Source organism: Molossus molossus, unplaced genomic scaffold, assembly GCF_014108415.1.
Source record: "Molossus molossus isolate mMolMol1 unplaced genomic scaffold, mMolMol1.p scaffold_m16_p_7, whole genome shotgun sequence".
Taxonomy (NCBI): Eukaryota; Metazoa; Chordata; class Mammalia; order Chiroptera; family Molossidae; genus Molossus; species Molossus molossus.
Window position 1 is genome coordinate 11,237,085 of NW_023425401.1, and position 120,966 is coordinate 11,358,050.

The following is a 120,966-nucleotide window of genomic DNA, read 5'->3' on the forward strand; positions in this document are numbered from 1 at the left end:
TTAAAGTCCCACACTGCAGCAGGATCAAGGTAATGTCCTGTTTGTTAAATAGTTGCAGGAAAAACAATTCCACACACAATGTAAATTGAGGTATTGAGGGACAGTTTTCATTAATATGAAGAATGAAGTAAAGGTAGGGGGACCCTTTGGGGCTTAGTTCCAATTTCTTATAGCATTTTCTCATTCATTTGTTGGACTCACTCTGATAGAGCACATTTTATCTTAATGGAACTCTAAGTCTAATTTTTTTCCCTCTGGTTAGAAACTAGGGATTTTATGACATTCAATTACATATTAGTGGTTCTTTCCTTTGTGACCGTACCTCCTGGAATTGTGCATCTGTTTTGTACAGAATGCATTCTAGATTTTTAAAAAGCGTCTCTTAAATTAGTAGCTAAATTTAATTAAGTGGGTAATTATACTTGTGTAGAATAACCATGAAGAGTTGTACAAATACAGGAGATTTGCCTTAAAGTTAAGAGACAGCACTTAACTTGTGGAAAAATAGGGAAGAACTTCAAAAGGCCCTCGCATTGAAGTCCCCATTTGAATTACCAAATCCCCACAGCATGAGTGTCCCCTCTGTCTTCATACCAGTGGTCCCTTAAGACTATTCACTTACGCTTTTCCTTGAATTATTTTGGCTAAATTTAGTAAGGTATAGACTCTTTTATAAAATGTCATGTCCTCTGTTGTTCTTGCCACATGCAGTAGTAGTCAAGGTTTTGTTTTGTAGCATAATGTTTAAAGAAAATTTAAAAGCCTACTAAAGTTAATAGGTTCTTACAATAAAACTGAACAGTAAATCAAGTCTATTTAGATTTTTTCCTGACACTTCCTTGTCAATAATTCTTCAGAACCATGAACTCTTTGTCATCTACCTGTTTCCTTTGAGCCAAGCAATGGTCAATGGTTTTCTAAGATTTCTTTTTTGAGGTGAGATATTTTCAAAAATGAAATTAATATGTACAATGTTTTGTCTTATTTTTACAGTTCAGTAAATGTCAGTATATTCACAGAGCTGCGCAGCCACCACCACAATGAATTTTGGGCATTTTGTCGCCTCGGAAAGAACCTCCCATTCCCATTAGCAGTTACCCCCCAGTGTCCCCCAACTCCCAAAGCTACTTTCTGTATTTATGTCCCTATTCTAGAAATTTTCTGATAATCCTTAAAACTCAATCTTTTCATTATGCTCAAGATAAAGAAAAATTGATTGCCTGAGAAATTCTTATTCCAGTAAAATAATTTCCACTTTTAATTTTTGTTTCAAAATATATGTTGGCTGCCTTTTGAAATTCACAGTGAACCAGATATAGACTCCAGTTCTCAGGAATAAATCACTTTATATTTGTGAGAAGTCAAACCCGTTGCACATGTAGAAGCTAGAACCAGTGATAGAAGGGATTTAATAAGAGGACTAAAAACCTAGGGCTTGGTTATAATTAAGGGTAGGAAATCAATGGAAAACAGTAAAGAATCACCAGGTATTTAAAAGTTAAAATATTTTCATATATCTAGGTCATTCTCAATTCTCTGAAAGTCAGGTAATTGGTCCAACAGGACATAAAATAATAACAGTTTTCTGGTCTTTCGTGGAAAATAGAATAGTGCCCAAGACAAAATATTCTTTCTCTTGAGTCAGAAATTTCATACATTCTGTCATAGGTGGAATCATTGTTTAATCACTCATGAAAAGAAGGACGTCTTTATTTAATTGAATCTGAAATTCCTAGAGCAATTTTGAGAGACTTCATTCACTTCTTTCAAGAATTGGAAAATACCTAATAGTAACTTTTATTTAAAGTTATATATTATCTCAAGTGAGCAGTGGTGTTAAAATTGTAGATACAACAGGTTCAACTTTGACAATTCTGGATAAGATTTCATCTATTGAAACATGTCTCGGTGTCACAAAAAATATATATTTTTTATCCTCATCCGAGGACATTTTTCCATTTTTTGTTCAGATAGAGTGGGAGGGAGGGAGAGAGAGAGAGAGAGAGAGAAAGAAACATCGATGTGAAAGGGACACATTAAGTGGTTGCCACCCGCACGACCCAACCAGGGCCGGGGACAAACTACAACCGAGGTACGTGCCCTTAGCAGGAACCGAACCTGGGTCTCTCTGGACCACAGGCCGATGCTCTAACCACTGAGCCAAACTGGCCAGGGCAACAAGCCCTATTTTATTTTTTTAACTTAATTTAACTTTTTTTTTATTGATTTTAGAGAGAGAAGATGGGAGAGGGAGAGAGAGATAGAAACATCGATGGGAGAGAAGATTGACTGGCTACCTCCTGCATGCCCCCGACTGGGGAATCGGCCCACAACCTGGACATGTGCCCTGACCGGGAATCAAACCTGCAACCTCTTGGTGCATGGGTCAGTGCTCAACCATTGAGCCAGACCAGTTGGGCACAAGCCTTATTATAAAACTGTACAGAGCATCAGGTAGACCTTTTCGACACAGGAAAACATATGTGCAAGAGAGGATTATATAGAAACTCCCAAATCTCACCATAGAATCCCCCAGTCTATTCTCTGATGGTCACAGATGAAGACTGAGCAGTTCCCTTTTAAATTATCTGTACAGTTGACTGAACCCTGAATGGCTCCTGAAGGTACAGCAGTGAGTGTGATGCATACATAATAATTTGTTTTTAAAACTAGGTTCAGAACATTGATTAACTGTCATTTAAAATGAAGTGGGAACCATTCATTGAAATGACACATTTGAATAATTGAATTCAGAAACCCATCACCTAAATATAACGAATAGAATTTTATACCTTTGGCTAGAATACAATTTATGGTTGTTTAAATTAGCACTATCCAAAAGGGCTTGATGGAGCATTTAAATTCTAAAAGTAATTTTAAAATGGATTTTAATATTTATATTCTCTCTGTGTTGTCTGTATTCAATATGGGCAGTAATTCTGTAAGTTGATTTGAGGGTATTCTAAAGATTTATCTCTATGATAACCAAATTCAGCATGATTGTCATCTTGACTAGTACTTTTCTTTCCCATCTTTTCATGGCTTTTCTGTTGGCTCCTTTCTTTGGTTCTCATAAGATTATATACAAGGCAATTACAGACTTCCTTACCCATACATGAGTGTCTCATTCATATAATATTGCCAGTGGTTCATTCCTATGAGATTTGCCCAATGAATTGAAATATATACCTGTCATGTGACTCACCAATTCCACTCTTAGGTATTATCTAAGAGGAATGAATGCTTACATTTACACAAAGACTTATAGATGAATATTGGTGGCAGCTTTATTTTCTCCAAACTGAAAACATTGGTATTAGTTATTGTGGTGGACACTGAGGGTACCTTCCAACCTCTGGTTACCAGCTCCTTCTACCGCAGCTGCAGGGAACCACCCTGTGGAAAGCATGCCCTTCCCAGGGCAGCCCACTTCTACTGACCAAGCAAGGTGGCGTATGAAGACCTGGCCATCTGGCTCTATGCAGCCCACTTCTACTGACCAAGCAAGGTGGCGTATGAAGACCTGGCCATCTGGCTCTATGCAGAACATGCTCATGGACAAGAGTTGCTCTGGAGCTCTCTACTAGATTGGCTGAGGATCTGTTGGGCTTTCATTGCAGTTCAACACCTTCCTCTACTCAGTCCTGTTTCTGCCCCCTTCCTTTTACACGTGTTGATCCCTCTGAACCTCTTACACTCAAAACACCATCTCAGTGACTTCCAGAGAAGTGAGTCTATAGTGAAGATCCAATCCAAACTGGTCCTCCATTGGTCACTTTCCACTGATGTTAGGTTATCTTCCCTTCTTTCAGTCCAGGCCAACTGATTATTCGTGTTCAGAATAAACTAGAAATTTATGAAAGTACTTGATAGTAAATCCAAATTAAGGGAAGGTATGAAGAATAGAGTTATGACATTTTTGAAACCTGTCAGAATCTAATAGTTTATAGTTTCCTCATTAAATTTACTTTTATATTAGTGTTTGCAAATAAAGCCAGCAATGTTTCCATAGTGCTTTCCCCCTGATACAGGTGACTAGAGGGAGATTTTATGAGTATCTCTGCATGACAATGCAGAAAAGATGAAATTACCAATCCCCCACTCTCCACCCGCTTTTTTTATTCCAGAGAAAGAGAAATCTCTGCCTCTCTCTTGGGGTGGGGGGATTTGATGTACTTTTATTTATTAACTCTTAAATCTCTGAACATGGCTAGATGGAGTATAAATGACTGTGTAATAATTGCAGGTTATTTTAGACAAATTTTTTCCTTGCCAGGTAGTTCACAGAAACCTTGTAATTTACTCACACCTATACCTCACGTGATTGGTAGAGGACAACGATTCAAATCCTTGTTGATATTTCTTGATGTTCTCCATATCTGTTTGGCTGCTCTTTCCCTTATCTCTTTGTGTGGCTCGATAGCAGAGGGGTCTGTCTCTTGTCTACAAAGCAGAGACAAAGTGTATTGCTGCTGCTTAACAAATGCTAATAATACCATATAACAAGTTTCTTCATGCCGACCTTGAGGAAAGCAGATGCCTCTCTATCTTCATGTGTTCCTGGGCTCCTGGCCCCAAAGCCCTGTGGTTGAGTAGAGACATGTCAATAGGCTTCAAAGACATCAGGCCAAGCAGGTGGCCCGGGAGGCTCCCATGTCTGTGTTCCATGCTGCCACCAACGTGTCATCCTTTACATGAAAAGTGACACATGGCTACAGGAAGGCATACAATTGGATTTGCTTTCCTAGAATTGATGACTGAGTGCCCTTAATCTACGCATTTACACCAGTGGCTCTCAGATTTCAATGTGCAAGAGAATTAACTAGATAGCACGACAAAATGCAGGTTCCCTAGCCCCAGCCTCAGAAAATTCAGTAGAAATATTTAATATTGATTATTTAAACTCATTGGGCTACAGATTCCTTGGTTGGATTAAATGCACAATAAGGTCCCTTTGTGGAATGTGTACCACTGCTCTGTTCTACAGTATCTGCACAGATTCCCTCTGTCCTCTCCTACTATGCATTTGCTCATGTGGCAAACCACAGGCATAAGCATAACATTCAAAAGACATGCAAAAAAGTATCCTTCCCTCCATCCAGTCACCCAGTTCTGTCTGGTGGCATCTACTATTACAGGGTCTAAAGTATCCTTCCAAAGATATTCTCTGCATTTGCAAATAAAGTTCAGGCATATATTTTTTCTTCCCATAAATGATAACACACACAATGCTTTGCACATGGCTTCCTTCCCTACTTAGTATAGATTGAAAATTTCTCATATCAGTACATAGAGATCTTTCTCATTTTTTTAAAATAGCGGGATAGCATTTCATTTTATTGTGCTATAATTTATTTGAACAGTCCCCAATTGATGGACATTTGTTTCCAATCTTTGCTAGCACAAAAAATATAGCAATGGATAACCTGTACTCACATCATTTCACACTTGTGTCATATCTGTAGGATAAATTTCAGAAGTGGAATCCTCCAAACTATATGTGTGTGTGTGTGTGTGTGTGTGTGTGTGTATTTGTTATTTGGAGGGCTGTTGCCAAATTGTCCCCTGGGGGAAGTTATACAACTTTTTAGTTTTGCTAATCTGACGGATGGAAAATGCTACCTTGTGTATTTGATTTGTAGCTAAGTGAGCCTGAATATCTTTTTATGTGCCTGGGTGGCATTGCATTTGTTTTTCTGTGAATTTTCTTTACAGGATTTTTTTTTTTTACTAATTCATAAAAGGTAGTCTCTAGTTTGTTAACAGATACATAGATGGTCATGTACAACGACCTTGCCGCCAGAACACACACACACACACACACACACACACACACACACACACCCTTTGTCACTGGGCTGTGTTATTAACCCAGGTATGGGATCTTGGCTTTGCTACTTGCTGTGTGACCTTGGGAGAGTTAAACTTCTTTGGGTCTCATTGCCTAAGTACCCAGCACAGGGTCTGGGATATCAACGTGGCACAGGATGGCATCTTTAAAACCAGGGAATTGGCTTGGACATGTGAGTCAACGAAGTACAGGGCACGTTTATCCGCGGGGAAATCTGGCCGAGGCGCCAAGGCCCGCACGTAGCAACCAAACGGCAGAGCCCCGGAGAGGCCCGGGAGGACGCGGGGCCTGGCCTTAAAGCCCGGGTTTTCCCTTGAAAGACAGCTGCCACCCGGGCGATGCCCGAGAAATCAAAGTCGAGCCAAGAGTCCCTTCCGCGGTGAGACCCACCCTGCCGCGCGCCCCTCCTGCCGCGCGCCCCTCCCGCCGCCAGGCGCCCTCCCCTGCCTGGCGGAGAGCGGCGCTGCAGCCCGGGTGGCCCGACGCGGCTGGGGCTGCGCGGCCCCGGGCCCGGAGGGGAGGGGGTGGGCCCGCGGTCACGTGAGCCGAGCAAACTGCGAGCGGGGGCGGTGGGCCGGAGCACCCGAGTCTGTGCAGGGAGAAGCGCCGACGGCCGCCTCGGCCACTGCAGCCGCAGCCCCGGATGTCGCCGCAGTAGTTGCCGCGGCAGCACCTGCACCCTCGGCGGCCGCAGCATCCGCCCCGCAGAGCCGAGCCCGGAGCCCGCCGGCCCGCAGGTGAGCCGCGGCGGGCACGATGGGAGCGCAGGGCATCTGCAGCCGCTTCTCCCGCGGTTCACTCCCCATCCACCGTCGCCGCCTTGTGCCTCGTCGCCTCCCGCTGTCCCCCCGAACCCGCGGTGGCGCTGCCCGGGGCCCATTCCCGGCGGGGGCGAGCTAGGGTCTCGGGGAGCAGGGGACTGGTGGCCTCGGACCGGGGTCGGGGGTGACTCCGGTCTGTGGGCTGCGAGGGCGCAAGGGAGGGACGCCTCACCCGGGCGCGGACACTGCAGCCTGGTGGGAACGTGCCCCGCTCTCCACACCGAACCCCATCTTTGCCCCATCTCCCTTTAACTCTCACCCCCGTCCCCAGGTGGCTTTTCCTGTGTCCTGTTCTTGATATCGAAGTTGTTGCCTCGTTGGGGTCTGTGCCTGTGCGACCCCCACCCCCGCCACCAGTATCCCCGCTACTGGGGTTCGGGGCTCAGTGGGGCTCGAGAGCGGGCCTGGCACCTTCCCGGGAGGAGCGCACCTGCCGCGGGTGGGCTCGCGCGAACATGGCTGCCTGGCGGGGCGCTGCCGGTGGCCCCGCTCTGTCCCCGCGTCCACCCGGTGCGCGGCCCGGAGTGGAGCCCGGGGACTGCATTCGCTCGGCTGTTGCTCTCGTCCCCGCGGGACCGGGCTGCAGGACTTGACACAACTTGCCCTGAAGCCACGCCCGAGGTGGTTCTTGGGGGAAGGGGTCCGGGCAGGTTAACGCGATGGAGCCAGGGGGCACTTACTGGTAAAAGGCACGCAGGCACTTCTGAGACGGTTGCCCACTTCTGTCTGCCCGTGCATCCTCCGTGAGATGAGTGTGGTCTGCAAAGCAGGAGGAACGCTTGAACTTTAGAGAATTGATGCAAGCTCGGATTTAAGGGTTAAAATGTCCAGTAACCCCAAGTGCACCTAAGGAAGCTGTCATTTGCTGTGAGTCAGGGTTCTGTTAAATAATACGGGCTTTCCGGATTTGTTGTTGAATTCCGGTTTGTTGGTGTCTTAAATTAGGCTGTGGCAGGCTTCCTGGTAGGGTGTGTGTCTACTGTATTCCCAGCCTGGCTAGACGATGCATGGGTCGCAGAGGAAACCTATGCTAATTCAAAATGGCAGCATGAAAAATCAGGCCAGAGAAAGCAGCACAGACCACATAACATCTGCTGCCCCAGACTTGGGCCTTGGTGAGGGAATCTGGGGGGAGGAAGCTCTCCTGGGTGTCACTGCAGCCAGCCTTCAGGGGTGGGGAGTAATTTTTGCTGCAGGCTAGATTTTAGGGTGCTGTAGGATCCTGGAGAGGTTAAGTGGGATGTCTGGGGAGCTGTAATTTATTTTCTCTAACTTATCAAAAGCTGGTGTGAAGACCTAATTAAAACTCTGTGATTCTGATCTGATTTTCTCCAGGTTGCACTAAAGTCGATTTATGTGGCTGCTGATATCTGCTTGATGTATAACTTCAGTGTTGTTTTGTACCAACAACCGTCTCTTAAGAGAGATGAGTGTCTAGTGTCAGCATCATCCAAGAATAGTAGACATAACAAATACAAGGTTCTTAGAGCAAGTCTCATTGCAGACACTGATTTAACACCATGAGCAAGCACCCAGACTCCAGAGGATAATAAATTCTTGAAAGGTGACTCATTTTAGGACCCCCCCCCCCCTTCTTTCCCGTTTCACTGCTGTACTGCCAGCCACCTTCTCACTTAGGAAGAGGAGATGCATGAGGAGGCATTGGTTTGGGGGATAATGGGATGGAGGAAGATTAGCACTAGGTCAGGAATGGTCATGCTGGAGGCAGCCTGAGAGAGCACTGTATTGTCAACCCCCCTGTTACAGCCTGGGAGGCCAAAACCAGCAGGGGGCATGGACCTCACCCAAGGTCATATAGCTGGTTGGCCATTGGTGGTGAGGACTGAAACCCAGGTCTTGTAACTCCCCCAGTTCAGGGTTCCACATGCCACCTTTCAAAGCGGGGGAGGGGGGCAAACCTGTTTTTATGAGGGTGGCAAATAGAGCAACCGGAAAACAACTGTGTGATGAAGTAAAAAAAATCTATAGGCTTCCTAATGCAAGCCCATTTAACTTCTTAAACTGTGCCTCAAGTTCACATTGTTCATGGACTAAACTGCTTCTCTACTTAAACTCCAGAAACATTATTTTAGTCATAATCTTTGAGGTGAGAAGTGCAGTCTCTGATTAAAAACTGATGCTCTGGCCAGGTGCCTCGGTTGGTTGGAGCTTCAGCCCATGCACCAAAAGTTTTCGGGTTTGATTCCCAGGCAGGGCACATACCTAGGTTGTGGGTTTGATCCCCGGTCACGGTGCATACAGGAGGCAACTGATATTTCTCTTCCATGGTTCTCTCTCTCTCTCCCTTTTTCTCTCTCTAAAAGTCAATAAAAACATATCCTACGGTGAGGATTAAAAAAGCATTAGTCACTGCCCTGCAGGTGGCTCAGAGGTTAGGGTACCAGCTTGTACACTGCAGAGTCTCTCATATTGTTGTTGCTCTCGCCCAGCTCTCTCTCTCTCTCTTCCTCCCTCCCTCTCCCTCCCCTACTCCTTCCCTCTCCCTCCCCCACTCCCTCCCTCCCTCTCCTCTCTCTCCCTCCCCCTCCCTCCCCCACTCCCTCCCTCTCTCCCTTCCACTCTCTCTAAAAATCAATGGAAAAAATATCCTCAGGTGAGGATTAACCAAAAAAAAAAAAAAAAAGTTGCTGATGCTGATGCTTGTGGAGAACCAGTAGGCTATTAAAAAAAGAAAGAAAGAAAAAAACCAAAGTGGGACATATAACAGCTTTTGAGTGTATCTAATTTTAGGTACAAGTAAATAATAAGCTTAATTTAAAATACTTTGAAGCAGCACTGAAGACAGAGGCCTTTTCTATAATTTGAATTTGAATTTGAATTTGAATGCTTCAAGTAATATCCCAGTGACCTCAGATCTACTAAAGCAAAACTAGAAATGGAGCTTGGGTTATTTTTGTGCAGAGGTGGGGGGTATGGAACATCTGTACCTCCAACCAAGTGGTCTGCGGAAGGAGAAGGTGGGGGGGGGGGCTGCAGGCAGCAGGGAGCATAGTTTGTGATGGTGGAGCAGTTAGGAACTAGGTCTGGCTGAATATGTTGAAGTGAAGACAGATGCTGAGGCCACGTGTCATTAAAAAAATAACAACTGCCCTGGCCGGTTTGGCTCAGCGGTTAGAGCATCAGCCTGCGGTCCTGAGAGACCCGGGTTCGGTTCCCGCTAAGGGCATGTACCTCGGTTGCAGTTTGTCCCTGGCCCTGGTTGGTCGTGTGGGTGGTAGCCACTCGATGTGTCCCTTTCACACCGATGTTTCTCTCTCTCCCTCCCACTCTATCTGAACAAAAGTGAAAAAAAATGTCCTTGGGTGAGGATTAAAAAATAACAACTTACATTAGGGCGTGAATGTGAAGATTCAGTCATTGAAATTCCCCTATGTCAAAGAGATTTAAAATCACAAGTTTTTAAAATACACAAACACCTGCCATTTGTGTTTGTTGGAGAACAATAAAAATATAGATAATCCAAAGTTATTTTTAAAATATCACACATGATCCCTTTATCTAGCAATACGCAGTCATTCTAAGAGTTTGGGACCATCTTCATTGCCGTGAGAGAGGTCTGTGCTGTCCAATTAGGTAGCCACCAGCCACTGGCCACATGTGATTGTGAACACTTGAAATGTGGTTAGTCTAAACTGAGATATGCTGTGAGTTTATAATACACATCAGATATCAGAAATTTATATTAAAAGACTTTAAAACATCTCAATTATTTTATATTGATTATATATTGAAGTAATATTTTGGATATGTTGGGTTTAAATGAAATATATTATTAAAAATAGTTTCACCAGTTTCTCTTTACTTATTTAGATGCCCCTACTGGAAGACAGAATTAACATGTGTGGTTCGCATCTGTCTTCCATTATATTTCTATTGGACTTTGTAGGTCTAGGTCATTCACAGAAAGTTGAGGTGTGCGATTCTGTTCATGGAACGGGATGTGTTAGGAGAAGCTGAGCAGAAGCTTGAGGGGAGGTGGGGTGGATGGAGGAGGAGTACAGGAAGAGTGCTCAGGGTGACTGGAAGGGGAGGGAGCTGGGGGCTTGCCATCCTGAGTGTCACCTGAAGCAGAGAGAAGGCGCTGGATATGGTTAACAAGATGGTTAACCTCAAGCCCCTTCTGTTCTTTCTGGTTAGACATTTAACCTAAATCTTCCCTAAGGTGAACTAGACACCCTTGAAAGCTCCCATAAGCATTTCCCATCACTGTTTCAAGTTGGGTTACTGCCCTTCTCTGTTGGTTGGGTACAATGAGAACCTCTTATTCTAGATGATGAAGAACTCGAAAACATGTTTTTAGCTCCATTTCTCCTTGGGTTGGACAAAGCGCTTGTAGGTGGTTAGGACCTAAAAATACATGCTGGTAATTCGTCTGTCTCCTTAAAAATCCTAATTAAAATGACTTACCCTTCTGAACATTTTTTCCTTCTTCCAAAGTAAAACCTTAATGTATTTTAAAATTGCACTTAGCAGTGCCCCAGTGACCTGAAAGAATAAATGAAATGTCCTTCTTAAGTACTAAAGTAATCAGATCTTTAAAATAATTAAAAGTCCAATAATGTGAGCTTGCTATAAAGAGACTTAAAATGTGTACATACACACACATATGTATATACATACTAATATATTCATATATATTCATATATGTATAAATATTTTTATAATTAAGTATGATACATTTCCAAATGGTTAAAACACAGCAAATGGCTGAGACATAAATGAACATTTATAAAGTAGTTTTTACGTTCATTTTGCTAACTATAAAGTAACCCTCTGGTTACTAGCAAGATTTAAATGTTATTAATACTTTATTTCTTTTGTAGGAAATGAATGTTTAGCTAATATTTTTATAGGGACAGAGTTTCCCATTTTAAGAATGGGAATATATTTTAAAACCCCACTTTGCAGAGCTAACAGGTACATATTGAATCACATTAATGGGAAAAGATGATAATAGACAATGCATTATTTAGATGGGAGGGAAAACAGATGGTGAGAAGAGGAAGGGCATAATTCAGAGCGACCCTGCCAAATTAGTGGACACAATGGCAGCAATGTCAAAAATGAGAACAGAAGGAAAGGAGAGGACCCTGGATGCAGCTTGCTTGGTAGCTCCCAGATCCTTCCTACAGAGAATGCTTTGGGCAGCTAACCACATACCCACCTATTTCACAAAATCTTCTTGCTTTATTTCCATTGTCATTACATTTTCAGAACGCTGATCTTTAAGAACAAATTAAGGGAATAAATCTTTTTTGGGTGTTTTTCTATTTTAGATACTCTGCATATATTATCTCATTTAGTCCCCATAATGGTACATGGTAGACAGCATGACCACATTTTATAGATGCAGAACTTAGTAAGTGGAGGAACAGCACCCGAAATCCGGGTCTTTCTGACTCTTTCTTAAAAAGTCATAATGTAAGATCTTCGAGAGAGGATCCTGACTGCACAAGTCTAAGGTGTTTCATTAATGTGATGCAACGCACTTCCTTCCTTTCTTTATATTGCTATGAACGACGGGAAGCTGTCTTTCCACCTGCCGTGTATTGGAACACGGCTTCCTTACAATGAACTTGATCGGGCTGTATTTTTCTAATTTTGCTAGCTTGAGTAAAAAAGGAATCCTGCTTGCATTGTTTATCTACTCTTTCCTGCATTTAAAAAATGTATTGTACTCATGAGAAACAGATGCCAGTCAGTTCATCTCTCTTCCCCTCACTTTTAAAAAATAGTGTTGTGTGTGTGTGTATATATATACATACAGCTATATACATGTAGATTTTGAAACATTCAATTTGAGCATAGAAAACTCGACATTTCCTTAGTTATTAGTCTGCCACACGAATCACTAAACTAGACATTTGCCTTATTCATATTTCTTATTGTGACCATGTCTTGCAATGAGGCAGAATCAGATGTGGCCACGAGGTAAAATGAGTTCATTTGCCATGGTTACACTGTGGGGTTCTCCCGATCCCTGAGTCTGCCTATTGCAAGGTCATATTTATTAGCTGCAATAAATCTGGATAATAGATGATTGTTGCAGCTCTTCCTTTAAAAAAAAAAGAAACATTTTGCCCTGGCCAGTTTGGCTCAGCACTTAGGGGTTGTGCAGGAGATAACCAATTGATGTTTCTCTCTCTCTCTGTCTCTCCCCCTCTCCCTCTTCCTCCCTCCCACTCTAACTGAAGATAGATAGAAAAATATCCGCAGGTGAGGATAAAAAAAACAAAAAACAAAACAAAAAAAACCACGTTTTTATTACAAATTCTATACTTTCATGTGGGAAATTTGAAAATTGCTGGACATATAGAGGTCAAGAAATTGTTTGTGATTCTACCACCCAGAAATAGTTACTCTTAAAATTTCTGTTGCAGTTTTTTATGACCTTTTTGCATCCTCTATCCAGATCATATACATAATTTGAATGATACCATATGTAATTTGTGTAACCTCTTTTCTTTTCTTTTCTTTTCTTTTTTTAATCCTCACCCGAGGACATTTTTCCATATTTTGTTCAGATAGAGTGGGAGGGAGAGAGAGACAGAGAGAGAAACATCGACGTGAAAGGGACACATCGAGTGGCTGCCACCTGCACGACCCAGCCAGGCCTGGGGACAAACTGCAATTGAGGAATGTACCATTAGCAGGAACTGAACCCGGGTCTCTCTGGGCCGCAGGCCGACGCTCTAACCGCTGAGCCAAACTGGCCAGGGCTGTGTAACCTCTTTTCATCTCCTCAGTTTATTCCTGTGTATTTCCCAACTTTCCCTAATATGTATACATAGCCAATAACATATCATAAATGTTTTTTTTTTTTTAATTCTTATGAAACTTTGGGGAGGAACACACCCCAACAGTGGTCCATTATATTATCAGGTGTTATGGTAAAGTTAAGTAAGGTTAATTACCTGGATTTTAGTTTTATAATTTAAAAATAGACATTGTTTTTTGTTTTCTCTTGCTAATTACCGGAATGGCAGTATTTTGGGAACAAAATAAAAAAATCAGTTTGTGATCATTTCAGTCAGTATCCAAAGGGTATTTCTAAGTCAGCTCATGGATCTAGAAGTATTCAGCTACTTGAAATGGTATTTAACTCTTCTTTTTTCTGGTTCAAACTCCTACTTTCTATTCAAGGCAAACAAAAGATTAATCTTGCATCTATGTTGAATAAAGAACACCTTTTGTTTTTTAAAAGGCATTTTTAAAAAGTTGGATAAAACTTTATTTCTTTAAAGTAGTGAAAAAAGCAAAACTTTTCCATCACAATCAACAATTCAAACCTTCCTGGTTATCACGTCATCTGATTTCCCAGTTTAAAACAATTTTTTTTCCTGTATTGATTTTAGAGAAAAAGGAAGTGAGAGGGAGAGAGAGATAGAAACATCCATGAGAGAGAACATCGATTGGCCGCCTCCTGCATGCCCCCCACCAGGGATCAGGCCCACATCCTGGGCCTGTGCCCTGACTGGAAATCGAACCGGTGACCTCGTGGTGCATGGTTTAAGGCTCAACCACTGAGCCACACCAGCTGGATGATTTCCCAGTTTTAACGCTAGAGACTACACCCTACTTGTCACGCTAGGGAAAAGAAAATCCCGCTCTCAAGTTAACCAGGATGGGTTCGCCCACCTTCATCGTAAAGCAGAGTATCGCTGCCGCTGAACTCGGCAACATGCAATGCGAAGGAAATCATTTCCTTGAAAGTAAAATTGGGGAGCAAGATGGTAGAGTTTGGATGGCCCTTGAGGCTGGTGGATGCCGTGAGGAGGTTTACTGTTCTCTTCTCCGGTGTGAATGTTGAAAGTTTCCACAGTCAAGAAAGAGCCAGGCAGAAACAATGAATAATACATTTGAGAAGCACAGAGGTTGAACAATCTGTACTGGGGACTCTTACGTACCAGTCGGAACTGGCTGCATCATGGGCACTTGTTAAAAATATCTGTCCTGTGATTTCGGTTCAGACCTATTGGATCAGAATCTCCCAGAAGGCGGGCACCCAGGGATCAGCCATCATAACAAGCTCCTCAGCCCACTGTGATCTGAGGTCAAATGGGAATACCATCGGTTGTACCACAGTACAGCAGCACCTTGTCAAAATTTGATTTTTCTGCTCTTTTCTCATATTAAAGATGAAATATAGATACTCCCTCCCCCTTCTTTTGCTCAACAAACATTTATTGAGGTCTTATTATGTGCCAGTCTGTGTGCTGGGTGCCAGGGAAATAAAGGTTTACAGAGGGGTCCTTGTCCTCTTGGGGCTCACAGTGGGATGAGCACAAAATGCATTTAAAAACTTGAGGAAAAGAAATCAGGCCAGATAGAGGGGACCTGGGACTCACCCCCTCCCTCAGGGCACTAACAAGTCAAACCCAAGTCCCTCCCCATCCCTTCTGCCCCAGTAATCCTTCTTCAAAGAGGTTTCTGAGGCCCAAATAAGGTACTCACAAGAGGTAACTCCAAGAAAACAGGCCCTGTATTAGATAAGTCCAGTGCTATTTCTAACCTTAAAAGAATTTTAAGCAGCTTATCATGGGCTTTACTTTTTAAAAGTTAATAATTGTAGGACATTTCAAGCATACACCAAAGTAGAGAGAACAGCACAGTAAACCACTGTGTACTCATCACCCACTTTGGCCATTTGTATTACATAGCCGGTCTTGTCTCATGTGAGCTCCCAGCCTTCTCCTTCTCCTGGATTGCTTTCATTTCCTCGTTTCCCATGGAAATATTTCAGCATGCATCTAAAAGATATGGGATATTTTTTTTTCTAACACAACTGCAACATCATTATAGCTCAGAAATGAACAATTACTTATTACTGTCATCAAATAGCCAGTGCTCACATTTTCCCAATTATCTTATAACATTTCTCTGCAGTTTTTAAAAACCAGCATCTAAATAAGTTCCATTCATTGCAATTGGCGGATACATCTTTTAAGTAACTTAATTTTTTTCTTTGCAGTTTTTTTTTTGAGTTTATTAATTTGTTTTTGTTACAGATGCCCCCCCCCCCACACACACACACACCCTCCTCCCTAACCCGCCCTGCACCAAGCAGTGTTGACTATGTCCATTGGTCATGTATACATGCATATAAGACCTTTGGTTTATCTCATCCCCTCGCCCCTGCCCCTCTTCTCTCAGGTTTGTCAGTCTGAACCCTACTCCTTTCTATGTCTCCAGGTCTGTTTTGTTCATCAGCTTTTTGTTCATTATATTCCACAAATAAGTGAGATCACTTTGCAGTTTTTGATGTAGTTGTTGAAGAAATCTGATTTGTCCTAGAGAGTTTCTCGTAGTCTGGATTTGCTGATTGCATCGGCACGGTGTCATTTGTAGTCTCTGAAAACTGATGGTTAGATCTGGGGACATCATCGTGCTAGTTTGATTCTTTAAGCCCATTTTCGTTACACTTTGGAATGTGAGTGTGTCTGATGTGCTAGGTGCCAATTCCTGGTGAGAGGGTGAAGGCGCATAGTAGGGATTGGTGCAAAACCGGCAAACCCATCCCCGGGAGTAGAGGCAGGAGGAAAGTGAGCGTTTGTCTAGAGAGCGCCCACCTTATGCAGCCACAGGACTAGGTGCTTTTCATATGGTAATCATGAGTGCTCCGTGTGATGGGGGATTGGTCCCATTTTCACAGGCAGAAACTCTGGCTCAGAGATGGTTCATAACCTGCCTGTTCTCAGTTAGTGGGTGGAGTCGGGATATAAACAAGGTTCTGTTTGTCTCTAAACTGTGCCATTCTCCTGCCCCTGTGCACTTGGGGCCAAGCAGGCATCACACATGAGTGCCGTTGACCTGACATTGAAAAGAGGGAAAAAGCAATAGCCCAAGGGTGATGACGTGGTGCTTTCACTGGCCTTCATCAGGGGGCGGGGGGACTATGAGAAGAGCCCCTACCCTCCTCCAGTCTCGCTGTCCCGCGGCAGTGTGGACTGGGCATTGCCAGCTCTTTTGAGTTTTCAAGAGAAGCCAGAATTTCTACAGAAAATCTCTAGGTTTTACAATGTTACCTGCTATATTCAGATCACAAAAACCACTATTTATGCCAACACTCTGGGCCAAACCAAAGGTGCAGCCCGCTACCCCTGTCCCATTTGCTGCTGCTCGGAAGACTGTCAGCTGGCGACTGGCACTAAGGACCGCAGGTGTGAAATGTCAGGGGCAGGTGTTGCGGTTGACATTAGAGAAAGGGAATATTAAGCAGCTCTTAAAAGACATGAGGTGACAATGAAGAAAATCTTCAAAAGGTGAAAGAACATTTCAACCCTGCAAGGAAAAGGCCAAATTCCTGAAGTCGGAAGGGTCAGACCTTGACAAAGGAACAGCCTTCCTCACGTGCCCTCTACCCTCGCTTATCCTCATGATGGCTCAGTTCTCACCGTGTCTCAGACCGTTTTCTGAGCCCTTCATCAGTATTTGCAAGTTCCTGCTCCTTTAAACCTTACCACACCCTGTTATTATCTCCGTGTAGAAAGGTGACATGAAGCTGAGGTTCAAACCCAGGTTGACTCCTAAGCCTGCTTGCTTGCTCAATGCAGTCTTTCCTTCATTAGGTAGTTCCTAACCTGAGGCTTTGACTGTTGGAAGCTGGAACTGTCTGGCTGCTAGTAGTCAGCTTCCAACAGCCTCCTACGGCTTCACGCTGTCCCGTCTTGAGCCTTCCGTGAAGTACTTAGCGGAGTCTTTCTTTCGGGCAGGGCTTGGTGAGTCCGAGCTAATTTATGTGCCTTTCACCAGCTGGTGTTCACAACCCAATTTTTAGTTAGATCATTCTTCCCCACACACCTTATTTATTCCTTTCTATTCCAATAGCAGACGTATGAGAGAAAAATCAATTTATAAATGGGTATCATTTGTCCTGTTTCCTGTCCAGCAGGAATAGCAATACTTTAAAACACGAATTTATCAAGACATAAGATAATAAAAGAATCCCAATGCACAGACATTGGATTTACACATACGCAGCCTGCTCAGTAAAGCTGGGAGCTTGGACAGGAAGGAAGCTGGCTGGGCATTTGGATGTCATTACCTTGTGCAAGTACAGGCGCTTCATCCCAGGATTTGCAAGACAGTTAATAAACCTGTAGCTTATAAAGACAGTAATTTCTCTCTCTCTCAGGAAACTCAGGGTTTTCTCATAAGTGGATAAGGTGACTGATTAGGGACAGGGTGGCTCATGGAGACACAAGGCAGAGCAGTTTGGCCAGCGGGCAGAGCAAGGCCCTACTGGGCTCAGCATTCACACCCTCAATGAGTGAGTACTCACTGAACTTGAGGACAAAGACCTTTTCTCCCAGGCAGCTTCCTCCCTCCTCGTCTAGGCATTCTGTAAGTCGTCTCTTAGATACAGGGGTACTGCCCCCCACGCCCGCACCCAGCCTCCTGCCATTAGTCAGAGGACGGATGTTGGGAGATGCAGCTCGGAGCTGTGAACTCCAGGGAACCTGGTGTTCTAATTGCTTGCTCCCGAGAGGAAGTCCTGAATCCTGAAAGGAGTCTGATAAGGAGGACAATGATGGTTAGAAATTGAACTTGAGGATTCTTGACCGTGGCTGATAGCACGATGTCTAGGGCTGCACTGTCTGGCACCGTAGCCTCTAGCCACATGTGGCCATTTCATCTAAAAAAGACACATAACATATTATTTACCATCTTAACTATTTTTAAGTATACAGTTTAGTTGCATTAAGTATATTCACATTGTTGTGCAACCAATCTCCAGGACTATTTTGTCTTGTAAAACTGAAATTCGATACCCATTAAACATGCCCCCTCTCCCCCAGCCCCTGAAAGCTACCATTCTACTTTCTGTCTCTGTGAATTTGACTCTTCTAGCAACCTCATACGCATGAAATTATACAGTGTATGCATTTTTGTGACTGGCTTACACCACTTAGCATAAAGGACAGATAATATACTTTAAAATACTCTTAACAAATACTTCGTAGGAAATGGCTGTCAGTTTAACCGTCCAGGGGAGTTCAATTGGAGTATTTCATTAATTGGAACTGGTAGTTTATTGCTAACCTGGCAAGAATCCTAATGTGTATTTAGCACAAAGAAGCCTTATTCAGTAGAATAAGCCTGTTGCTTTTAAAGAATTTTGCTTGAAACCCACAGTAAGAGAGAAATGTTGTATTTCAACCCAACACACACACACACACACACACACACGCGCGCGCGCGCACACACACACACACACACACACTACGTTTCCATACCTGAACGTAATGTGTCCTATACCAGCCCTTTTCCTTACTATGAGAAGTGCATATATGCTTTCTTGAAAATGCTTCTCTTAAAAAAATGCTGATCTTATCCACTAGATTGGAACCTTATCCATGCAATGGATTTCATAACCCATGAAGAGGCCACAGCATACAGTTTAGAAAACACTACTTTTGACACACCTAGGTGCAGGTTCAGGCCTGTAGTGTGACACCGACCTGACCTCTGGGGTCCCAGGCTCAGCAAAAGGCTTTGGAAGTATTCCTCAGAACAAACAGGTGGAAAAACAAAGCCCTCAGGCGTGGCTTCGATTCTGGGTAAGCTCTGCTCTAAGTCCAGTGCAGGGTCAAGGAGAGTTAGTTACAATGGAAAAGCCATTCATAAATGGTTATATTCTGTTTCTTGAAGCCAAATATAAATGATGAAAACATTTTATGCAGTCATTTTTTGTTTGCATCAGCATGTGTGATTGGGAGTTCATTGAATTTTAATTTATTTTTCTTTGTGGAGGAAAATATGGCATCTCAAAGTGATGCAGGATTCCGAAGGGGAAAGGAGAAACATCTTAAAGTGTGTCTGTGTCATGCACGAATGACTTCGGTTTATAAAAACCTTGAAAATAAAAATGTCAAAATTAATATTTTATATAGTATATAGATGAATTAACTTGTCACACACACACACACTTGTTTAAATATTTGAATACCTGGTATGTTAACCAGTATTTTGATACATAATAGGAACAAAATTGAATTTCCCTGAATCGCTTTAGAAGGATTTCATCCGAGGCTCAGGAGAGAACTGGCTGTGTGCTGGCCTGGTTTTTCTTTTCCTGGTAGGGACACAGCTGTAGGAGTCCTGCCCACTATTTGTGTGACTACTAGTCATGAAAATTTGTGTACTCCTTGAGTGACACCCTGAACTGGGCAGGCTGTAAAAAAAAAAGAAAAAAAGTAGAAGAAAGTATCAATGAGTAACTATAATAACACTGAATAAAAAATAAAAAAATCATCTTAAAATAGTTCTCAAATAAGAATTGGCCAGGTTTGAAATTTCAGATGTGTCAGGACAAAGAAATAGAACCAAACCTTTTTTCTTTAAAATACAAGTCCAAAATTGGTTATGTTGTCTGGGTTTATTATTTTTTTTAAATCATTGTTGTGATCATATAAGTATAAATACCTATAGGAAAATTGGATATTGAAGGAAAATATGAAAAAAAAACCACATCAAATTTAATGGTCAGACAACTGTTGTTAATATTTGGGGCATATTTTCTTCTAGCCTATATCTATGAATATTTTTACATAAGTAAGAATTTATTTCTGGGCCCTTTTCCCAAACCATTTCTCTTGTGCAATTAACAACTCTTCCCAAATGTATTTTTAATGGTTTTATAGTATTTCACCGTATAATGTAGCATATATTTTTGGCCATTTCTCTGATACTGTACAATTAACGTTTTCACCTGTATAAATACCTCTGTAGTGAACACATTTATGCATAAATCTTGTCCATTTTCCTGACCAGTCCGTTAGGGGAGAAACAGAGAAATGGAATTACTTGTCCCCGCTTCCACCTCCACCCAAGGAGCTGTCTCCTCCATATCACAGCCAGCTTCCTGGAAAAGGTGTCCGTATGCACTGGCTGCACTTCCGACCTAACACCTGGCCCAAAGCCTTCAGTGGCTTTAGTGTTTATTTTGGGATAGACACGGAATCCTTGCCCTGGCCTCTCTGCCTCCCCAGCCTCTTCCCCCACGCTCTCCGGCCTCGGCTGCACGGGTTTTTACTTACCGGTTCCTTCCCTTTCTCCAGCCACAGGGCCTTCAAACCTGCTTATCATCTCTCGAACAGTCTTCCTCCCCAGCCGTCTGTCCTTCGCGGACTAGGAGGTGAGACATCAGCTTGGAGGGGGTGGTCGGAGGTTTGGAGAGGAGCGAAGGTATAAAGTTCATTTAGGAGATAAGAGAGGAATGGACCTGACAAGTACCTGAAGGTGTTGCAGGCAGGGCGAGGACCACTTCCACGGTGCATTCAGAGTTAGGAACAGGAGCTTTACATCAAAGGGCGTGGACGTGGCATCTGGGGCTCCAATCCCCTTGGGCTTCTGGAGGGAAGAGCCTGCTTCAACCAGTCTGTCCGGTGAGTTCAGGAGCTGTTCCCAATGTTTGTTTTCTGCAGTCTTCTGAAAGTGTCCTGCTTCCTCTTTGCCAACTCTTTATATGGATGATGGCACATTTGTCTTTGGATAAGTGGAAGACTTCATACATAAGTACTTCTGGGACCGTTGGAAACTGTAGTATGAAAATCTTCACTTCTGAGTTCTTTGGCAAGTTGTAATGCCATTCTGTTCAACCGGCTTCCTACTACCCACGTGTGACTATTTAAACTGAAGCTAATTAAAGTTTGTAGCGAAATTAAAAATCCCGTTTATTAATCCCGCTAACTACTTCAGTAGCCACGTGAGGCTAGTGGCCACCATCGTGGACAGTGGAGATAGCGCATGCCCCTCGCTGGGGAAAGTGCTTTGCACAGCACTGGTCTAGAGAGTAGGAAAGGGTCTAGCTAGGTCATCACCGAGGCTCCGCTGTGTGCAATGGTGACATGGGGAGAATAAATGGACAAGTAGCCTTGCCTAGTTTGCTGCTCGTCGTGATGCACAGGTTGCTGGTTTATGTCACATGAAAAAAAAATAGACATTAAAATTCTGCTCCCTTCTGGCAGTCACAAAATTCAGTGGAAAATCAGTCTCCCTGGCCCACAGTCCCCTGGGCTTCTGTTGCTTACATCCTCGTTATGGTTAAGTGACCTCGATGACTTGGTCAAGCTGACCAAGCAGATGTCCTGGCTGAAGAGGAGGTGCTTGTCACAAACCCTGTGGGTTTTATTTATTTTCTGTTGATACATCTCGTAACTGCAAGATCAGTGGATTCCTACTATTTTTTAAGGATCAAATAAGTAAGGGTTTCTCATAGATGAGACTGCAGTACTTTTGAAGTGGCCCAACAATAGGGGAGGAAGGGAAGTCATATTACATACGAGAGGCACACAGGCACAGGTAAATGCGTCCTTTCTCCGTCTTATCTTCTCCTGGGTCTGTTTCACTTGTTTGGTTCAGCCAGTAATTCTCCCCACCCCCAAGATCTAGGAACCCCTCGATAAAGGCACTTTATCTTATAATTATTCTAGGTCTTTCTTCCACATACAGCGCCTTTGTTTCTCTCTCTCTCCCCCTGAAGTCTGAGGATAATGCAGTTTTTGTGTACATGGGAAAGGTTAAGGGGAGAAAGAACTGGAGTCTCTTTATCTTCCTGCCTTTTCTTTCTCACAAAGCGAGAGGGGCTACTCCTCCTAGCGGGGAGGGAATTATTTTCCGAGTTAGGGGCTGCCCTGAGCAACCCAGTGGGGCCTCGGCTGTGCAGGCGGAGACGAACGAGAAGTAGCCTGGAGGTGCACACAGCAGTCTGGTCCCTCACGGAGTGTTCCTAGACATAGACTGTTGCTAACTCTGCAGTTTGATAACTGCTCCAGCTATGAGCGAGGTGACTTCGTTTTGATTGGCCTGCTCCACAGAAATGTTGAGATGCTGCTCTATTTGAACAGCCAGAAACACAAATAAAATATCTTATACTCATGCAGCCTTCAGAGTTTGCAAAATATATTCCCAAGTATCATTTCATTTGGTACTCATGATACACCTGTGGGCTGGGGCAAAACATGTGCAGAAGAGAAAATCTAGGCTCAGAGAGGTAAAGTAACTTGCTCAGGGTCACACCGCTGGTAGGTAGTGGGGCTGAGTTTTGAATCCCAGTTGTTTTTCTGAGAACATTGCTTTCCTTCTCACTTATATTTTGGGTTTATAAAATAAAATACATGTAAGTTGGGTGATGAATGACACAAATATGACAGTTGGCTCTGTAGATAATATTGGTTGAGTGCCTCTAATAACGGGGGGCGGGGGAAAGAGCACCTATAGTTGGGTGGCATGGGTCCTGCCCCAGGGAGCTTTATTTGAAGAGGAAGCAGTACATTTACAAGCAACACACACACATCGTCATAGAACAGAAGGGCGCATTCGTGCTGTGGATGGATGCCGAGAAAATGACTGAGTTCTTAATAGACAGTTTTTTGAAAGAAAGGGATTTTTGAACCAGATTTTGACAGATATTCACCGAGACTAAGAGAAGGGCATTCATTCCAGCCAGGTGCAGGGGTGTGTGGTAGGGAGTGAGCTTCAGTTTGGTGGACTGTTAAGAAAGGAGAACTGAACACTTGTTCATTATTTATTGAAATCTACCCTGCAGAAAATAGAGCTGTGTTTACAGTGGTGTGCAAAACAGACATGGTCCCTGCCTTCATATTGCTTAGACTTTTTTTGGGGAGGGGGACTAAATATTGATAGTTGGTAATAAAATAGTGACACAGATATTTCAGATCTGATTCTTTGTGTTGTCTGGTGACATAAATGAGCGTGGCATTCGAGCTGGCATGGGAAGGAGCAGTTGTCAACTCGGCAGATGGCTTTGGTGCAGGGAGCAGGGTAAGGAGTGCTCAAGGAGCAGGCACAGCCTGTGCAAAGGCCCTGGGCGTCCTGGAGGAACTGGTAAGGGCCTGTGTGCTGGAGTTGAGAGGGTGGAGGGGCGAGTGTGGGAAACCTATAAAGGATTTTAAGTAGGAATGATATGAAAAAAATCTTCCTGTTAAAAAGATCGCTTTGGCTACAATGTGGAGAATGCTCTGGGGGGGGGGGGGGGATGATAGCTGTATGGAGTCATCCCTTAGGAGGCTTCTGCAGCGATCCAGGCTAGAGATGGTGGTGCTCGGTGCAGTGGGTGGTAGTGGAGATGGAGAGCAGTGGATGGTTCCTATGGAGATTTAGGAGGTCGAACCTACAGGACTTGGTATGTCAGGTAACGGAGAAGCAGATGGTGAGATAGTTCCCGAGGTCCCCATGTTCTCGTAGGCTGGGTGTGGACCTGGCCACTGCTGTGGGAACCTGGGAAATGGGACCAGCTTGGGGAAGATGATGAAATCCGCCTTGGGTATCCGGTAGGATGGGAGCTCAAGGGGAGAACTGAGCTGCGGTTAAATGCGTGGGCCACTGGCACAGACGTGACAAGGGTGGCTCTGAGCGTGGAGGAGTTTTCCCGAAGAAAAGAGAGCATTAAAGGAGAAAGGATGGAGCAGTGAGGATGCTCAATGACCAGGTAGAAGAGAACAGGCCGGCTGGAGAGTTGGGAGGGAAACCAGGAGATGCTTGAGTGTTATGTCACTGAGATAGAGCAAAAATGTATAAAAAGGGGGAGTCTCTGGCAATCTAAATCTAGACCCATTTCCATCACCACCGCAAAATCTATCACATGGCAGCCATGCACCTCTAGATCCGAGGCACTTCTGAAGGGCTCTGTTACAAGGTATTGATTTATTTTTCCGTTGCTGTGACAGACTGCAGAGTGCGTGTGTTCGCTGCCTGGAACAATGACCTCCTTTCCTTTCTCTGACGTCATCGTGCTTTTGGCTGGCACTGCAGTTTGTTGCAGATCTGAGCTTGTTTAATCCCACAGAGTACTAAACACTATCTGGTCTCGGTGGCTTTGTAACTCTACTCCAGACACCCCACCTTCGTTTGCCAGCTGGGATCTCGTCGTGAGCTAGCTGCACAGGGTTGCACACGAAAGTGGTGTCCACTGGTGCAATGTGCGCGGAGAGCTCGCTGTTGGAGTGCCCCACAGCAGGCCCGCTCCCATTCTGTCTCCTGCATCCGCTCTCTTCTCAGGATGGCTGCAGCCCCGCCCAGCTGCTGTTTGGTGGCCTTCCCGCCGTGTGCTAAGGACGGTCTGGTGGTGTTTGGGAAGAATTCAGCTCGGCCCAGGGATGAAGTGCAAGAGGTGGTGTATTTCCCGGCTGCTGATCATGAACCTGAGAGCAAGGTGGAGGTAAGTGGTGCGTGGCCGTCTCTCAGTGGGCACCTGTTCTTTCTCTGGCTTTGCCCTGCGTGCCTTCACTTCTTCATGGAGGCCTGCTCCCTTGTCCGAGCTGTCGTGTCGGCTCTGCTGAGTCCCATTTCCATTGGGTTTGTTTATAGCCTTAAAAACAGAGTCATATGGAGAATTCTGTGTTTGTTGCCATGACCCTTATTTTATAATTAAGTAAAATATTTACATGGTTCCCAAGTCAAGTCTGCAGAACAAGGTACAGGTGTATGTTGGAGCTATTGCAGGTTTGGTTCCAGACCACCGCCATAAAGTGAGAACCATGACAAAGCAAGGTGTGATCTTGTCACTGCTGGAGTGTCTGGCCTTCCGTTTATAAAAAACGCAACATCTGTTGAGCCCTAGACTGATCTGGGGGTGATCGCTGCCTAAGTTATATAAATGTCTGATCGCTGTGTTGCACACCTGAAACTGATAGGATATTGCATGTCAACTGCAGTTGAAAACAAAAAGAGAGAAAAGTAACATCTGTGCAGCACAATAAAGCGCAGCACAGTGGAGCGAGAGATACCTGTGTATTCACAGAAGCCCAGCGTCCTTTTTCCTCATTTGCTCCATTTCCTTTTTCTACTGTTTTGACCATGGGTGGGAAGCTTTTTGGTTTATTCTTTCATTTAAAACACACACACGTTCACATGGGCCCTTTCCTCCTTCCTCAGGTGAATGGTAGCATGCACAGTGCACTTCTGTCCACTCTCTTTCTTCAAATAGCCAGCTCTTGGAGCTCCCTCCACGTGGTATAGAGATGTTCTTCATTCCCACTGGGAGCCAGCTGCACGGGGTTCCATTCTATGGATGCATCAGAGTTGAATCTGTCCCATATCTCAGGAAGTTTGGGTTGTTTTCCAGTGTTCTGCTATTACAAGCAGTGCTGAACATGTCATCTGTCACAGTGTCTGGTCCTGGTTTATATATTTTTATTATGTTAAATATTAAATAAATTATCCATCAATTTCTATTTAGAGTTCTTCAATAAAACAGTTTTTGTCAGGGTTTCTTTGGGATCAGTGCCTAGAAATGGGGTTGCTGGGTCACAGGGTAAATAAGTATGCATGTTTATTAGATATCAAATTTCCTGGTGGGTGGTCTACCGTTTTGCATTCCCACCAGCAGTGTTTGGCATTGCCTGCTTCTCTGTATTCCTGGAGTGTGTTGTCAGACTTTTATGATGGCTACTTTGTTCAGTTTTCATTCTGCTATTTTTCTAAGATTCTTTCATTAGCTGTGTCAACTTTATCATCGATTCTTTTGGGTTTTCCAGGTATATTGTTATAACGCAAGTCAAGATAATTTCATTGCTCTTAAATCTCCAATCATTTTCTTTATTTTTAAAATTTTTATTTTATTTTTCTTTACTGATTTTAGAGCGAGAGGAAGGGAGAGGGAGAGAGAGATAGAAACATCGATGAGAGAGAACATCAAGTGGCCGCCTCCTGCATGCCCCTCACTGGGGATTCAGTCCACAACCTGGGCACGTGCCCTGACCAGGAATCGAACCAGCAACCTCTTGATGCATAGGTTGATACGCAACCACTGAGCCACACCAGCCGGGCTACAATCATTTTCTTGTCTGACTGGCTTAGAGCTGGGATTCAGTGTCGATCGTGGTGGAGAGAGTGGGTGTCTGTGCCTTTGTGTCTAAAGCTTCCCCACTAAGTCAGAGGCTGGCTTTCGGACTGAGATTTATATAGTTTTACCATGTTAGAAAGTATACATCATTCCTATTTCGAGTGCTTTAAAAATCCCTAAGGAACAGGTGTTATTTTCTTAAAGGTCTTTTCAGTGGCTTAGTAGCCCCTCAGATTTGGACTGTCGTGGTGTCACAGTGCTTGTGTTCAAGTCGCCCTTGTGCTACTTAGCAATGGCCCTGGGGCGCAAAGGCAGTGATGCTGGCGGTTTGGAAGTTCCAGAGGGGAGCCGTAACGCGCTTCCTTTAAGTGAGAAGGCAAACGCTCTCAACTTTATAAGGCACCTTACATGTCACAAGCAGAAGAAGGGTGAGGACAGTACAATAAGGTATTTTGAGAGAGACAGGCCACAGTCACACAACTTTTATTACAGTATATTATTTTAATAGTTATATATATATTACCATTGGTTATTGTTGTTCATCTCTTACTGTGCCCAATTTATCAATTGAACTTTCTCATCGGTATGTATGCATAGGAACAAACAGTACATATAGGGTTTGGTCCTGTTAGGCATCCACTGGGGGTCTTGGAACGTGTCCCCTACAGATAAGAGGGGGACTACTGTATAAATATGTCTGAAATAAACAATTTAGAAAAAAATGTTTTCTTTTTTGGAGGGATAGGCTAAATATATTCATATTTTAGTCTCGTGGTTACAGTCATTTTAGGAAATAGATTCTTCTCACTCGTTAGTCCATGGTGTATTATCACCAAAAAACACTGTAGGTTGAATTTGTCTCCTTGCGTAAATAAGTGTGGTTTGATACACCCCAGAATTAGTGTTTCAGGCAGCTCTGACCTCTTTCCTGAGTCACACACCTGTGTCTTGAGCTCCGTTATCCATTTCCACATCCATGTTCTGCAGGTGAAATAACCTCATGTGTCCAAAATCACATTCATTTTCCCATCTCATTTGCTCCATTTCCTCAAATAGCTCCGTTGTTTGCGACATAGTTTAATTCAGAAAGGGAGGAAAAGTTGACCCTTGTTTTCCCACCCATCCCTCTGCACAGGGACAGCTGTCACTGAGTCCTGCTGCTTCCTGTCCTGTGTCCCCATCTCTTCCCCCTGCCCCCGTCTTATTCAGACCCACCCCATCTCCCTTGTATAATCTGCTCATTGATGCCCCGTCTCGTTGTCCTGGAGTTTTATTCCTGCAAGGTCACCAGAAATGTCCCCCCCCCACGGCTCTGTCGCTGCTTTGTTTAAAAGTGCCGGGTCGTGTTTATATGATGAGAGTCCAGGCTGATTGGTGTGCCATTCAGAACTTTCCCGACTGGCACCCTGCTCACTTTTTCTTTCTTTTCTCTCTTTTAAATTAACACTTACTTTTTAGAGCAGTTTTAGCTTTACAGAAGAATAAGCAGAAAGTACAGAGTTCTTATATATAACCCCTCACCACCCCCTCCCGCCTCCCAGTTTCTCTTATTAGGAACATCGTGCTCTATATGGAACATTTGTTATAACTGATGAGCCAGTATTGACACCTTCCATAGTTTGCACTTGGGTTCACTCTTGGGGTGTACATCCTGTGGATTTGGACACATGTATAATGACACATGTCCACCATTAATCACACTACCAGAGAGAATCGTTTCCCTGCCCCCAAAATCCTCTGTTTGCCTGCTCATCCTCCCTCCCCGCGCCCTACCCCTGCTGACCACTGGTCTTTTACGATCTCCATAGTTTTGCCTGTTCCGGAACGTCGTCTGGTTGGAATCATATAGTATGTAGCCTTTTCAGACTGTCATCTTTCACTTGGTATATGCGTTTAAAAGTCTTCTGTGTATTTTCCAGACTTTTAAATGCATTTTTTCCCCCTAGTACTGAATAATATTCTGTGCTTGGATGTACCAGTTATTTTTATTGACCTGTTGAAGGACATCTTGGTTGGGTCCAAGTTTTGGCAGTTATAAATGAAGTGCCAGAAACATTAGTGTGCAGGATATTTTTTTTTGGTGGAGATAAATTTTTAACTCACTTGGTTAAAAATACTTTTTAATGTAACTTTACATTTTGAATAGGTAATATATTGATGTGGTACAAAGATTAAGTGATACAGAAAGATTTACAGCGAGAAGTCTTCCTCCCCCTTAACCCAGTCTTCTCAGATTCCCATGGTACGTAACTTTCTGTCCATTTCTTGGACATAAATATGAATAGTTAGCCTTTTCTTTTATTTTTTCATGAGAGGAGCACACTATTCTGAAACTTGTTTTTTAAATATATAATTTTAAACTTACAGAAAAGGTCTACGATTTTTTTTGTTTAATAATATTTTCTGAAGAGTTTTAAAAAATATATCTATACAAGGAAATTATAATTTTTCTTAGAGCTGGTAGTAGTGCACCGTGGAGATACTCCACAGTTTATTTAATCAGTCCTCTGTTGCTGGACACCTGGACTGCTGGCTAGTCTGGAAAGTATAGCCACGAAGGACATTGCACAGAAGTCATTCAGTACACGAGCAGACACAGCGGTGGATACACTTCCACACGGGACAGCAGGGTCACAGGGTGACGTTTTTGTAGTAATTGACCTCCATATGTGCTGTACAATTTTCTGCTTGCTTTTCTATCATCTTAAATTTCCTCTCATATCCTCTCACAGTTTATACCATCAGCCCCAGCAACACCGAGCTGCTCAGCATTTCTTGAACAAACAACACATTTGTATTCTGTGTGCTTTTCCTTATTCTGTCCTTTGCTGAGAAGGTTCTTCCTTTCCTCCCCTGTCATCTATCTGGTAGACCAAGAGCCCCTCGTCCTTCCAGCCTGCCAACTTTCTGTGGACAGGTAGCACTTTATGCCATTATACATCAGTTGAAATTTACAGTCATCTGAATCTGGGCCATGAGTTCTGGCCCAGGAGGCAGGGTCCTGGGTTCCAGTGTTGCCTTCTCCATTTACTGCATCTTGGGTCTTTGAGGCCCAGTGTCCTTATTTGTCAGATGGAGATCCTAACACCCACCGTGACAGGTTTTTTGTATGAAGAATGTGAGCTGATACGTAAGAACATTATGTAAACTGTAAGGAGAACACTGTGCAGAGATGTGTGTTCTTTTCTTTTTTCTTTTTTTAAAGAACTGACGAGTGTTGATAGATTCTGTGATCCTGGGTCTCGGTTCCCAGACTCCGCTCTTCAGCACATGGTCCTGAATCTGTTTTGCAGACTTAGGCTCATGCCTTTCATTCCCTTGCAGTTACACCTGTCACTTCTTTCAAGTACAGAATGATGGGTTCTTTTCCATATTTGGGCCTATGAGCCACAATACGTATCATGTTACTTTCATAACAGCCCTCACTAGCATATAGAAATTATTTTTTCTACTGTGAAGAGTGAGAACTTCCCACAAAAACCTATCTGTTTCTCAGCCATTTCGCGACATTTTAAATATGCATATTCTGTGGTTTTCCTAGAAATATTATACTTGAGCATTGAGATACCAGAAACTCATTTTCCGAGAATAACCATGTACAGAAAGTCATCCTGAGCAGTCATCCACTCACCCACCCCTCCCAGATGATCCATCCTTCCAGGTGGCCTTCCTTCCAATTTGTCCACCTCCTCACCCTGCACCCTCCCCTCAGTCTGTCCACCTGTCTGTCCATCCATCTATCATCTAGTGCGTGTCAGGTTCGCTTTGCTGGGGACTGAAAGGATAAGAGATCAGGTCCTGTTTCTAAAATTTTATGGAATGTTTCTGTGCAGCTGCGCAGTTGGCAGATTGGAGCATTTTATTTTATGTTCTTTAGTCTTTCTCCTGTAGATTTTGTTTTTGTAACAACTCCTCTTTGGGTTGCAGAGTAGGATGGATAAATATAGCTATTTGTGAAAGCCCCTCGGTCCTCTCTGAGGATGCGGTGCCACCATGCATCCCAGACTCATCCCCACCTCACCTCAAGCCCTGCTCTCCCTCCGGGGAGGGGCGGTGAGGGCAGACGAGCCATTTCCTGGATTATGATGTGTATGTGTGTGTGTGTGTGTGTGTGTGCACACGTGCGTGCGCGCGCGTGTGTGTGTGTGTGTGTGTGTGTGTACCCAAGGATAGGTATGGCTTTATTCTTATATGGTTGAACCTTCTATTTAGGAAAAAATGAATCCGGCATCAGAATACTGGTGCAGAAAAATAATGGATTTTAATTACAGTGCACATTATTTATACTTGGTGCCCAAGAAAATAATTATACCACAATTAGCGGAGGCTGAATATTTTAAAATTGAATTTATTGGGGTAGCATTGGCTAGATAGCATGATATAAGTTTCAGGTGTACAGCTTTACAACAAGTCATCTGTATATTGCATCGTGTGCTCACCACCCAAAGTCAAGTCTCCTGTCGGCGTATAGTTGACACTTGCACCCTCTTCGTCCCCCAGCCCTTCCCCTCGGTAGCACCACACTGAGGTACCCAGGTCAGGCGCCGCACACAGCGTTGTTTGAAAGAGTCTCTTGCTACAAATCTCACCTCCATCATTTCTGTCCTTGAAAATTTTCATGGTTTCCTTTTTTGGGGAAGTTTGTTCTAATTTATTTCTGTTTTCCGCTACGTGAAGTTCTGTGTGGGGTCAGTATCCCCAGTGAGGTCACGCAACTTTGGCAATTCAGGGAAGGTTTTTGGTAGGTCTGTTCCCTTTTCTTCCCCAATGAAAATATTTGCAAGAAGAATAGAAAATTACCGATTAGTGATAGCTGGTCGCATTGTGAGTGTAATCATTCTGGTGGTGGCTTTATTTATAGTGGGCGGGGTATGCGTGTGTGGGGGGAGCTGGACTTTAATTCTGAAGATTGTTTCCTACAGTGGGAAGCACAGGTTACTCTGGAATCAGAGAGCTGAGCAAGACTCCGTGGCCGCTGGGCAGGTTGTGTCCTGCTCCTGTCTGTTTCGTTTGGTTGGTTTTCGTCTCTTCTTTCCCAGGGGCAGAAGCAGCGCCCCAGCCCCATGGGAGAGTGGCTTTGGGGGGCCTTCCTTCCATCACGTCCCCTTTCCGAAGCCCGGGTCTGACTCCAGGCCTTTCCACTGCCCATCCTCAAAGCCCTTACAGCTTTAGGGAATTAAAAGCAGTTCTTCGAAAATGTACTTGGCATCTTCTTTTGTCTTTATTTAGACTCTACCTGAATCTTCAGGGCACATTTTCAAAACCAGTCAAGGAGCAGGCAAGACACAGGGGGAAACTATTTCAAAAACCCCAATCAGCCTTGGTTGGTTTGGCTCAGCAGTTGGAGTGTCGGCCCACCGACCAAAGAGTCGCGCGTTTGATTCTGGCCAAGGGCACGTACCTCGGTTTCGGTTCGGTCCCCGGTCTTGGATGGGGGTCGTGAGGGAGGCAGCCAGCTGGTGTCTCTCTCACATTGATATTTCTCTCTCTCTCTCCCCCTCTCTCTGAAGATAAATAGAAAAATATCCTCAGCTGAGGATTAAAACAACAACAAGAAACCCAACCAACCAAACAAAACCTCTTAATGATAATGAGCAATGATGCTTTAGAGTTGCACATTTTCTGAAACTAAAAATATTTCTCTAACGCATCCCATTTTCCCTGCCTTTTCTTTTCCTCCCCGAAGAAGCCTGGCTGACTCAGCTGGTGTCACGGGTGCTCGTGGTGGCTCCGGGGCTGTGCTCGCCATCCGAGTGCAGGGGGAGGGGCACAATGGCTGCGTCTCATGAATTGAAACGTCCATTGTGTGTCTCTATCCCTCCTTTCACTGGGTGACATCCAGAAACAGTGTGTGTCGGAATGTGCAGGGGGCAGGCGACAGCATGAAGCTAATTTTGCTTTTTCATTTTTGAGACAATCACACACAATAATAGAGGACTTGCTCTGCAGAAGAATTGTCTTTTGTCCTTGTCTCTAGGGCCTTGTCAAGGCTCATCTTTTCATCCTCCGACCGGGCATGTGTCCCCAGGGCCACCTGACAGAGGGGCGAGCTCAGTTCAGGAAATACCTTTAAACCAGCGATCAGGCAGTTCTGACGTTGGGGAGTCTGCCTCTCCACGCTCCCCATTCCGGGCACCCCCCTATTGCTGTGTGGCCTTGGCCCCCAGAAGTCACACCAGCTGACAGATCTGTTTCGTTAAAGGCTCATTAGGAGTGGATGTGGGGCCGCCAGGCCGTCGCTCATCACTTCCGTAGCTTCATAACCAAAGCTGCTGTCAGAACCATCCCGGTAAAAATTGATCTTGGTTTTTTTTTAATCCTCACCCGAGGACATTTTTTTCCATTTCTTGTTCAGATAGAGTGAGAGGGAGAGAGAGAGAGAGAGAAACATCGACATGAAAGGGACACATCTAGTGGTTGCCACCCATATGACCCAACCAGGGCTGGGGGAGGCAACCCAGGTACGTGCCCTTAGCAGGAACCAAACCGGGGTCTCTCTGGACCGCAGGCCGATGCTCTAACTGCTGAGCAAAACCAGGCAGGGCTGATCTTATTTTTTAATTCTCACCTGAGGATATTTTTCCATCTATCTTCAAATAGAGTGAGTGGGAGGGAGGGAGAGAGGGAGAGAGACATCGAAGTGAAAGAGACACATCAATTGGTTGCCTCTGCATGTCCCCGACCAAGGCCAGGGATGAACCGCAACCGAGGTATACACCCTTGACCAGGATCAAGACTGGAATCGAACCCGCAACTCTTTGGTCCCTGAGCTGATGCTCTAACTGCTGAGCCACCAGCCAAGGCTAATGACTGACCTTTTAACTGGTGTTTTCTTTTTCTTTTCTAATCGGAATTTGACTAGGACTTTCAACTGGGAGAACAAAATTGTTTTTTCCTCATGGAAAGATTTCAGGTGCTTTGTTTGGATTTGCCCCCTGGTGAGACCTCTGCTACCTCAAATCCCGCTTACTCTCTGCCTCGTTAATAACGTTAATAACGTGGTAGACCCAAGGCCAGAGAAACGACCGCCTGCCGCGTCCACGTTCTGTGGCCGCCTTCACAAAGTTTAGCTAATTACAATGTGTGCAAATGTTCCTTATTTTGAGGTTTGCTCCCAAGGTGGGGTTTCAAATAACCCGTCTATGCGAGACAAGAGTGTCTGCCCTCCCATTCCCTCCCAGACCTGGGGGTAGTCAGTCAGATTTCAAACACGACAGCACGTGAGCAATTTGCAGCCACCGAAGGGCTTCTGTGGTTCATGACAAAGATACCCTAGGGGCAGATGTTCTGGGCTCACTAAGGTTTGGGTGCACACCCCCCATCTCCCACCCCCCTGCTCTGGAGCATGTGAGGGGGACCTGGGGCCTCGGCTCTCCGCCCAGTGCTTAGGAGAGACTGATTTGGCCCATATGGCTGTTTGGGGATCTCCCTCCTTCCTCCTCACTCTGAGTTTGGCCTGAAAAGTGTCAAGTTGGCTGCATATATTTTGAGCTCCCACAAAGACCATCTGGTCTTTCCGATTCAGTTTTCAATATTTTTCTCAGTCATTACTTCCTGAGCTCTTGCACTGTGACCCAGTGACATCATAATAGTTCTCCTCAGTGGTACAGTGGGGAGCTTCCCTGCACCATGAATACACCTTTGACATCCCCCATCTGTGTCTCCTCGGGCTCTAACCTCTGTCTGGAATACCTTGATGTCCAGTCCTTTTTTTTCAAGATCAACTCAAATGTCACCCACTTGATAAAGCCTCTGACCACTTGGATGTGTTCCTTCTTTCCTTTGAATCTCTCACCTTTGCTACTCATTCGTTCATTCACTGTTTCATTCATCCATTCAAAGAAAGGGTTATCGATGCCTAGTATGTACCAGACTTGGGATATATCACTGAACTGAACGGCAGAGACATCTCCCTGTCCTCGCGGAGGTAGCATGCACAAACAGCACGTGCAACACATAAGCCAATCAGATGGTGTTTCGGAAGGAGATAAGCGGAATGGAACGTGGAAAAGAAAAAGCGGAGCAGGATTCGGTTGACAGTGCAAGGGGGAGGTGGGGGTGGGACGCGGTGACACTTACCCAAGCTGGCCTGGTGGTCAGAGCCCTCTGCACCTGCACCTCCTCCTTCTTCCCCAGCCACAAGGGTGGGGCTGGGACATCTCACTGATGTATCTGCCAGCAGCACCTGGCCCCAAGTGCCTGGTGTGTGGTTGGTACTCTGTACATAATTGGTGAAATGCAAATGAATGTGTAAAAATGAATTCGAGGGCAAATAAGGAAACCCATTTCCTATTTCACTGTTTATCCTGCCCGTGAAAAATTATGTTAAATCTCTGCTTAAGAATCTGAGATTCCTTCCCTGCTTATTCTTTTCAAGACAGAATCTGTCTCTGGAGCTCAGTGTGCACAGGGATTTGGGAGGTGTTGGTCAACACCTGAACTACTTTGTACATAAAAGAGAGCAATTTTCAGATAAACTTCAGTTTCGTGTTGACGAGCACAGACCATAGTTTAACTGTTTACTGCTTTGGCCAGGTTTTCCTCTGAAAGAATCATTTGTTAAAGTAAATAATTTTTGGCAACCAAATAAGGGGAAGCATTTTAAGAGTATATTTTAGTATCAGTTTGCCATGAAACACTCCAGGTTGTCTTGACAACCTCCAGAATTAATCAGCTTTCAGTTTACAAATATTTGTTAAGTGAAGTAACATTGTCCCAGGGCACAGCGATGTCTGCCACGGATTGCCAAGATGCAGATGACACGTGACCAGTGAGTGTGCACTTCAGCTGTTACCTGTGGTGTAGAGATTATGGAAAATCAATGCAGAAGAACTTCCTGGGCTGCATTCAGCAAAAAATGAGTCAAAAAAAAAAAAAGATCGAAGGCCGGAGTTGATCCAATGCTTTCAGCTTCCGCATTTAAAATGTAAATGGCTGCTGGAGAGCTAACTCGCTCTGTGTAATTTAGAGCTCTTAGGTCCATACCGCATCTCCCACACAGAGTGTGTGCCGTAGACTGAAAGGACGTCAGTCAGGAGGCGCCTTCTGGGGAACCCGGGTTAGTTATCCGGCGGAGGTCTCCCACGGGCCCGAAGGAGGGAGGGAAAGGAGGAGCCGGCAGGTGAGGTTCTGAGTCACCCCACCCCAGTCCCACACCTGCTCATCCAGTTGCCTCTCAGCACACTGTGACCAGGGTTACTGTCTCCATGCGTCCATGTAAGAGTTGTATGAAGGAGGGGTTCTGAGGCCAGAGGTACGTAGAAAGAAGTAGTTTGATCCAGACTGGCTGATTCGTTTTCCAGGTGAAGTGGAGAAGGTAAGACACACAACTCTACGTGGCGTGCACTGCAGTTCTGACAGCAGGGAGAAACTGACCTCTTTCCTTCTGTGTCCACCTCATGGGCTCAGTGTGGGCATCGAATGGGACGGACAGGGACACGCAGTATATAAGAGAGTCTGCATTGAATGCATTAGTCAAATGTAAGGGTTATCATTTTCTCTTTTCTGCCACTAGAGCAATCACGTAGGTTGTCAAACTGTGTTCCTGGGATCATTAGGGATCATTGCAGGAGGCTTAGGGATCTCCCGTCTTCAGTCAAAGCATCTTCCCTTTCATCTGTTTTCTGTGTCAGGCTTCTAGGTAAAGTTTCTTTTACAGGTAGGGCTCTATACCATTCACATTGTTTGAAAACATCTGATAGAGAAGAATTGTTGCAAGTGAGAATAAATAGTGATGTTCGTTTGAAATGCTGGTGCGCATCTGTGTCTGTTGAAATGGCTGGCCACAGACTATTCCGAGTGGCTGAATTCTGGTTCAGGAAGATGACTGCCATACATGTGAGCATCATGGACAGGTGGGCTGGAACCAAAGATGAAAAACTGAGTGACTGAAAGTCACAGAGGAGACCTGTGAGCTGCACTGGGACTTGGGATGTCTTTGAAGTCTGGGGTTCTCAAGGCTACTTATTTATTTACTTATTTATTTTGGTCTATGTGTAACTGATGTGGTAAGCACCTGACAGGCAATGGCCCTTTCTCTCCTGTCTTGTTTTTTTAGTGTACTTACATTTCAATTGACCAAGTTCCTAAGACTCATGCCATTGTGCTAAGCAGACCTGCCTGGCTTTGGGGGGCAGAAATGGGAGCCAATGAGCATGGCGTGTGCATAGCCAACGAAGCCGTCAACACCAGGGAACCGGCCGCCGAGACGGAAGCCTTGCTGGGGATGGATCTGGTCAGGTACTGTCTCTCTGAAACACTGCCCAGGACGGGTGGGCGATGGGGGCAGATTTATCTCCCTCCAAACCTCCTACTTTGAAACACCATCCTCCCAAAGAAGACGTGTGCCAGGAACTTTGATAGAACCTTTGAGGTGATGGAACAAAGAGAATAGATTGCAGCAGAATGTTATTCAGCAATAAAAATAACCAGGTACCGATACGTGTTACGGCATGATGAATCTCAGAAGCATTATGCTGAGTCAGAGAAGCTAGACACAAACGGTCACATACTGTGTGCTTCCTCGCCTATGAAATACCCAGAATAGGCAAATTCATGGAAACAGAAAGATCATTCATTGCTCGGGGAGCAGGAGCGATCCCCATGATGTGGGGCCTCTCTGGGGTGTTGAAAATGTTCCAAACTTAGCTTGTGGAGATAGTTGCACAACTTTGTGAATACACTGAAAACCACTAACCTGTATATTCTAAAGGGGCGAAGTTTAGGGTATTCGGAATCTGTTTAAAATACATAAAAGGAAAAGGATACAGATAAAATACACAACACACAAAGGGAGCGAGAACAGAGATCGTTTCCCTCCTTTCTCCTCCGTTCCTCAGTTGTCTTTGCTTCCTGTGCTGCTCCTCCAACCACCATGTGACAGGAGGGATGGCAGGCCAGGACTCCGCTTGTTCATGAGCACCGGGGCCGCGTGCCCGGCACGGAGTTGGTCATCGATGGCTGAGTCTGGAATGGCTGGCTCAGGAGAGGGTGGGCTGGAGCCGGACATTCTGGGACGGTTCTGTTTTCCGAGATGGTGAAAGAGCAGAGTCGTGGACGCAGTTGAGAGGAGACAGGGCTGCGAGCCGGGGCCTTGGTTTTCTGTGTAGATTCACCAAGTTGCATCACCTCTCTGGGCCAGTTTCCTCATTTGTCCAATGTGTGACCTTGGATTGGATGACCTCAAGCTTACATCCCGTAAAAGGGATAGTGACTTCCCCATTCTGTAGGCTTTGTAGGGGGAACTGTACGCTTACACAGCCCTGTGTGGCCCATAGCTTTTGCCAACTGATGGACAGGTCTGTTAGGGACCCCCTTTTGGTAGCGTATTACCTTCAGACCTTCCTGAAGGTCCTCACCGTCTTCACTATTCCTGGTTCTTACAAACTCAGCAGGTCCCCTGGGCTGCAAGGAGGAAAATGCCTCATATTTGTAATCATTTTTCTCTTGATTAACAGAATGAAATCTATAGAATAACAACACGCATTGCACTTACGTTTTGACAGCTGTCCCTATGTTTTTACCACCATACTTAATAGGGATCCTGAAAATGAAGAGTATGCCCCATTTATGCGTCAGGTATAACCTTGCGTTCTGAGCTATTATATTTGTGGTATGGGGTTCACAGCATTGGCAACAATCACCATTTTAACAGTTGATTCCTCAGGGACAATGGAAGAGAATTTGTTTTTTTTTCTTCCAAGCTTCTGAGGTAACTTTTTAAGATTATCGACCTCTGACAGCAAGGACTTCCTGAGTATCTCCTTGTGTTGGACTCTGTAGGCACATGAAGAAGCTTCAAAGCTTCAAAGAGATTTTAGTCTGGCAGCAGGATAGACAAAGCATAGAGCAGCGCGGGATTTTAGGAGGATTTAAGCTAACAGTAGGAGAGCTGAGTCTCCAGGCAATCAGATTTGTAGCCACGGGAATGGCACGGAATGCAGGGTCCACCCTCAGCAAATCCTGCGGGCTGCAGGGACGAGCACAGACTGCACATCGTGAACGCTTTGAGAAGGGTCCACAGGCTGAGGGGTGGACAGAGATCAGTCCCCAGGTGCCACACCCTGTTCCCCCAAATCAGTGCAACACTTGAACTCCACTTACTTCTTTCCTGCTTTCCGCCCTCTGGCTGAAGGCCGGGACTGTTTCCATGTCCAAGAGGTCAGGAGTCCAGAGGGACCTTGACGACTGCCTGATTGTGGGGAAATGGAAGATCACAGTTGACCCTGAACGACATGGGTTGAATTGTGTGGGTCCACTTATATGTGGATTATTTTTTCCAATCAGTACTGTACATGTATTTTTCTTACGATTTTCTTAATAACAATTTTCTTTTCTCTAGTTTGCTTTATCAGAACACAGCATACAACATATATAACATAAAATGTGGGGCAATCGATTTTATGTTATTGGTAAGGCTTCTGGTCAACAGTTGGCTATTAGTTGTTAAGCTTTTTAGGAGCCAAAAGTTACATGTGGATGTTTGACTGTGCGGACATTAGTGCCCCTAAGCCCTGCATTGCTCAAGGGTCAACTGTATCTGCCCCACATCCCTGTAAGAACACGTCCCCGTAAGGGAAGGGGTAGCGACTATATTCCTGACTTTACCCAAGGCAGTGATTATCTATCCACGGTAAATGTGGCTGTAACTTATTTATACCTTAATTCGGATACGAAGGGACAGGGGTCTCCCTGGCCTGTGGAGACATAGATATCAGAAAGAAAGTGAGCAGGGTCCCTCAACACAGGCAGGGAAGTGTGGTTGATTCATCTTCTTCAGTGAGATGTGGGGACATTTCAGGAATAGGCACAGTGAGCGGGACATACCTGTAAGAAAGGGGTCCCAAGTAGGGATTTGCCCAAGGATTTCCAAAGACCCCCAAAGGATTTGCATTTGAGAACAGCGGACTCAGACCTAGAACAACCCGGGCCCACCGGCCCTTCGGAAGGACGTGCTCTGCCGGTGACGCCAGGGCAGTTCACTGCATCCCTTTCGCCCGTCACGCCCCTGCGGAGGCGCAGCAGCTGGCGAGAAGCTAGGCCTGGGGCCAGAAAGGTGCCGCTTGCTTTCTGACGCTCGAGAATCTGCCCCATGTAGGGAGTTGGATGTTGTGAGACGCTACAAGAGGCCCTATGATGCTGTGTGACCTCTGGCCCCGGATCACCGTGGCCCTGGCGCGTCTGTACGTCTCAGTCTCCAGTGGAAGGTGAACCCCACTGTGGAGAGGTGTCCCGTCCTAGTGCCATGGCAGGGGGCCACCTGGGAATGGGCAGGTGGGACAGAAGAGTATCTTCTCCCGCGATCTTGGCATGAGGTGTAGAATCGGAACCATGCCTGCGGAGGAGTGCTGAGTCCCACTGAGGACACTGTGCACGGAGACCACCAAAGCCAGCAGGGGAGGGTGCTGCAAGTATTAGGGATCTCAGCGTGGACCACAAACCGGCAGAACAGCAGGAGAGCGAGTTAGAAACTGCAGAAGAGAAGTCACAGCTTCCAAAGGCGGGGCTGTTGCCCTGGCCGGGTATCTACATGCTCCTAGCACCGTGGCATGGATGGGCAAGTTGGGGGCCCTGGAAAGGCCTGGGGACAGGGTTCTGCCGAAGCAGTGTGACCAGGGACCACCAGGGACCTGTGGGGAGGAGGAAGGGGCCCTCCTGGGTGCACACCTGTGGGTTAGGAGAGGTGCTCATAGCACATTTGTTTGCTTTGGATCCTCAAGAGAAGATGAGTGTTCACTTCTCTGACCAACAGAAAGCTGACCGACTTCAGTCCCCCAGTGCGTGCACCCTGTTACGGCTCTCCTGAGGTCTTATGGGGCAGCTGCGCAATCACGGCCTTGGCACCAAGTCTTCCTAAACAAGCTTAGATTGCGAAATGCCAAGTGGATTAATATATAATTATCTGACTATGAAAATAAGCCTATTACAAGAATAAATCTGTAGCCTGTAATCCTTTCTTCTTCCAGGCAGCACAGTGAAATAAATGTCCCTTCAGAGTCAAGCTGGGTGAATTTATTTATTTATTTATCCTCACCTGAGGACATTTTTCCATTTTTTGTTCATATAGAGCGGGAGGGAGAGAGAGGAAGAGAGAGAGAGAGAAACATCGATGTGAAGGGACACATCGAGTGGCTGCCACCCGCACGACCAACCAGGGCCAGGGACAAACTGCAACCGAGTACATGCCCTTAGCGGGAACCGAACCCGGGTCTCTCTGTACCGCAGGCTGACGCTCCAACCGCTGAGCCAAACTGGCCAGGGCTATTTATTATTTTTTTAATCCTCACCCAAAGATATTTTTTCATTGATTTTCAGATACAGTGGGAGGGAGTGTGGGAGGGAGAGAGAGAGATACATCGATTGGTTCCCTCCTGCACGACCCCAACCGGGGCCAGGGATCGAACCTGCGACCGAGGAGTTGAACCCTTGACTGGGAATTGAACCTGCAACTCTTTGGTCCTCAGGCTGATGCTCAGCAGCTGAGCCAAATCAGCCAGGGCCAAGCTGAGTGAATTTTAATAAGGATTGCTTCTCAAGTTGAGAGTTCACCAAGAGCTGGCCAGTGGCCCTGTAGCCGGCTCCATCACCTCCTTTCTAAGACCCTGTTCCTGCCACTAGAATTGTGATCTGAATGAAGAGATGGGTAAATGGACATCTGCTGAGTACTTAGCACGTGTCACCCTCTTTCAAATCAGCCAGAGGGGGACGTTGCACTGTTTTCACTTTACAGATGAGAAAATCAGGTTCGGAAAGGTTCCGATCCTTAAGATCACCCTGCCAGTGGGTGGCAGAGCCAGACTTACAAGCTAGGTCCCTTTATTTCTGAGTCCTTTGTTTCTCTGCCGTGGGATGCTCCCTCTCAAAACGTGCTGATCACTTACTTGGTCCTGGTCACTTGTGCTATGTATTGTCATGTTCATTATGTCATAAAACCCACCCTCCTAGTAACCCAATGATATAGGTACTTATTTTATAGGTGACATAAAACTGAAGTTCAGCCCTGGCCGGTTTGGCTCAGCGGTTGGAGCATTGGCCTGTGGACCAGAGAGTCCCAGGTTCGGTTCCCACTAGGGGCACATACAAAAAAAACCCAAAAAAACTGAAGTTCAAATATATTATGGAACTTGCCCACGGTGGGCAAGATCTGTGCCCTCTTTAAGGGGTCTATCAGTTGGAAGGGCTGGGAGGAGACTGCTGTTTCACTTCAGGAGAAATACGTACTTTTTGGGAGCTGAAGCTGTGAGCCGCCCCAGTGGAGATGGGCTGAGAGGCAAGAGGAGAAATGGTAGAAAAAGATCCACGAAGTCCTAACCAGCAGCCCCTCCCTCCGGAGAGCTGGAGTCAGTCAGATGCCCCGGAGACAATGGCTGGCCGCGGAACACTATGACTACTAACCAAACTCCCGACGGAGAATAACAGCACAAGGCTGGGCGGGACAGAATTTTCCTCTTGCCCAGGGGTGGGAGGGTAGAGACAAGAGGGAGAATAAGCCAACAAAAGGGGTCTTGCTAAGAGCTAGAGGGGTGGAGGCTGAGCTCCTGGGGTCCTGACTCTTCTGCCTGAGTGGCAGGGGGTGCCCAAAGACAGAAAGCACCCCCAGGGTTTTGAACCGAATGTGCAAGAGCACTGTTCATTTGCCTGCACAGGGGCCGGTGTTTAGCACATTGACACGTGTTGGCATGCTTCGTAACTCAGCCTCGTCCCAGGCTTTGGTTACTATGGCAATAATGACGCGGTACGCTTCTGGTTCCCTTACTTCAGGCTTGGTTTAGAGAGAGGGTCGACAGCTAAAGAAGCCTTCGATGTCATCGTCGCCCTGTTGGAGGAACACGGCCAAGGTGGGAGTTATTACGAGGATGCTGGCTCCTGCCACAGCTTCCAGAGCGCTTACCTGATTGTGGATCGCGAGGAGGCCTGGGTGCTGGAGACCGTGGGCAAGTACTGGGCGGCCGAGAGAGTTACAGGTGAGTGAAGAGCTTCCCGGGCAGAAAAGACTGGGATGGATGTCACCCGGGTCTGCAGGGACGCGCTGCTGCGCACCCTCCCTGTGCTGCCTCTGATCTCCGGGCTCCTGCTTCTAGAGAGGAAGCTGGAGTCTCCTGACCCACAGTGGAGGGATGTCAACATTTGGGAACCACACTCCTAACATTTCCTATTTTCCGTTAGCTTTCTGGGCAGGACCCAATTCAGACTACTAGCAGTCTCATGATGCAAATTGTTACTCTGCTAATCGGCCAAGGGAATGGCGATTTTTTCCCCCATTTCATTCATAATAGGCCAGTGAATTACTCGGACGGGAGTTGCCCCTGGCCACCCCAGCCCTGTTGCTCTTAGTGCTTGGACTGTTCCTCTAACAGAGGAATTTGGACTTGCATGAGGACCTCTGGGCTCCTATGGGCCAACACACCCATGTTGCCGTGAGACAATGCTTCTAGAACAGCAGAGGCTAGGAACCCACCCAGAAGGATGCACTGCCCAATAAACCACTGCTCTGTGCTTCCTGCGCCGTCTGTTCTCAGAGCGTTCTGAGGAGGGAAATGCTGGGGGTGGGGGCGGCTGGCCTGTGTCATCGCCTCAGCACCTTCCTGTTCTGGACAGGGTGGGGTCCAGAGAGGGCTCAGGGCTTCCAAGAGGACGAAAGGTTCTAAGAAAGAAGCAGCCAGGGAAGCCCCTCTGTGTCCCTCAGGACTGGATGACAGACACAGCATGTTCGTGGCCTCTTTGCCCTCTTGTGCCTACGGCAGACTCGGCTTGTAGGACACAGAACTCTTCTCTTGTTGAACCTAAACTGGGCCTTTGGTTTTTTTTTTTTTGCTCAACTGAATTTACCAGGAAGTGTCTTCTGGTTCCTCAGAAATGATGTTGGGGCTGAAACCTGTTCGCCATCTCGGCCTGAGGGGTGGCTGGAACCAGGTCTGAGCTGAGTTCGAAGCAGAACACCTACTTCAGTGGTTGGGAATAGGCTGTGTTTTCTGTGGCCTCAGTCAGTCCAGGAACGAGTGTTGCTGTGGACAAGGGGCACGTGGGATCCTAGCAGAGACTGCCCCACTGGGCAGTGAGGTCTGGCTGTGGTTTGTGGACTGAGCTGTGCCAAGGCCGCGTCTGCCCGGAGGAGCAGGTGGTTTCTCATGCTCGCAAAGGTACAGCATGGCACCTTGAGGAATCTCCCGTGTTTCTCCCCCCACCCATGCCCCGCACACACCCAGCTGTGCCTGCCTGTCCTACTTCCACAGTAGCTGCAGAACTGACGTAGCTGGTGTGGCCCGCCAGGTCTCCAAGCCTCCGGCGACGCTGGAAGTTTTCCCTTAGGAAAACTCTCCTAAGATGAAGTCTTACGATCCATTGGTTCCATCAGGCAGGCTATGGGTTCATGCTGAAAAACAACCATACGGCTTTTTAATAGAATGTAAACCTTTTTGATCTATATCTGCATTTCTAAAGCATAGTCTCACTTGGAAATAACAACTGAAAAATCCATCTCATCAAAATGAATGTTGTCTTCCACTAAATAAATGTAAAAAACTCCAGCCATTCCTTAGACTCGATGATTCCATGTACCCTGATCTCGGCAGCAGTGGGACTGCAGTAGGACTAAGATCTCCGGCCCTGAAAGCAAATATTTGTTATAAATCAGCCCTCTAGGAAAATAACATCTGTAGAGTTATTCACGAGACTTAAAAAGTATCTTAGTGTGAATAATGTCAAAGTCACTTATTTAAGCCAAAACTATTTTTTATTTTTATTGAAAAAAATTATTTTACATTTAGGGTGTCCTCTAAAAGGTGAACGGCAAAGGCCATAAGCCAGGAATGGTTGCTTTGGAAATAGGTGCACATCAGTGAGGCAGGAGATACGGAAAGAACTCAGTCCAGCCCTGACCCTTCCTCCAGGAGCTGTTTTTCAGGTAGTGATAGCTTTATTGTAGCTTGCGGTTTGGGCTCTTTCTCTCCCTACTTCATTCTCCCAGAATTTAGAAGATCAACATGCTTCCTGGTAGCAGCAGCTAGGAATGTCCGTTTTGAGCTACAAGTGATAACTTCGTAGTGATCTGGACATCATCTCGAAGCTTCAAGACCAGGTTATCCTCAGGTTTTGGAGAAGTCGTAGCCAGCCTTCCCGTGCATAGGGGAATTGGTGTCCTAACACTCATTCCTCAGAAATAGGCATTTCTGATTCCAGACGTATTCAGCTATGCTTATTATATGTTTATGAGAAAAATTCCCATAGACTTTTCTCACATGCACATGACACAGGCATATTCTGCTTCCAGCTACATTCTGGTATTTTAAACTATTCATTATCAGTGCCATCATGTTTTTCTAAACATTGGGACCTGAAAATATAGTTGAATGAAAGAAGTATCATTTTTATTAAAAAATACTTTTACTGATATTTAGAGAGAGAGGAAGGGGGGGGGGGGGAGAGAGAGAGAGAGAGAGAGAAGTATTGATGTAAGAGTAAAACACCAACTGGCTTTCTTCTGCACAGCCCCTACCTGGGATCAAGCCCACAACCAGGGCTTGTGCCCTGATCATAAGTTGAACCAGCAACCCTTTGGTGCACAGGATGACGCCCAACCAAGACACACTGGCCAGGGCTCATATTTGTATTTTTAAAAAATTACACATATATATGGGCAGAGGGTGGTGGTGTAAGGTTTTTTGGGGGTAAAGCAACACTAAAGTAGGGAGGAAGGTTCTCTGTGGTTGTGAAATTCACAAGTCTTGTTAGTAGCTCAGTGCCTCTTTCAAAGAACCTTTCACTTTTCTTATAAGTAGTAAGTGCCTGGGATTTATTTAGCCAGAAGGAAGGGCCTCACATGTGTTCCCTTTGATTATGAATTGAAGATCAAGTGATCATTGCTCATTTATAATGTGGTATTGTCAGTAAGGATTGGTCAAACCTTCTGGGAGAACTCAGAAGAGGACCAAGGATCATCTGTTTCTCTCTTCAAAAATGGAATTTGTTTCATCCCTGTAGTTAAAATCAGATTGCAGATGAGAGATTCCCTGTAAATTTCCATTCCTTGAGTAAGTCTTTTTAAGTGTATTTCCAACTAACTGGGCTTTGCACTCTCTGCAGAAGGAATCAAGTGCATTTGCAACCAGCTTTCACTCACCACTAAGATTGATGCAGAGCATCCTGAGCTCAGGAGTTATGCTCAGAGTCAAGGCTGGTGGACGGGAGAGGACGAATTCAATTTTTCTGAAGTGTTTTCTCCAGCTGATGATCATCTACACTGCTGTGCAGGCAAAGACAGCTTAGAAAAGCAAGAAGGTGAGTTATTGCATCTCTTACAATTCTCCCTCTCACACCTTTTGTCTTGCAGCTATTTTAGAGAACTTGTCTGAACCTAGGAGGGTGAGCAAAGAGGAGGAGTAGAGAATAGATCTGGTATATAGAGACCAGCTTGTGCTAAAGTCCCTGATGCTTAGGCAAGATGACAACTTGCATTTATTCTTATAGGATGATTTCTCATCCGTGGAAGTTTCCTGCCTGCTGTTTCTCCTTCAAACACTAATGTCATAGTGATAACTTATTACAGCCTTTCTTATACCTCAGTATTTGTATATTTGACTTATCTTCTCCCTAATTTTCTCCTTCCATTAGCCTGCTGGTCCTTGAAGGCAGGGGAGTTGCCTTTTACTCATCTTAGGATCCCCTTGAAATGCCTGTTATAGTCCTTTGTCCTATAAATATTTATTAAGTTAATTGTTGAGTCGACTTTTCTTCATGAGCCCTCTGCCTTCTACCGAATTATTGACTTAGTTAAAACTCATATTTAGGTGAATATGGTGACTGGATAGCTTGTTACTTTTGTGCTCGAGTAGAAACCCTGCCAAACAGACCTCAGTGGTCACATTTTATATCTGCTAGTGATACATTATTTTGTTAAGTCAAACCTTTGATCATTTAAAATAGGGGTCAGCAAACCGACTTATCATCCGTCACCTATTTTGTAACTAAATTTTTATTGGAACACAGCCACATCCATTCACTTATGTTTCTGTGCTACTGGGGCAGAGGTGAGCAGTTGCAACAAGTCAGTTATAACAGAGATTGTATGGTCCATAAGCCTAAAGTATTTATCTGATTCTTTAAGAAGAAGTTTGCTGACCCTTAATCTAGAAGAACATTTTAAGAATTTGTCTGCAGAACTTAATGAATATAAGTTCATTAACTTATATTAAGAAGGTACAGAAGTATCTATTTTAAAATGAGAACTGTAAAGAAAACCCTCAATGTTTTAATATAAACAAATAAACAAACTAACTAGTATACAGTACCATGTAGGAAGTTGTCCTGCCCAAACATCAAACCTAAATCTGAAGACACCTTCAGATCTAGTACTGGTTTCTGGCAAATACAAAGAATGGGTGAACGTGGTAAGTAATACCCTCAGGATGCCGCGGGCAAAGTTCAGACTGGGAGACGACAGGAGAAATGGTTCAGCAAATAAAACATAAGGGAGGAATGAGAGGCAGAGATTAAGGGAGATTTAAGAGACATTATGAATTTATTGTATCCTGATTCAAATCAGTAAATTCATGTATGAGAGAATGAGGAAATTTGAACACTGGGTCATTGAAGAAATCAAGGACATATTGTTAATATTTTTAGGAGTGATATGTTGTAAATAGAAGCTCACAAAGAGAAGGTGGTTATGCTAGTGAACTTAAAGGTATCTTCTCCCTAAGAGATATTTTAATCCCATTTTTGTGAAATTAGATGGAGAGAATCGTGGTTCAATGAATTATAACCAGAGGAAGAAAAAGTAGAACTGGAATCAAGGATTTGTTGACTTATTTATCTATAGTCAGAGCCGAGTCATAATGACTCTGACTATTCTAATACCTCTCTGTGCATATTTTCCACTGCAGAGAGGTCATTCTCCAGTACAGCATTGATGCTAATCATTGAGGGTGTATGAGGGAGCTTGCTTGGTAGAGTACGCACAGATTGTAAATACCTTCTTATGGGCATCATTCCCTTGTGTTACTGTACTGGTTGAGGTATTTCTAACTGCTCTATCAAAGAGACTCTGAAAAATCGTTCTTGAAGAAAATGGAAGTAGATTTTCTCTCACGGTATAGTCCAGATGTGCATGGATAGTCCAGGGCTGGTAGGTTTCTCTTCCTCAACACATGACCTGCATTTGGGATTCACTTGCTGGCATCTCCCGCCAGCAAGAAGGGAGAAAAGGAAAGTGAAGGGCAAGCATTTCTTTTAATGGATGTGACAAGGATGCTGCACACAACATTTCTGCTCATCTCCCATTGGTCAGGATTTATCCATGGCCACACCTAGGCACAAGGGGATCTGGGAAAGGTAGCCTGTAGTTAGACAGTTATGTTCCCAGCTATAGTTTCAGGAGTTCTATTATGAAAACAGGAACGGACTGAATGGATTTTGGTGAGCAGCCTGCCGCAGTTGTATCTCCCCTACCTTTCTCTTCACAGAAAGCATCACTGTGCAGACGATGATTGACATCTTGCGGGACAAAGCCAGTGGCGTCTGTGTGGACTCCGAGACTTTCCTCACCACAGCCAGTGCGGTGTCCGTCCTGCCTCAGAGCAGAAGCTCACCATGCATCCACTACTTCACTGGGACCCCAGATCCCTCCAGGTCCGTCTGAGACCCAGTCATGTGAGCAGAAAGCACGTGCTACCCTTGAAAGCTTGTCCAGCGAGCAGACGCTGCGTTCCTGCACTGCCTTTTGTATAGCTGAGGCACGTTACTTAGTGGCTGTCAGCATGGCAAGTGCAGCACAGAGAGCCTTTAGTCACAGAGCATGTATCAAAACCATGGAATCCAGTTGCTTTGAATTCAGCAGACGTATCGCGTATATAACATGGGCCAGGCATTGTGCCGTATATGGGGAATGCAAAGCTAAACAAGACACAGTGAGACAGGGATTACAGGAATGCCCACGACTTGTCAAAGTAAGCAGTTCCTAGGAGTTAGAGGGCAAAATGCCCAGAGGCAAAGTGGATGGCAGCAACTTCAAGTACCCGGGCCAGTACTTCTAGACATTGTCTCTTAAGGGGTTGCTTTCTGCCCAGGAACCTCAGCAAAGAAGCAGTATGCACAGTGGTTAAGAGCACAGCCTCTGGAACTAACGGCCAGGGTTTTGAATTCCACCTGTCAGTTAGTAGCTAGGTAAGTTCTTAATATCTCTAAGCTTCTATTTCTATACTGTGCGTGGAGATAATACTAGTCCCTACTTTTATGCACTTGTCGAGCCTCATTTTTATTTTTCAATTACAGTTTACATTCAGTATTATTTAGTATTCAGTATTATTTAAAACATGGGCCTCATGTTTTAAACTACTTCAATATCAATAGGTACTTCTAGCAGGACCCAACCATTGAATTTAGTATAAGCTATTCTTAGTGTTTCATTTACTCATCTATTCATTCAGCGAGTACTTATGAAGCACCTACTGTGTACCATATATTGTGCTTTTTGGGTACTAGAGACCAAATGTGTACAAGGTAAGAGGCGGCACAAAGGAGATGACGAAGAGGAAACTTCACAGAGGAAGGAACTCGAGCACTGGGCATTGTCGGAAGAGTAGGAGTTTGTTAGGGACAAGAAGCAGGGATGACATTCTGTGTAGAGGGAACAGCATGTGCAAAAGCACAGAGGCATGGACACTTGTCTCCCAGTGCGGGTGACCCAGCTGCGTCCTGTGAGTGCTGGCAGCTGGCCTGGGGGGTACACGTGGGCATTGGAAGCATCTGGAATGCTCTGCTGAGGTATGGGCATTGTTCTGTAGGCAACAGGAGCCTTCGAAGAAGAAGTGGGTTGAACTGAGGAATGACTGTCGCAGACACCTGCTCTAACGGTGCTTAGATGACAGGCCTCTGCGATGCTGGGACAGTAAAATAGAGGAATTCTCTTTCCTGGGCCGAAGGGCGGGGCCTAATACAATTAGAGAAACGGGCTGGGAAATAACCTTCAAATATTTAAAATGGAAAAGTTCAAGTAACTTTAACAGTAAATTATTCATGGGTCAAATTCATTAAAAAGACCTTACAGAAGATTAAGAGCTCTCCGGAAGGCATTCATTTTTATCTTCTGTGGTTAAATGAGCTGTGTTTCCTACTGGGACTGTAGAACTGTCATAGGTATTTTTTCCTAGTCAACATCTCAATTTTTCTCTGTAATGGGGCATGTCGAACATTTTGTATTTTGTCAGCAGAAAGCATAATTACCTACTCTTGGGTTTTTAGAGAGTAAAATTGGGGACATTTAGCTGGCTCTGTTAGCGCGGAAAACAGTAGAGGTGTGTGCAGGGTTCCAGCGCAGGGCACTGCGGCCGGTTCTGAGCACAGAGCAGGGCTGTCCCGTTGTCCCTCCGGCTCGCGTTAGAGACCATGGGACACGAGCTGACTGTTGTTCCGTCTGCTGCTGCACTTGTCCGCCCTCCACTCGCTGGGTTAATCATTATCTGTTTCTCAAGTCAACCTGTCCTCACATTCTCTTTCCTCTCCTCCTTCCCACCTTACTTTTCTCCCCGCCTCCCAGCAAGTGCCGGGTACCATGTAAGTTTGAGAGTTGGAAGCAGGTGCAAAAGTCGGAGTTTGAGAGCTAGAAGGAGACACAAAAGATCTTCAATTAGCTTATCAAAAAGGCAAAGTCCATCTTATCAGTAACCTGCTGCGTCGGCTGGTGCCCGAATCATCCATATAGTGACACCGACTGGCTTTTGTGCTCTGGGTTCTGACCTTTGGAAACCATGTCCCAGTTGGAGGCCAGTATAAGCCCCATTGATGTGAAGAATCGCAGAGGGAGAGTGGAGAGGAACCTTCGGAGTTTGAAACTGTCAAATTCAGGGTCCTGCAGTGCACGGGAGTCAGTGAGAGCTGGTTATGTGCGTCCTTCCTGGCCCTGTGTTCAGTGATGTCGCATCGGTAGCTTGAAATGGGCCACGGTGGGCGTATTTACACCACAGAAATTGGCAGACACCGTGAACCAGGGCTTATGTATTTATTTATTTGAGATATTGTTGTCAAACCAGCACACCACTGAGAGGTCCTCACATCTGGGAAAACACACAAATATTCAACATACAGGGTGGAAAAACCAAGAGGGGGAGAAAATGTAAACATTTTCCAGTTTGTTTTTATTTATTTATTTTTTCACATGTTTAAAAGCCATTTTAATGTCTGTACATGTCTTTTGTTCATATTTATGTAATTTTTGGTATTTTCCCACTTAATTTTTATATATTTGAGGTATAATTTTTATGATCTGTATTTCAAATATTTCCCTAAATTTGTCCTTAACATTTTCCATTTTAAATATTAGAAGGGCTATTTCCCAAGCCATTTCCCTAATTGTGTTAGGCCGTGTACTTCAGCCCAGGAAATAGAAAATGGGGAAGAAGTTCTAGGGAAATAGGGTGTTTGATGTACTTTAGTGGCAAGGAGCGGGGAAGATGCAAGGCATGTGGTGTGTGTGTGTGGTTGGGGGGGTTCCCCTGCCCCCAGTATACCAGGCACAGGATGAGCCTGGCTGAGTCTGGGGGAGGTTCTGCACCTTCAGTAAGAACAGAGTCACGTTTGAAGTCAGAAGTGTTGGCTGGCACAGATATTAAAATTCCAAATCCCAAAGCACAAAATGTATTTTATTCTTCTGCAGTAGCACAGGGTGTATATAAATAAAGCAACAGAATGAGGTAGTGGGGAAAAAACTGACCTTGGCTTTAGAAGATTTGGCTCTTGATCTGCCACTCATTAGGAATGAGTCTTTGGACCAAGCTCTTAGGTTCTGTGAGGCTCAGTCATCTCATCTGTAAAATGGGACAGAAGCTTTTGCTCTGCCTTGTTCACTGCTGTAACCCTAGTACCTAGAACAGAATCTGATACTCCACCAGCACTCAGCATGTATTTACTGGAGGAAGGAAGGAAAGGAGGGAGGCAGGAAGGAAAGAAGGAGGGAGGAAGGAGGAAGAAAGGGAGGGAGGGAGGGAGGAAAGAGTAAATGAATGAATGAGTGAATGAGTAGAGGTACCATGGGAACTAAATGCAAACACTTTGGAAATGATGATACACTTTAAAATGTTAGTGATTTTCATTACAATTTTGTTTTCCTTCTAAATGAGAAAACAAGTGAGGAACACAGATATTTTTTGCACTGGCTTGCTGCATCCATCACAAGATTTTAGGAGAGAAAAGAGACAGAGAAGGCCAAGACACCTCCAGGGGAGCCTGGCTGTGGCTCACAGTGGCACCTGAGGCTGAAGTCCCGCAGACGTCTGACACAGACTTTGGCAGCCTAGATGGTGCTTCACGTCCTCAGGCTTGATGCCTTGGCCCTCAGATGAGTCTCAGTGACAGCGGAGAGAAGGGACACGGTTTCCTTTAGTGTTGCCGATGCCTCCTTTGTGTCATTGCCCTTCACAAGGGCGCGTTCAGAGTAGCTCAGCCACCTTGAAACCCCCGTTAGCCAGCTGCCCGGCTGCCCTTTGCAGCATTCTTCCCCTTTAGGCCTGTCATCTTGTATTCATGTCACCATGCACCACGGAGGGGCTGGGCGACCAGGCGGATTCCCAGTTAGGTGACTTCTCTGAAGGTCAGTCTGAGCAGCAGCCTGAGGACAGAGCAGAATGAGCTTGTGGGAGCCCTCCGAGCCAGCACGGGACACTCGGGTGCCCCCACGTGTGGTGAGTGTGCCCTGCCTCACCTGGCTGGGTTGAGGGATGCTCACAACCAGATGGCAGTTTCAACTTCGCCACTAGCTGGGTATGTGACCTTGGTCAAGTCATTTCATCTCTCTGGGTTATTAATTGTCCTACATTCAGTCAAGTGGCGTTTAAGAAACTGCCATCTGAGGTTTACATGTGGGAAAATGCCAGAGAGTCTCTTCACCTATTTGGACTTTTAATGTGATTTCCTATAAGGACTGGCAAGAACAGAAGGTTTGGGAACCACCGAGTTGTCCACATTTCCCATTTCTGGATACGTAAACATATTTTCAAGCCCGAACTATTGATAATTCCCGGATTCTGGTTTAAATAAATATTAGTATTATTGCAACTTATTATCAGCAGTAATTTTAATTTATTCAATTTCAGAAAAGATCCCCCTTTAACCACCTGACAAATCGATGCTTTAGTTTTTTAGTAGTTGAGGATGCCGACTTCCTCCTATTTTTTTTTTTTATCCTCACCCGAGGACATTTTTCCATTTTTTGCACAGACAGAGTGGGAGGGAGAGAGAGGAAGAGAGAGAGGGAAACATCGACGCGAAAGGGACACATTGAGTGGCTGCCACCCGCACGACCAACCAGGGCCGGGGACAAACTGCAACTGAGGTACATGCCCTTAGCGGGAACCGAACCCTTGTCTCTCAGGACCGCAGACGGATGCTCTAACCGCTGAGCCAAACCGGCCAGGGCCCGACTTCCTTATAGAGTTTGGAAAGATAATTCTTGGAGAGCTTTGGAATATTATAGGAAGCTCATCATATTTATCATTTATATTTAAGAATTACACTGATAAATGGGAGGGAGAAACATGTGGTACCTCTTGTCTTAGAAAAGCCTCCTGATGCCCTCTCTGATGTTAGGGTAACCTCCCCATTCTAGTCAGTGTGGAGTGGGTTCCAAGTCCCATCACAGAACAGTCTGACCTTTTACTGTTCGCTCATCCTACGTAGGATGCAGAAGACCATGACCGTGCTTACCATGAACTTCCTGAAGTCAGAGTCATAAGCACACGGGCTGCACAGCATCGAAAGAGAAAAATACAATAGGTTCAGAAGGTGGCAGGGACCACGGAGATCATTTTAGTCCAGATGAGAGACAAAGGAGGAAGAGGGTGAGCCCACAGTTGGTTAGAGGTGAAGAGGGGACACACCCCCCCCATTCTGAGTCCCAACCCAGAGCCCTGCCCCCGCTGTCATGAGTCAGGCAGACCCAGGATTGCAGCTTAGCCAGCGGGTGCTGCTAGGCTGTCCCGCTGTGGGCCTCAGTGCCGAGGTCCTTCCCCATGGGGCTGTTGTCTCAGATGGTTCCAAGATGCATAGTAAGTAAGGCCCTGAGGCTTCCCAAGTGAAATGACAGGTTTCCTGATGGCAGCATCGCTCCCGCTCCCACGCAGGCTCTGGAGGCGTAGAGAAGAGAGGTGCGGTGCAGGGGGTTGCGGGGTGCCGTCACTCACATGAACATCCTCCGTGCTCTGGGGCAGGTGGAAGGCGGAGGCCTCTCCAAGGGGTCTCCGCAGCTCGGCTGGACTCCGCGGTCCCGGGGGCCACCCAGACGGCTGCCGAGCCTGAGCCCACGGAGGCCTCACTCTGACCTGTTGCCCTGCCGAGTCCCGGGGGCTGAGAAGGCGTGAGCTGTGCAGGCTCCGGGCTGCGCACCAGGAGCCCAGGCCCAGCCTCCTGTAAGAGGCTCTGTGCTGGCCAAGGGGCCGCGGGAAATGTCCACGACAGGGGCCCAAAGGCACTTGGCTCTGGATGTCTCTGTGCTGGACTCTCTGTCTTCCCCACTTCCCCTCCCCCTCCGCCACCCTCTTTCAGTGAACCCTCAAAGTGCAGCCATTGCGCAGAATCAACCGAATGACCAATTGGAGAATGCAATGTTGTGTAGCAAAATCGCTTTCGACACTTTACAATTTTGCATCAGTTCCTTTCGCTTTCAGCAGCCCTGCAGGCAACTTCCAGCAGAGGCTGTGACAGTGGCCGCCGGTGTTCCCCGTGTACAGGAGTAGCTGTGCAGGTCCTGGGAGGGCTTGGCCGTTGGCCTGCGCGCCATGTGCTTCCCAGTGGAGGGCTGAGGACGGGCCCACCCCTGTGTGTGTTTGGTCTCCTGCAGGGATCTGCAGTTCCTGGCACTTACCCTTAGCCAGCACCACCCACTTTACCAGTTCGGGGTGCAAAGGTCTCATTGCTTTGAATACTGGGTTCCATTAGCCTGAGCCTGATCTTGCATGCGGTCATCGGGGCTTCCCGTTTCCCTTGGTAACCGGGGAGACTCCCTCAGAGGGTACTTCTCATCACTGCTGTCTCTAGCCGAGCTCTTCACACCTGGTATGCCAGGAATTCCTTGGGGACCTTGTTAACATGCAGATTCTGATTCAGCGGGGCGGGGGAGGGGACTGAGGATGCTGCAGTTTGGGTGGCAAGGGTCATGGGTTCCCAGTTCTTTCAGGGAGTGGCCTCCATGGAAATCTCGTGGCACAGCTGCTGTGGCTGCCTCCAGCCCAGCCACCGGGGGCCGAGGCGCACCAGTTAACGGGGGAGAGAGTAACCAGTCTGACAGTGCACATGGGGTGTGTGTATGTCTCACTCTCTCCTGCTGTTATTGCGGGTGCTGCCAATGGGGTGGCTGCAAACAGGCCCCCCTCGGCGCCCAGAGGTGCCTGTGCTCTTCCAGGGGCACCACTTTCATCCAGCAGTGCTTTTTCTGGGTTCCGAAAGGGGAGAGTAAGGTTCTCTCCCCAGGGTCACAGTCAGCTGTGGTGGCCACACAGCCTGTGGGGCTGGGATCCCAGGATGTACTTCTTCAGATTTATGTTGTGTGTGCTTGTGTGTGTGTATGCATGTATGCGCGTGTGCACACACATGTGAGCGTGTGCATGCACACACGTGTGTTGGCATGTGCCTAGGTATACAGAGGTACACACACACAGGGCCATTGTCCCTAAGATACAGCCTTCGAGCCAAAAGAGCTGAATCAGAGAGTGTTTGCAGTGGCTGCCTACTGTGCCCAGAGTTGCCCACCACCTCACAGAGCCAGACTCCTGTTTCTCTGTGGTGTGTGCTCTCTAGGATCCTTTTTTGTCATCTGCTTAATCTATCCCCTCCCTGAGTCTGTCAGAAATATTCCAACAGTTTTCAAATCAGGTAGACCCTAAAAAAAGAGAGAGTGAGATGTGGTCTCAGAGCCTCCCTCTCTAGGAGGCCACCTGCCAGCGAACTGTGGCCGAGAGAGGCAGCCCTCTTTCAACCGAAGTGGGGGACCCACTGCACCCTTTCCTATCTGCCTTACTTTCTATAACCGAAAGGCACCTCTCCAGTGGTCTTCCCAGAACAAAGGAGGTCTGTTTAGATGTGTCCTCACTGTAAACAGAGGAATTGCAGCTTGTAAGTAGCAGTTAGTTTAACAAAAATGTTTACTGAAATGTGCAGTTGTGTCTCTCTTGGCATGCGCCCGCCTGCCACCCACCCGCCGCACGTTGGCCCAGGACTTGTGTGCTGAGTGCAAGGACGGCTTCCGGGTGTCCTCAAGCCCCAGGCTGGCTGAAGCACCTCTCCTTTCTCTCCAGGTCCATATTCAAGCCTTTCATCTTTGTTGATGATGTAAAACTGGTCCCCAAAACACAGTCTCCCTGTTTCGGGGATGATGATCCTGCCAAAAAGGAGCCTCGGTTCCAGGAGAAACCAGACCGTCGGCATGAACTCTACAAGGCCCACGAGTGGGCACGTGTTGTCATCGCAAGTGGCCAGGTGAGCTGGGGTGGGCCCACGAGGGTGGTGAGGTTGGCGAGGAAGGAGCCAGGACAGCGCAGAGCAAGCTCCCCGCGTCCCTCCTCTCCAGCTCCCCTCCCCAGATCCAGGCTCCCAAGGCCCTTCCCAGATTGCCGGTGTCCGTTTCCCACCCAGACTGTTGAAAAAACCAAATGAAACAAAGCCTATACTTTTGATGTTATTCTAGAACTCAGTGAGCCAAGAATAGCCCTCTTTCATTTCCTGTTTACCTGGGACTCACTGAAATGTGTGGACGGCTGCTCTTCTGCTTTCTACAATTCTTCGTACACTTTCGGAGGCACCAAGTTATACTTGATGACAATCTAAAGATGTTATTTTTAAAAAACTGTTTCTTGCCTGGCAGTGTGCCTCAGTGGTTGAGTGTCAACCCGTGCACCAGGAGGTTGCCGGTTCGATTCCCGGTCCGGGCACATGCCCAGGTTGTGGGCCTGATCCCCAGTGGGGGGCGGGTGCAGGAGGCGGCCAATCAATGTTCTCTCTCATCGATGTTTCTCTCTTTCTGTCTATCTCCCTTCTTCCCTCTCTAAAATCAATGAAGAAAAAATTAAAAAAAAAAAATTAGAGATGGCCGTTGGTTTGAGTCAAAGGTGGGTGGTGACAGCAGCTTCTGCCTTCTAGGGCTAATTGGGCAAATGAAAGTTTTTCATTGTCATCCCACTTAGAAGAAAAGATCTCACCGCCTCAGAAAAAGTAAATCGGGCTCGTTCATTGATCCATTTATTCATTCAGCAAATGTATGGGGAGCACCTTCGGTGTCCGAGGCGTTGGAGGGTAGAGCCGAGCCTAGTTCTCCCCCCAGGAGCCCGGGTGTGATGGGGACGGGCAGGTAGACAAGCTCCGCAAGGCGGGCGGGGCAGAAGGAAAGGCCCCGGGCTGTGGGAGCCTGGAGGGAGGGCTGGCAGGCACCAGGGGAGAGCAGCGGCCTGGGCAGCGTGAGAACAGGTGTCATGGGTTGGAGGAAGAGAAGGGGCGTGGCAGGAGGTGATCAAGTCAGGGCCTTGGATGTCACAACGAGCCTTCTCGGAATGTCACTCAGGATTATCCTAAAGGCAGCGGGAAGCTATGTAGGTATTCTTTTTTTATTTTTTAAATCCTCACCCAAGGATATTTTTCCATTTATCTTCAGATAAAGTGGGAGGGAGGGAAGGAGAGAGAGAGAGACAGAGAGACAGAGAAACATCGACGTGAGAGAGACACATCAATAGGTTGCCTCCTGAATGACCCCGACCAGGGCTGGGGACGGAACCACAATGGAGGTACGTGCCCTTGACCAGAACTGAACCTGAGACTCTTTGTTCCGTGGGCTGATGCTCTAACCGCTGAGCCAAACCAGCCAGGGCAACTAGTAGGTATTCTAAGAAATGACTTAACTACATTGGCATTCTGGAAGGATCTTTGTGGCAGTCATGTAGGAAAATTGAATAGGGTGGGCCCCCCATCCTCCCCCCACTCTGGGAGGCTTTTAGTGTTCCTCGAAATGACACCTCCCCCCCTTGTTTTTGTCCTTCCTCAGGAGCAAGGTCGCAAGCTGAGGAAGACCATGCTGGAATTGGAGAAGCAGGGCCTGGAAGCCATGGACGAAATCCTGGCCAGCCCCGGCCCCCTGGACCCCGCCGAGGTGGGGGACCTTTTCTATGACTGTGTGGACACGGAGATTAAGTTCTTTAAGTGAAGTAGGCGCTGCCTGTCCCCGTCTTATTTTAAATTTCCCACGTACTAAATTACCAGCAAAACAAACCGCTCTCCTGTTTGAGTAAGACGAGAAAGGTCCGCCGTGGCCACCTGTCCTGAGGCCGGACCACACTGTACACTTGTGTTCTGCCTGGAATCTCAAAACGTCCCTTCTGCCATGTGGTCCCCTTCCTTTGCAGTGTGACATGCATCCCACGCGCCCGTTGTCCGCCTGTAGGACTGATTGTGGACTTGAAGCTGCTATTATTGTGTTTCAGTGACAATGGACACTGGCCTGGTTGGGGGAGGCTGAGATTCACCAAGCCCTGAAAGGCAGGCTCCGCCGTGCTGAGTGTGGGAAAGCAGAATCTTTTGAAGTCTTACTCTCTCTCTCTCTCAGTAACACTTTCTTTCGGGTTAACAAAAGGCATTTCTTGGTCTGGCCCACGGTTTTGCGTGTGCACTCGAGGGAGAAGCTTCCTGGCCTCCCTTAACTTGTCTGTAGTGCAGAATGTCTCCAGATGTGTCTTCTGAGGGACACATCTGGCAGGAAGGAATAAAGGGGTCCTGTCTGGTGCCAGCTCCATCCCAGTTCCCATGACCCTCAAGAACCTGTCTGCTGTGCCCTGTGCCTGTGCTGTGGACCCACAGCTGCCCCCACGTGCGGGAGGGCTGGTCTGTGTCAGCGGCACCCTGCCCACTGGAGAGTCAGAGGCAGCCGTGCCTGTGGCTTCCCTGAATCACCGCGTGGGTCTCCGCAAAGGCACGGGTGCTCCGTTCCGCAGCACCCTCAGCCGTGGATGCGGCCTGCAGCCGCGATTCCAGGCCTGGCCACCGCCCCTCGCCCAGGGCTAAGTAGGTGCCCTGTGGTGTAGTTCCACCGCACAGAGCTGCGGAGCTCTCAGCCCTTGAGGGGAAGAAGAGGACAAACTTTTGACTGTTGCGATTCTAGTTAAAGTAGCTACAATCTGAGCAGCCACATGCTCTCAGCGGAGACTTTAATTAAAGCGATTTGTTTCCAACGGCATGTTCCATGTTCGCATGAAGAATTCGCCTTTCCATCGGAGTGTAGACAAGCGTGCGAGGAAGACCAGATGGGCTGAGCATCGGAACCCAGAGGGCAAGAGGGCGGCAGGTGGAAGTAGCATTTTGCTCCCCGGTAACAGCCCAGCCCCCACCCTTCCTTCCCAGCCTGTTAGATCCCACAAAGCCGCGTAGGCAGCAGCTGGCTCCCCTTGAGCCTTCCTTCTGTCCCTCCACCCCGCAGTCCCAGTCGGTGCCCCAGATTGGTGGCTGAAGTGGGCAGGTGGCAGGGTGGTGGTGGGGGCTTAGGTCCAGCTCCTACAACTCCCAACCACTCTCAGATGGAAAGGGGCAGAGATGAGTCATGAAGAGTCTGGTACTATACCAGCTAGTGGGAGAACTTAATTATTCCGAGGGACTCCTCGTCAGAGCCGCGTGTCATAGGCCGTGAGAGCTGGAAGGGACTCTGGTCCCTACGCAGATGTGGACCCGGGGTCACAGGTTTTATGGGAACAGATCTTTTCTTTCTGCCAGCTCCCCTTTAAGAGTGTAGGCCTATGAGCATCACGAGCTTTCGGCCCAGCAGGCCTGTAACTTCTGTGTATAAAATCACTGACTCCAAGTGGTGGGAGCCAGGAAGGCTGTTCCACTGCCCGAGTTCACGGCGGCCCTCCGTGGCAGCGTGCAGTCGCTGAGACTTCCGTCCACGTTCGGGCTTCACTGCTGATTAACTTAGGGCCTCCTGGTATGGGGAGCTGCCCTTCTGAGAGCATCTGCCTGCAGCTGCTACGGCGGGGTGGGGGGGGGGTTCCAGAAGGATGCAGGCACCTCCTCCCTTCCGGAGCCCACCTGCAGAGTGGCTGCCTACAGCATGACCCGCAGAGCCAGGCTAAAATTCACAACCAGGTCTCACCTCCACCTGTTATGGAGACATGTCATCAGACCTGGCAAGTCTGTAATACACAAGGTGATTAGGGGTTTGACCAAAAGGAGTCTAGTGAGAATAAATTGCACAGAGGCCTGCTTTCATTATTATGGGCCAGATAAAGGTCACGGGTAACCCAGCCAGCCTTATGCCATTACCCGGCCATTGTGCCGTGGGAAACACAGTGGTTGCTTCTGTGAAGGGGCATTGACCTTAGCCCAGCACCTCAGAGAAGGGCCAACCCCAACTGAGAGTTGTCTGGGCTAACACTGTACATCACAATTGTGATGCCCCTGAGTGGCCACTAGAGGGTGAGGCGGCCCTCTGTGGCACAACCTGGCAGAAGTTAAACGGGCTGGGATACTTCCACCAGGCAGAGAGGTGGTCTATGCACAGTCAGACCCAATAACTGCAGTGAACAGGTTCTCCGTACATTGGGAGTCATAGGGCAAGACAAGAAGAGAGCAAAGAATCTGCTGATGCGGCCATATTCATTTCTAGTGACTTTTATTTACTTATATTAACAGCTTGAAATATGTTGTTGGATTTTGAGCAGGCTGTTGTGGAGGGGGGGATGTTTGTTTTTAAATGCTCCAAACAGACTCTGCTTTTGAAAAATGCTTACCATTACGTGACTAGTTTCTTGACCGGGGATTGCTTTTCTAAAGGCAATGTGGAGAAAATGAATATTCAAGATGAACTATAAAAATAATGTTTAGCCCTGGCCAGTTTGGCTCGGCGGTTAGAGCATTGGCCTGCGGTCCAGAGAGACCCGGGTTCGGTTCCTGTTAAGGGCGCGTACCTCGGTTGCAGTTTGTCCCCGGCCCTGGTTGGGTTGTGCGGGTGGCAGCCACTCGATGTGTCCCTTTCACGTCGATGTTTCTCTCTCTCTTTCTCTTCCTTTCTCTCCCTCCCACTCTATCTGAACAAAAAATGGAAAAATGTCCTCAGGTGAGGATGAAAAAAAGAAAGAAAATAATGTTTAAAGGTCAGTGTGTAAATAGCTTCCTAAAATACCATTTGTGTATCCGTTGCAAGTGGGGGAGGTGTGGTGCATGCTTGGTGCAGAAAGAAGACTTGGCCATAAAGGATAGAATCTCTCCCCACCTCCCGCACCCTGTAACCAAGCATTAGCTAGTTAGTCAGTCTTGTCTAGTGGAAGGGAGTTACCATAGAGGGGGACAGCCCTTGCACTCTAAGGGGGGTGGGGGGGTGAAGGCCCCAGGGAAGTAAGTTAACAAAGCAGAAAGTAATAGCTCTTTCATTCTTGGAGATGGTTTGGAACTCTAGGTAGAATAAGGATATACTTGAAATTGTGGTGATTTCTTAGTGCCCAATAACATGAGACACGGTGTTATTAGAAAGAGTGTCTCTCACATGCTGTCTAACGGAGCGTGAGCAGTGAGGTTCCTTCACTGTCGGGTGAATTGCTCGGTACAGAAGTAATTACCGACCAGGCAGATTCCTTTGCTGCCTGGCTGATGTCGTCCCACACGGTGCAGGTGTGACATGGCTGTGGCAGGCCCCGCGAGGAAGCCAGGTGGGACCAGTGAGTCTGCTGTGAAACCACATGGCAACTGCAATCTCGACTCGCTTTAGGAGGAAGGGGAGAGGGGAGCACACCTTGCCGGCCATTCTCAAAGGAAGAGAGAGGAGTGGCGGGTCACAGGCGCACGCTGTCCCAGAACTACCCCGTGCTCCCTGCAGCCACGGCCTCTCAGCCGAGCCCCGCAGCCCTCCTGCGCTTGGCGTCAAACGTGCGTTATCTGATTGACTTCAAACTTCCCGGAGCGTCATGTGCAGGTTTCTCGGGGGGATGAGCATGTACACGTTTGCAGTCATGTTGTGAGAAGGTCGATGTGTGAGCTGGGAAACGCCTCTGGCGGGGAATAAAAGGAAGATCTTGGTTTCCTGCCGTGGGAACTGACCGTGTAGTCTTAACACCTTTTGTACAAACATCTATAAACCAGACAACTTCCCCATCCAGTGCTTGCCCTTGGAATTGTCTCTACATCAAGCATATAATAAAAAAAATACTGAAACTAATGTCTGGTGGCCTCTTCTATCTTGTGTCTCCTGAATAAATGTGGGCATCAGTCAACATAGAATATATGTGAAAGGGGTTACATTTTTTTTTTACTCAAATCTTCAGAAAACCCAATTGGTTCAGCGGTTTCCTCCATTTTGTATAATTCTGGGGATAAATTCATTCTTAAAAAATATATATATGAACAACAAAACCACAATGAGACACCACCTCACACCCATCAGGATGCTACTATCAAAAAACAGAAAATGACAAGTGTTGGTGAGGATGTGGAGAAACTGGGACCCTTCTGCACTGCTGGTGGGAATGACAGATGGAGTAGCTGGGGTGGGAAACAGTATGGAGGAGCCTTAAAAAAATCACCAATAGAATTAGCATGTAATGTAGTAATCCCACTTCTGGGTAGATACCCAAAAGAATTAAAAGCATGGTCTCGAAGAGATATGTGTACACCCATGTTCATAGCAGCGTTGTTCGTGAAAGCCAAAAGGTAGAAGCAAGGCAAGTATCCATTGGTGACTGAATGAATAAACAGAACGTGGTATATACATAAAGTGGAATATTATTCAGCCTTAAAGAGGAAGGAAATTCTGACATACACTACAACATGGATGGACCTTGAAGGTATCATGCTAAGTGAAATAAGCCAGTCTCAAAATGGCAAATATTGTAGTATTCCACTTATATGAGGTACCAAGAGTCGTCAGACTCATAGAGACAGAAAGTGGAATGGTGGTTGCCAGGGGCAGCATGGGGAGGGGGAAACGGGCAATTTTTTGTGGGATACAAAGTTAAAGTTTTGCACGATCATGAAGAGTTCTGGGATCGGTTGCACAATAATGTGAATGAACTCAACACTACTGAACTGTATACTTAAAAATGGTAAAGATGGTAAATTCTGTGTTATGTTTATTGTAACACAGTTAAAACCAGACTAGAAAAAGAAGTCTAGCTCCTCAAAGTGGCTCTTGGCATCGATGCCAAGCATCTTTATTTTCAAGCCATGAGCAGGTCCACAAGAGGAAAGAATGTCACTTAAGGAGAGAGTCAGCTCTCTACTCTTGTGACCGATCAAGGCCAGAGTGCTTCCAGAATCCTGTCTCCATGATCCCGTCTTCACCATGACAGGCAAAATGCAACCTCTTACCTTGTTCATGAAAATAGGACTTAATCACTGGCAACGAGTGACCTCTGTCAAGGTCAGAGTAGCTGACTGCCCCATGTATATGACAAGGAACTGTTGACTCTTTAAACTGTATTTCCAGCTCTTTTTCTCACAAACATAATACACTGCAAAGCTCCAAGGTGGCAAAGCCTGTATTAGTTTGCTAGGGCCCCTGTCACAACGTACCACAAACCGGTAGCGTCAACAACAGAAATTCAGTCTCTCGCCGTTCTGGAGGCTGGAAGTCCAGGGCCTGTGTTGGCAGGGTTGGTTCTTTCCCCGGGCTCAGGGAGAGGCGTGCCTGGCGGTACTTTGCTGGCAATCTTCAGTATTTCTTGGCCTATAGAAGCATCGCCCCAATATCTGCCTTCCTTCGCGTGGTGTTTTCCCTGTGTGTGTGTGTCTGTGCCCAAACTTCCCCTTTGTATAAGGACGCCAGTCATATTGGGTTTGGGGGGGTCCATCCTACTCCTGTCTAACCTCAGCTTAACTAACTACATCTACAAAGACCTGCTTACAGGTTACATTCTGGGGTGCTGGAGTTCGGACTTCAACATAAGAATTTTGAGAAGATATAGTCAGTCCACAACAGAACAGATTTGTGAAGGAAGCCAAAGCCTGGGGCTGGAAGATGCTTCCGGAATCCAGAGCTCTTCCCGTTAAGTTCTTCCTTCCCCCTGCAGGCACCGCCTCTCCCCCCTTAAACTATAAGGGGCGCCTACGATGGCTACTTCACTACCCTCCACTGCAATGGCTGCGACCTTCGTCACCCGGTTTGTCCATTATCTCAGACCATTGCTTTTCCTCTCTACTCAAACTGGCTCCTCTGGTCATTCATGAGCTTATTGAACCTCCACTAATAAGAGAGCAGATAAAACAAGTCAGGTCCTGAACTCATTTGGATGCAAAGCGTGTAGCAGCTAACTTTGAAATTAGTTTCCAGATGAGATTTATTTTGAGAACATCTATGAATTTTAATGACTGCTCTCTCCTTGTTACCCAGCAGCAGAGCCGGTGGAGTGTGGTCTGAGCAGCTCAGCGCCCAGCTAAATGGACCACCTGGGATGCAGCCAGCGAGCTCTGTGCTGAGGCGTCCTCAGCAAACTGGCTGTACCTGGAGGGCGGGGCGCACTGATTCCTGGGTCTGCTGTGACCCAGGGGCTAAGGGCCTGCCCGGTGTTACATCACTGAATCCTCACCACTCTGTGCTCGGGTACATATTTATGTCTCCTTCACAGCTGAGGAAACCGAGGCACAGACTGGTTAATTTACTTTCCTAAACCTGGAAGAGGCCAGAGACTCAGATGATGTTCGCCCCTGAGCCAGCCTCCCCCAGGTAACCCTCCCCTCCCTAGTCCCAGGTCCTTGAGGGCACCTGGAGACACTGTGATGGGGTTGGGGATGCTGCTGCTCTAACAGGAGATTTTTTGAGGGGTTTGCTGAGTTAGGGGGTGTTCAATGTACGTTAGGTTGAAAGTTGTTCCTTTTTAACACAAGTCAGAGGAATTCATAAGCAGGACTCTCTGCCAATATTATTATAATAGTATAACTGAATTAATAGAGTGTTACCTATTTTAGAAAGTCCATTTGAGAATGGTTTTTCCCTTGGTTGGTTTTTCCAAATACCCATGAGTTAAGTTGCTTAGAACACCAGGGACACCTTCTCCCAAACGGACTGTGGATTAGTGGGAAATGTCCCCTGGAAAGAGCGAGGCCCCGGTTCCGACACAGGGTTACGGCCAGTGCTGGTCCGGGGTAGGGATCGTTTTCGCTCTCACTTCAGAAACCCCCCTGCTCCTGGGCTCAGGCTGCTGAGCGCTGATAGGTTCCAACGAGGAAACAGCCGGAAGCATTTCCACTTATTAAAGTTTATTAGGTACAGAGAGATGAATCTGCAGAGGGAACTTCAATAAATACAAAATGGGCGTCAAACACGGGGGAGCACAGCGCCTGTGGGCGAGGATGTGCGAGGAGGGGGCGGGGGCGCTGTCTCTGTGTACGAGCTCCGGTCAAGGGGCAACCCTTGTCCTGCAGGGTCAAAGCGCCTGAATCCAGTGACAGGTCTCGAGGAGAGATGCGACGCCGGATTCCTGAGATTTCTCCCGCACTGCGATTTGTGGTTTCTGCTCATTCCTCTGTCTGTCCTTGAATCGTTTTATTTTTCATTTCTACCCGAGTGGTGCAAACCATGAACATATCAATACCTCCTCGGGGCAGGCAGGCACTCTTTGTCCAGGGCCTTCTTAACCATGATAATTAAACCCTTTGTAATTGTTGTGTACAACTGGGAGGGAGGCGGAGTGGATACCATTATAATAAAGAAATTGTGACCTTTCGGAGACCTTCCAGAACATAGGAGACAGATCAGCCCTACCCGGAGCTGGTGACCTGAAACACTTCTTTTCCATCGATTTAGCTGTTACGATTTGGCCTGATTTATTTCCCAGAGGAGGGAACCTGACCTTGCAAGGATGCAGGACGGCGATGTGGGAGAGCATCTTGGTCTTGACTCCAGACCGCAGCTAGGTGTACGCGGTCACGTGTTTTCCACCCTCCTATCCTCTACCTATTTTGGATGGGCTGGTCTGGGCGCGACCCCTCGAGGTGTGAGCACACGAGAGGCTGGTTCACAGGACACATTTTTACGGCTCTTCCAGCCTCTCCCTCCCCAGTTTCCTTTACTCTGCAGCTGTTTTGATAACAGACAGGAATCCGCCTGTTTCCTTGTATTTTCTCTCCTTCCTCTGTCACAGTTTTCCTCTCCAAGGACAGCAGGGAGCATGTGGGGTCAGGTGGAGAGCAAAAACACACTTCCATTCCCTTGCCAGCTCAGGACAAAGGATGTGAGTGGCAGCCAGAGCCCGTCCTGACCCTCCATGTTCAGGGGTGGCTGAACCTGGGCACCGCTCCCCCACAGAGAGGCGCCCGCCACCAGAACCTCAGACCAGTTAGATTCTTCAGCTCAGAAGGAGCTAGGTTTTGCATGATGGGTGGTCCCAGGGCTGGGGAACCAGATATTTGAGGCAGGTGGTTCATAATACGTTTCGGTCTACACTTTGTCTTGCCATAGAAATCCTGCACTTGGGAGAGAACATTAGTCCTTTACTCTGATAATGAGTTATACAGGTTTCTAACTTGCAGGGGAAAATACCAAAATCTCATAAAGCTCACCCCACCTCACCTTGGCTGCAAGGATGGGGCTGGCAACTTGGAGGGGACAGGAGGAAAGTCTCGGAGACTTGGGCACGAGGGGCAGTGTAAACAGAGCATTGGCTACTTGTAGGATCAGCCAGGTACAAAAGGGGCCAAGCCCACTCCTGCCTCGACTTTGCGTTACATTTTCATCAGGCAGCAAAAGCAACATCCCTGTACTGCGAAACGGAAGCGAGACGTGGCGTCTCGTTCACCGGAGGCTGTGTGGCATCGTCTGGGTGTGGGGACACTCTAGTCTCTCTGAGCTGTGTCACTTATAAGGCATTATTTGGTTTGGTTCTGCAGTTTGTGTGCTGAGAATATAAAATCATGCCAATAAGAAGCTGCTGTGGATACTGTGACTTTGGGGCTACTTGCAAATCAAGGTCTCTTCTAAAAACTGTTCCGAACCTAGAAGGGCCAGCCTGCACACATATTTACTGTCACGGGATGGACACGATGGGGTGGGGACAGGGCTCTATCTGCACTGACAGACGAATTCATGATGCATTTTTTAAAATGGAGAAACGGTGAGTGTGGGCTTTTTAAAAATAAAAGTCGACTACGATACTGATTTAAAGCCTGTGCAAACCACGTATTTACAATAAATAAATGCTCCATTCAGAGCCTGTATGTCAACTGCATTATAACTTGAGTAGGTGAGGTCAGACACGTCCTCTTGGGGATGCCCAACCCGCGATAGGGAACCCCAGGTGCTCACGGGACGTTGGCATCCTCCGTCTTCTCACCGGAGTGTCTTTAGAGGTAACTGTGGAAACACAACATCGCCAGGTGGGGTTAGAAGACTCACTGCGCACAAATGACACCTCCCCCCACCCCCCCGCCCCAGGCTGGGCACTGAAGCTCTTCTTGAAAGGCTGCCAGGGCCTGAGGGTTCCATCATACCCAAGTGGCTGAGTTTTACCCAGGGGGTCGTGGGTGGAAGACAAATGGAATGGGGCATGGAGTTCATGACATGTGGGGACCTAAAGCCATCTTATAAACATTTATAGGACCAGCAGATTCACTTGATAGGCGGCTCAGGAAAAGCAAAGAAGTTGCTGGAAATCCCAAGATGAGGCAATGGAAGAGAGAAAGGGCCCCAGGCGTGCACACTTCCTGCCCAGGGCGCCCACCTGTGCGTACATCCCGTGCGCCCTGCAGTCATAAAAGAACAGCCTCTGGGGCACTGTTTGCTCTGTGCGGAACCCAGTGGTTTCTCTGGGTGACTGCTTTCTGGCTCACTAACATGAAAATTAATTGCGATGGTGTCCAGCTAGACAAAAGGAAGATCTTGACTATGGGATGCACAGGAAAGACGTTACAATCCATCCTTGAGTAGATACTTATGGGCTCAGTGATCTAGGCGTGTGCCTGCCACGAGGCCGGGGACTAGACACTGCACAAGTCTAATTACACTGGCCACATCTGAGGGGGAGGGTGACTCCTGTCCTGGCAGTTGCAACATGCCTGGAAAGGCAGTGAGGTATAGTGGAAGGAGCATTGGACCAGGACTCAGAGGTCTTGGGCAAGTTTCTTAACCTCTCAGAGCTCAGTTTTCTCATTTGAAAATAAATAAATAAATAACATTCAAGGCACCTCTCCATTTACATCACGGGGTTAATGAAAGGGGCAAATGAGATAACATATGCAAGTTATCTGAAAAATACACAAAGCTATGCAGTGTAGGGACTACTATTTTTATTATGAGTTTATTTTCCTGATCACCAGAGTAATGTATTCATTGTAGAAAATTCAGGAATTGCAGAAATGCACCAGGAAGAGAATAAAACTCAGCCCTAATCTCCAGAGCAAATGCCTGTGAACAATTTTGTCCCCTTTTCCTCCCTGTAATATTTTTCCCGTAACTGCAACCATATGCCCAGTTTTGCATCTGTAATCATCTGAGAATGGATACTGCAATTCTTGGATTAGCTGTGGCAGAAAAGGGGGCCGTGTTGCCTCCGTCAAGGAGCTCATCCCAGCTTCCAGGAACCTAGTCCTTCCTCCTCATGTGATTTTCCTTGAGGCGCCACACAGCTGCAGAAGGGCCCAGTCTAGCAGCAGGTCACCCTCTGTCACACAGAACTCCAAAACGGGAGGAGGCCAGGGTAGGACCGAATGTGTGTTTTCAAAGAAACAGGGGGGCTTTTAAACACGAGACCCTATCACGTGCAGGGGGAGACGTCATCTTCACTCCGCCCAGGTTAGGAAATCCTGCCTCAAGTGAGAAGGAGGGAATTTCTTGTCTTATCACACAGGCACCTGTCTGATTCTCTGCTTAGCTTTCCTCCAGCTCCCAGGACTCGAACTGTGACTAGATCTGGGCCACGTAAACCATAATATTGATGTCCATATGGGGTTAAAATTAAGATTTCCAAATGTGGGACATCGAATGATACCAAACCATAGAAACAGAATCCTCTCCCTTTTGGTAGAAGAAAATTTCTCTAAAATATATATAAAATTTGTTGCTGTGGGTCTTGTTATATGACCATGTCTAATGTAACTGCATGTCATTCTCAAGACATGATACATTTATTTAATCCTTTCCCACATTTTCCAGCTCTTTTTATGTTTCACGTGTTCTCGATTTAGCCAGAAATTTCAAATAAAAATCCCCAATAAAAATGTAAAAAAAAAAAAAAATTAATGTTGAGGGGGAAGAAAACCCCCAAAGGTAAGAAACCATGTGTTCTGCGCATGAGAGAAGACACGGAATTCTGTTTTATAAGCATCAGAGTCCCTCTCATGCTTCTCCAGCCAACACCTGGAGGGCAGAATGCACGGCAGGTGGACGGGGTGACCGTGGCACAGTGATCCCACAGCGGTCTGGTCGCCAAACTTGCTAGGTGATTCCAGGGACCTCGCTTTCACGCTTTAGATTTTGAAATTCTGAGCGTCATTCCCATGGGAAACTAAGGTACAGCAGGGCTTTCCCTGAGGAAACAGAGTCCGAGGAAAGATGTGGAGCTGTGAGGAGGAGGGGCACCCTCAACATCTCCCAGGGACCTGAGGGACGTGTTACCTGAGAGTTTCTGCCTTTGATGTCATCGGAGCTCTGCCCTGCAGCCTCGGCGTGGAGCCAGGGACCAGGTGTACGGCCTGAAAGACACAGGAACAATCGCATCATCTGCTGGCCAGGGGCCGGCTGTGCAGTCACAGAGCCGGCTGAGCCGCTGGGCACCTGCGGCAGCAACAAAGGGACCCGGGTAACGCGAGCCGGTGCACCTGAAACCGCGGGCCGCTGGCCCTCCAGGCTGCGTTTCCACCCTGCTGCGGGCCCCGCACTGTGACTACACCGGCGTCACCCCAGTGCGTGGGAGAGCTTCGGGGACGAGCCAGGGTCCGAAACACGCCGCGCACTGTGCTAGACTCGCTCTGGAAACAGAGCCGAAGAGACGTACGCTCAGCAAAGTCAGGCTCTGTTCCACCAGGAGCCAACTGCTTCTCTAAAATGTCTTATGTTCAAGTATTATACAAGTTTAAAAAAAATGTTTTTATTGCTTTATAGAGAGAAAGGGAGAGGGAGAGAGGAAAACATTGACCAGCTGCCTCCTGCACGCCCCCTACTGGGGACTGAGCAAAACCCAGGCAGGCGCCCTGACTGGGAATCCATCCGGGATGTCTCAGCGCCCGGGCCAGTGCTCAACCACTGAGCCGTACCGGCTGGGCAAATATTACACACGTTTTATATACATCTATTCTCATAGTGAGAATCCAATACAGAAGAACATAGCAGGAGAAAGAAATCAACCTGGAGTCGCCCTTCTCTGCCTACCCTTTCCCCCAATCCCAATTTTCTAGCCCAGAGTCACCCTAAAAGTTTGGTGTTTATTCCCCAGGTACTTTTCCCTTTGGCCTTGACTGTGTATGTCTGTGTGTATATCCGCAGATATAGGGTTGGGTTGGTCCAGCCAAGTTTCAATCCACGTTCCCAGCGGCTCCTGCAGGGACTGTCCCTGGGAGTCAGGTGCTCTGAAGGCGGCCCTGGCATCTCTCTGTGCTGCGTGTGTCCTGCCGCTGTCCCAGAGGAGACGGAAGAACCACGCCCGAGGCCCTCCGAACACCTCAGCTGCTGTGCTCTGTACCCGGCAACGTGAAAGCAGAAATATTCACCACAGATTACGTATAATCGCGAAGCGCTGGTGATAACCCGTGCTCAGTCAGTTAGGGACTCCAAGGCTTATCATACGACGGAGTCAGAGCAGCTGTTTGAATGTTTACAAAGGCTCAAATACTTCGCGGTGATGTTGAAAGGCAGGCGAGAAGAGCAGACTAGAAATTGTATAAATAGAATGACCTCAACTACTTTTAAAATTCATAAAAATATGAATAATATACAGAATTGATTCCTCTGGGATTGACTGGTTTTCTTTCATCTCTGAAAAAATACTTTTCAAGTTTTCTACAAAGAATCTAGAAGTCATCTTAGGGACCTGTTAAGGTAAGATAACAGTCCCCCCCCCCCTTTATTGATGTTAGAGAGAGAGAAAGGGAGAAGGAGAGAGAGGATGAGAGAGAACATCGACTGGCTGCCTCCTGCATGCCCCCCCACTGGGGGTTGGACCCACAACCTGGGCATGTGCCCTGATCAGGAATCGAACCAGCGACCTCTTGGTGCATGGGTCGAAGCTCAACCACTGAACCACACGGGTCGGGCAAGATAACAATTTTTTAAATGAACTATCCCACAGGAGTGTCTTTACAACATATAAACCATTAATCCAATGGGCACTGTTATTTTCATTAAAATGCTTTTTAAATTAACGAGTGCATTTTTTCTAGGATAAAGATATCTTCGGGTAAATGACACAGGAGTGCTAGATTTCTAGCCAGTTTATTAACTAAATAAAAAGTAAAAAGACACTGATATACAGCTCTGACCTAATTCCATGTGGCAGTATGACCCTGAAGCAACCGTCCCTAGATTTAAGAAACTCCTCTACTATGTAAAAGGCTTCCTCTAGGCCAGGGTTTCTTACTATGGCTCATTTTGGGCTGGGTGGTCATGTAGGGGCTGCCTGTGTGCTGTGGCTGGTCACCATCACCCCTGGTCTCTCTACCCACATGATACCAGTAGCACATCCTCTGTGCCTAGACCATCTGTAACAGCAAAAACTGTCTCCAGACCTCCCCTCCCCTACTGCCCCCCGCAGAGGAGAACCACTGGGCGATACAGCTGGATTCTCTGCAGCTCAGTGGTGCTCACTGGTTTTCATAAACACCACTGGGAAACATAGCAGAGCTAAAGGAGAATCATTTTCTTCATAAAACAGAAAAGAAAGCTCTGCATCTCTCCTTAGGCACTGTTGATAGGAATGGAAAGTAATGGAATGGAAAACACTATGGTGGTTCTCAAAAAAATTACAAGTAGACTTTCCCTGTGACCCAGCAATTCTACTTCAGGCTATGCACACAAAAGAATTAAAAGCTGGGTCTCAGAGAGATCATTATATACCCATGTTCCCAGCAGCACTTTCACAAGAGACAAAAGGTAGAAGCAACCCAAGTGCCCATTGATGGATGAATGGATAAACAGAGTATGGTGTATCCATACAATGGGAAGTTATTCAGCCTTAAAAGGGAAGGAAATTCTGGCACACACTACAATATGGATGAACCTTGAGGACATGATGCTAAGGAAAATAAACTGGTTCCAAAAAGCCAAACTATATAATTGCACTTACACGAGGTACCATGACTAGGAAAACTCTCAGAACCAGAAAGAAGCGTGGTTGCCAGGGGCTGGAGGAGGGAGAACAGACACCTGTGGCTGAATGGGGACGGGGTGTCAGTTTTGCAAACTGAAAGGAGTTCTAGTGTTTGCACACTAGAAAGTGTTTGCACAACGGTGTGAATGTACTTAACACCACTGAACGGTACACTTTAAAAGGTTTGGGTGGAAATTTTCATTTTATGTATGATTAAACCACAATTATTCTTTCGGGTAACTGTGTGCTGTTTGTTAGAAGGAGAGAAGCAGGTGGGAGGTGGCAGGGAACCCAACCGCCACACGAGTGGGCAAACACACTCAGCCGGCAGAACCAACATCGTCTCCAGCCCACGAACACCTCTGATCTGGGGAACCAGGCCCGTGGGCCCTAGGAGGAGAACAGGCATGACCCCCTCACACTCGCACTAATATAATGAACAAGGCTCCACCCTACGGCTCACAGGGATGGCAGGGACATGCTCATTTCATTGTGCCAGAAGGCTATGGAAATATTTTCTGTCTGCTGATTACAAATGCTATTTCTGGTCTGTAGGATGCCAGTTCATTTAGTAGGTTTCTTCTTCTCCTCCTCCTCCCTCCTTCCTTCTACCTGCACCTACCTAAGCCTCAGGAGATGCCTTTTTGGTCTGGACACTGATTTGAACATTTCTTCGTGGTGAGAGGAACACAGCAGACCACCAACTGCGCCCCCCGGTGAGCTGTGAGGGGCAGCGCTTTTCTTGTGTTCCCAAGGATGAGCCCAGGCACCACGGGCTCAAAACGCAGAAACTTTACATTAGCATGCCCTGAGGCTGAGGGCTGAAGGACTCCATAGCACATTACTGAGAAAGGCTGTGTAACAGAAAGAGATTGTTAAGAATCTGCTTTGCTGGAATGGTTCAGGGCAGAGATGGGCAAAACATGGCCAGCATACCAAATCCAGCCGGCCCCTGTGTGTTTGAATAAAGTTTTATTGGAAGACAGCCATGCTCGTTCATTTACATATTGCGAACGGCTGCTTTCCTGTGGAGACAGCGGAAGACCCGGGTCCTGCAGAGCCTGGAATATGTCATCCTCGATCTTGCATAGCAAACGCTTGCTGACCTCTGGTTTAACACAGGGGTCGGCAACTGAAACGCCTCCAGGGCCAGGTGGTCACATCCATGTGTCGCAGTCTGGGTGCAACACAGAGCAGCGGGGTTGTGGCATGAAGGTGGGCAGCTGCAAACCCGCAGGAAGCTGGACCCTAGAGAAAGGACCTCACCAAGGTCCCTGTGAAAGAGACTCGAGGTGTTCCTGGCCTTGGGGTAAGCCCAGACACTGATGAATCGATCATCTTCCATGCTGGTCCACAGAAGTCTGGGCTGGGGGTGGGGAACACGTCCGGCCCTCACTCTGTGATTTGACTCTGTCCAGCCTAACCAGCTGCTGCACAATTAGATTGGCTCAGCATCAGACACGAATTGGTTCATGCTTTTTCTAAAAAATCCTCACCTGAGGATATTTTCCCATCTATCTTCAGATAGAGTGGGAGGGAGGGAGAGAGAGAAACATTGATGCAAGAGAGACACATCGACTGGTTGCCTCCCACACAACCCTGACCAGGGCAGGGACCAAACTGCAACCGAGGTACGTGCCCTTAACCAGAATCGAACCCGCGACTCTTTGGTCTGTGGGCCAACACTCAACCACTGAGCCAAACCGGCCAGGGCAGAATTGGCTCATGTTTTAACTAACAGGCAGCATCACTGTGCTGTCAACACCCTGCTTTTCTTTGCTTCCTGTGTCCCTAAAGGACTTGCCTCCCCGGCCTTGGGCCTGAGGGGCAGGCTGGCCAGCTGCTCCCTCTTCCCCTCTTGAGACGGAACAGGTGAGCCCAGAGAAGGCCGACCTCGGAACCTGGCCACACAACAGAACCAGGGAGAGGCAGCTCTCACCGGGCTGAGACTTTCGGCCTTAGCTGGACACTGGAATCACCTGGTCCTACCCAGGTACCCTAACTTAGGTGGTCTGGGAGCAGCCTCTCTAGGTCATTCTAATGTGTGGCCGAGATTAAGAACCGATGGCCTGAGGACACTCTGTTTCACGGTCCGCCAGAGTTCTGAACTGGGGGCTTGAGGGTTCTTCCCCAGCTATTAATGTAAAGTTCCTGCACCCCATTTTCCTTGGGGTGTTCATCTCTAGTCAAAAACCCCAGAAAGGGGAGGGACAGGTGGTAAATTCATGCAAAGCTGGAGCTAAACAGTGAACTCTGGTCTTCTGCAGCAGCCTCTAAACAAATCCTTGGGGACTGGGAGTAGTCGCGTCCCGGCGCTTCTGAAGTGAACAGCGCTGCCCGGGGCGCAGCTCAGAGAAAGCGCAGGCGCCTGCAGCTGGCCTGCCCGAGCACTGAACTTGGGACAGCCAGGGGCAACCAGGAGCCCTATTGAGGTGGTACTTACTTCTGGGGATCTTGCTGGGGTAAATCTTCTGGCATGGTTTATATTCATCCGGAGGAGGAAAGTCTTCCACAGAATGGAACGTGAATTTAGACTCGAAGTCATCTGCACACGTGGGAAATGGCAAAGTTACTCTGGTTACCGTGATGACCCAAGTGCTGTTCATTTCCAGGAGCACACAGGTTTGCCTGCTCAGTGCAAAGGTTTCAGCGTCAGGGCTAGTCCCCCAAGATATCCATCCATTTCTCAATTTTTACTGTTTAGCTGGGACAAGGGGAATAGGGACAACTGAAATCAATAGACTCCCCATCACCCACCCCAACTTACGTCAACCAACATCTTCAGGAAGCTGCTAAAGGGAGCAGAAGAGCCCCAGGGTCCCGAGTCAGAGGTGGGGACACAGCAGCAACAGGGACAGCAAAGTCCCCATGGCCCGAAGCCCCTTCTGAGCTCCTGGGAGGGCTTGGGGGGAGGGGGGATGGGCCGAACGGGCTGGTGAGATGGAGCAGGGCCTGAGTCCAGCTGCAGACCTGGGCTCCCCTCAGCAAGCAGGTTGTGTCCTGAGCTCCTGATGCAAGAGGAGAGGGTACTTGTGGTCCTGTCATGAGTTGAGACCCTGCTTTGTGATCGGGGCTTTGTGTCTGACAGTAGCTCAACCCACAAAGGGATCCAAAGACTTTCCCTATATGACTTTTCCTCCCATCCCCATATTTTTGCCCTAATTGTCCCCCTGCCTGCTGGGCCTTCTGTCTATCCATTTCCTTGTCCAAATCACTCTATTCTTTCAGCCTTATGCATGGGTTTCTCCATGGAGATAGATACACAATTTAAATGTTGGTTTTCTTCCCTCTCTCTAAACTCATTCAGAAGGTTAAGAGCGGGTTCTGCAACCCTCTAGAAAGCCTCAGAAGAAATCCTATATCTAACACAACCTGTGGGCATGCACCCTGGGCTGGCGAGCTCCCCCCGAATGGGGGAGCCACATCCTCCCTGGCAGCCAGCGCAGCAGCTGGGGACCCTGCTTACCGACGACGTTCAGGCTTCCATTCCGCAGCTGACCTCCGGGCTGCTGGGTCGGGGTCCAGCCTGGGACCTGCTGGCTCCTGCTTGAGAGCTCCGTGGTGGGTGATCTCGCAGGAGGTGCCGGGGGTGGATTTAGCTTCCCCCCACTGGTCCCTGGCAGAGAAGGTGATGGTGGAGTCAGGTACCGGAATGAATGGGGACAGCTTATGCTATCACCTTCCATGAGGGGTGAGGTCCTGAGACCTTCGGATATCATGTGATGTCACGAGTAGAAGGGCAGCCTCTGGAGCCAACCTGCTTGGGACTAACCCTCAGTTCTCCCTTTGGGATCATAACACAACTTCTTTGTGCCCCACCTTCCTCATCTGTCGGATAGGAACAATAATGCTACACATACCTCCCAGTCGTTGAGAGGGTTAAATGAGTTGTCTAAGTCAAGTCACTAGTAGTAAGGGCTCAACAAACATCAGCTGCTGTGATCATCTTAATGGCGATGACAACCCTCACCATCAGATGGTACAGCCCCCCAAAGGGGAACTGCTGCAGCACCCTAAGAAAGGGACAGACTGTCTGCAGCTGAGGCTGCTGGGTAGGTGAGGGAGTGATTCTTAATATTTGACTGAAAATATAGACCCTCAGTTTTCTTGAGTCAGCAGGAGAACCTGCCAAAAAGAAAAAAGAAAAAGGCAGGAAGTGAATCTAATCTACTGAGGTCCCGAGAATGTTTTGGCAGGGAGCCGGGCTGTAATAACTCACGACATTAAACAGGAGAGCTGGTTCTGAAACAAATGCACCACAGCCCTCCAGGCAGGGAGCAGGTCTGGAGTCTGAAGGATGATGGGAAGAGTCAAGAACCCTCCTCTCCATCTCCCTGTTGTCAGACCCTGTTCCAACAGCTGCCTGATGGGGGAGCTATGGCTCTCCCCATTTTACAGATGAGGAGAATGAAGCACAGAGAGGCTAAGTGATTGTGCAGGCTCACACAGCTAGTAGAGGCAAGGTGATCCTGCCTTGTGGTCTGCATGATCTTGGACAAGTCTTCCAGGCTCCTCGCTCTTGGTTTCCTGCTTCTAACATGACAACCCCGACATAAATCCCACAATAAGACTGTATTGGGCTCCACAGGGGAGCTGTATAGGTATGTTCTAAACCAAAACCCCGACTTAAGACATCCCAATGTACTCCCAAGTGGCTTGAGAGCCGGCCTCTGGCTGCGTCGGCTCCCCCACGATTGTGGGCACCGTGTGCCCCCCCTCGTGGACCAGACCGGTTGTGCTTACCTGGGCCTCGGCCCGGCCTCTTCTTCTGCAGGAAGGGCTGAGGCCCTGGAGGGGCGGGTGGAGCCGGCAAGGCCTGCACGCTGGGCTTTGGTGGCTGCATCTGGAAGCTGGGGGACTTGGGGGGCAGTGGGGGTGGGGGTGGGGCTTCACTGCTGTTAGCGCCTGGCATAGGGGGCGCAGGCACCAAGGACCTCGGGGTGCATGAGGTGTAAATGGGGAGTGGTGGCGGTGGGGGCGGCGGGGCGGGGGGCTCCTGAGCATCTTGGGTGGGGCTCACAGCATCTGCATGGAGCCCAGGGTACCCACAAGGCGGAAGGAGAGGGAGCGGGGGTGGGACAGGTGACAAGTGCAAGGGGGCTAGCTGAGGCTTCACTGCCTTGTCACTGAGCATGGAGGTCTGGGGAAGTGGGGGGGGTGTTGGGGGAGGTGGCGGAGGCGGAGGGGGAGGTGGGGAGGACAGAGGGGGTGCAGTTACCAGGGCATTCCCTTTGGTCTGTGAGCCAGATGGGGATACCAACGGAGCTTTGGTGGGGGAAGACGGGGGCAGGGGCGGGGGTAAGGGCGGGGGAGGCGGGGGCAGGGAGGGAGGGGGCGGGGCAGGCACGTTGGGGCGAGGAGGGGCTGTCCTGGCAGCGCCATGGGCCTCGGCCTGGCCTAGCCTGGGGGATGCTGGGGAGTTAAGCGGCCAGCTGATTGTTTTGGTGGGAAGCCTTGGAGAAGGCGCTCGGGAGCCAGGGGCCTGCCCTGTCTTGCCACCTGGAAGGGAGACAGTTCTGAGTTAGCTCAGTGACCAGAAAGAGAGACCTCAGGTACGGGGCAGCCGTGGCCAACACTGTGAAGCACCATGTGGTGGTGACCTGCACCGTGATACCTCCTCCTCCTTGCACCGGCCTTAAGAGGCCTCGGGGGCAGCAGCTGTCACACAGGAGGGCCAACTGGATCAGCCAGGGGCCTTGCCGGCATCACGGAGCTGGCCCCTAAGCCAAGTCAGCTCAGGCCACCAGCTTTCCTACTGCCTTCCTCCAGGCCCTGCCTGCCAGCGTCTGCCAGTCCCCCGCTCAGGGCACGGGGCTGCTCAACCTCCTCGCCTTCCTCATCTCAAGGTCACCTCACACTCATTCTCTGGACCCACTAGGTCCATCAGCCCTCACGTCCTAGCGTGGGCCTCAGGCGTCAACCGGAATCTCCGGCAAGCATCTGTGAACAGGAGTCCGTTTCTGCACTAAGAGCAGAAGCCCATGCTTCCTGAGTAAGCACCTGAGGCAGCTCCAAAGCCAGAGGGAAGACACGCTGCCTTGGGGATCCAGGTCCAATGACCTTGAACCTCCTCATCCATTGGCCTCTGGAAGTGCCAAGCTCCCTTTCCCAAAGACGTGTGCCCATTTCTAAGGGGCTTGCTGTCTCCCTGTCTCCTGGCTTCCGCACCCCATCGATGCTCCACACCGCCCCCCCAACTCCGGTGCCTCGTGAATTCAACAGCAGCAAATTGTGTACAGTCAGCATCTGTGTTTGGTGGACTTCACGGAAGATGGGTATGGAGGGTGCTCCCTGGGAGTGGTCTTGTCATGCTGCGCTCCCTTTCAGAGTTCTTCCCCTTTGTCTCTCCGTCTCTCGAAGGAGAAAAATGTCCCTCTCCTTGTTTACTGTCCAGAAAATCTGTAATCACTGCATATGGGTACTTCCACTCAGGAGGCATTACGAATATTTCATCCCAATAAATACGGTGCTCCTTCTAAGAGAATTCTGAGGAATGCCTTTTCCCCACTGTAGCACCCTTCCAGGTCCCCGAGAAAACTGGAAAACCCTTACAAACATGCTTGCTTCTCACGCCTCCAACTTCCTAGTTGCTGCAGAAAAGGAAACAGCTTCCACATCAGATTACTCCCCCAGCCTCTGTTGGGGGTTCTGAGCTTTTCAGTCAATGAGTGTCCAGTGTGTTTTCCCACCCAGGTGCTAAATCCTACCCCAAAGTTCTTTATGCCAAAAGCCAGGCCATCGAAGCAAGGTGTGGTCTAAGTGATCGGGTTGAAGCTGAGTGGGCAGGACTGCGGTGTCTGGCTTTCCAAACAGAGGACTCTCCTCTAGCTATGATGTGACAGTCACATGGACAATACTACTCGTTACAGGTGTCAGCTAGGGAATGGCTGTCCTAGAGGCAGGGCAGTGACATTATCATCCATTCCTTTGTTGAGGATTTTCTTTGTGGTAGTTACAGAAGAGATGCCTTTGCACGATTGTACCCACCCTGGCTGACTTGATCCCCCTGGGGGTCTAAGGCAGGCATCACCAGAGCAGCTTAGTTGACCATGACCAGGAGGGAAAGCCCCCCGCCCCCCAGCCTTCTTTCTACCACCTGCAAGTCCAACATTCTATGTGAGGTCAAGGGCAGTGGTCAGGCTCGGGGATTCCTGCCTCCAACTTCTCAAGCCTGTTTCCATAGTTGGCAGAGATGAAGATGGAGAACCCAGACAGCTCCCTAGACAAGGCTAGGCTTCCCCATGCCCAGCTGCTGGATGAACTTTAAAGGGATAACAAATTTGAGGAACGGACTCAGCCCGAATGACCAACCCAAACTTTTAAAGTGGCTGAAGACATCATGTCTCCAAGATTCAAAAACCCATAAAGTGAGTCGGTTCAAAGTACAGGAGCCTCTGCCCTCCTTCAGCTGTGCTCATGCCCACTTTGGGATCACGCCGAGGCGGCAGCATGCAGTCAAGGTGAGACCACAGGAGAGAGAGGCGCTGACGGCGTGAGTGCAGGTGACGAAAGCAGCCAGGCAGCCAGCCAGTGGCCAGCGACAGCTAGTGCCAAGGGAAGGAAGGGAGGAGCCTCTCCAGCAGAGCATAGCACTAGCCCTAGGAACCCAAACAGAAACACAGAGGAGACCAGGGCTCGGGTGGGAGAGGCCAGCGGAGTGCACGCAGGAGGCCTCACTGATAGCAGAGGACTCGGGTGCAGAGCCTGGGGTTATCAGGAGGCGACAGAGTCTTTCAACGTGCATGTTTCCAGAAGACCTTGGATTGCACGCAAGTCCCATTGCACATTCCGTATAACCCAGTGACATCTACTCGTTGGACCTTATTTTAATGGTCACTCCCTGGAATGCTAAGTTAGAGCCATATTAGGACTTTTGGAGACCCTGGGCACTTCTGCTATTGTAGGCCTCTTCTTCCTTAAAAAAATATTTAAAATTGCACTTTGTGACTGCACTGGTATAAAGACAGATATACTCTTTGACCCTAAAAGTTTATGGGTTTTCCCCCTGATTTTAAAAGAAATTCAAACATTTTCATGGGCCCCTAAAACTATTGTGAGCGCTAGACACTGTGCGCTCTGGGCTTAAGGGCTCTGAACAACCATACTACCCACTCGCATGCTTCATTCAACAAATATTTACTGAGCACCTACTATATGCTAGTCATTTTTAAGGCAGTGAACAAAACACAGTTCCTGCCTTCATGGAGCATGTATTTAGAGGGAGAGATGGAAAATAAACCAGTAAATATATAGTATGTCCAATGGCGGTAAGTAATGCAAGAAGAGGAAATCAAGATAGAGGGAGTATGGAATGAAAGGGCTTAAGTAAAACCTCACTGATAAATTGACCAGATGCCACATGAGCAGAGACCTGAAGGAAGGGAGATCATGAACCCTGTGGACACTTGAGAAACAGTGTGTCTGGCTAAGGGAGCAGTCAGTGCAAGGGCCCTGTGGCAGCAATATGCCTGATTTGTATAAGAACAGCAAGGAGGGCAGTGTGTGGCTACAGTGCAGGGCCTGAACTAATAAGACTGGTAGGCAAGAAGATCGGAGAGACAGCAAAGGCCAAAGTCCTTTTCTCCAAATGACAAGGGGGCTGACGGGAGAGTTCAGAGAGAGGAGCCATGGCCATCTCCCTCCGACATGGCCCTAAGGCCATGCATCTACCTCCTGGTCCTGACCTTCAGCTTCCTTCAGATGCCTGACCTTCAGATGCCCAGTGACAGGCATCATCAGTCACTTCATTATGGGTTTTGATCTCCTCTATAGAGGTCAATGCTGACTTCACATAGTGGCTAAAAGACCCGACACGTGTGTCCTGTTAGAGACAAGTAGGGATAGCGTTGGCTTCCTTTGTCTGATCCCTGTTGTAGCCTGACTGGGGTTATTTCTGTGAAGAGAAACTAGTGGAATTTCTATACCCTAAAGGCTGTTTTTTTGATACCACACAGGAAGTTTGGGAAGGAAGTGGGCACAGGAGAACGCCAGGTCTCACGATGACCTTGGAGCTTTCTTGTCTGACAAACCCTGAGCAACAGCAAGGAAATGAACTGGCCTCTGGGAAGGTTCAGGCTGGATTGATTGCAAAGCATCCTGGGCCCTTATCTTTGCTGGACTTTATCAGTAGGTGACGGCAGCAAATGCATCAATTAACGTCAAACAGCCACAGAGCTTGTAAGAAAGTCAGCGAAGTCACGTGGCAGAAGATTCTATACCAGGAATGTCTGGGGCCTGATATTTATTCCCTGGATTAATGAAATTTGTTGAGTTTATAAAAAAAGAAAAAGGATAATACTTTTTTTTGCACACAATAAATATATATTTCCCTATATTTTCCCTTCATGATTTTTAGAGAGAGAGGAAGTGGGGGGCAGAGTGAGGTAGAAACATCAATAAGAGAGAAAATTGACTGGCCGCCTCCTGCACGCCCCCCACTGGGAATCGAGCCCACAACCTGGGCATGTGTCCTGACTGGGAATCGAACTGGAGACCTCTTGATGCATGGGTCAACGCTCAACCACTGAGCCACACCGGCTAGGCAATATTTCCCTAATTTTAATGCAGTGTTTTCAGAACATCTCATACCCACTGAGACACAAATGCCTGTGGTAGACTGGTTGCAGAAATGACCTTATTATCCACTCATTCCTGATTCTGTCACCTTTGCATGTGACCTTGCAGCTCCCCTCGCCCTTGTCTCTGCCTGGCCTTGCGACGTGCTCTGGAAGAGAGGATGTACTAGGAAGTGATACTATGCCAATTCCAAGTCCAAGCCTCAGGAGACTGTGCAGGCTTCTGTCCTCCCTGCTGGATCCTTGCCACCACTACGAAAACAACCCTGAACAGTCTGCTATCTATTGAACGACTATCTGGCTCAATCAGGCCAGTGGTCCCAACTGAGTCACCAAAGATGTCCGCGACATAAGATTAGCAAAACCACCTACCCAACCTGTAGACACAAGAGGGAGCCCAGCTGAGACCACCCTGAACTGCCAACCCATGAATTATAAACTAAGTAAAAGTGGTTGTTAAAAGCCCCTGAGTTTTAGGGTATTTTGTTACCTAGCAATGCCTAACTGACACAAGGACCAAAAACCTTTATGACTCCGTCATTGCCACAGTAACGCCACTCAGATCTCCTAATGTGCTTTACACCTTCCGTCCGTACTTTGCAGTCTGGGCTATCATCGTACCATCACTAAACACTATGCACTATGGCAAATCACCTTCGTTTATTAGAAGGGGGCATTTACACAGAAGGCTGATTTAAAAGATCCCTCGAGCACAGTTCTGTGCTTTGCAAACTCCCAGAGCTTCGGCTCCCAAATGCATGCTCGCCTAGCACACCGCTGTTCACTGAAACCTGTCACACTGGCGGGCGAAGGGTCACTCAGCGGGTCTACAAGCGAAGGAGATGAAGATCACAAGACAGCCCGTCTGGATTCCTCCTTACCTGCTGCGTCCCTCTGGCCTGCTGTTCGCAGCACAGGAAAGCCACCAGCAAACAGGTCTCCCAGGGCGGGGGGTGTGCTCCCTCCTCGAGAGTTTGCGGAACCTCCTCCTTCTCTGTTGGTTCCTTTAGAACCTTTAGAGACAAGAGGGAAGTAGATGAGGACTTGTGAGCAGAGCTGAGCAGCGAGTTCGCACCCTGGGCCACGGTCACATACTCTGTGTGGCAGCCTTCCTGTTGCCCGACCTGCAGAGCTACCCTTCTAGATGGCATCTTTCCCAAACACCCTCTGCCTTGACACCCTGCTGACTCGTGCCCGCGCCTGTGTGCTGCCCTCGCTGGACCTATCCAAGAATCAGCCTTTAGCAGCTGACCACTCGGAAAAGTGACCAGAACCAAGGGACCTACGCGCTGCCATTCAGTAGATGCCAGTGGAGGAACTGGCAGTACCTTTAAAATGAAAACACCTAAACATTAGAGGTGTAGAGTTTCCTGTTTTCAGCTTGACTGTGTTGTGGGAGGACTAGCCAGACAGAACCCACAGATGTCACTCAGACAGTGATTTGAACTTCATGTCCAGAGCCTGGCCCTGAACTGCCAGCAGGAAATGAAGGTCTGCATCGGTTTGGGCTTCAGCATCTTGCTTCCCTGCGCCCTCGCTCCCGATGCCCGCAGGCTGCCCTGCACCCTTCCGTCTATGGAAGAAGAAGCTTATAAGCCCCAGAGGAGAGGCGTCACTAACTCCAGCCTTCCAGGTGGGTGTGATTACCATCTACATAAAACGAGAAGACACTCAGCTTAGACAGGAATTCGTGGCAAGCCAATCTTCACAACCTGAAGCTAACATGCACTGAACTTAAGGCACAGTGCCCACTGGTGGATGAATGTGGCCAGATTATTCTAAATATTAATATTATCCATTACCTGCTCATTGCAATGATTAGCAAGTGAGAGTTCCAATAAAATGGACTTATCTGTTCATTGGCTTAACCAATTAGATAGTGGGTCTTGCCAGAAACTAGTTTTTATTGTAATTGTTGAAAATATATTTTTAAAAATGTGTCTATCCTTATGTATGAACAAGAATAATTGAGAATTAACCCTATGCTCACCATTGAAAAATGTATGAAGACATAATAATACCTGACATTGATAAATAGTTCTGCATATATTATTTCAACCTTCCACTATCTTGACACATACAAAATGGGCAGGTTTTATCATCTCTCCCATTTTGCAGGTGAGCAAACCGAGTCTGGCTCCCTGGGTTGCTTGGGAGCAGAAGCAGACATTCGACCGAAGCTCAGGGCTCCGTTTCCCTCTCAAGCTTTAGAAGACATAGACAGCTGCTTCAGTTACCCTGCGGGAGAATTCCGAATAAACCCTTCTCCCCGTGGACAAACAGAAACGTTGCATTTTCAAATGTTGAGACCTTCCTCTTTCTCTCATTGAGTTTGAGGACCATGTGGACACAGTGATGTTTAAATGTTGCTTCACGATGGATAAACACAGAGTGGTCTATCCATACAATGAAATATGATTCAACCATAAAAAGGAGTGAAGTACTGGTTCCGCTACGTGGAGGGACCTTGAAAACATGATGCTCGGTGAAAACAGCCAGTCACAGAAGGCCACATGTTGTATGATTCCATTTATGAGAAATATTCCAAACAGGCAAGTCCATAGAGACAGAAAGTAGATTTAATGGCTGCCAGGGACTGAGGGATGGGGCAATGGGGAGTTACTGCTAATGGCTATGGGGTTTCCCTTGGGGGTGATGGAATGTTCTGGAACTAGATGAAGGTGATGGCTACACCACATTGTGAATGTTTAAATGCCACTGAATTGAATACTTCCAATGGTTAAAATGGTGAATTTTAGAGTGTATGTATTTTATAACATTGAGATTTTTTAAGCACTTCAAGAGTGGTGGTACCTACAGACTGTCTGCACACCTGGAAGGGAAGCTCGGACTCTTTCACCCATGTGGCCTGTACACGGAGCAGGTCTGAGAGGGTCCGATGTCTGTCCTGTGACAGACGTAGCCCCTCCCTGAGCAAGCCAGAGGGTCTGGCTGAGCCGCTGGGCCTCCCGAGGCGCAGGGCAGTCCTGGCCCACATGCGCACTTACTCTCGATTTGCGGAGCACTGCGGTCATTGACCTGCGTGACTTTCCGCAGGCGAGCTCCTTGCTGGATGTCAGCCAGCAGTGCGCTCCGACCTTTGGGATCTGCCTTTCTTGAGCTGGAAGCATCTGTAAATACCTGTGAGGGAGTAAGAGGGATTGATTATAATCACAAATAACTTTTGCAGATGAGCCCCAAGTCCTGTCCGCTGTAAGGTTACCTCCCATGTTCTCTGCCTGACCTGTTTGCCCTGCCCTGCACCATTTCGAAGGCCCAGCTCACCTCGATCCTAGGCATTTGCCTATAAGACTTGGTGGAGACTTACCTCCCGTACTGCTCATACCCCTCTCCCTGGGGACCCTAAATCTTAAGGAAGCCTAAATCACAGGCCCTCTTCCTCCTCCTAGTTAAGCCCCGGCCACAGGCCTGGGCTTCAGTCTGGGCGTTCCTGACCCATGCTGCCAGGTTCTGAGTGATCACCCTGACTGGCTTCCCAGGTCCACTTCCGGACCAAATCCTTTGCTGACTCCAGCTTGATGATGAGAGAGGTCCTGTGGCCCCGTCTTGCCCTGGGCTATTCTCCAGAGTGGCACTAAGTTGCACTCAGTCCCCTGGTACTCATCCTCCCTGCTGTGGGTGGCCCATTATGTCCCATAACTGAAGCAGACTCAGCCTTGAGGGGCTGGTTTTTGGGGAGGGATGGGGGCCTTCCTGTGAGCATGGAGCAAGGGAGAGAACGGGATCCAGAGGGACATAAAACTGGGGAGAGAGGGAGGGCAGGGGGTACGAGGAAGGCTTAGTGACTGCCGACTCTCTGTGCTTGGGTGTCACTTGAATCCTCATAGAACCTGTGAGCGTCAGGTGAGCTTGCCCTCATTTCACAGATGAGAAAATGGAGATGATGACCTTGTCTGTTCAAGGTCCAAGGTCTAGGTTCAAACCCAGATTTGCTAAATTCCAAAGGCCATGTGCTTTTTACTTTGCAATCAAGGTCACGTGCCATGGTTAGGATAAGTGTTCCATAGACTGCTACAATGCCTCACGAATATATTTGGGAGAATAACCTTCACCCTAACTCTGCAAGTAGCCCTGAGGTCCAGCTGTTTCACGTCCATTGCAGCTTGAGCTGACATGGCAGGCGTCTCCATGGGCTCTCAGAACCAGAGGAACCGGGAACAACACAAGTAGGTTGGTGACAAATCAGGGGAGAGATGAGGCTGCATTGGAAGATGCAGTCGGGAGGACCTTCCAAAGTGCGAGTTTGTACCATGTGACCAAGAGCTGGTTAACCATTTCTCAAAGTGTGAAATACCACATCTTCAGTTTTCCCTGTAAACATTACCACTTCGGTGGACTTTTCTGACCCCCCGTCTAAATAAGTTCACCCAGTGTACTCTTTAAGGTACCATATTCTTTTTCCTCTTTATCATGGGGTATACATTTTTATTGCCGTATTTCTTGTGGAAATTTTCCATTTGGGGTTATGAGTTTAAGGTTCACTATCTCACATTTCCTTCTAGCAGGAAAAAGACCTTGTTCGTTTTGTTTGCCAATATGTCTCCAGAGAGTAGAATAGGACCTGGCTCAGACAGGCTTAATCACTGGTTACTGAGACAATGAGTGAGTGAGTGAATGAATGAGTGAGTGGATGAAGGAGTAAGTGAATGCACTAGACCCATTATGTATAACCCTCGGGCCTTGCCCTCAAGGGCATTCACGTGCACAGGGAGATAGGCCGTACATGCACGGAGTCAAGCCACTGAATCATGCAGCAGATGACCGCGCATCCACGTGCATCCCACAGAGAGGAAGACCCCTGAGGATTCAGAAGCGGCCGTATTTGTTGGGCTGAACAGGCTGCAAGGGAGATAGGAGACCTTAGAAGGTCCTTGAAGTATAGATAGGATTTACAAATCCTTGCTGTGGCCATTTTTGTTGTTGTTCTGCAAAGGACAAACCAGGTTTGCTTACTAGACAGTCAGAGACTCTGCAGTGCCACAGACTAGAAACAAAGGCAACTGTGGTTTTAGCTAAAAAGTGCTGAGCCCGCATTTCCACTGGCCAACTACTGCATGATGGATCTTCGAAGGGCACGGGCTTCAAAGTCAGCTTCTTAGTGCCTGGAGACACGCGTTTGAGTCCTTGAAAGGGGCTCATGGAGGTTGTCAACGGGAGAACTCTTACAGGGGACCCCAACCCTATTGCTCTGTTTTAAGAATGCATCTAAGAAGGCTCGTGTACACAGGGATTTCCACACAGCATGCTTAAAAACCCCCACAGATACAAAACATCCATCTCAATAAGCTATTTTAGACCGCAAAGTCTTGAGATTTTTTAATTTCATTAAAAAATGTGTTTATACATAATTAGTGGCAGGAATAAAGGAGCAACAGAAATATCATGACCTTAGCCAAGAGGGCAGGAACATTTTTGTAAAAATCTGGCATTGTAACCTCAGACACGTGCCATGGTCAGGGGTAGGGGAGAACATGCTCTGTCACTTTCTTCCTAGATGCAAGGCCAACGACACAGTGAATTATGACCATCGTGACCCAACTCAGGTGATGGCCTTGAGGAAGGCAGAGTTAGAAAGGGGTGTTCTTCTGTTGAAAGAAGTGCAGATGAGCGGACCTTAGCCCTGGTGACACGTGAGGGCGTCATCTCAACTAATTTAGACTTTCATCAAAATTCATCCCCCCACTCCCTGACCTTGCCCATCCCCGGCTTTTCAGATGGGGGCTATGAAGAATGTTGTATGTCCTGAAGATAATCATTTTAAACTGATGCCCTCCTTAGCACAGGTCTCAGTATGTTCTTGCGATTCCACAGGACAGATTTGTTGGTGCACACCTTCCAACTCAGCAGGAGAAAACAGCAAGGCACGTCATGCTTTCATGACGCAGTTCAACCCCAGGACTAAATTTAACAAGCCTGTGACTTCTCAGCTTTCTTTCCTGCTCACTGTGGGCCCTGATGGTTTTCCACTAGAGGGCTCCCCCTCCCCTGATATTAATAGGGTACGCCTCCATCCTCTCCTGGGAGGCAGAAAAGAGTAAGTTCATGGCTAAGGCGACCATGTATGTGCAGGCTGAATGGATGTTGTACAGAAGGGCATCTAAGGGCTTATTTACTCGCACACGGACGCTACAGTACACAGTGACAGCCGTTCCTGGCATCTGCAAAATATTAACAGATAAATCAAAATTTGTTTCTTAAAAATCTACAACCCTAAGAGTTTTGCTACTGTGGTTACAGGAGACAGAAACAGGAAAGAGAAGATTTCCAAATATTCGCTGGGCTTTTATTCTATGCAAATCCGGATTATTGGCAACTTCACTAAAAATATAATCAAGGGGGAGAAAGCCATTCCTGGACACTTTTCCCATGGCCAATCTATCCACCAATCCACCTCCTCCCTTTCCCCCCCATCCCCTACAAACTGAGACACCAAAACATCACTCCCCTCTCCCTGGTCCCTCCTTGTTGGCATTGTCAAGGAGTGTGACACTCCCTGGGTTCCACACAGGCTTTGTTGACTCAGTTCTCCTAGAGCAGGCTTCCGAGGGAGTAGCCCTGATCCTAAAGAGATGCTAAGCAGCAGAATAGTAATGCAGATGAGCTCGTCCCTGGGGTTGCAATGGCTGAAAACCTGAAGTGAACCAATAAGATTAGAAATACAAAAACTGAGTGGCGGTACCAACGGAGCCAAGGGTGGTGAGGTGTCTGCCCTCCTTTCTTGATAACTTATAAACGTTTCTGCAGACCCATTTGTGGTTCCCACAATGACTCCATCAGGTTTCGGCGCTGTTTGGGGGAGGCAGGATGGCAGCTCAGCCCAGATCAAAACATCGACATACACAGTCTCCTGCTGTCTGTCACCCTGCCACCAAAGGCCCGCAGTGCATCGGTCGGATTTTAATATTGGTTTCTGTGCAGAACACAAATAAAAATCCAGCCAGTTGATCCACACCGAGCAGGTTGTTTGTCTCAAGGATGATCTAAACCCTATCATTTTCATACAATTTCAGCCTTGCAGCCTCTAAAGATACTTTCTCCACGTGGCTGTTACACCTAAAATTAGTATTCAGGTTTCCAGGCACACAGCCTGCTCATTACCCCAGACCTTGGCCTTCTCCTGCCTCCTCCGACCTTGGGGACAGACACCTTGGGGACAGCCGGGTGGGGTACCTGCATTTCATCAGCATTCGTGAATCCCAAGGACAGCCAGCCTGGCCCCTAGGCTAAAGCAGAGAGCCTGGGATCCCAGAGAGAACAAGTGAATATTTTCAGACAACTAACTCTGCCTTGTCAGGCCGGACACAATGTTCTCTGCACCCCAAATGGCATACGTCAGGTTGTTCCAGAACGAGGCATATTGCAGTCTAATAGTTCTATGTCTCATTTTTAGAAATGCAAATATGCAGTTAAAATTTATGAGCAAGCCCTGGCCAGTGTGGCTCAGTTGGTTGGGTGTCCTTCTGTGCACGAAGAGGTTCTGGGTTTGATTCCCAGGTGGGGCACATGCCCAGGTTTCGGGCTTGACCCCTAGTAGGGGTTGTGCAGGAGGCAGCTGATTGATATTCCATCCTCACATCGATGTTTCTCTCTTCTCCTTTCCTCTCGCTCTAAAAATCAATAAAATATTCTTTACAAAATAAAGAAACTAAAATCTATGAGCAAAAAGAATGAACCCTCTAACCTTTTTTTTAAAGCCTGGTGTACTGAACAATGGACTGTCCCCTGGAGTAGAGGGCTGCCTCCTACATTGTCACCTCTCTTAGCAGGAAGTAAAGCAGAATTAGGGCTTTCACGTTGGGGCTATAGCTTATAATAGGTGAGTCTGGTCCTACTCTCTTCACCCACCCAGAAGTCCATCATCGGAGTCATCTAATCCACTGGCATGACTTTGGTCACTATATGTTGGCAGGTGCCTCCTTGCCCAAGGACCTGGAGGTATCTCAGACCCTTTCCTCTTCCTCATTTCCAACAGCCCCTCAATCTTCTACTCCCGATGGCTTTTCTGGAGTGATTTCTCTGGAATCTGGCTCCTTTTGTCAGCTCCATGATGCTGACTTCATGTTGGCCACCATCACCTCTGGATTCCATCACCTGGTCTTGCCCTCCTCCACACAGCCACCAGGATGTTTGTATAAGGGACAGGCCACTTATTCACTTATCATGCTCCCACCCCATAAAACTCTGCTGGCTCCCCGCTGCCCTCGGAATCATGTTCAAATCCCTTCATGTTGAGCATGACCCTTAGGGACCAGCCCAGACCTTCCACCCCTGGAGCATTCCACACGGGAGCTCACCTCTGGACTGGAGCTTGGGCTAATCTCTCCGTTCTTGTCACACCTGTCTCTTGGCTGTTTTCCAGGAAGCATCTGATCCTGGAAGGGCAGGTGCACAGCCCTTTTCTGTTCCTAGAGCAACATGTTCACTCTTGGCAGAGCCTCGGCCACTCAGATCACGTCACTCTGCTCAAAACCCACAGCAGTTTCCCATCTCATTTGGGGTAAAAAATTCAAAGTCCTCCTTAATGTTATCTGCTGGGCTTGACTGCATTTCCACATTGCGAGTTTACCCACAAATGCCAGCATTTTTCTACCCACCCCGGTGGCACAATGCAGTTCTGCTGTGTGGCGAGCGGCACTTCTGCACTCATTTCTAGCCTCAGTGACAACTGATTCCGACATGAAGCCGGGGTCTGTGATGTGTATAAGCAGAGCCCATGCGGCAGGTTGCAGTGGTGGGGATGGGAGACTCGACTGTCCCAGCGCCACACATTAAAACCGCAGTCAAGCCCTGGCCGGTTTGGCTCAGCGGTTGGAGCGTCGGCCTGCGGTACAGAGAGACCCGGGTTCGGTTCCCACTAAGGGCATGTACCTCGGTTGCAGTTTGTCCCCGGCCCTGGTTGGTCGTGCGGGTGGCAGCCACTCGATGTGTCCCTTCACATCGATGTTTCTCTCTCTCTCTCTTCCTCTCTCTCCCTCCCGCTCTATCTGAACAAAAAAATGGAAAAAATGTCCTCGGGTGAGGATAAAAAAAACAAAAAAAAACAAAAAAAAAAACGCAGTCAACGTACAGACTGTGGATCGGACGCTGGACGAAAACATGCCTTCAGGTGCACGGGGTGGCTGTTTAATCGGCACCTCAACAAAACGAGTTTGTACATAGTTCACGGACTACTGGAGAGAAGGAGCCGGAAAGGTGGCAAACAGACGTCAGTAGATCAAACCCCTCTGTTACTAATGTAACCCAACAATACTTAAGATTTGAGCGCTGACTGTGCCAGGCACCGGGTTAGTCCTGTTCTCAGGGAGTGTATGGATGTGGGTGGCTGTGTATATATGTGTCTGTATGCACACAATTACATGCATGTGCATATATAGAACATATGTCTGTACATGTATATTTGTGTGTGTATATGTATCACATGCATCCATGCATAGATATACATAGTTCTCATTCTTTATTTTCCGGATCTGAGTCTCTAAGCTTGTCTCCACAACCAGGATTCTAGAGCTCCAAGGCCACCCTCACGGCCACTCTCCGCTGATCACGGAACCCGCCCCACGGAACCCGCCCCACGGAACCCAACCCACGGAACCTGCCCCACGGAACCTTCCACCTCAGTGTCAGTTTCCGGAGGAGTGGAAGCTGCTGTGCATTTCTCGGGTGTTTCTTTTCCACCTGCAAGCCGGTGACCCTCTTGGGCCTCTTCCAGAACTGCTCCTACCCCCACCCCGCCACTCCTGCCAAGGCGTTCACTTCCCTTTTACAATTTACATTTAAAAAATTTTTTTACAAAATGTTTTTGTCTTTTTAACTTCAACTAATCTTTTCCTTGTGTGAGCCACACCTGGCCGCCAGGCACCTGGTGATCGCTACCGCCCTGCTCACTTCTAGGGACAGGGTGACCGAAGCACGGAGGGGGCGGGATCAAGGCTGGGGCAGAACCCTGACTCTCCGGGCTTGCCAAACACGACGGCCGACAGGCTGGTGTTCCCCTGCTCTGGGCGGGACCCCAGCATGGCCAACCAAGCCACTCCTCTTTTCGTATCGGCACGCCTTGCTTTCAAAACACCATGTGAGCCATGGATCAGTATTTTGTGGAAATTAACTCCATACGCCCCTTAGGCCCTGGGCCTCGGATCCGTCTGCTCGGACAGCACAGGGGCGGGAAGAGGAGCTGCGCCTTCAAGGTTCCGCCACAGCCCTGACTCTTCACACTGCCCTCACGCTTTCTATTCTGTGGTCACTCTTCCCCAGAAGTGAGAATTCAGTTCTCATTGGATGATGTCAATATTCCTAGGCTTTTAGGACTAAAATGAAACGACGAAAACCTAATTTTAAAACCTACATTGGATCTGGAAAGAACCACCTCTGTAAACTCCAAAAAAAACGGGGTCAGCATTGGGAATCAAGGTCAAGGGCCTGGCAGTAGGCTGGGAATTGCTCATAAATAACACATAGTTCCAACAGTGTCTCAAATCTGGTTGAGGTTTTACATCTTCTATTTCTTTTAGACAAAAAAAAAAAAAAAAATACTACCAAAAAGAAACATGCTAGCCCTCCCCCAGCCCGCCCTGCAGAATAATGTGCAAACCATATAAAGTTCGGCTCATGACTTCAGCATGAGTGTCTCTGTTAAAGCCTTCCTCCTTTCCATTCCAAGCCTGAAACCTCTGACCCCTTTCCCTCTTCCTCTGAAATAACCAACGTCCCCTAAGGCCTGGCTCCCTCCTCCTACCGTGCGCACACATGCAGGTGATTCTGGAGTCGGGGGAAGGAGGCTGCAACATGCAAAGGGCGACATCACAACAGCAGCGATAACAAAAAGAAGCGAGAAGACATCCGTGTGTGCCAGGCACCGTTCCAAGCATTGTACATGTGTTAACTCACTTAAAGGGCACCTGGACAACCCCTCGATGTAGGTACCACTTACGAGTATGATGTCCAGTTTACAGACGGGGCATCAAGTGAAGCAGGTTATCTGTCGCCACTAGTAAGTGGAGCTGAGAAATGAGTCAGGCGTCTCTCAACCACTATGCTGGCCAGACTCTTAGTAATAACAGCACCTAGGAAAATTGTGAAGGTGAAACACCCAGGAAATACACGGCCAGCCTGCAGCTGGGGGGAGGGATGTGGTCCAACTGCCCTCTGGCCTGGGGCCATGGTAGATACTGCCTCACAAAGAGTGTGACAACAGCCAGAGCAGGAAGGAGGGGCAGGGAAGGGAATCAGAAGAAAAAGGAAAGGCAGGGAGAGAGAGAGAGAGAGAGAGAGAGAGAGAGAGAGAGAGAGAGAGAGAGATGCTTCTGAGATGGTAAGAAGGCTGAGGCCCAAGGAGCTGAGTGCCAGGCCTTTGCCAGGACCAGACGGAGGGCCAGGGCTGAACAATGGGCTCTTAGACAGTCTGATTAGTGCATTAAACGTGAGCCAGCAGCCGTCTTGGCAAGGGGAGCGCTGAGAGCCCTTAAAATGGAAACTGCACAGAGTAACACTACGCTGAGGCTGATACCCCAACTGTAAATAGCCTGTACCTAAACCTCCCTCGTCAGGTAACAGAGCGTCCGTGGGCCAACTCCGCTGGTCCGCCTCTTTCTTCCCACGTGCCAGCCCCCGTCTCCTTCCACACCTCCCCCAGACTGCAGGCAGGTGAGGGCTCTCTGCATACAGCCCCACTTGGCTGACTCGGAAACAGATAAGGACCATGAACACTGCTCAAATATGGAAGGAGACAAAGGCAACAAAATAACCAAGAGTGGGGTAGTTCCAACATTTCTAGAACGTTCAAGATGTTTCCAGAGGATTGTACCAGTTATGAATAATAATGTCAATGGATCTAGGCTTTCTTTTCTCAGAGTCACTTTCTAGGTCCTCCGTATGGAGAATCCAACAGAATCCTCTGGGTCCAGACTTGGATCGGATCCTAGAGAAACAACGACTCTCAGCTCAGCCCAAGGTCAGCGCCGAAAGGTCTGATGACAGTCCTGTCCATTTCAGAATCTGCTTCCTAACCTCTCTGGGCCGGGCCCTACATCACCGGACCTGGGCTCTTAGCATATGTGCTCCATCACTCTGTACTTACTCTGGGATTTAGGTCAAATACAAGTACATACAGAAAATCATTTCCATGCACCATTTTCAGGAACAGTATACGCTCTCCTAGTCCTTCTGGAGTCGCCAAACGAAGGCTATTTCTCTCACCAAATATTCGTCATGCATCTCCTCTGGGCAGGGACAGAGCAGAGGGGAGCCAGACACTTCCACATATCACTTGCTGGGTAAGACTCAGAGATATGCCAGCAGAAAAAAGACCTGGGATCTGCTCGGCCTATCTTTGGACCTCGCTGGCATTCATGCCACAGAGACAGGTCACTAGGAAGGAGCTGCGTCTGCAGCCCAGGCTTATGCTTCCAACTGGCTGCTGAACATCAAGACATGTGTCCCACTAGCACGTTAACTCAACGCATCCAAAACAAACTCTTTATCTTCCCCGTATCACCCACCACAGACAGACAGACAGACAGACACACTCACACCTGTTAGTCCTCTTTTGATATGGATCTCAGCAATACGCTTCTAGTCAACCAGGCTCACAATCAAGAACTCCCTGGATCACACTCTTGGCATCTATAGTTTCTCAAATGTACCCACTATCAACTTTTCTTCCAAAACGTACCTCTAATTCCTACCACCCTTTCTAGTTCCTCCACCACTTTTTGTGTTCACTTTTCACTGATATAAAATAGACACTGCCTTAAATGTAACAAACATTCCAAAAAGTCACTAAAACAAAATAAGTTCTTTCATGTGAAAAGACAGGGTGAATTAAAAATAAAAACAAGCGTTTTTGTCATGAGACTCACAGACGAGGTCCGCCGGGGCCCCTGAAGTGTGACTCATGCAACAGACTCTTATTAACGACATTCCTGAATATTTTTAATAAAACAAGGCCACCGCAAAGCCTCCCTTAAAAATACAGTAGCATCTGTTCAGCTGAATGCCAGCAATGCTAGAGGAGAGCAGAAATAAATGAAGGTCATGACAGCTGCAATGAATCAAAATGAAATGCAGGCGTTCCTTGTTCTTAATAACCGTCAACATGGCTCTGTGACAATTATGACAGGGAAAGAACTGGGCTTCAATGGAGCAGCCCTATCATCCGAGGAAGTGAATGGTAACAGAACAAAGGGGGGCTATTTTTAGCTCATTTCTCTCAACTGTATTTTTGTCTTAGACCTCCTAAAATGAGGCCTGCTGATTGAGGCTGCATGTAGTCACAGTGGGGTAGGCTGACGCAACCACTGCTTCTGCAAGCTGAGCTACAGCCCCCCAGGCCCTTCCTTTGCACGGATGGGTCTCTGCTCCTTGGATTCCAGAGAACTCAACCCAGCACAGGGAGGGCCCCAGCCTTGTTCGGGGAAAGGCCGTTTAAAGACCACAAGGCTGCCGGTAACAGTGATTCCCTTCCAGGCTGAAGACTGTTCCAATGATGATGGAGCTTCTGGAAGTCACGAGACCCCTTAAGAAACAGAATATCAATAGGGTCAACACGCATTAGCTGCCTTTGATACACCCACTACTCTTCTGATCTCTAGTTTGCTTAATTCCATTTTCAGAACCAACAGTACTTGTACTGGCAGAAAATATCACTACATTATATGAATGTAAGATGCTGCAAAGAGTGACTACATAAACATTTTTTTAAATCACATTTTTAAATGTGGCTCAGTTGGTAGGAGCCCTGGCCCATACACTGAAAGGTCTCAGGTTCGATTTCCGGTCAGGGCACAAATCCAGGTTGGGGCTTCGATCCCCCATCAGGGTGTGTATGGGAGGCAACTGATCGATGCTTCTCTCTCACATCCATGTTTCTCTCTCTCCCTCTCCCTGTCCCTTCCTCTCTCTCTAAAAAAATCAATAAAAAGCATGTGCTTGGGTGAGGATTAAAATAAAAAGTATTAAACTCACATTTTAATACACACAATGAAATACTGCTTGGCTGTAAAAAAGAAGGAACTCTTATCCTTTGCAACAGCATGGGGGGATCTGGAGAGTATTAAGCTAAGCAAAATAAGCCGGTCAGAGAAAGACAAATATTACACGATCTCACGTACATGTGCAATTTAAAGAATAAAATAAACTGTTGAACAAAATAGGACCAGAGGCATGGATACATAGGACAGAGTGACAGATCTCAGAGGGGAGGAGGGTGGGTAGGACGGGGAGAGATCAACCAAAGAATCTATATGCATATATGCATAACCCACGGACACAGACAATAATGTGGTGAAGGCCTAGGAGGGGCGGGGGTGGGGTGGAGGGAGGAAATAGTGGGGGTGGGGGACACCTGTAATAGAATCAACACTAAAAAAAAAATGTTTTTGAACACTTTTGATTTATACTTTAATATATAATTCTCCTTATAAACAATATGTTCAAGTCAAGGAAAGTGCCCACAAAACACTGCATGTTCTTTGGTGTAAGAATACCTGCATTAGAAATGTATGACTCCATATGTTCATAAGGCGCACAGTTGAATATTCGTGTACTTAATCTAGGGGAAATACTTTCTGCGGTGACCCCCACTGGCTCTCCCCTTCTTCCCCAAACTCTCAGGCCTTCATTCTTTTCACCTCCAGATAGTAGAATGTTGATCTCAGCTAAATATTATATCATGAATATTTCTTAATGCATTTAAAGAGTGTTTCCTTACTTTTTATTTTTTATTTATAATCAAATCTTGTAATTTTCAACTGTAACAGTAAATAATCCAGGAAGACCTTTTCAGTGTCTCCTCTGTGTCACTCCAATGTGTCATGACCCAGCCATACTTTTCTTTGAAGCGATTCATATTTAGGTTCTAATTTTTGATGATCTGCAAATACCATCTCGATTGCACACTAATGTTTAATCAGCTTTTCCAAGCACAAACCTTTTTTTCTTTTCGTATTCTATAAGATGGTTTACCTATAATTAAAGAGTCAGCTATCTTGAAAATCATTGTACTTTGCTCTCCCTGGTATTACTGCATAATTATTGATTGCCAGACTACTTTTAATTCTTTCTCATTAGTATAGACATCATTTAAAAATACTTATCTCAACAATCCAGAAATCTATTGCATCATATTCATTGCCTTCTTTTCTAATTCTATGCTATGTTTTTATATCAGTGCTTATAAAAACAAACAAATTGTATGGCAAATTTGTAGCCTGTTGGTAATTGGTGACTAAGCACATTTAAACACAGAATGGGCTGAGACCTTATAGCAGCTTTATTTCTGCTGTCCATTTTTAAAAGTTTTCTGTGCCAGAGTGGACCGACATTGATCAATCTAATTTTGCAGAAATTTGTTGGGCACATATCTTAACGAAACCAACCATTAAATTACCACTGAAGATTAAAAAAAGATCACATTGAAAAATTCCACTAATCGTTGGTACCTGTTCTGTTCATTCTGAATAACACTGCCATCGATGGAATGGCTTTAAAATTGATGGATCTTTAACAAAACAGTGGATTTAAGTCTAATGAAGAATCTGATGTTGATATCTGGGGAAGGCCGTGCATGGGTGGGGGTCGGAGGAATAAGGAAACTCTGTACTTTTGGTTCAATTCTGCTGGGAACTTATCACTATTTTAAAAAATAAAGTACACTTAAAAAATCTATCATATACACACACAGAGATACATCTAATGTTTATATGGAAATATTTTAAAGAAAAGCATAATATTAAAGCACTCTCGTCACCGAAGTCACAGGTGGGAAGGTCGGAGCCCCAGATAACACTGACGGCCCACAGCGGGTCCCCAGAACTTGGTCTGGAAAGTGTGTTTTATCACTGGATTAGTGGTTGCCTACCTAGAGCTTCCTGACCTGTTTCATTAACAAATGAATTCGACAAACACTAGATAAACAAACCAACCTGTAAGCGAAGTACTGTGGAAAAGTTGGTGGAAGCAGAATTCTAATCATTGGCTGTGTCAACTTTTTGTGGCATTAGGTGGAGCGCAATGAGAAAAAAAAAGTCCATTTATTTACATGTTTTCTCAAATAATTGGGGGTTCTTTTTGAAAGAAACACAACTTGGTTTCGCTTCTGAAATGCTGGGTTTGAGGGAGCAAAGTTTAATTGCACTTTGCCACAGAGCCAGGACGAGGGGTTGGGGGAGGCGCCTGGGTGCAACATGAGGAGTGTGAGAGCCCCCAGCACCTCCGGGAGGAAGGTGGCCCGTTCATCTGACCCCTTAATGACCAAGGTCTACTGTCCCTCAGTTCTGGCTCAACCTGCCCGCTTCGTTCTCGGCTGCAATGACTACATATTACTTTGTATTCTTATCTTCTCGTGTGTCTTATCCGAGAGAAGAGACCAGTGGGTTTAACTGATTTGGGATTACAGCCTAGCATAATGATTTCAAACAAACAAACAAACAAAACCCACCACCAAGCGAAAGCAGACAGTAGAGTAACTTATGCCTATTGACAGGTAGATTTCAAGCTTTACTCATGAAAAGTAATGAAAAGCATCGTTCCTCAAGCTTCTCATGGCCCGCGAGGTTCCTACATGACACGTATCCTACCCCGTCACCCTCTGTGCAAGGGCATCAGCCCATTTCACAGGAAGAGCCAGTGAGCCAACAAGGCAATTTTATTTAAATGTCAATAAAAATAACAAAACTCGCCCTGGCCGGTTTGGCTCAGCGGTTGGAGCGTCGGCCTGTGGTCCCGAGAGACCCGGGTTCGGTTCCCGCTAAGGGCGCGTACCTCGGTTGCAGTTTGTCCCCGGCCCTGGTCAGTTGTGCGGGTGGCAGCCACTCGATGTGTTCCTTTCACGTCGATGTTTCTCTCTCTCTCTCTGTTCCTCTCTCTCCCTCCCACTCTACCTGAACAAAAAATGGAAAAAATGTCCTCGGGTGAGGATAAAAAAAATAAAATAAAAAATAACAAAACGCAAGAGAGAATATCTAGGCTCAGAATGACCTCCTTTTACTGGTTTTTAAAGAGAGAACTAATGATCAAGTGTTTTACTTCTCAAAATTTTAAAGAAGGAAACAAAGTTATTTTAAGTAGGACCAATATTTAGGAAGGGAAAACCTATCATTTTTTTTCATTTTCTTTATTGATTTTAGAGAGAGACAAAGAAACATCAATGAGCGAAAACATCAATTGGCAACCTCCTGCATGCCCCCCCCACTGGGGATCAGGCCCACAACCTGGGCAGGTGCCCTGACTGGGAATCGAACCAGCGACCTCTTGGTGCATGGGCTGACGCTCAACCATTAAGCCACACTGGCTGGGTAAAACCTATCATTTTTAAGATAGATAAGGAAAATACATAATCGTGGTGGGGATGTGGAGGAATGAACAGAGGGGAAAGAAAACTATGTATAATCAGCCCGTCCATACAAATGAAGGTGGGGAGTGTGTGGTGGGTTTATAGGGGGAAAAGACAGATAAGTAAGTCTGTGATGGAGACAGCCGTATCTATTTCTATATCGGTATCTACATACATACATACATACACACATATAGAAGAAACACACAAAAGAAAGCATATTGAGAGATAGATAGGGTTGGCAGATATAATACAGGATGCCCAGTTAAATTTGAACTTTAGATAAACAGAAAAGTTCAGTATAACTACGTCCATATTTATACCCTACCTATACTAAAATAATGATTTGGTTTCATTGTTTAATTAATTTAGTTTAGCTGTTGGATTGAAAATCAAGTTTAACTGAATGTCTTGTATTGTCGTGGGTAACTCTGGCCACAGCGATAAAAGTGACAAAGGAACAGGGGAATGAGAACGAGCATGAGATTAGTAAAAAAAATGAACTTTTGCCCTGGCCTGTTTGCTCAGTGGTTAGAGCATCAGCCCAAGGACCAATGAGTCGTGGGTTCGATCCGGTCAAGGGCACGTACATACGTCAGTTGCAGTTCATCCCCGGCCCTGGTCAGGGTCGTGCAGGAGACAACCAGTCCATGTGTCTCTCTCACATCGATGTTCCTCTTTCTCTCCCTCCCTCCTACTCTATCTGAAGATAAATGGAAAAATATCCCCGGGTGAGGAGTTAAAAAATGAACGTTCACTTCTGGTTTCTCTGGTCCCGTGAAAGACTTCAAAGCGTTTCGTAGTTTGGCAAATGCAGGTCTCCACCGGACCTCCCAGGCTCACCCGGGTGTACCCACCCCCGCCCCCGTCCGAGCGCCATCGTTCGCGCCAGAGGCAGCGAGTAACAGGAGGTCCCGGGGCAGTCGGCAGCTCTGTGACGGCTGAAACACCGTCCCTCCCGGAACGGATGCTGACACGGTCTAAGGTTGCAAGGGACAGGCGCGACTCTCCCTATGAGCTTCCAGAAATAGAAGCCACCGCCACTGGGTCCGCAGTGTGTCACTCGCAGTGTCTGTCACCAGAAGTCAAGGCCTTAGTGGCCTTTACACAGGGTCTTAGCAGCAGAAGGCTACTTCTCATCAGAGATTCTGTGTTTTTCTAAACAGCAAACAAAAGGAGACAAAACAGAACAAGGAAGAATAAAACAAGCCCAAGTGCGAGAAGGAGGCCCGTGCACAGCAGGGGGTGAAGGCAAGGACGCAGGCTGCCTGGGAGGTGGCTCTGGAACGCCATGTGCCCCAGAGCGCGACCTTTCCTCGAGGTGTGGCGGAAGCAGAGAGGACAGAAGCTGGGACGTCACTGAGCTGACGGCGTGGCTAGTGGCTTCTGCGCCGGCCTCCCGATGAAGGCATCTGCATCCCTTAGCTGGGGCTGCCATGACCAAGCACCACAGCCTGAGTGGCTTCGACAAGAGGAACGTACTTCCTGACAGTCCTAGAGGCTGGAAGGTCAAGATCAAGGCGCTGACAGGGCTGGTTTCCTCTGAGGCCTCTTCTTGGCCTGCAGGTGGCCATCTCCTCCCTGTCCTCACATGCTCATCCCTCCGTGTGTCTGTGTCCTGAGCTCCCCTCCTTACAAAGACACCAGTCACATTGGACCAGAGCCCACTCTAACGATCTCATTTAACCCTACTTTCCTTCTTAAAGACCACATTCTGGGGTCCTGGGGATTAAACTTCAACATATGCATTTAAAGGGGGACAGCCCACAGCATGTCGGGTCTGTGACTTGGTGTCAAGGTAGTGTAGCCATAACCTGCCTCCCATCCTGAGAACCTCCGACGTTTACCAAAAGAACTTGGTAGTTGTGAACAAGCAACCTGGCTTAGGTCAGTGCTGCCTCAGGGTCCTCTGCACGCCTCAGTGCGTCTGAGGTCCTCATATGTCAAAAGGGACACCCAGTTTGACCCTGACCCATTTTAACAGCATGTCAGGTCAAACAAATGTTAAAATGATCCACCTGCTGCCATATAGCGCTAACACCAATAACCACTGGTGGAGGTTAATGCTGCACATTAGAAGGTCACACTCCGTATTGCAGTTTCCAGTTTTATCTCACTGAAGACTAAAAAACTGAGCCACAGCTGACAAGTCTCTTGAGGGCTTCAGAATAGTGTTCCATAAATACAGAGAAAATTCTGGGAGAAGCGCATCTCTGGCACAACCTTTCAGATTCTTTCTATGCTGATGTCACCGCTAGCACATGGGTTGGCTGTACAACCTGAGCTTTGGGGTCAGCAGTGAACCCCAGGGAGGGTGCACCCTCATTCATTGGACACAAGTTTCTTGAGCAGCTCCCAAGGCCCTTCCGTGAAGGGCAAGTCTGGCATGATCTTTCTCCTTAGGGAGTCCATCTTCACTCGAAGGGAAGACACGCAATGAACACATCACCAGGCTGCAAGGCGCTTAGACGTGCTGAGATGCTCGCTGGACGTGACTGCAGCAATGCAACGCGAGCTTTCGCTTTATGATGAGTTCACAGGAGATCTAAAGCCAGGAAAATGTTAGTGAAAGGAGAAAGAGCGCCCACTTGCACAGAAACACCAACTACCACGTCTGCGGCGCCACTGCCCGTGAAGCACGTCACATGGATTAATTTGCTCAGCCTCCACATCAATGCAATGAAGCAGGTGGCATTCTCACAGAGAACGAAACTCAGGCACAGAAAGGCTCGGTAATCTGCCTGAGGACACGCGATTTCCAGGATGGGCACACGCGAAGCCTGGCTCCAGACTCTTAACCACTCTGCTATGTTGCTCTGAAAGTCGGGCCACAGCTGTCATTCAAAGGTCCTTGTAGAAATCAAAGTGTGAGAAGCAGTATCCGAGAAGGCCAGTCTATAAGTCCTGCTCTCAAGCCTCCTAAGCCAGGCTTCCCTGGGGTTCCGGGGGTGTCCCAGCCATCTCTGACATAACCACAGCCCTGGAGGTGAGGTGGTGCAGGGGACAGAATGCAGGCCAAAGAGTCCAAAGACTGCCAGCTGTGTGACTCTGAGCAAGCACTCAACCTCTCTGGGCCTCACCTTCCTCCTCCGTGGATGGAGCATGACTACAGCAGGTGCTGCACGCCCATGCCAGCGGCGGACTTCTGCTAGTTCCCACACACGCTGACTGCTCGGTGGTCTCTGCCAGAGGAAATTTGCTAGATGGGAAGGGGCTCCCCTGTAGGACTGCAGAGAGTGTCAAGAACTGGTGGATAAAATCCCAGCCCCTCGCACCCATACAGCCTCTCCGTGTCGCCTGCAGGGTGGAGCCCCAGTTCCCCTACTTTGTTCCCGCCTCTCTCCTGCTTCCTCATGCTCTTGCCTGGGCCCCTGAATCACATCCCAACAAACTACTGGTGCCCCAACCCTTGTCTCAGAGTCCTCTCAGGGGAACCCCAAATGAGACGATGATCTTATCCAGCTCATGAGGGGTGAGGAAAGACCAAGTGGGATTCTATGGGAAGGTGTTTGTTAAATTGTCCAGCTGCTGATAGTGATGTGTTAGAGGATCCCTATTTCGAGTAATAACACAAAGGCACTATGATTATGCCATGGAAAAGTTTCCATGCCAACAAGTGACTTGGGTCACACCCCTTCTTTTTTTGAAGCTTGTCCTCCCAACCTGAAACTCAGCCATCATCACGGGTCTGTAGCAGGATCCCCTCGTTCAGGGAAGGGGGGCAACTATTATCTGGCAGCGAAGATAAACAAAGGCTTGGTGAAATGCATGGATCCTTCTAGTAAAGAGGGCAAGGGCCCCATCACCAGGAAGGGACAATGTACGAAAGTCACAGTGGGTCAGGGGGCCTGAGGGTTAGTGCTGTGGATGACAAAGCAGAGAACGAGGGAACTGGTGCTTGGGTGATTCTTGGCTGGTCTTGGTTCTCCTGGGACCTGGGCCTTAAAGTAACACACTCCAGGCTAACGTGTCCTTATCTAGCTGCCTATGTCCGCTCCTTGCGCCTGAGAGCTAAACCAAGGGTGCCTGTGCTCGTGAGTTCCGAGTTTTTACGTGGAACCTCACTGGTTGCTCACATTCGCCCAAGGAGGCAGGTGTAGTATGTCCATGTCCCCTTCTCCCGTTACCCGGCCTTCCCACATTCATACTCAAGAATCCAGCCTGTGAAGAACATGTTTAAAGGGTTAGAATAGCTCCTTTTTAGGCATTATCTAGCAACAATTCAAATAAAAGAAAATCAACAGCGCCCCCACCCCCCTGTAGGACCATGCCCACTGTGCAGCCTGAGGGGAAGGGCAGAGAAGCCCAAGGTTACACAGAGGGTGCCGGTGAGGCGAGGGCAGGAAGCTCAGCTCCCGGGCTCCTACCCCAGCCAGCCCAACCTGCGCAGGGTGTGGCTGGTCTCCCCACACACTCCCCTCCATGTGCCAAAGTGCAGCCAGAAGTAGTGTACTCAACATCATGAAGTTCGCTGAGCCTTCCTGGTCCCTGACTTGACTACCCTCTTCTCCAAGCCAGACAGGCCACGTCTGGCCCTGTAGCTCGTGGAAAATCGTTGTGCCTTGAACACAAAACGACACCATTCCAGTCAACGTAAGCCAGTGGTCTTGAATGGCCCTGGTGAGGAGAAAAACGGGTTTTCCCAAGTGAGGGGCAGGAATTAATGAGCCAGTGAAATATTTGCTCAAAAAAGGAAGACGAGGTTGGGCTAGAGTGACGGCCCCAACAAGGGAAGTGTGAGACTGTGTGCTGCTGAGAAATTACTGGAAGTTACCAGAATGAGATGGAAAAACCAGCCTGCCGGAGGGACAGTCTCAGAATGACTCTCCCATCTTGCTCTGGAGAAACCCTGGGGAAACTGAGGCGGGGAATCTCTGTTCGTCCCCACCCCCCAACCCCTCTGTGGGCAGCCTTGCCCAGCTCAGACCCAGAAGGCGCCGTGATCACATCCCACTAAGTGAGTGGACCTGACAGCAGGTGGGCCTGAGTGGCCGAATGGGACCGGAGAACAGTATGTAACCAGGGAGACCGCCCTCCGCCAGGGCGCGGGGGGAGTGGGCGGGGCCGCGGCTAACACAACCACCGCTTGTTCGTCAGGCCCTGGTCGGTGTTTCCAAAGCATCATTTGAAGTCATTCCTTTCCTGGCGTGTGTGCCGATTCCCATTTCTCAGGTGAGGAGACAAGGCCTACAGGGATTTTCCCAGGCTCCAGGAGCCATGAAGCTTAGAGTCAGGCCCATGACGTGGAAGGCTGCGTATATCCCTTCCCAGCTCGGGTGTCCTGCCACCACGCGGGGACGGTGCACACGTGTGCCCAGTGGGCACAGTAGCTCTGCCCCTGGAATCCCCACTGTTACTGCTGACGAATCTTCACCGCCCCTACCCTAACCCCACCTTTCTGCAGTGATTCTCAAGGCCGGGAGGGGGGATGAAGGGTGGGAAGCTCCCCTGGGCGGGTCCAAGTGACCTTTGAAGACGTGAGAAATGACACACCACATCGCCAATGAGTCTCCCTGAGCAACTACTTCTCTCTCTCATTAAAAAACAAAAAACACCCTTTTCTGTTGCATGTAACAATGGATTTCAAAAGATATTTTTAAACACTAGTTGTGAATTAGTGGTAAAAAAAAAAGGGGGGGGCAGCTCATTCTCCAGCCTCGGAGGTGTCTGCACGAGGGGCGCCTGAGCAAACGAGCCGCTCTGCTGCGTCATGCTGCCCGGGCTGAGCGAAGGAGCGGCTCTGCTGCGTCATGCTGCCCGGGCTGAGCGAAGGTGCGGCTCTGCTGCGTCATGCTGCCCGGGCTGAGCGAAGGAGCGGCTCTGCTGCGTCATGCTGCCCGGGCTGAGCGAAGGAGCGGCTCTGCTGCGTCATGCTGCCCGGGCTGAGCGAAGGAGCGGCTCTGCTGCGTCATGCTGCCCGGGCTGAGCGAAGGAGCGGCTCTGCTGCGTCATGCTGCCCGGGCTGCGGGACCGAGTGGCAGCTGCACTCCCTGCTTGGACATCTGATCCCCGGCGTCCTCACCCTTCTTACCCTTCCGGTAAACCAATAATAGTTTCAGAAAGTGTGACAGTCTGCAGTGCCAAAAGGGCAAAAATGCGTATGTCACAGTTGTGAGGTTTAAAAAGTCCTTGAGTGTCTGTGGTGTGACCTCTTGAGAATCGCTGTTCACCTGCTCGGGACCCTGTGGGGCTTTGGTTGCTGTGTGTTTTTTGAGGTGTAGCACGCTTTCCAAGCCATCTCCGTACCCCAAGGCTTGGCCCCGGAGTCGGTTCAAAGCTCCTTTCCCATGACCATCCTCTGGACTCCTCAGCCCCCAGTCACCAGAGGCGTCCAGTCCGAGAGCAAGGAGTGGCGACGTGATCGTTCCCGGGATCTGGGTGACCTTGGTGTTGAGAAGTGTTGCTGGCTGGGAAAGCTTTGCTGTAATAATTCCCACGGCTGTCCTCTGTGCTTTGTCTGAGAGAAACACCAGATAGGGCTCGACGTCCTTGGACCAGGGCCAGAACAGTAAATGCAACGGTTTCACCAGCCACTGTTTGTTATCTGGTGATCTCGCGGGGCCTCGGGGTTCCCTTCAATATAAAGTAGTGGAGGTGGTGACGGCCGCCTCACAGCTTCTCTGACATCCCCTTTCGAGGCCACTTGTATCAGTTCTCAGTCTGAGGACTAAAAGCCCAAACCATTCCATAAATCAACTCAGTGCTTACCGAGAACACCTGCTCTGCCGGGAAGTCGCACTAACATTTTTATCATTAATCGCAGGAAAATACAGGAGCCAGATGCCACGGGGGAAGGAGGCAACGCAGAGAACTTCCCGCAGACGTGCTGAGCCTATAGGGGTCTTGTTCTTTAAGATTAAAAGCTTATATTTTAGTCTCAAACATCCGTCTGAATAAGTGAAACCACGCTACACAGTTCTCTCCTTGGTTCTGCTAAATCACCTCTATTTGGCATATTTTGAGGTTGCTGATGTCCATTACATTGCTTTGTGCTACACCTTTTGTGATGGAAAATCAACCCGCACACAAGCTGAAGAGTGTGATGAGCACCCATGTGCCATCAACCAGCGTCAACAACTTTCAACTCACAGCCAATCCCGTTCCAGCTTCACCCTAACCTGTTTTTCTCTGCTTATTACAAACATATCTGACATCGGATGATATCTTTTTTAAAAGGCCTTTAAAATGTAACAACAGTATTCTTAAATAAAGTTGAGTATGATTTCTTTATATCACCCAATACCTCATTAGTGTTCAAATTCCCCCGATCGGTAGAGCTTAAATGAAACTTCGAGGCAGGCAGAGAAAGAACGAGCCACAGCATTGCAATCTCAGCTTCCTGGGGCTGCCACAAGGCCCAAGGAACATTTTTTTCTTTGCTTCCTATGGGGGCTCAGAGCCAGGCGACCTAGAATTCTCGCATGAGCATCACCAGTCAACCTGCCCGAGACACGAGTGTCCTTCCCCGGGCAGCCTCTTGGTCTGCTCCCGCCGAGCAGCTGAGAAAACACAGCCTCCTCTAAATGTCGAACATATTTGCACCAGGCTGCCATTTTCACTGGGCACCCCCAGATCCCCACGTCGTGCTTGCTCACAGCCTCGGTCCCACAGCTGGTGGCTCATCGCTGTAATGTGTGGCTGATCCTGGTACCTCCCACTACCCCTGAGGACGCAGGCCACTCAGCTCAGCACAAGGCCTGAGAGGAGAGAAGGCAAACCACCCAGCTCCCCAGAATCATGCCACAGCCGCAGCTACTTGGAACCCTGAAAACCTAGAAGTGATAACCTCTGCCCACCTGTTTCTTTGGACTATTTTCTGACTGCTGGCCTGCTGCCCACTCTGAATAACTCAGGTTCCCAAACTTGACCTTGACTTCTGTTGGCTGACCTCCCACCCCGAACTGACCACAGGGGCCGTTGCCCTCAGTCTATCAGTCACAGATCTGGTATTGCCCGGCTGTTTCCTGGTCCCTGAAATAACAGTAGCTACCATTGACTAAGTTGGCACTGGGTAAACACATTTTCCATGGTTATTTAATTAGATCCTCCAATGACCCCATGATTCATGCATTCAACACATATTTGCCGAATGCCTACAACATGCCAGACACCGCTCAGGTGCTGAGGACACACACTGAGAAAAACAGACAAAGATCCCTCCCTTCATGGAGCTTCCAGTCTCAGGGCAGCGTGTGCCAGGAGGTGGCGATGATCGTTCCCATTTACAGAAGAGGAAACTGAGGCTCAGAGTGACCAGGTGATTAGCTTGACATCAAATGGCCCAGCGGGGATTCAGTTTCTATTCGTATGACTTGAAAGCCCACACTTTTGTTTTACATATTCCACATTGCATCACAACACGATCCCTGCTGAGACCCACAGCTTGGCACAACGTGTGGGCACTGCAGGGATGAGGTAGGACCCAGCATGCTCTTACCCCTTGTGCCTGAAATACTGTATGTGCCATTGTGGATCCTGCTTTCACCAGCTTGAAAACACATTCCAACCGCTCTATGGTAACATGAAAATGGAAACGGTCGCTACCATGTACAAAATGGGCACATTGTCACTTTCCCTGACTTTTAAATGTCTTTCGGTAAAGCGAAGGTATAAGTTCTGTTCTCTTTGAACACAATGGGGAGGATGGTGCCAAAGGACATTTAATGGCTTTTAAAATAATACCTGGATGTTAATGTTTCCTATCCCTAAATTTGTGACTTCTGCTAGAATTGCATTTTGTTTGTAAAATATTCTTACTAAAACTCGAATGTATTGATGGTGTTCTGACAGGACCCAAGAGAGATGGGTCAGGCAGGTGGCAGATGTAATGTCGAGGCTGGTTGGCTCACAGTAGGTTTGCCTTGGGAACTACTAGGCACTGAGTGCACGCTCCGCACCTAGTACTGAGCTAGGCGCACACTCCCTGTCTCGGAGCCACTCACTAACTACTCGCTGGCCCTACGTTCCTTTCCTCCCTCAACTGTCACTCGGGAGGAGTCTCAAAGCACTAAGACATATCCAGCACCTGAAGCTCAGGAGCAAACTCGGGGAGATGAAAAGGAATGAATTCAGAGGGCAGGATGGCCCTTGAAAGATGAGACCTCAAGGATCCCATATGCAGGAAATCTGTAAGGACCTAGCAATGCAAGTACAACCTCTGGTCTGGGAATGACATACTCTCAGGATTTCCATGACTGGGCAGTGCTCAGTGACAAGGCCAGGCCTCTCCGGATCCAGGTGCTCATCTCTTCCGAGGCAGACTGGCGAAGGCTGTGCAGCAAACGCTCAGTCAGTTTGCACGATGGCTTGGCCAAGGTTAAGGGCAGTCTGCGGTCACTGAGCTCAGAGGTCCTCACGGTCCCCACTGTGCCCCACATGGCTAGCTGCAGAAATTCATTTTTTTCCAAGCCCATCAACAGCCCTGCTGTAAACTAAAGACAAAACAAAATGGACTTCTTTTGCACTGTATCTGCTTCTTTGCTGCTGCTTCTCTGCTGTTAATCCATGGGTTTTATTTGGAGGGTAACTGGCAAAATGTTTTTGTTTTTTGTTTTCTATTACAAAGGTGAAAAAGCAATTTAAAATGGAGAACAAAACCAAGCAAATGGGGAGAAATGATGGAACCACAGAGAAAGAGAAAGCAGTCTCAGCAGGAGGCCTGGGGAACAGGAAGAAATCTGGGTGTGGGAGTGAAAACCATTGACTTGCTGGCTTTCAGATTCAAGGGGTGAGGGCAAGGTCTACATGAAAGGCAGTGGGGTCAGTGGTTTAGAACAGGGGCTCTGGCACCGTTTTGCCAGCATTCAAACCATGCCCCTGCCAGTGTCTAGCTGCCTGATCCAGGGTGAGTCACTTCCCCCTTGGCACCTCAGTTAACTCATCCATTCTAAGAACAACCACCTGCCTCAAAGGGTTACTGTGAGGATTAACTCATTTCTGTGCTAAGCCTTAGAACAGTGTACAGTATACAGTAAGCACTACATAAGTGTTCACTGCTGGAGTCATCAGTACCGTTGAGTCCACCCGTGCACACATCTGGAGGCAGTAGAGCACAGAGCAGCTGGGCTCTCAGAGAGCCCAGGGAGGGATCCAGCCTCCGCCACTTCTGGCTGTGTGGCACTGGGCACCTGAGTAACCTTCCCGTGCCTCAGTTTCCTCAGTTGTAAAATGACACCTCATTAGATTGTTGTAAATACAATTTAGATAATCCATCTTTAGTGCTTAGCACACTGGCTGGTACACATAGTTATCGGGTAGATGCCCGTTATTATCACGGTCGTATATTATTGCATAACCCATCTCAGCCAGTAGGTAAACAATCAGCTCATTCCTTTTTCTTGTTAACAAACCTTTTTTCTAATTTATTCTCTGTAATGATACAGGTAATAAATACTCTGTGTGGATATTTGAGAGCACACAGAATCATACAAAAAAGACCAGAAATCACCCCTACCCCGATATCCGGTGGCTCTCTCTGCTTCTGGGCTGAGCCGGTCTGCGCACGCGCAGTTGCGCTCTGCCGTCTGGGGGAGGGGGGGGAACCACACTACCTACACGTAGTCCTCTGTTTCCACGTCCCGTTACCTGTCTTTTCATTGAACATTCCAGGAAACGTGACGTCACTGTCTGTCAAGCCCCCACTGCAGAGACGTGTTCCAGCTTCGAGGGTCCCGGCGCCCCTCCCTCTTACTTGCAGCCTAGGGGTCTGGGCTGATAGCTAATCGCCAGGCAACCTGACCTTGGTAGATTTTTCTCCTTCTTCGGCAAGAAAGGAAAGAGACAGTTGGGGGAAAAGTACATGGCCTCAAAGACCCCTGCCTCAAACCAAGGTGGCCTCCCAAGTATAAGGGTGTGCACGTGGAAACACCACCCCGGGAGGGGTCACAGCAGTCTTCCAGGAGTCGTTAGTCGCGCTGAAATTCTAAAGGGTTTCCGAGCCGAGAGCTGGCGCACTGGGTGTCAGTCAAAGCTGGCTCAGTAGTCATTGCTACAGGCGCGGAGGTCCTCTTGCCTTGCCCTTCGCCTTCACATCGCAGGGCATCTTCCCGCCACCCCCCTGGGCACAGAAGTGAGTGAGAGGGCCTCTGTGCCTGGGCTCCTATGAAACTCGATAAAGGCCTTTATCAAGAGCTGGCAGGCTTTCCTTGCCAAGTCCCGGGCATGAGCAGGGCACAATGTGCCGCCAGCACAGCACGCAGGCCTCTCCTCTTTGTTCCTGCAGCCCCGCCCACCTCACAGCTGTGCGAAAAGAAACACATTTAAATCCCGTCCTGAATGGCCCTTTGGAAGTGTGAGTGGCAGGTCCTGCCACACCTCTCTGCTTCTTCACTGAACAGGGCGACTGCTCGCAGGTGCTAGGCGGCAAACCAGAGGGCGAATTAAGTTTTTAAATTGACTTGAGGACAAAGGTGTAGTTTTGCAAACTGTGAAGCAGAGAACAAATGTAATACTATATCCTAATAGCCTGGCCTAATGCAAATGCCTTCTCCTCGTCTCAGTGGCCACTGACAACCCTGGGTAAATGGTCCCAGTCCCTTATTAGTGACACTAATCAAAGCACCAGTGTTGGGAGAATCTGAGTGACAGTATTTAAGATTTTTAAGCCTCTCATTATTCTAAATGCACCAGTAAACATGCAAATCACCTTTTCCAGAATGGAGGGTAATAAGCAATTCTTCTAAGCCCCCTTCTACCTAGCACCCCTCCGTCCCTGCTTTTTTTTAAATCACAGCAAACACAAAACTCTTGTGGGATTTCAGATACGACTCCATTTTACACGTTTTCTTTCGGAGACTGACATGTTTTTGTATACCCCACGAACTCCTGCCTCCTGGAGATGGTGGGAAAACCTCCCAGTGGAAGTCACAGCTAATATTTCCAGACACGTTGGAAGGTCTGCCTCGCCCATGAACGTCCAATCCTTGGACTACAAGGAGAAACATTATCTCACTGGGTTGCCTGAATGCAAACACTGGCAAACAGTGAGGAGGGACCCGACAGCGAGGGGCCACAACATGCTTTTCATTGTCATTTTCCTTAAGCATTTTTAAACTCTGTCCCCTGAAAAGTCAGGCAGAAATACATGGCACCAGGGTGCCTTCCTACTTGGGAGTTTTGCTTTCCATGGTCAGCAGATGGTTAGGAAGCCAGTTTCCCCTTTGTTTTTAAATAACCAACCGTTTCCTTCTTAGGCTGTTCGACTGGAACAGCAACATTAAAAAGTAATGCTATGAAACGTACACATCTACTTTTTTTTTTTTATCCTCACCTGAGGACATTTTTCGTTCAGATAGAGTGGGAAGGAGAGAGAGGAAGAGAGAGAGAGAGAGAGAGAGAGAGAGAGAGAGAGAGAGACATCGACATGAAAGGGACACATTCAGTGGCTGCCACCTCCATGACCAACCAGGGTCGGGGACAAATTGCAACCGAGGTACGTGCCCTTAGCAGGAACCGAACCCAGGTCTCTCTGGACCACAGGCCGACACTCCAACCGCTGAGCCAAACCGGCCAGGGCCACATCTACTTTTTAATAAACTCGACTGTCAGGCTTTGCCTGGGCAACCCAACTCCAAAGAATTTATCAGCTGGTCAGAGGCACGTAATATTTGCTTCCTCTTGTGTATTCAGTGTTATGTGATCATGATGAGAAAACAAACCACAGGCTGTCACAACTTGTATTCTTTTGTGTTGGACATGACCAAAGGATCAAAGCAGATTTGAAAACAAAAGTTTAGTAAAATTCTGTGGCATTTCAAAGATCAAACAAATTGTACTTTCCTTAGATTAAAAAAAAATGTACATCCTATAGCCAAAGCAACAATAATACTTTAATTATAAGTACCCCAATGCACCACACAGGCAACTTCCATATTATTATTGGATTTTAAATGGATGAGAAATGGAGTAGAGCTCAAAAACTGGAGAGTTAGGGGGCAAGAAAAGAATGAAACAGGATGGCGAGGACTGTCTGGCTTTCGGTCTGCTCCAAAAATCGACAGGCCCCATTGGCCTTTCTTCTGGTTTACTACCATGTTCTTGGAAAAAGAAAAGATGAGAGAAGAGGAGGAGACCAGGATAGGAGGGGCAGGGAGGGGAGAGGTGAGAGGTAGAAAGAAGGAACCGAAGAATTTTTATCGCTGGTCTAAGCCCCAGATCTTCTGGAGTTAAGGTGAAGCCAGGTAGGATGCTCTTCATTACAGACAATCAGACATATCCCACAAAGATTACGTATAATAACCTGCCATGCTGTCCATGAGCACAGATGCGTAAAGTGCTGAACACTGGTCATGAAGAGGTTTCACTCCATTTCTGAGCCCTGTTTACACACATATTCATTCATGCATGCATTCATTCGTTCGTTCATTCAGCCGAGTGCCTGCTGCGAGCCAAGCACTGGGAACAGAAAAGACCACAAACCATAAAATGCAGACCCCAGTCAAATAAAAACAGAATTAAAAACTGATAAGTGCTATGAAAGAGGTGTGTGAATGTATGTGATAAATTCTAGTGTGAGGAAGTGATGCTCTGAGCTGAGCTGAGCAGAGAGAGTTTCTAGGCGAACAGAACTATGCTAAAGCCTTAAAGTAGAAGACAGGAGGAGATGGGCACAGCGAGAGGTCTGAGAAGTAGGCAGGGGCCAGACCCTGCAGGTGGAATGGGCTACAGTTAAGAGGGGGATGGGAAGACCTTGAAAAGTGATGCAAGGGAGAGACATGACCTGGCTGCTGGTGACCAATGGAAGGCTGAATGAAGCCAGGTGTCTCATAGGACAGGTGTTGGCCGGACAATAAATATTTTAGGCATTGTGGGCCAGGAGGCAAAATCATGGATTTTATGTAAACACTATATAACAAAAAGAAAAACAAATTTCCATAAAAGTTTTATTGATAAAGTTAAAAATGTAATAAAAATAATAATTGAGTACAATTTTAACAATACAGGTCAACTAGTGACAAGCACGGAATGTTTGGGGGGGGTGATTGACAAGTTGCTTAATTGGTGTTCTGCCACAGTAGCATAAAAGCAGCCATAGACAATGTGTAAATGAATAAGCATGACGGAGGTCCAATAAAACTTGATTTATGAACTGAAATTTGAATTTCCTATAATTTTCATATGTCACAAAACATTATTTTTCTTTTGATTTTTCCCAACCATTTGAAATATAAAAACCATCCTTAGCTCACAGGCTACACAAATACCGGACCATGGGCTCCACTCTAGCTTGCTAATCTCGATTGTAGGAGGCCCCATGTTCTGGATGTGTCTAGATGTTTGCTTAAAAGTACATTAATTTTTGGCAGATTACTGCAGGGTGATGCTAGGTATTTCTTGTTACCTCTCAGCAAAAGGCGTATGATACAAGGTCATCCCATTACAGGTAAATTTGATCCATTTTAAAGCTACATTTTCCCTTTGTAATTAGAAGTAATCATGGATAATACTTGGGATTCTGTGAACATACTGTTCCCCCAAAACTTTTTATTAAGTGGTTTTAGCTTTTATAGATGACTATTGCCTGAGTTAATCATTATGTTGGAAGTTACAAAATAATTTTGATATGATTTTTAATGGCTGCCTAGTATACCATTTGCAGATTACATAATCATTTATTTATTGCGTTGCCTGATATTGAAAACTTGGATTTTCTTTTCGGGAGGGATGTTATTAGAAAGTAATGCTCTCATTAATATCCTATGGTAAATATTTCTGTACATCTATAATTAGTTACTTAAAGAAAATTACTTAAGTGAAACTGGGTCAGAGAGTATACCTTTTTTTTTTTTAAGGGTTTTGATCTATGTTAACAAATTGTGTATTAGGGAACTAGACCAATTTTTGCTCCATTAAGAATGCTCAGCTCCTAACACTCCAGCCAACATTTAAAAAGTAACATCACCAAGTTGATAGATGAAAATGGTTTCTCATTATTTAACTCATGTTTATTCCATTGTAGTGAGGCTGAAACATCTGTATTTCTTCCACCTCTTCATATCCCGTGCCTCCTGTTCTATTCATTCTTTCCACACTGATCTGTACGGGCTCTTTGCACTCTAAGGACATTAATTCTTTGCCTTTCATAGGCATTCTAAATATTTTTCCTAGATTGTAGAAAAATATGTTTTTTAAAATATTAAAATTTACATGGTTATTTAACTAATTAATTAGTTAATTTTTTAATCCTCACCCGAGAATATTTTTCCATTGATTTTCAGATAGAGTGGGAGGAGAGAGAGAGTGAGAAACATCAATGTGAGAGACATATCGATTGGTTACCTCCCACATGACCCTGATCAGGGCCGGGTATCAAACCACAACCGACATACACTCCCTGGATAGGAATCAAACCCGTGACTCATTGGTCCATGGGCTGACGCTCTAACCGCTGAGCCAAACTGGCCAGGGCTACATGGTTATTTTAATCTAAATTGATCTGTTCCTCCATGAGATAGGTGTCAAAAAAAAAAAAAAAAAAATTAGGAATGAATGCAAAAAATAATTAAGCAAATATAGAATTATTTTTATTTATTATGAACTTAAGCATCTTCAGAGAAAAATAATTCCCTAATGAAATTAAAAATTTTATCAGAATTAAAAATTATCTTATCTTTGCTATTTATTACATATATTACATAGCTGACTTTATTATGTTTTTAATCCATCATTCCATTTCCATAATCAGCACAGTTGTGAATGGAATTTTTAATTACCACTATGGCATAATGCAATTTTTAATTAATAACATGACCTAATACATTTCATTTAGTGCTCATAAACCATTTAAGATCTAATTTTTCTCTAGAATAAATGGCATTTGGATAAATTCTTTTTGGTTCCTTTAGGGTTAATTCTTAAGTCAGTCTCAAAAATAATTCCATTGAATTATGGGGGTAAGTATGATATATTCGGGTCCATTGTTTTCTGCCAGGGACCACTCCAGAAAGACTCATTCAACACTGAGTCCCAGGTATTTATGTATCACCAGCAATGTTTTTAAAAAGGGCTTATTTTCTCCAATTCCCCAATAATATAGGGTTTTTGTTTGTTTGTTTGTTTGTAATTCCTCACTCAAGGATATATTTCCATTGATTTTTTTTTTTTAATCCTCACCCGAGGACATTCTTCCACTTTTCGTTCAGACAGAGTGAGAGGGAGAGAAAGGAAGAGAGAGAGAGAGAGAGAGAGAGAGAGAGAGAGAGAGAGAGAGAGAGAGAGAAACATCAATGTGAAAGGGACACACTGAGTGGCTGCCACCCGCATGACCAACCAGGGCCGGGGACAAACTGCAACCGAGGCACGTGCCCTTAGCGGGAACCGAACCCGGGTCTCTCCAGACCGCAGGCTGACGCTCCAACCGCTGAGCCAAACCAGCCAGGGCCCATTGATTTTTTGATAGAGTGGAAGGGAGGGAGGGAGACAGAGAGAGAAACATTCATGTGAGAGAGACACATCGCTTGGTTGCCTCCCGCATGACCCTGACCAGGGCCAGGGATAGAATTTGCAACCCAGGTACGTGCCCTTGACTGGAACCAAACCTGTGACCATTCAGTCCACAGGCCATCACTCCAATCACCGAGCCAAACTGGCCACGGCAATATGGGTTTTGATAGGTTTACTTATTCTGGCGAAGTTTCCAGGTGTATTGTGATATCGGAAGTGATTATAAGTTGCATTTCTTGGTGTTAGCAAGTCTGTGTAAGATCCCTCGGACAGTTTCTATGTATGTTTCCTTTACTTATAAACTGTCCATTTCTTTTAACCCTTGTGGGGTCAAGGTCAGCAGTGGAACTTCAATATTCACTCCTCCTCTTTCTCTATACTAGTCAGAGAGCTTGCAGATGTAATTCACCTTATGTGCTTTCTTTCCACGCTTTTCAAGGGCAAGGGCCAAGTTTCAGGCAGGTCTAGGGCCCTGGCACTTCAGATATGGTTGGCATGCAAAGGTAACATCATAGGGGATGACATCCAGGTGTACTGGAGCTCTCTCTATGGCCTGTGGCCATGCATCTGGGGGTCGGGCCCTCACTTCATAACCAGTCTCCGCATGGTCATGTCACCTGCACACCCGAGGAGAGGAATGCACGGGGGGGGGGGGGGGGATGGCAGGTGAGGCTCCGCTCCTGGGCTCAGCTGACTTGGCCCATGTCCTCCCTATCAGCCCTGCCTCTGCGTGCCATATCACCATGGCATCCGTATCTTTCATCTTCCACTGAAAACAGGAGACATCTGTTGCTAAACATCCTACAATGCACAGAATAGCCCTCCATGACCAAAATTATGTGGCCCTAAATGTCAGTGGTGCCAAGGTTGAGAATTCCTGTTCTAAAACGAAACCACCACCTTCTCTGTGCCTCTCTTACGGAGCCCCAACCAAAATACTCAACCAAGTGACAGCATCCGGCAACGCAAACCGAAATGGACTCAATTCAGTTGGGTGTAGACAGGGACATTTTGTTTAGAGATTTATATTTCGTTGTGGCGCTTCATATGACACTTCTCTGACTTGGGCCCAGCACGAGGCAACTGAAGCCCAAGCTATCGTTATCACCATTCAATTACACATTGGAACTTGGCTCTGCAGCACGCCTCATTGGCTATGCGCTTCAGCACGGCCTGTCACCGGAGGCCTCCAGCGAGACAGAGTTGATTAGGGAGGCTCCGGCAGCCTGTATGGAGCACCAGGAATCAGAAAGGAGATTATGTAGCCTGTAACAGATGACACTGAGGTCGAGGGAGCTGCTAAGGAATAGGTACAGAAATACCCAGCCAGACTCTGGCACTCAGACCCTGGAGCTGCCATAGCCAACTACCTGAGATGCCACCTGTCACAGAGGAGCTAGGTGGTGGCTGGTTCTGAACATGTCAAACCTTCTGCTCGAGTGTATTTAAAGCAGCTTATGCTGGACAGTAAATTAGACAGAAAAACGGGTCTTACCGGGGGTGCTGACGGTGGGGGAGGGGGAGGAGCTCCCAGAGGCGGGGGAGGTGGAGGCAGTGGAGGAGGTGGTGGCGGTGGTGGCACTGGCATATGTCACAGCGTTGGTGTCTCTTACTTGTGAATGGTCCCAAGAGAATGGTTTCTGCTCTGAAAAGGATACAAGACAGGTTTAAACTGGAATGTCTTTATTTATGCACAGGTAATATATGTCATGCAGACATATGGATATTATAGTTTCACTCATTTATTCATGCATTCATTCATTCATTTAGTCAGTCATTCATTCAGTCATTCATTCAATAAATACTGAGTGTCCATTGTAAGGCAGGCATTGTGCCAAGTGCTGGAGACAGAAAGAGTAGCCAGGTTCTGGGGAGAACTGGGTGATGAAACTAATGAAATGCAGCTATTTAAGTATCAAAATGAATAGAATATATAAATAGCAACACTTCATTCCATGATTTTTCCAAATAATGGATTTCTACCTCCTTTGCATTAAACTTTTAGTTTTATCATTTCTGATGCATTTTAAAATATTCTGTACATACTCCCCTTTTCCTAAGAAGAGCAAACGAAATGAAATTTCACCTTTTGTGCATGTCTCAGGCTCCACTTACTCACAATGCCAGCCTCGAGCAAGGCTTACAAAGGGCATCTGACATTTTCCTGCTTCCTGTTCTACCGTCAGCTCTTACTTTTCTGGCTGTCCACCTGTGATTTCTAGACAGTCATCTGGGAGGGGGCATGCCACTTCTCTGCAAAAGCTTCTAGCTGGTTTGCTACAGAGGGCTTCTTGGCATCATTCTGCAAATATGGTTATGTTTCAAATAGTCAATACTGTAGGGCACCTGGGCTCCTATAAATGTGTGTGCATGCATGTGTGTGCGCGCGCGTGTGCCTGTACGTGTGCCTGTACGTGTATGTGTGTCTTAGAATCCATATCAAGACACACTGCAAAGGCTTAAAACCCACGCTAAAGGCAAACTCCACAGTCTACAAGGAGGAGGAAAACGTGTATGAGAATCTAAAAACACTTTAAGCAGAAACAGAAATAAACATCAGACGTAGGCAGGGATGAATTTGTGTTTCTTTTGTCTTTTTAGTCACTGGAAGATCAGAACAAGGCCTGTGCCTGTTTCTTCAACTTTAAAATCCTGTGGCATTTGTATTATTCCACACTAATATTTTTTATCTCAAAGAGGTAAAAAGCAGTTATGTAACATGGTATTTTATTCTTAACAGGGTCTACTGTTTTGCTTATTTAATCACATTAATTTCCACAACAATCTTCTAAGGTCAGGACGACCTTGTTTTCAGCAGGGTTAAGAATCTTCTACAATTGTATACAATTTTTATTATTATTATTTTTTTATCCTCACTTGAGGACATTTTTGCATTTATCTTGAGATAGAGCAGGGGGGAGAGAGGGAGGAAGAGAGAGAGAGACACACATCAATGTGAGAGAGACACATCGAGTGGTCGCCACCCACACGACCTCAACCGGGGCCGGGGACAAACTGCAACAGAGGTACGTGCCCTTAGTGGGATCCGATCCCGGGCCTCTCTGGTCTGCGGGCCGACACTCTAACCACTGAGCCAAACTGGCCAGGGCTGTATATAATTTTTAAATGATATAAAATATATGCATAAGTTCACCTTTTTGTGGAAAGAGTCCATGATAATTTTTGTAAGAGTTCCAAAGAGGTGCATGAGCTGATCATTATAGGAGACCAAAATTTTCTTAGAAATATCCCCCCCCCCCCCAAATTACTGAAGTCTGATAATTACAATGCCACTGCCTCTCCCCTTGATAGGAAAATAAGAACAGAAAGCCCAAAGTAATAACGATGATGATGGCAATGATGATACTCATCACAGTCCACAGCAAAGAACATAGCAAAATTGGGCAGAGATCCCGGAGGGTAGCAGATACTTCTTCCAAATAGTGCCAGTGATATTTTATTACACAATCTACTACACTCAGTAACACAGGGTCAGACTAAGCTAGCATTTACTGGCTGAATGTTAAAGCGAGTTGGATGTGAGCCCACAACTTAGTGAGAACAAATAAATAAGCAGCTATTTGTGCTTTAACACGTTCTTTCCCAGAAGGCATTGGGTACATTCTTTATGTGATCCTTAATTCAGTGGCAAAAATAATTACAGTCAACAATTTACAGTAGGGATTGAAGGGTTGGCTGAAGTATAATAGAACAAGAGAAAATATGTATAGTGGTCTCATACGAGGATTTCATCTTTTATTCAAGACAGATGAGAGGAGACAGACTTGTTTCCCTTGGTGATGAACTGGAAAAAGATTAAAAGAGTAATTTAAAAAGTAAATGTTTCTTACCTAAGGGTTTTGCCATTTATCTAAAGAAAATGACCATAGGAAGTAACCTTAAGGAGACCTGTGGCAGAGCTATTCACATAACCCTTGAGCACACAGCTAGGTAACATTTCCCAGCCTCCTTTGCAGTTAGTTGAGGCCATGTGACTGAACTCTGGCCAATAGGAAGAAGGAAGAAGTGATGTGCTCCACCTGTTAGCTGGCCCATAAAGGCCTACCTACAACTTCTCTTTCTTCCTCCATCCATTGACTGGAAGCAAAGGTCCTAGGTGTGGGCGGAACCAAAAGATGTCAGGATTCTGGGCTCCTGACCTACTTTTTAAAGGCCATCTGCCAAACTCCTGATTAGACTTTAAATACCTGAAAAATAAACTCCTACGTGTTAGGCCATGAAAAGTTTGGAGTTAATTTGTTATAGCCACTTATTATTATTATTATTTTTTAATATTTTAAAATGGAGTTTTGGAGAGAGAGAAATGTCAAGGCGAGAGTGAAACATTGATCGGCTGCCTCTCGTGCACCCTGTACCTGTGGTCAAGCCTGCAATCTGAGCATGTGCCCTGACAGGGAATTGAACCAGCAACCTTTCAGTGTGTGGGACGGTGCTCAATCAACTGAGCCACACTGGCCAGGGCCGGCCACTCATTTTTAATCTACTGAACACAGGAACTAAATAGAATACAGCCCGTTCTCATTATTTGCAGTAGTTATGTTTTAATGTTTTTTTTAACCCTCACCCGAAAATATTTTTTTATTTATCTTTAGATAGAGTGGGAGAGAGGGAGGGAGATAAAGGGAGAGAGAGAGAGAAACACTGACGTGACAGGGACACATCGACTGGATGCCTCCTGCACAACCATGACCAGGGCCAGGGATGAACCGCAACCGAGGTACGTGCCCTTGACCAGAATCGAACCCAATACTCATTGGTCCACAGGCCGAGGCTCTAACCACTGAGCCAAACCGGCCAGGGCAGTGGCCATGTTTTATAAAGTTGCCATGAACGCCGAGTTAGCAAATCCTGAACCACTGCGTCTGGGAGATAACACAAGGGTTAGTTTCCTGTGAACAAAGTTTTTGTCACCTTATTAATACATAATCTTGTTTTACGTGTGTTTCTGCTTCAAGACACCTTATTTATATGCACTGTTGACACATTAACATTGAACTCATGCCAACAGCACTGTACCTTGTGATGAAATGAAGCTGATCTCATACACACATTTTCTCCATAAGGCACAGTACAGCCTTCCTTCAAGAACACCAGACAGAGCCTGAACATTACACTTGGAGGGCCGTTTCAAACAGTGCAATCACCAACAATAAGCAGAAAACCTCCAAAAACATGGCACTAAACAGAATGTGTAAAGGACATTAGCCTACAGCATGGGAGCTGGAACTAGGTGGAGTGTGGCCGTGTGGGACCTCAGCTGGGGACATCTGCATCGGGCCACTCAAGCTCTTCCCCACTTCGCACACATCTTCGAATGACCGTGCAAGTACCTGTCAGTACTGACTTCGAGGTTACAAGCAAAGTTTAGTGAGTGGGTGATTAGCAAGCTATGGAGTCCGTGAGTAATGAGGATTGACTGTGTGATATTTGAACCGCTAGGGCCATGTGCTCAGCCCTGTATTAGGTACTTACATCCCACTGTCACAGTTAATCCTCCCAACAACTCCATGGTAGACATTGACATTTCCATATGATAGGTCACCACATTCTGTCTCACAGAGGTTATGTTGTTTCTGCTAAATATCAGAAAGCGTACCAAAAATTTCTTAGGAAGTATCTCCCCAAAAGTGACGAAAGCCTGATAATTACTCTGCCACTGCCTCTTCCCTTGATAGTAAAACAAGAACAGAAAGGCTGAAAAGAAAAAAAACACTCATCAGAGTCCACAGCCTAAAACTATAGTAAAAGTGGGCAGAGCTCCCAGAGGACTGTTCTGATCCCAAACCTCATTTCTTTGTTTCACTGGTATAACTCAGGCCATATTGCTTCTCTGCTTCTATTTTG

The 120,966-nt window shown here is 47.3% G+C and overlaps 2 protein-coding genes across 4 annotated transcripts; one reads left to right on the forward strand and one right to left on the reverse strand.

Moving 5' to 3' along the window:
• The first annotated feature begins 6,432 nt into the window (after window positions 1–6,432).
• Window positions 6,433–60,355, forward strand: SCRN1 (secernin 1). Of its 2 annotated transcripts, XM_036247446.1 has the most exons (9): window positions 6,433–6,588; window positions 20,754–20,830; window positions 24,715–24,874; window positions 36,558–36,739; window positions 42,260–42,462; window positions 45,581–45,775; window positions 47,959–48,124; window positions 55,777–55,957; window positions 57,513–60,355. In XM_036247446.1, exons 3-9 carry the CDS (start codon window positions 24,716–24,718, stop codon window positions 57,669–57,671), a joined length of 1,245 nt encoding a protein of 414 aa, XP_036103339.1. In that variant the 5' UTR covers window positions 6,433–6,588; window positions 20,754–20,830; window position 24,715; the 3' UTR covers window positions 57,672–60,355. The 2 variants fall into 2 exon arrangements, with proteins under 2 accessions (XP_036103339.1, XP_036103338.1); XM_036247445.1 differs by lacking the exon at window positions 20,754–20,830.
• Window positions 60,356–66,552: 6,197 nt separating this feature from the next.
• WIPF3 (WAS/WASL interacting protein family member 3) lies at window positions 66,553–109,802 on the reverse strand. Of its 2 annotated transcripts, XM_036247064.1 has the most exons (8): window positions 109,246–109,802; window positions 84,320–84,452; window positions 82,193–82,324; window positions 76,480–77,235; window positions 75,203–75,352; window positions 74,180–74,281; window positions 69,051–69,127; window positions 66,553–66,791 (listed from the first exon to the last, which is right to left on the reverse strand). In XM_036247064.1, exons 1-8 carry the CDS (start codon window positions 109,255–109,257, stop codon window positions 66,768–66,770), a joined length of 1,386 nt encoding a protein of 461 aa, XP_036102957.1. In that variant the 5' UTR covers window positions 109,258–109,802; the 3' UTR covers window positions 66,553–66,767. The 2 variants fall into 2 exon arrangements, with proteins under 2 accessions (XP_036102957.1, XP_036102958.1); XM_036247065.1 differs by lacking the exon at window positions 76,480–77,235.
• Window positions 109,803–120,966: the final 11,164 nt, after the last annotated feature.

Excerpts from the sequence above, each read along its gene's own strand:
- WIPF3 (XM_036247064.1), bottom strand. Across the intron at positions 69,128-74,179 it reads CCCCAGCAAGATCCCCAGAA|GCCGTACACCTGGTCCCTGG; the intron begins GTAAGTACCACC and ends TGTGTCTTTCAG. Across the intron at positions 66,792-69,050 it reads TCAAAGGCAGAAACTCTCAG|TTACCTCTAAAGACACTCCG; the intron begins GTAACACGTCCC and ends GTGTTTCCACAG.
- SCRN1 (XM_036247446.1), top strand. The coding sequence starts at position 24,716 with ATGGCTGCAGCCCCGCCCAGCTGCTGTTTGGTGGCCTTCCCGCCGTGT. Across the intron at positions 36,740-42,259 it reads CTGGGGATGGATCTGGTCAG|GCTTGGTTTAGAGAGAGGGT; the intron begins GTACTGTCTCTC and ends CCCTTACTTCAG. Across the intron at positions 45,776-47,958 it reads CAGCTTAGAAAAGCAAGAAG|AAAGCATCACTGTGCAGACG; the intron begins GTGAGTTATTGC and ends TTCTCTTCACAG.